This window comes from Camellia sinensis, chromosome 7, assembly GCF_055761805.1.
Source record: "Camellia sinensis isolate YWXY chromosome 7, ASM5576180v1, whole genome shotgun sequence".
In the NCBI taxonomy this organism is placed as follows: domain Eukaryota; kingdom Viridiplantae; phylum Streptophyta; class Magnoliopsida; order Ericales; family Theaceae; genus Camellia; species Camellia sinensis.
Window position 1 is genome coordinate 154629308 of NC_138967.1, and position 144179 is coordinate 154773486.

At 34.9% G+C, this 144179-nt stretch overlaps 6 protein-coding genes and 2 long non-coding RNA genes across 14 annotated transcripts; 4 read left to right on the forward strand and 4 right to left on the reverse strand.

Annotated features, from left to right (window-relative positions):
- Positions 1-2894: 2894 nt before the first annotated feature.
- On the reverse strand, positions 2895-4209 carry LOC145795388 (uncharacterized). The gene is made up of 2 exons (XR_014336253.1): positions 3302-4209; positions 2895-3209 (listed from the first exon to the last, which is right to left on the reverse strand). It is a non-coding gene; the product is annotated as an uncharacterized LOC145795388 (long non-coding RNA).
- A 13866-nt stretch (positions 4210-18075) lies between these two features.
- LOC114322939 (pfkB-like carbohydrate kinase family protein) lies at positions 18076-47677 on the reverse strand. Of its 4 annotated transcripts, none has more exons than XR_003650955.2 (6): positions 46897-47677; positions 41386-41571; positions 40518-40713; positions 39961-40088; positions 18483-18529; positions 18076-18390 (listed from the first exon to the last, which is right to left on the reverse strand). XR_003650955.2 is itself a non-coding variant. In XM_028270407.2 (5 exons), exons 1-4 carry the CDS (start codon positions 47539-47541, stop codon positions 39997-39999), a joined length of 1119 nt encoding a protein of 372 aa, XP_028126208.2. In that variant the 5' UTR covers positions 47542-47677; the 3' UTR covers positions 18076-18390; positions 39961-39996. The 4 variants fall into 4 exon arrangements, 2 of the variants coding, with proteins under 2 accessions (XP_028126208.2, XP_028126207.2); XR_014336254.1 differs by lacking the exons at positions 18076-18390; positions 18483-18529 and adding exons at positions 19012-19343; positions 28399-28793; XM_028270407.2 differs by lacking the exon at positions 18483-18529.
- On the forward strand, positions 24850-26160 carry LOC145796224 (uncharacterized). Its single transcript, XM_082881272.1, has one exon. It carries the CDS (start codon positions 24850-24852, stop codon positions 26158-26160), a length of 1311 nt encoding a protein of 436 aa, XP_082737398.1.
- LOC145796225 (uncharacterized) lies at positions 28973-30934 on the reverse strand. Its single transcript, XM_082881273.1, has 5 exons — positions 30626-30934; positions 30359-30523; positions 30126-30314; positions 29913-30038; positions 28973-29626 (listed from the first exon to the last, which is right to left on the reverse strand). The coding sequence occupies exons 1-5, from the start codon at positions 30932-30934 to the stop codon at positions 28973-28975; spliced, it is 1443 nt and encodes a 480-aa protein (XP_082737399.1).
- LOC145796226 (uncharacterized) lies at positions 32725-36464 on the forward strand. Its single transcript, XM_082881274.1, has 6 exons — positions 32725-33039; positions 34199-34250; positions 34713-35378; positions 35470-35709; positions 35785-36002; positions 36099-36464. Exons 1-6 carry the CDS (start codon positions 32725-32727, stop codon positions 36462-36464), a joined length of 1857 nt encoding a protein of 618 aa, XP_082737400.1.
- Positions 47678-48996: 1319 nt separating the features above from the next.
- Positions 48997-54669, forward strand: LOC145796227 (uncharacterized). Its single transcript, XM_082881275.1, has 3 exons — positions 48997-50045; positions 50088-51701; positions 51798-54669. The coding sequence occupies exons 1-3, from the start codon at positions 48997-48999 to the stop codon at positions 54667-54669; spliced, it is 5535 nt and encodes a 1844-aa protein (XP_082737401.1).
- Positions 54670-65635: 10966 nt separating this feature from the next.
- LOC114322938 (uncharacterized) lies at positions 65636-73229 on the reverse strand. Of its 4 annotated transcripts, XR_014336249.1 has the most exons (7): positions 72874-73220; positions 72479-72607; positions 72155-72194; positions 71846-71944; positions 68877-68939; positions 66602-66723; positions 65636-65929 (listed from the first exon to the last, which is right to left on the reverse strand). It is a non-coding gene; the product is annotated as an uncharacterized LOC114322938 (long non-coding RNA). The 4 variants fall into 4 exon arrangements; XR_014336248.1 differs by lacking the exon at positions 71846-71944; XR_014336247.1 differs by lacking the exons at positions 71846-71944; positions 72155-72194 and having other exon boundaries at positions 72874-73229.
- An 11212-nt stretch (positions 73230-84441) lies between these two features.
- Positions 84442-86551, forward strand: LOC114322965 (uncharacterized). The gene is made up of 5 exons (XM_082881276.1): positions 84442-84607; positions 84710-85387; positions 85729-85779; positions 85967-86026; positions 86109-86551. Exons 1-5 carry the CDS (start codon positions 84442-84444, stop codon positions 86549-86551), a joined length of 1398 nt encoding a protein of 465 aa, XP_082737402.1.
- Positions 86552-144179: the final 57628 nt, after the last annotated feature.

A 144179-nucleotide genomic window follows, 5' to 3' on the forward strand; every position in this document is an offset into this window, starting at 1 on the left:
AAAAATAATATAAATAGATATTTTTATCCTTATAGAGAACTCTCCAAGGCAATTTTTTGAATTAATATCACCATAAAAATGAAAAAATAGATCTAAGTAATTATAATCTAAACGGATTATGAATAATGGTGGAATAATAAAAAAAAAATAATGAAATGAAATATAAAATAATATTAGAAATAGTCCAAAATCAGATAAAATAAATAATTTCATATTAGACGAATATAAATAATAGTAGAATAGAAATAAAAGAAGACCTATATAAGCAATTAGAAATATACTACTTATAAAAATATAAGCGTAGAGAGGATAATTAAGTTAACAATAAATTAAAATCTGGACTTTATCACAATTTTATATAACCTTTAGGCTTATGTACTATTTTTATATTGTTTTCAGGATTAAATTGATTCGAATTTAATACTTTAGGGACTTAATTGATAAAATTAAAACTTTAAGGACTTAAATGAAAACTGTGTTAAATTTTAGGAAATATTATTGTAATTTATTTATTTATTTTTAACATTGGACCAACAAAGCCCCAAATTCAAACAAATTAAATAGACCCAAACGTAAGGAGTCACGTAGGCCCAACTCGAGCCCTAAGGTACGTTTGTTGATGGGCATCTCAAGCCCAACAGGTTGGACTCCATTTGGACTGTACTCACACTCACCTTGATATTTAAAAAAAGAAAAATACAATTAACCCTAATTTTAAAAATAATTGCACTGATCTTTCTTGATATTTTAATTCGCATAGTATTTAGGTAATTTTTAATTAATAATTTGTTAGTTGTATAAATAAAAAAAATAATATCGTCATACATTTTCTATCAAAATATACATTTATTTGTTTATTTTAGTATTTATATACCATTTGCATTAGTTTTTGTTGCTTTAATTTTAGGATAAATTACAAATACACCCCTTAAGGTTTGCTTAAAGTATAGATTGCTCCCTGTAGTTTAAAAAATTACAAATACCCCTTGTTAAAATTTTTTATTTAACAAAATTAACTAAAAAAAAGAAATTCATAATTGTTCTCCTATACAATAATAAAATTACCTAAATTATTAATTGAAACATATTTATAAAATTATTAAAAACTGTTAATTAACTTAATGATTTATTAATAAAATAGGCGATTTGTTATGAAATTAAAAATCTCAAGGGGTGGAATGTAATTTTCAGAATTACAGGGGGCGATTTGTATTTTAATCAAACCTTAGGGGTTGTATTTGTAATTTACCCTGAATTTTATTAAAGAGAGGTCAGTATAATTATATCAAAAGTGCGGAACTAATTATATATATATATATATATATAATTTTGAAGAAGGTGAGTGTAATTTACCTTTCAATATATATATATATATACACATGTTTGAATTAACTAAGCCCTGAGTATTGTTAATTATGACTAAATTACGCCTCAACTTGAGTATGATCCGTAACTCTTATTTATTTTTAAAAAATCAGCTAAAAATAAATATGCAATTGCGCATTTTTAGAGATGTGCATAATAAAATTTTGAATAAATAACACTAATTTCTTTTGAAATTAAAAAAAAAATACAGTAAACTTCACAAATTTACAATAATTACATTGGGTTTCCTTCCTATTATCTCTTTTAGATTAAAATGTATATTTAACTTTATTTGTTTTGTTCCATGCAATTTATGATTGATGAAAAAAATAAAACTCACAATTTTATATTAGGTGATAAAAAACAGAAGACAACATAATATATTGTAAGTAGTGTGTGACATATAACACTTGGTGCCCAAAGCCAATCAATTTTTCTTTTAGGGTGCTTTCTGACTTTTGCAAAGCAAAAAGCCAATATAGCAGCCAAATAATGTTCTCATGATAATTAACCGTATAAAAAAAAAAAGAATGCTTTTACAATAATAACTAGTAATTGAGGGATTGCGAAAATCATTATTATTATTTTTTTTATAACAATGTTTTTAGTCTTTTACTTTGTTTTAATGTGGACTAGTTTCATCATGAATGTATTTTGTCAAAATAATGGATTTTTTGCCATTAAAGTATGGGGCTCTAATCTAGTAATAATTTATCAACAATTCTAGGCATTCCAAAAATGTATGAAGAGAAGTTTTTTTTTTTTTTTTTTTTTTTTTTTTTTTTTTGTGTTAAGCACTATAAAGAGTGTTCAAAAATAAAATATTTGAATGAAATTTATTTTGAAAGTGATCTATACGACATTGAAGTTGCTAAATATGGAAAGTTGCTAAATAAGCAGCTTATTTGCTACAAATTATCACACTATCTCTCTACTTTTCTGCATATCTTTTCATAAAAAATAAAAAAAATTACTAAATAAGCAAATTCCAAAACAACTACTAAATCTAAATTATATACTTGTTTTTAGAATATTTTTTTATATTGTTATTTTTTCATATAATTTTTCCAAAAAGTGACAATGACATCCAACATTGCCCTATTACCAACACTTGTCTTTGGAGAAAAAAGTAGTCCTCAAAGACATTTTACACCATTTGCTTTTTGGAAAGATCATGAAAAAAGTACTTTCAATCAATGGTTGAATAGGTAAGGAAACACTAAAAGCATATGTCACAGTCAAAACTCTTAGAATTGGTGTTTTTTTTCTTCTTTTTTTTCTTCTCCTTCTGTAACTTTCACTTTGGTCACAAGATTGTATTCACTTACATAAAATAAATAAATAAAAACAGAAATAATTTTTTTTTGATTTAATAAATTTATTCAAAACAAAATTAACACCACCCTATGGAAGGCTGAATATCATTGCTCTAATTGATTCAGTTAAATTTTTTTAATTCCCCAAAAAATTTGATAGGAATCGAAGGCATCATTTGCCTTTTCAATAGAAATAAACAATGGCAAGTGATAGGATATAAACACAAATATTATAGAATCACTCAAATTTCTAACTTCTAATACATTTTGAACTATTTGAGTTATGTCTCGAAATTCTCATATAATCTAAAGTAATTTGAAATGGAGAAACAGATTTGATGAGTATCTTTGGTAACTATTTTTTTATTTGTGGAACATAAAAATGTTAGAGAGAGAGAGAGAGAGTCATGGAATTCTTTGTAACTTGGTTTTACAATTTTGTTTTGGGAAGGAATTGCCGATGGGATTGGGCCCTGAATGCACCTCATGCAACACTTTCCTTTGGACATGATCACCTTCAACAAGTAACTGAAAAGTATATGCACACACAATTATATATATACAAACACAAATTAAAAGAGAGAAAATTCAAATAACAAAAAATATAATAGCATGCTTACCTTGTGTATATACATTGTTGATGCTCTCATATTCGCCCTCCAGAACCTCCTAAGCCTCCAGGACAATCTAGCAGTGGATCTATCCACATGCTACGCGCTGAATCCAGCCCTGATCAGGATACTTTATCACCAGAACAAATCCAGGAAATTCAATTGAACTTTCAGGAACCCTCATCTGTAAACAAGCTAAACTATTATAGTTCCGCTAAACCAGGATTCTTACCCCATACCAGAAATTACTATTTCAGACCTACTCCTCCAGATCTTCTTTATGAAGAAGCTTATCTAAATGAACAGAATAGTTACCATGGTAAAACCATTTATTAATGGAATATTGATGGTGAATCAGAATTTGGCATTTATAAGAAATTACATAAAATGATGATGTATGCTACTGTTTGCCGCCAATACAGTAATAATGATTAGGCCATTGCTAAGTTTATTATTAATGGCTTTACCGGGATTCTCAAAGGTTGGTGGGATAATATTATGACTCCCATCCAACAAACTGAGATATTAACCGCGATCAAATTCGAACTTGACCCGACTACCAATCAACAAGTCCAACAGCCAGATGCTGTCTATACTCTTATCCAGACAATTATTTACCATTTTGTTGGTACCAGTACATCTACTCAGGACCGTGGTCGTGAGCTTCTCCAGAATTTGCGTTGTCCATCCTTAATCCATTTCCGACGGTACAAGGATGTTTTCCTTCTTAAGGTTACTCTACGCCCTGATGCTAACAGTACTCACTGGAAAGCCAAATTTATTGATGGCCTCCCTACCCTTTTTGCCGAATGCGTTCGGAAAAAACTTCGGGACCGCCATGACCGGATGTCTATTCCTTATGAGCAGTACACATATGGACAACTCTGTTCCATTATAACTGATGAAGGTCTTTCTCTCTGTAATGACCTTAAACTTCATTATCAAATGAAATAACAGAATTTAACAGGAAGAAAAGAATTAGGAGAATTTTGTGAACAGTTTGCTTATGAACCTGGCATAAAATATCCTAATAAATCCAGAAAGCTGTCTCATAAAAAATTTTCCAAACCATACAGAAAAAAGTCCTCTAAGACTAGCCACCCGAAACCTACTAAGAAGTTTTATCCAAAAAGATCAACCAGTAAACAAAAGGGAAAATCTAAATCAGAAATTAAATGCTATAAATGTGGCCAAACAGGACATTATGCTAATAGATGAAAGTCTAAAGCAAAATCTAAGGTTAATGAATTAAACCTTGCTCCAGACATTAAAGAACAGTTAATCCAAGCTTTAGAAGCAGAAGAAAATTCAACTGAAGACGAAATCCCTTCTGATGATGAGCTTAACCAGTTATACTCTACTTCTTCAGAGGAAGATAAACCAGAAGAATCCTGTCCCTGTAGTACCAATCAGGAACAAATATCAGAAATTAATTACTGGAAATCCATAGTGGAAATGAATGGTTTACACTTAGGAGAACCAAGTAGTATTAATGTTTTAACAGATACCCAAAAGGATATGCTAGCGGTAGCAGACCAGATCCAGAATCCAGAAATAAAAATTAAATATTTAAAAATGTGTTATGACCATCAGCAAACTATAACAGAAACCCCTCCTATTCCAGATTATTCTTATAATCTTCAAACAGTAATTAACAGGATTCAGACTAAATCCGTAGTGGAACAACCAACTACTCTCCAGGATTTAAAAATGGAAATTAATATCCTCAAAACAGAAGTTAAACACTTGCAAACTGCCAATGAAGCTGCCATCAAAGATATTAAATATCTTCATACCTAGATTCCCAAACAGAAAGAAAAAGAAAAAGAAACTGAACAAAAACTTGATCTTAACAAGGAAGAACCAGAAGTCTCTACTCCTTATCTTTTACTTGTTAATCAGGTCACTTTTCAGAAATGGTATATCAAAATTTCTTTTATGATTAAACCGGATTTTATCATTAAGGATGCCATTGCCTTAGTTGATAGTGGAGCAGATATGAACTGTATCCAAGAAGGTATAGTTCCAACCAGATACTTTGAAAAGACTACCCAGAGTCTTACCAGTGCAAGTGGAAATTCTCTACAGATCAGGTATAAGGTTCCAGAAGCATATATTTGTAATCAAGATTTATGTCTTCCAACATCTTTTGTTCTAGTCAGAAATCTTGCTACAAATATTATTCTAGGCACACCTTTTCTTTGTCTTTTGATGCCTATCCAGAAAATTGATTCAACAAGAATTTACTCTCAACTTCAGGGTAAAACAATAATTTTTGAATTTATTACTCAACCGTATACTAAAGAATTAGATCAAATTCGTGATTTAATTTCTGTCAAACAAAATCAGATAAATTTAATTCAAAAAGAAGTCTCTTTTTTAACAACAGAACAAAGGCTAAATCAACCTGCTTTTCAACAGAAAATTAAATTAATTGAAAAAGAATTTCAAACAGAAGTTTGTGGTAATGTTCCTAATGCTTTTTGGAATCGTAAAAAGTATACTATAACTTTACCATATGAACCAGATTTTGATGAAAAATATATTCCAACTAGAGCTCGCCCTAGTCAAATGAAGAAGGAATATATGGAATTATGTAAAACCGAAATCCAAAGTCTTCTTGAAAAGAAACTTATCCGTCCTAGTCACTCCCCGTGGAGTTGTACCGCTTTTTATGTCAATAAAAATGCAAAGTTAGAACGAGGAGTACCTCGCCTTGTAATTAACTACAAACCGCTAAATAATAAACTGAAATGGATTCGATATCCTATTCCGAATAAAAAGGATCTTTTAGATCGTCTCCAGGATGCCATAATTTTTTCCAAATTTGATTTAAAATCAGGATATTGGCAAATTGAAATTGCTGAACAGGATCGCTATAAAACAGCCTTTACCGTACCCTTTGGACATTATGAATGGAATGTCATGCCATTTGGCTTGAAAAATGCCCCATCAGAATTTCAGCATATCATGAATGATATTTTTAATCCTTTTACAGACTTTACTTTATCTTATATTGATGATGTTTTGATTTTCTCTTCATCAATTGATCTGCATGTTAAACATCTTAATATTTTTAAGAATGTTATTATCAGAAATGGTTTAGTTCTTTCTGCTCCAAAGATGCAATTGTTCCAAACCACCATCAGATATTTAGGTCATAATATTTCTAATGGAAGTATTATTCCTATTAACAGAAGCATGGAGTTTGCCTCTAAATTCCCAGATGAAATTAAAGACAAAACTCAATTACAGAGATTTTTAGGCAGTCTTAACTATGTTAGAGACTATTATCATAATTTATCTGCTGATGCTAACATCTTATATACTAGGTTAAGGAAGAATCCTCCACCTTGGTCACCAGAACATACTTTAGCAGTTCAGAAAATTAAAGCTAAAGTCCAACAGTTACCTTGTTTACATTTACCCAATCCTGAATGGAAGAAAATTGTTGAAACCGATGCTTCTAATGAAGGATTTGGTGGAATTTTAAAACAGTTTAATCCCAAAACTCAGAAAGAGGAATTATTACGATTCCATTCTGGGCATTGGAATCAAGTTGCTTTAAATTATCCGACTATTAAACAGGAATGTTTAGCCATTGTTAAATGTGTTATTAAATTCCAGGATGATTTATTAAACCAGCATTTTATCATCAGAGTTGATTGCTCTGCTGCTAAACAGATATTTCAACAAGACGTTAAAAATCTTGTTTCTAAACATATATTCGTAAGCTGGCAGGGTTATTTATCCAATTTTGATTTTGATATTGAATATATTAAAGGAGAAACTAACTCTTTGCCTGACTTTTTGACCCGTGAATATTTGTAGAAATCTGCAAATGACCAGTAGAGGCCAAAGAGGTCGAGGTCGTGGCCGGGGCTCTAACCCCCGCTATGATCCATCTGAATATCCACCCCTCTCTCGAGGAGGTCAAACCAGTAATCCAACGGTTAAGGATGTCCTCCTTAGACTGGAAGATCCGTATACTCCAAACAGTCTGACGGAGGAAACAGTCCTTTGGATTGAACCCTCCGATGAACAGTGGATGACAGACTCGTGGGAGATCAAACGCCGTTATCTCACCACTCAACAGTCACTTCCCCACTTTGACCAGTACCGATATATTTATGAACAGATAATGATTGAAACTGGAGCTGCTGAAATCAAGCATACTCTGCATGATGTCAACAAGGCTGCCAGTCTTATTTAATACAGTAAAATCGTTATCCGTCAAATCATGCCCATTTCTACTTGGGGCATTCATCCGCATACTACCCGGGATCTCGATCTCCGGAATAAACAGTGTAAATATTCATACTGGGATTGTATTGATGCCTTTACCCAGGTCTTTTACTACCAGAATCCAATCAAGAATCATTCTTGGTTTATCCGTGTTCTGTCCGATGTTCTCAAAAACGATGTTCCTAACTGGTTCCTCGTTTGGTGGGATAAGTTCGGACTTTCCCTTGATATTTTACCTGACTCCGTTAGAACATAATATAATGAATAGCATGTGGCTTACTCCCGTGCATATTCATTCTTAAATAAAAATAGGGAATTATCTATCAGTAAATCAATTGTCCATTTCTCAATTCGCTTTGGAATTCCGTGGACTTGGAAATGGGACTTTGCCTGTGACTACCAGAATAAGGTTCCCCGTTTGAAAAGAGTTTTCTTTGTTAAATGGTGGGATAAGATGGATCTTAAGGATCTCATTACGAAAATTCAACAGCATACCAAAGCCTGCTGGGAATCCGTCAAACAACCAGCACTTCCAGCGCCATCCTCTCCAGTATGTAATCCTTTTGTCCAGATCCAAAAGGAGTTAAAACAGAAATACCCCCATCTTTCAGACAATGAATTAATTGTCAAAAGCATGGATTATCTGAAGGAACAATTTCTCCAATCTGTTAATCCAGAAGATGACGTATCTATGAGATCAGGTACCAGTCAGCCAGAATCAGATCCAGCCGAACACGTGTTGGCCGGTGAATCACAATCCGAAGATGATGAAGAACCCAATCTTGGCAATTTTTGGGATTCTCTAACAACTGTCCTAGTGGAAAAGATGGCTAAAGACAAGTCCAATAAAGGCAAGGGGCCCGAGCTTTAGGAGTCGGCACAATAGGACAAACCACTTTTGTAAAAACAGATATTTTCAACAGTAAAAGGAAGTTGCTGTTCCCCATTCCGAAAAGTTGAAGATAAGTTGATAAGGAGGAATTCTGTCTTCTGTCGGTTCAATCGAAGAAGGCCACCTGTCTTTATGTAATAATGTAATCTTATCTTCTTAGTTGTATTTAAAGGGATGCCCTCACCCTTGTTGAGGCACTTAGAAATTTTCAGACTTTCTTTTCAGTTTTTCTTCTCTCTTGTAATCTCTTTCCAAACCCCCTTGTAAAATATTTTACTTCCTCAATAAAAGTTTGTCTTTAGTATTTACCTATGTATGCCCTCAGTTGATTTATTAGAATCATTATTATCAGCCCAAAGATTTTGGTTACAACAGAAACAATTTTATCTTAGTCTTCCACCAGACCGTTATACTCAACAGTACATATCAGAAAGGCTAGCCACCTGTGAACAGTATCTACAGGAGATCCAGGTGCTGATCCAGGAGCATCTGGTGGTGTGGGCGGCCAGAAGGCCTCCACCACCCCAACAGTAAAGGTATTATGAGATCATATATGTCCTAATTTATTTAATTTATGTCATTATTATGTGTGTATTAATTCTTGGGTTTGTGCTTTTGTAAGGTTAATTAAATGTTAGGGTTAGTGGGACGTCACTCAAGTCGCGTAGGGTTTAGGTCATGTTGCAGAGAGTGCGTAGACCGTTTGATGCCCGTAAATCGTTGATAGACGTGCTAATCTTACCTTTAGTGAGCACCTTTCATGGTATCAGAGCCACGTTTTAATTATCACATAATAAAAATATAAATTTTAATAAATTAGACATATATGATCACAATACAACCATGTCCAATCCACAAGAAAATACAGTAGAAATACCAGAAGCAGGATCAGTAACATCAGTAGGAAATACTATTTCCTCTCTAGCCGAAGCCGCTGAATTAGTAGCCTACCAGGATGTCAAGGAAGCCTTAGATAAATGGACTATCCCAACAGTAGATCCAGCAACCATTTACAAGAAAAAAACTTTTAACTTTCTTAGTAAAAAAATAATTAAAACCTTTGAACATGCATCCTGTATTCAGAACAATGATGAAATCATTCATTTAATTCATATAAATGATTTTATTCCATTTGTTAAATAGTATAAGTACATCCATATAGGATTAGTACAAATCGCCTTCAAACCTCTGACTCTTCTTGGTCAAAATACCAGCATCCAATGCACCCTACGTGATGGCAGATGCCTTAACTGGCGTGCCTCACTTATGGGAGCGATTGAGACAAGTTTGTCTCATGGACCAGTATATTTTGACATTTATCCAAATCTTAGCGTTGCCTTGTGTGACACTAACCTTTCAGAAACCTTAGAACTTAGAGTTCTTACTCATGGTTATGAGTATAAACCTGGAACACCTCCCTTTTCAGTTCATTCCAGAATTTGTATTAAGGCTTTAACAACTTTAAATCCTTATGTCAAAAAGAAAACTGAAGCAGGAAAAACAGTATTGATTGAAACAAATCTTTACAGCAGTCAAGTAGCCGTTCCCAAAATCCTCCCTTGGAAGGATATAACTTTTCCTGACAAATGGGAAATTCCTAATGCTGTCCCTCCTAAACCACTCATACAGCACAACATCGATGATGTAATCCAAACAGACAGAGGTAACGTATACCTCCGATTCCAGAAACCCATGCTTACCAGAAGCAATTCTTCTAATGCCAGTTTTTGAACTGCCCCTAGAAGGTTTTCCAACAACAGTTTTCGTTTTGTCCCTCCTTATCAAGTGGATTATCCGGAATCTAGTCGTCAATCTGTTGACAACTTACCCTCCAGAAGACAAATAGAAAATATTCTCCAACAGATACCTTCTAGGCCTCCTAGTAGACCACCTAGTGATCCACAGGATGATCCTATGACTTCAGAGATCCAAGGAGTCCGTCTATCCCAAAACCGAATTCCTCATGGTGTTTATACTACACCAACACCATCACCAGATAGCCCAACGGCCAGCGATATGAATTTTGATCTTTAATGGATTTTACACCAGGAAGTGAAAATAGAAAAATTTTAAACCAGGAATTTAACCAGAATCAATATAAAGAATTTATGGATTGGTATTTTACCAACCATACTTCTGACCAGTTAGCCAATTATAAAACTCAATACTATCAACATCTTGAGTTACATTAGAAATTAATACCCTTTGTTGAATGGTATAATACAGTCACCCAACCAAAAGTAACAGTTATTGAAGACCAGTACAAAGCCTGGACTACTACAGAAGGACAAGTAATCCATTCGATACATCCCCCTCCTCAAGCCTTGGAGTTAGTACCAAATGGAGAAACAACCAGACAACCATTATCAGCCACTGCATATATAGATGCTCAATCAGGAAAACTTTCCAAAGCCGAAGGTTCTTTAGCAAGACAGAATAACTATACCAATCTTATCTGTCAAACCATCAGTAAGCAATTAACCCGAGTTGAAGAAGCTGTTTCTACCTTTAAGGATAGAACCCTAGCTCCACCTGTCACAGGAGTCTCGACTCTCCATCCTGTATCCATTAAACCATCATTAGACATCACTAACTTTAAGCTAAAATCGTCTAATACTGAGTTTATGGACACTTTATTACAGAAAATGCAAACTCTCAATGTTAGCATTTATTTTATTTATTTATTTTTGTATAAATTCCTTTCCAAATTTAAGATTCAAACATCACTTTGCCCTATCTATTATGAACCCATGCAATTTGACCTTTTTGACTATAAAAATGTATCACTTTTACTTTCTCCTGACCACTTCCAAAATGAGTGTATTTGCATGTTTTTCATAGTTAAAAGAGTCAATGTGTATGAATTCATAGATGAGGGGATAAAATGATATTCGCTAATAATTGATTGGGTTTTGGTGTAATGAATCTCAAAATTTAATGACAACAAATGCATGGCCCAAATCTTATTCTATTTCTTAAGTTTTGCTACATCCCCCCATTCATCAAGTGATTATTGGATGCTCCTGGAGCACGGCCACGTGGTGCTCCAAAGTGTTGCGATTGGTGAAAAAGATATGGTCTATGATTTTGTATCGGGTGACTGAGGAATATGAGGGGGAATGGTGTATAATGTTTAGTTTTGGAGTATGAACACGTGGCTTTCCAAGAGTGTTGAATAGTTTTTCCATTTCATTACCCTCAATTATACGTATAATGATATGGCAAGAAAGTAAAGTCCCACATAATTGAATATGTGACAAATCGAAAGTTGACACCTATCATTTTACATCATTAAGAGTGACATTGTATGAGTTTTATTAAGGGTCTCAAATTTTTTTCATATTTCTTAACAATCCCCCAAAATCAGACTTTCAAATATAACTATTTATGGAGCTAATAATCTGCGGATTCCACATACCACACATACCACATCCTTGGACAAATATAGTACAAAGACAAATTATCTTCCTCCCTTATTCAATCAAGCAACTAGACTATGAGTTGTTTGGCTTAAAGGTGTGATATATATGGGATGTCTAGTTGTGATATTTAATGCAAGAAAGCAAAGTGAAAAAAATTAATGGCTGTGATTCATGCCCTTCATCCAATGACATCAACTCTACATAATTCACCAAAAATGAAAAGTATCTTTTAATATTATTGTGAATAGGTTTCTTTATTTCTTTATTTATTTTTTTTACAATTGGGTTGTCCATCTGAGAACTTCCTTTGATACTCAAGTTACCTCATTAGATAAAAAAAATGTCCACAAATAAATTAGTACTTAAAAAAATTAATTTGTTTAATATATTTTCACTTTTTTAACTTTTATTTTAATGATTTTGTTGAATGGCGGAAGTTGATTTGTTTTGTGAGATATGAGTATGACAAATGACTTAATTTTTTTTAAAGAAGCAAAATAGACTTATAAGTAAATGAATTAATCTCAAATACATATAATGTACGTAACTCTGTTTCACATATATTAAGTATTTTTTTTAGTATCATCATAAGGGTAGTCTTAAGAGAAAGTGGAGAATAAAATAAATTCAAAACATTTTCTTAGCAAGAGGGGATAGGGACTATTGGTTAATCTCTCAGAATTACTACGTATCCAGAATAATAAAAAAAAAAAATCATAAAAAAATTCAGAATTTGAAATTAATGATTTAGATTCACTTAAATTTTGACCCACAATACAAACCTTAAATGTATACCATAATAAAAAAATTCATGTTAATTCTTAAAATTACCTATAAAGTTACCTAGAATTTGAAGTTGAATAGAGATGATATTTAGGGGTTGTTTGGGGTGTTTTAAATAAGTATATTTTTTGTCTTTTTAGACTAAAAAATTGAGAAAGAAAATATGGATATTTGGATTAACTTTTTGACTTTATATGGAAAAATATGTAATAAAAAATTGTAAAAATTGATTTGTAGAGAAAAATTAGGATTGAGAGTTGTGCAGCCATAATTGTTGACTTTTGATAAATAGTATTTACTTTTTAACTTTTTAAGTAACTTTTTAATTTTTTAACTTTTTTACAATATGTCAAACTTACATAAAATATAGTTGCACTATAATCACACGTTTTGCACAAATATTTTATTGAATTTTTTTATTTGTATAATATTAGGGTAGTTGGTGTCCAATTGAAATTTTGGGTCCCATTGCCTTTAATGTGCACTAAATTGCTCGTTAATTAAGATGTGATAGAATGTGTTGAGGCAAATCATTGACAAATCGATTGTGTTTAGTTGTTATAGTATTGTCAATCACAATTAATTAGTAAAATTCCAAAAAAAAAATAATAATTAAAACACAAAATATCACTACAAAAAATTAAAATTTTAGAGATCAAAATTTAAGAATAAAATTATTTTTTAGGAATTAAATATTTTTGTTGTGAAAAGTGTCATTATTATATTTTTAACAACAAAAATTGGACATTAGTGATGAATTATTATTTTTTTGGGTTTTGTCTAAAAAAGTAAACAATTTTAAAACCAAATTATTTTGTCCTTAAAAGTTTATTTATTAGAGATATTTTCAAATTTTGTCGCTAAATGCATTATTTTTTACTTTTCGGGACGACCTTTTAGTGGCTATCCTCGCGATGATAAATATCTTTTGTAACAAAATTTTTACTTTTAGAGACCAAAAAATTTAATTTCTAAAACTCTTATATGTTGTAATATATATACACTAAATTTATTTTAAATATAGCTCAAATCATTTAAATTTACGTCATATAATATATTTCGAGTTACATTTAACCTTTTTCAATGCACAATTATAAGATATATTCTTCAGCAACAATATTGGGGACACAAAATTTGGGCACAAAAGCTACATGTATAATGGATTTCGGCCATATAATTCATTTTCTTTGCTTTTAATTTTGTGTATGTAACTTTTTGTTGTTCCTAAGACCATCTCCAACGGTGAACCAAACCCAGCATCAAATTCAAATTTTGATGAAAAATCTACTTTTTCAAGCTCCAACCGTTGCACCAAAGTCATATCAAAATGAGAATTCAGCAAACAAAACATCAAACTGAGACCAAGTCACAGATTTTACCAAATCACTGTTACTGACCGTTGAAAGAGGTACACCGGTCAACCAGCCGATTGCCCGGCCGGTTGACCAACCGGTCAACCAGTAAAAGATTCAAACAGTTCAGGAAAAAAAGTTCAAACGGTTTAAAAAAAAAAAAAATTTTGCCTAACCGGTCGACCACCCGGTCGTCCCGAAAAAAGTTCAAAAAGTTCAAAAAAAAGTTCAGAAAATTCGCGAAAAAAAAAAAAAATTTTTTTTTTTGGCCTAACCGGTCAACCGGCCGGTCGACCACCCGGTTGTCCCGGGATAGATTTGGTGAAAGGTGAACCGTTGGAGCGAGTGGTATCAAAATTGATGAAATGGGTCATTTTTAACTCAAATTTAGTGAAAAATTTGAGTCACCGTTAGAGATGTTCTAAATTCATTGAGAAGGTTCAGGTTAAATAAATGAAAATGTATAGAAATACAAAAAAATGATTGATTAGACACAACCTTATCTGGAAAGATGAGTCTTATTATTTTACTAAGCCGTACATCAATGGTTTTAAAAAAAATTATGTCGGATTATATAATTAATATTTATATAAATAGAAAAACTGTAAATGAATATTTTTACTTGTGGAAAAGTGTCGTTAGTGCTAAATATTGAATTATTAGTAATGTATATGCTTTGGCATATACTTTCTTGGATTTTCCCACCTTGTACAAGAGGGTATATGGATAGGGTAGTCCACTCAATGGGGGTGTGGTAGGTATTTGTGTGCTTGAGCATCTGCTTGTATTGATTCCCTCACTGTGAAGAGAAAAAAAAAATAAAAATGTAAAAAAAAAATTAAAAAAAATAAAAAATAGCATTTATTTTATTTATTTATTTTTGTATAAATTCCTTTCCAAATTTAAGATTCAAATGCATTCTTAAAAAAAATAATAAATAAAAATCCTCTGTTATTTATGAGGTAAATCCCAAATAACATATTACTATAGCACAAGGTTATTTTGTCATTTGTTATCATAGTTGAAGATTGCTAAAAATAATTTAATTAACAGTCCTGCATCACAAATAATTATCGAATAAAACAATATTATAATCAGATTATTAAAAGAACTTAACAAAAATCTTAAGGAAAATCAATTAGAAATTATACATGAATTCGATATTTATTATTAGATAAATGTAAGCAGTTAGTTCTTATAAAAAATAATATAAATAGATATTTTTATCCTTATAGAGAACTCTCCAAGGCAATTTTTTGAATTAATATCACCATAAAAATGAAAAAATAGATCTAAGTAATTATAATCTAAACGGATTATGAATAATGGTGGAATAATAAAAAAAAAATAATGAAATGAAATATAAAATAATATTAGAAATAGTCCAAAATCAGATAAAATAAATAATTTCATATTAGACGAATATAAATAATAGTAGAATAGAAATAAAAGAAGACCTATATAAGCAATTAGAAATATACTACTTATAAAAATATAAGCGTAGAGAGGATAATTAAGTTAACAATAAATTAAAATCTGGACTTTATCACAATTTTATATAACCTTTAGGCTTATGTACTATTTTTATATTGTTTTCAGGATTAAATTGATTCGAATTTAATACTTTAGGGACTTAATTGATAAAATTAAAACTTTAAGGACTTAAATGAAAACTGTGTTAAATTTTAGGAAATATTATTGTAATTTATTTATTTATTTTTAACATTGGACCAACAAAGCCCCAAATTCAAACAAATTAAATAGACCCAAACGTAAGGAGTCACGTAGGCCCAACTCGAGCCCTAAGGTACGTTTGTTGATGGGCATCTCAAGCCCAACAGGTTGGACTCCATTTGGACTGTACTCACACTCACCTTGATATTTAAAAAAAGAAAAATACAATTAACCCTAATTTTAAAAATAATTGCACTGATCTTTCTTGATATTTTAATTCGCATAGTATTTAGGTAATTTTTAATTAATAATTTGTTAGTTGTATAAATAAAAAAAATAATATCGTCATACATTTTCTATCAAAATATACATTTATTTGTTTATTTTAGTATTTATATACCATTTGCATTAGTTTTTGTTGCTTTAATTTTAGGATAAATTACAAATACACCCCTTAAGGTTTGCTTAAAGTATAGATTGCTCCCTGTAGTTTAAAAAATTACAAATACCCCTTGTTAAAATTTTTTATTTAACAAAATTAACTAAAAAAAAGAAATTCATAATTGTTCTCCTATACAATAATAAAATTACCTAAATTATTAATTGAAACATATTTATAAAATTATTAAAAACTGTTAATTAACTTAATGATTTATTAATAAAATAGGCGATTTGTTATGAAATTAAAAATCTCAAGGGGTGGAATGTAATTTTCAGAATTACAGGGGGCGATTTGTATTTTAATCAAACCTTAGGGGTTGTATTTGTAATTTACCCTGAATTTTATTAAAGAGAGGTCAGTATAATTATATCAAAAGTGCGGAACTAATTATATATATATATATATATAATTTTGAAGAAGGTGAGTGTAATTTACCTTTCAATATATATATATATATACACATGTTTGAATTAACTAAGCCCTGAGTATTGTTAATTATGACTAAATTACGCCTCAACTTGAGTATGATCCGTAACTCTTATTTATTTTTAAAAAATCAGCTAAAAATAAATATGCAATTGCGCATTTTTAGAGATGTGCATAATAAAATTTTGAATAAATAACACTAATTTCTTTTGAAATTAAAAAAAAAATACAGTAAACTTCACAAATTTACAATAATTACATTGGGTTTCCTTCCTATTATCTCTTTTAGATTAAAATGTATATTTAACTTTATTTGTTTTGTTCCATGCAATTTATGATTGATGAAAAAAATAAAACTCACAATTTTATATTAGGTGATAAAAAACAGAAGACAACATAATATATTGTAAGTAGTGTGTGACATATAACACTTGGTGCCCAAAGCCAATCAATTTTTCTTTTAGGGTGCTTTCTGACTTTTGCAAAGCAAAAAGCCAATATAGCAGCCAAATAATGTTCTCATGATAATTAACCGTATAAAAAAAAAAAGAATGCTTTTACAATAATAACTAGTAATTGAGGGATTGCGAAAATCATTATTATTATTTTTTTTATAACAATGTTTTTAGTCTTTTACTTTGTTTTAATGTGGACTAGTTTCATCATGAATGTATTTTGTCAAAATAATGGATTTTTTGCCATTAAAGTATGGGGCTCTAATCTAGTAATAATTTATCAACAATTCTAGGCATTCCAAAAATGTATGAAGAGAAGTTTTTTTTTTTTTTTTTTTTTTTTTTTTTTTGTGTTAAGCACTATAAAGAGTGTTCAAAAATAAAATATTTGAATGAAATTTATTTTGAAAGTGATCTATACGACATTGAAGTTGCTAAATATGGAAAGTTGCTAAATAAGCAGCTTATTTGCTACAAATTATCACACTATCTCTCTACTTTTCTGCATATCTTTTCATAAAAAATAAAAAAAATTACTAAATAAGCAAATTCCAAAACAACTACTAAATCTAAATTATATACTTGTTTTTAGAATATTTTTTTATATTGTTATTTTTTCATATAATTTTTCCAAAAAGTGACAATGACATCCAACATTGCCCTATTACCAACACTTGTCTTTGGAGAAAAAAGTAGTCCTCAAAGACATTTTACACCATTTGCTTTTTGGAAAGATCATGAAAAAAGTACTTTCAATCAATGGTTGAATAGGTAAGGAAACACTAAAAGCATATGTCACAGTCAAAACTCTTAGAATTGGTGTTTTTTTTCTTCTTTTTTTTCTTCTCCTTCTGTAACTTTCACTTTGGTCACAAGATTGTATTCACTTACATAAAATAAATAAATAAAAACAGAAATAATTTTTTTTTGATTTAACAAATTTATTCAAAACAAAATTAACACCACCCTATGGAAGGCTGAATATCATTGCTCTAATTGATTCAGTTAAATTTTTTTAATTCCCCAAAAAATTTGATAGGAATCGAAGGCATCATTTGCCTTTTCAATAGAAATAAACAATGGCAAGTGATAGGATATAAACACAAATATTATAGAATCACTCAAATTTCTAACTTCTAATACATTTTGAACTATTTGAGTTATGTCTCGAAATTCTCATATAATCTAAAGTAATTTGAAATGGAGAAACAGATTTGATGAGTATCTTTGGTAACTATTTTTTTATTTGTGGAACATAAAAATGTTAGAGAGAGAGAGAGAGAGTCATGGAATTCTTTGTAACTTGGTTTTACAATTTTGTTTTGGGAAGGAATTGCCGATGGGATTGGGCCCTGAATGCACCTCATGCAACACTTTCCTTTGGACATGATCACCTTCAACAAGTAACTGAAAAGTATATGCACACACAATTATATATATACAAACACAAATTAAAAGAGAGAAAATTCAAATAACAAAAAATATAATAGCATGCTTACCTTGTGTATATACATTGTTGATGCTCTCATATTCTCAAGCCTAGAATCTAAAAAAACCATTTTACTAGTTAAAATGTATATCCAAATCACACACAAATGGAGAGAGAGAGAGAGAGAGAGAGAGAGAGAGAGAGAGAGAGAGAGAGAGTTCTAACCTCCAAACTTTGGCATAGCATGCAGAGAAACAAGAGAGAGTAAAAGGATGAGGAGAAAAGAGGGGAAAGTCATGTTTGGTGAGGAAGAGAAACTCAGAAGTGGGATTGATGGATGGGGAAAAAAGTTGTGGTTGATGGGAGAGAGAGAGAGAGAGAGAGAGAGAGAGAATTTACGTGTAACATGGGTTTTAAAAAGGAAAACTAAAGAGGAGTGTCTTTTTGTAGAAGAAAGTGGACAAGTCCTGTTAATAAGACAGATGAGTTGTGTTTAAGATGCTTTGGACAACAATAATCCCAATCTCTTTTCTCTCTCAACATCATCTTCATCAATTGGGGATTGGGTATATACCCCAATCATATGCTCTAATCGCCAATTTCAATTTACCAATCAATTATTAAGTTTGATTTCAATAGTGGTGACAATAAATAATATGCAATTCATACGGCAAAAACAATAACATGATGATTTAATGGGTAACTCCAAGGAAAACTCTTTTGACGAAAACCACCATTCAGACAACCCAAACAAATCCACTAACGAATCAAAAGTTAACAGGACTCATATTTGAAATCTCTCTCAAAGGTCCACGAGCTTGATATCCGATGCGATGTGGCTTTGGTCCAGCAGGCCTTTTTTGATCCACTAGTCCACTATAAAGCTTCTTGCCTCGTCCTCATTCACATGGCTTCACTTCCCTAGAAGCTCCTTAATCAAATCAATGTACATGCAAATGAACAAATATAGAGATTGTTATTGTGATGCATCAACTCCCAATTTGAAGAATCAGCAGATTTAAACCACATAACTCAACATTAATCATAAGATGAATATGACTCAAGTTGGTTGGAACCTGTGAGAATATTCGACTTTATGTATATATAATAGTATATATATTTCGTATATAGTAGGGATTTTTCTTACCTTTTTCAGTCCTAAGTTAGATTGTTATATAAACTGAGGTACTCTTGTATTATATACATAATTGAATATACATAAATTATTCAAAAAACTTACATGGTATCAGAGCTTGGGTCGAAACTGTAACAACCATTGTGTATCTCTATTTTGAATCTCAGAATCGATTGAGTTCTCTGGTTCGTGTCTAGTTCGAGAAGACTCAGCTAATTCTGCCTCTTCCCTTCGTTTGGTTCGAAGTTAGTTGCGTCATAATTGACCCATTGAGTTTTCTATTGCATTGACTTTGCACAACCCATATGGTCCAAAATCGATTTTAGCTCAGATCGAAGGTTTTTGGTTCGTGTACACTGAACTCATGGTCTCTCTTTGGTTTAGTTCTCTGGCTTAGTTCACCCTCTATTTCGCTTAGCTTGGGCGACTTCCTGGGTTTTCATCGTGATTCTCCCCTCTAGTTCGACTTTGTCTATTGGAGTTGTGATATCAGTTCTTCGACTTCATCTCCGTTAGTTGCAGGAATTGCAACATCAGTCGCACCTGTCAGAGTCGCGACCCATTGCATCGCGACATCTCTCTCTCTTGTTCTGAGTCGCGAGTGTTCCTCTTTGACTAATCGCAGTTCTCTCTTATTCTTGTTTGGACCAATATTATAATTTGATCCATCAATTTTCTATTTATTACACTTTGCCTAATTGGTTCTCTAGTTTTGGTTCATTATAATGTTGGATACCCATCAGCTTCAGCCTTTTGCAAAGCCCAAGAAAGGGTCATTGGCTTCAGATGAGTGTGCCTTCAGCCATCAGAGGGGCCATTAGAAGTACCACTGTTGCAAGAAGAAATGTCTGCCTGCCTCGTCTTTTCAGCAGTCTTAGAACCAATTTTGGGCTCCTCCCGCAGCTTATATTGCATCTGCTCCGGCTCCTGATCTTGACTTGGCTTCCTTGAGTGCTCAAATTAGTCAGCTTCAACATATACTGTCTACTTCCCAACCGTCGCTATCTGCCTTTCTTGTTTTCTCTCTTCATTCAGGTTTATTTGGGTTTTCTTTAGGTATCTCTTCGTATGTTTGGTGTTGTGACTCTAGTGCCTCTTATCATACGACTCCATATCTTTTCTTACTTCAAAATTGTACTCTTCATCCCTTTCCTATTATTGTTAATGCTGCTAATAGGTCTGATACGTCTGTTATATCTATTGGGTCTATTTGACCGTCTACTATGTCTGCTGTTTCTATTCCATCTGTTCTTTATGTTCCTCAATTATCTGTTAGTTTATTATCTATTAGTCAGCTTGATGCCTCCGGTTTTAAATTTGATGTTATCTTTTCTTCTTCTATCTGTTCTGTGCAGGATCGAATATCCAAGAAGCAGATTGAGGCTGGTCGTAGAGTTGGAGACCTCTATGTGGTAGAGAGCCTACATCTGCCTATGACTACCTCTCCGATTGCTTTTTCCTCTTTTTAGTTAGATTCTTTGTCATGTTCTTTCTATTTGTGACATTCTATATTAGGGCATTTGTCTGCTGTCCACTTACGGCCTTTAACTCAGTTAGGTATATTGAGTAAAATTTCTTCTAATCAACTTACCGAGTGTCGGGGGCGTAAACTTGCCAAAATAATAGCCTTAACTTTCCACAAAAGTACCTCTATATCAGATACATTATTTTCTTTAGTTCATACTGATGCCTGGGGTCCCTCTCCTATTCTCACTAAAATGGATTCTGCATACTATGTTTCATTTGTTGATGATTGAACTTGTTACACTTGGGTTTATCTTATGACTCATAAATCTGACTTCTACCAGATATACCGTACTTTTCAGTCTATGATCACTACACAGTTTGGATCTACTATTAAATTGTTGCGGTCTGACTTGGGTGGGGAATACTTTAAAATTGAGCTTTGTGAATATTTGGCCAATTTGGATACCATTCACCAAACTTCCTATATTGATACACCTGTAAAATGGTCAAGCTGAGCGTAAATATCGTTATCTCCTTGAGACAGCTAGGTCTCTCATTCTCTCTGTCTCCGTTTCGGCTCTGTTTTGGGGTGAGACAGTTCTTACTGCTGCTTTTCTTCTCAACCGTATGCCTACCCCCTTTTTTTCTGGACGGTCTCCTTATGAGGCTCTGTTTTCTCAATTTCCAAATTACTCCCTCCTTCATGTGTTTGGGTTTGCTTGTTTTGTCCTTTTATCCTGTAAAGATAAGACCAAACTTAATGCCCGATTTGTCCTATGTGTCTTTTTGAGTTACAGTCTCACTTAGAAAGGTTATTGCTGTTATGACCTTGTTTCCCGTCGCCTTTATGTCTCCCACCATGTTGCCTTTCTCGAACATCTACCTTGCTTTTAGCTTTCATCTTTCACAACCTTAGTTTCCAAAGAAGATTTGGTCTATATTGATCCATTTTCTCTTCTCCTTCTCCTTCTCCTTCTCCAGTGTCAGTATATTCTCGTCGCAAGGCTCTCTTTTCACTAATTGTCTCTGCCCCTCCTACTGAGTCCCTCTCCACTGACCCCCATGAGTCTGTTCCCTCTTTCCCTCATGCTTTTACTTCTGACAACTTTGATCTTGCTAACCGTAAATATCCCCTTCGCATCCGTAAACAGGTAGTCAAACTTGGTTTTGCTAAAACATATTTTTCTCATTCATACTGTACATTTTTGTCTGCTATTTAATCTTTTTCAGAACCTCAGTCTTACAAGGAGGCCTGTCAGGATCCTCATTGGATTCAAACTATAGTAGGGATGGCAAAGGCCGGGATAGGGCTGGGGATCACACTCCCCGTCCCCGATTCCCGACAAGGAACCTATCACCGATCGTTTTCCCGACCTCGAAAATTCCCCTACCAAAAAAAAAATCAACTCCAGATCTAATTAGATCCAAGCAGACGGTTTCTTGATTTGTAGTTGCAAATCTAACAGCACAACCACAAAGTTTTACAAGAATACAAGAATTCATCAACAACAACAGCATCATCACCAAATCATATCTGTTCATCATCATCATCATCATCATCAACAACAACACACACCTATACACCAGATTTAACATATATATTCAATAGATCTAACAGATCTGAGCTCAAATGTAAAAAATAAAAAATCTAACACATTCAACAAATCATCATTTTCTTCATCTTCATCAACAACAGATCTGAGCTCATCTTCATATTCATCAACAACAGATCTGCACCGTCGACCTCCGTGACCAAATCTCTGTGTGTGTGTGTGTGAGAGAGAGAGAGAGAAAGAGAGAGACAGTAGTGGTGGTGCGACTTAACACCGTTGGAGCTTCGTTAGCGTTGACGATGGAAGAAAAACAAAGAGAGAGTTCAACAGCGAGAGTTAGTGGTGGTACTGGTGTTTTCGGTTTAGATAACCTTATTGCCGTTCATTTGGAGCGTTGACGGCGCTATATTGGGGAAAGAGCTCTCAAGGCGAAGGAGGAGGGACTCTAGATTTGGTGATGATGGCGGCAAATTCGTTGTCGATGAAGCGCAACTGTGGCAACAGAGGAGACCGTGAGATGAAGAGAACGAAAGAGGAGAGAGGAGAGAGGATGAGGAGCTGCCGCCAATGCCGTAAGCACCTGCAGCACAGAGAGAGATGGAGAGAGACTGAGAGAAGAGAAGTGAGTGTGAGTGGGAGAGGCTGAAAATGAGACACAGAATAACCCTAAACATATATATATATGGGGAATATGAGGGGACTATTCGAGGCGGGGGGAACCTATCCCCGTCCCCAGCCCGAAAATTACCGGGGATTCAATTTTCAATACTATCCTCGGCCCTATGGGGGATAATTTTCGAGGAAAACCCGTTCTAATCGGGGTCGGGGGGTTAGGTTCAAATTGCCATCCCTAAGCTATAGAGGATGAGTTGTTTGCTTTGTAGAAAACTAGTACTTGGGAGTTAGTTCCTTTGCTTGCTGGTAAGAATCTGATTGGTTGCAAATGAGTGTACAAAGTCAAGACTCATTCTGATGTTTCTTTTGAGCACTACAAGCAATGTTTTCAAAGGCGTATATGATGCGCGACTTGAGGCGAGGTGTACGGAAAACGCACAGATGCGTTATCTTTTGGGCGACACACCAGCTATGCGTACGTATCAAAGACAGAGGCGTAAGCATCTGAAACGCTTTATACGATTTTCACGCTTTGGACAGTAAGGCGCAAGCCTTTTGAGGATTTCGATTTCAAAAATCAAAATTCGAAAAAGACTTCGATTCAAACAGAAATTGCTTAAGAAGAAAATATAAATACCTTGTAAGTCCATATTCTTCAAATCAGAGTCCAACAAGTTCGAATCAGTCTTCTCCAACAAATTAGGGTTTTCCAGGTACGAAGTCTGTCTCTCTCTTTCTCTCGAGTTAAGTTGAGTCTCTCTCTCTCTCGTTCAGCTCTGTCTACATCGTCTCTCTGTGCATCGTCTTTCTCTCGTTCTTCTGTCTGCATCGTCACTCTCTCTTTTTTGTCTGCATCGTCTCTATCTCTCTGCTTTGCGTCTTTTTTATCAATGGCCGATGCTTCTCTTCTCTGTATTTGTGCACACAAATATCTCCACTTATCTAATATATTATTATTATATAACTGAGTCCTTCCTTATTAATTTATTAATATATTATTATTATTATATAACTGAGTCTTCCCTCATTAATTTATTATCAGTGTAATTCTAATATATTATTATTTAATATTATTATTAAGCTTCTTCTCATTTAATTTATATAACTGAGTCCTCCATCATTAATTTATTAATATATTATTATTATTATTATATAACTGAGTCCTCCCTCATTAATTTATTATCAATGTAATTCTAATATATTATTATTTAATATTATTATTAAGTTTCTTCTCGTTTAATTTATTATTATTATTATTATTATTATTATTATTATTATTATTTTATAAATTTTAATTTATTATTATTATTTTATTTTTTATTTTTTTAATTGAGCTTCTCTTCTCATATTTTTTGTTTTTAATTTTTTTATTTGTTTATTTTTGTAGTTGATAAGTTGGTGGGGATAACAAAAAAAAAAGGATGACTGAACCCAAAGGCCAAAGAAAAGATTTTGTCTAGAAGTATGTAAAAGAAGTTGATGGGGAAAAATATTTTAGATGCAAATTTTGTGATCAAACTTGTAGTGGTACTGTAAGTCGATTTAAAAATCATCTAGCCGGTACGCATAAAGGCATTAAACCGTGTTCAAAAGTTCCTGAAGATGTAAAGTTGGAATGCCAACAAGCATTAAAAAATTTCTTTGAGCAAAAAAGTGCCCGTAATGAGATGCTATATGAAATTGGGATGGGTGCTGGAGCAAAGGGCGAGAGTGGTGCTTCTCAATCTATTGAAGGCGATACTGGTAGTATGACACAACCACCAAAACCGAGGGGTCCAATGGATAAATTTGCTAGTTCTCAAGCACGACAATTTACACTGAACTCCAAATGGAAACAAGAAGAAAGAAAAGATGTATGTCGAAAGATTGGGCGTTTTATATATTGTAAAGCTCTTCCATTTAATTTAGTGAATGATCCGTATTGGGTAGCTGCAGTTGATGGAATTGCAAATTATGGACCTGGTTTCAAACCCCCTTCTATGCATGAATTGAGGACTTGGATTCTTAAAGCAGAAGTAGAGGATATAAATGTCATGATGGAGGAACATAAGAAAGTATGGAAACAATATGGATGCTCAATTATGTCTGATGGCTGGACAGATGGGAAAAGTAGAGTTCTTATTAATTTTCTTGTGAATAGCCCTGCTGGAACTTGGTTTTTAAAATCAATTGATGCATCTGATACTATAAAAAATGGGGAGTTGATGTTTAACTATCTTGATAGTGTCGTAAATGAAATTGGGGAAGATAATGTTGTTCAAGTTATTACTGATAATGCTTCAAACTATGTCAATGCCGGGTCAAGACTTATGGAGAAGAAGAAGAAGTTGTATTGGACTCCATGTGTTGCACATTGTATTGATTTAATGTTGGAGGACATTGGAAAATTGAAAATTTGTGACCAAACTCCCTCGTTAGCTAGGCAAGTGGTCAAGTTTATATATGGACATTGTTGGGTTTTTTCAATGATGAGATCATTTACAAAGAACAGTGAACTACTCCGTCCAGCAGTAACACGGTTTGCCACTGCTTATCTTACTCTCCAAAGTCTTTACAAACAAAAGCAACCACTCCAAGCTATGTTTTCTTCAGAAAAGTGGGCTTCTAGTAGTTGGGCAAGAAAGGTTGAAGGGGTAAAGGCTCGTGCAACTGTGTTGTTTGATCCAAAATTTTGGCCTAATGTTGCTTTTTGTATCAAAAGCACAATACCTTTGGTTAGTGTTTTGCGAGAAGTTGATTCAGAGGAGAGGGCTGCTATGGGTTACATTTATGAGTTGATGGATGTGGCTAAAGAAAAGATTGCTTTCAATTGTGGAGGAAATGTTAGGAAGTACGGACCAATTTGGAATAAGATAGATGTAAGGTGGACACCACAACTTCATAGACCTTTACATGCTGCTGGTTATTATCTAAACCCTCAGTTGCACTATCGAGATTCCTTCTCCAATGTTGAGAAGGTGAGGCTAGGATTGTATTAGTGCATGGATAGAATGTTGAGTTATGATGATCGTCTCAAGGCTGATATCCAATTGGACTATTATGATCAAGCAAAAGGGGAATTCGGAAGTCGTGTTGCAATTGATTCCAGAGCGATACGCTCTCCCGGTAAGAAACTAATATGAAAATAATTATCCAATTACATTCTATAAAATTAGAATACGAGATTGAAATTATTTGTGCATTTTTCAAATTATGTAGCTGATTGGTGGATTTGTTTTGGGAGCAAAACACCAGAGTTCACAAAATTTGCTATTCGAATACTTAGGCCAAGTTTGGGAAGACTAAATAAGTGCACTTTTTGACTTTTTATGAAATATGGGTTGGATTTGGGTTGGGTTTGAAGTGATGTGTTAGAGAGGTGATGTGACTTAAATAAGATGATGTGACTTAAATAGGATAGTAATTTTTTGACTTTTTGAATTTTTTGGAAGATGCCAAACTTGGCCTTAGTCTAACTTGTAGTGCTTCGGGACGTGAGAGGAATTGGAGCACCTTTGAGTCGGTAATATATCGTTCTTTCCTAAACTTTCTTATGCATAAAATAAAATATTCATGTTTCTTATTTCGTTTCTTATATTATTATATTAGATTCATACAAAAAAGAGAAATAGGCTTGAGCACAAACGTTTGAATGCTTTGGTCTATGTGAAGTACAACACTAAACTAAGAGAGAGGAGTATCAGAAAAAGACAACATCGATCCAATACTAATTGATGAAATTGATTCGGATGATGAATGGATTGCTGAAAAAGAAGATCCTGTCCTCTCCCTTGATGCTTCTTGGCTTGATGAAGAAGAATTGTTCGATGCTGAAGCAATTAGGACTGTGCCTATCACTACATATGATAGAAGTGTGGAGAATCGATCAACTACGACTACAATTAATGTTGACTCATCTTCGAATGCAAAGAAAAGAAAAGTTGGTGAAGGTTCAAGTAAGTTGTTAAACAATTATGGACTAGTTGCATACATATTGTATGTGCCTATTTAATTAATTTGAAATCATATTTCTTGTATAGGAAATGATAGAGGCAAAGGCAAGGCAGCAAGATGCACCCTTGTGGATGAAGATATGGAGTTTGAAGAAGTTGGTGGAATAGATGATGGAACCTATCCCATTATAGATATAGCAGACGAAGATGATGACAATATTAATGAGGATGACTTAGAGTGACCTATTATTTATTTATTGCTTTGTTTATAGAGTATTAGAGTTTTAAGTAATTTTGTTTATTGAACAATTGAAATTTAAGTTATTTTGACTATCACTTAAGTTATTTTTTTATTATAGTATTAATGAGAATGACTTAGAAAGCACTTATAATACTTGAAATTATTAATTAATTTTGGTTATATGCTTAGAATGGCCTTTAAGAATTTTATTTGGTAATTCTTATTTTTTGTACTCTTTTTATGCTATATTTAATTAATTTTGTATTTTATAAAAATTTAAAAAATCAAAATTTTAAAGGCTTACGCCTCAACGCCTCGCCTTAATAAGGGTAAAACACCTCGCCTTGCGCTTTCGCCTTTAAAAACACTGACTACAAGGCTCGCTTAGTTGCCAAGAGTTTTTCCCAAGAGTATGGTATTGATTTTGAGGAGACCTTTACCTCTGTTGCCAAGATGACTACTATCCGTACTTTGATATCTGCCGCTATTGTTCGCCATTGGCCTCTTTATCAGATGGATGTTAACAATGCTTTTTTTAATGGTTATCTCACTAAGGCAGTGTACATGCATCCTCCCCTAAGTTACCTAGATTGCGAATCGTTGTGGCACGCGGAATGAGAACGGGAACGTAGTACACTATGTCGTGCGGAACGTGGTATGGTGGGGGTAGGCTTCTTAAGATCGATTAGTCGGAACGAAATATGTTTGTTCGGAACGTGGAACGTTTTTTTGGATCGTTTAGTAATATTTATAGAAATGTATGATTGTATACATGTAAGACTTTATATATATATATATATATATTTTAATCAAATGAGATTTTTTTTCATCACAATGGAATTATAAAAATTAAATTACTTGAACTAATTTCTATACTTGCAAAAAGTCTATTCCAAAAATATTAATAACAAAATGATCCAAAGTTTATAAGTATTGCAATAAAAAATAACTAACACAATAATAAAAAGTTCATCATAAAAGGTAATTATTCCTGACTCTTAAATTGAAAAAGAACAAAAACAAAAAAAAAGGAAAAGTTATACCATCTTTTTCCCTTTATCCTTTGTGGATGATAATGCTCCATCTTGTCTAATAAAACTAGAAATTTGAGACTGTTGAGATCTCATTCAAGGTGCAAGATTAGAAGTTTTAGCTAATGGTGCTAAACTTTGTCTAGGAAATCTCGAACCAAACACAGGATGTTGCTCTTGGGTCCATTCATCTAAATGTGAGTGCTTTTGTTGAGTATCATCTTTATCATCCTCTAAAGACTACCACCGTATCTCTTCTAATCACACTTGGGAATCATCAATCATTGTATCTTCTAAATTGACGTCCCATTTTTTGAATGGCTCCTTTGTAGTTTTCTTGAAATCGTGATAATAGCCGAATGTTGGAATGAATAAATACTAGCTTGTCTGCTCGTGATGCATTTGGCCTATTTCATTGCCAAAAATAAATAAATTAATTAAATTAAAAAAAATAATAAAAATAATATGCAAAACAATAAATAAAATAAGATCCAAACTATAAAATAAAAATAAAAATAAAAATAAAAACAAAAACAAAAAACCTATTCTGTTTAACATTGTGAATATACGAATATGTGCTCCAATTTCATTTTGCAGATGATGTAGTGATTGATTGGGACAAGACCTTTCGTGCAACTTCTGCTAGCTTTGGTGTTTTTGATCCATATGTTGCCCACCATTCTATTGCACCCATAGTAGAAGCATCAACAAAGGAAGCAACCGTAGAAAAAAGGCATTTTTGCATATGAAAATCCACAAATTGTTTGCGTAACATTCTTGCTTCCTCAGGGTGTGATGCAATCTTTTCAAATGCTTTTAAGACACCAGCAACCACTTCTTTATCTTCATTAGGTCTCATTCTAATGGTTCCACCAGGGGCAAGAGTACTTACATAGGTAGAATCATAAAATCGAGGTGACAAAGCAAATCCAAGGTAATGCATAGGGACATTCATTTTTTCCCATCTACCAAGCACTTTAGCTTCAATTTGTGTATATGCATCACTGTATTTGTTGTTTTTGAAAACATCTTTGATCTCCCCAAGCATATTATCCACCCCCACATATATTTCACCCATAAGTGGACCATCTTTATCACAAAACCTTATTAATTTATAAATTGGTTTTGTGATTGCCACTATGTTGCATACCTCATCCCAAAAATAATCACTCCCAATATATCCAGTAATAAGAGCACCCACATCTCTTGTATTTTCATCACCACTTTTCATCAATTTCTTCTGAGAATTTAAAACAACTATTGTTGCCAAGGCCTCTCTTACATCAAAAAGTATTTTCAACATTATAAAATGTGAAGCAAATCTTGTTTTAGCTACTTTCAAAAGTTCTAGCTTTGAGTGCGATCTAAAAATTGTCAATGCATGTGAATGATTTATGAAATACTTGACAATTTTTTCCCCCCTTATGATATGTATCTGTGAACCAATCAAAAGTTTGGGCCAAATCTTTGAAAATCAAATTCAATGTGTCAACTACACAAGGAGACCAAAAAATATAAGGATGTACCTTTTCCACTTCTTTTCCAGCTAACTTACAATTTGTGGCATTGTCAGTCACAACTTGGATGACGTTAGAAGGACCCACCTCGTCAATTGTTTCCAGTAGCAATTCAGCAATATTGATTACTGATTTCTAAACTCCAGAATAGTCTTTAGCATATAAGAACATGGCACTATGACTATTTACTGCTAAAATATTTATCAGTGGATTCTTCCTCACATTCGACCACCTATTCGAAACAATTGACACTCCATCAGTGTACCACGTGTTTTTTACAGAAATCAATTCTTTCTCAACACTTGTTTTCACTTCTTCTAGCAAAGTAGTTCTTGCCTTTTCAAAGTATGGAGCTTTGTAGCCCTTTGGTGCGTTATTGATAGCTATCACCATTCGACAAAAGTGAGGATCCTAAGAACATTAAAAGGAATTTCATTCGTACATTATGCTCTCACAATAATGGCATCCACTGCATGTCTATCCATCAAGGTGAATGAATCTTCTAGTGGACCTTTGCTTGTTGGCACGTGGCGATGAGTGGGTATTGAATTTTTAAGTGAAGAAGAAACACCACCTTCTTTCTCGATGTTTTCTACTTTTTTATGGTATCCTTTCCAATTCTGTGTGATTTTTCAACAAAGTAGGGCACCTTTTAACTTTAGCTTTTTTTTTTCAGCAGAAGCACCAAGAAAGTGTGCATGAATACGAGTATGCGTACTCACAAAACTAGCATTACAATTCTTACACTCCCAGCGTTTGGCACCCCTGAGATTTTTTCTGCTTGCAACACCTTTCATAATAACTTCATCCAACAAAGGCTTAGACTTCATATCAACTTGTTTTTCTCTCGACAGTGTGAAATTTCTTGCTTGAGCACCAATATTACAACCATCTTTGTCATTCTGAATTGCATCAATTTCTTCAACATTCTCATCATCACTGGTAATAATATCTTCACACATCATTATGTCCTCCTCGTCTTCAAAATTTTTAGGAGCATCATCTACATGCTTTCTTTTTCCAAAAACCATGGCTCACAAATTATTATTATTATTATTATTATTATTATTATTATTTTTCTTCTGATGGGAATAGCTACAGAACCAAATCTAATTTAAAGACAATTTTGTTGTGTGAAAATATTTATTTTCTATTTTTGTGTTATTTCATTTCTATTTTGAGTAAAAACTAACATTTAAAATTGTGTATTTTCAAAATATTGTTATTCATATTTTTCTTTCCTAATTTTTTTTGGCCATTGTATTTATCTTTTTCTATTATTATGTATAATAGAATATATAATTGTTTAGGAAACCGTATAATATAATTTCAAAATTGTGTATTTTCAAAAAATTGTTATATTCATATTTATCTTTCCTATTTTTTTTGGCCATTGTATTTATCTTTTCTATTATTATATATAATAGAATATATAATTGTTTAGGAAACCGTATAATATAATTTTAAAATTGTGTATTTTCAAAAAATTGTTATATTCATATTTATCTTTCCTATTTTTTTTGGCCATTGTATTTATCTTTTCTATTATTATGTATAATAGAATATATAATTGTTTAGGAAACCGTATAATATAATTTCAAAATTGTGTATTTCCAAAAAATTGTTATTCATATTTATCTTTCTTCCCCTTTTTTTTTTTTTTTGACTATTTTATTTATCTTTCCTATTATTATGTATAATAGAATATATAATTGTTTAGGAAACCGTATAATATAATTTTATATCAACTATATACTATAAATGTTTTGGAATAATAAAACATTTTACCCATTGGTTAGGAATCCTAAAATATAATTTTATATAAAATATTTAAGGTAATTGTAAAGAAGACAGAGAGACCTTTTGAATTAAGACTTCTCATTTTTAAAAGAGACGTGTGTGACAGACCACGCTAGTTATAAATTATAACTTCCCAAATCTGTGCCTATGTACACAATCACTCCTTTAGTTGGACTCTACAACTTTCCAAATCTGTTTCCAATTATTTGACTATAGACGTGGAAGAGGGGAGACCCAAAATCTTTTACAAAATAAATCTGTGCCTATGTATACAATCACTCCTTTAGTTGAACTCTACATCTTCCCAAATCTGTTTCCAATTATTTGACTATAGACGTGGAAGAGAGGAGACCAAAAATCCTTTCCAAAATAAATCTGTTCCCAAATCTGCTTCTTTATCTTTTCTATTTTTTTTTTTCAATCGTTCAAATCATCTCTGCTATAGGTCTGTTCTGGTTCAAAAATGCTGAACCCTTCATCTTTGACAATTGCGAACTCTAGGGTTTCCATTGGAGACAAAGAAGCACCAACCTGTTTCGATTTGATGGTTGACGATGATGCGAACGAGACAAATGACGACTGCGATGCATAGGGAAAGCACTATAAGTTTCTACTTTTTTATGCTCTATGTTGATTTTTCATTGGAATGCCCAAATCTGTGATCCAGTTCGCAAACAACCCGCGATTGGGATCGTACGATCCAAATCGCAAATCGCACCTCATTAGTGATTTTTGGTAACTTTGGTCCTTCCCTCTGCCCTTCACCATTCCTTTGGACAGGTTTGTTGTCTTCGGCGTGCTCTGTATGGTCTGAAGCAATCTCCTCATGCTTAATATGATTGCTTTCAGACTACTGTCACTGAGCTTGGGTTTCTCCTTTGCCTAAGACTCTGCTTTGTTTCTCCTCCACACCTCTGCTGGTTTTGTTGCCTTATTACTGTATGTGGATGATAGAATTATTATTGGCTTTGATTCTTCTGCTATCTCTGAGGTCAAGTAGTATCTCTTTCGCAACTTCGAAATGAAGGATTTGGGTCCATTATGGTACTTTCCTGGTATTGAGGTGGCTTCTTCTTCCAAAGGCTACTTTCTATCTCAAGCCAAGTATGCTAATGAAGTTATTCACCGTGCTAGTCTTATTGCCACTAAGATTGCTGATACCCCCATTGACCTTAATGTAAAACTTAACACTACTGATGGTGTTCCTATGCCAGATCCTACTTTATATCGAGAGGTCGTGGGTTACTTAGTCTATCTGACAGTTACTCGCCCTGATCTTGCCTATGTTGTTCATACGGTTGATCAATTCGTTTCTGCTCCTCGTTCTACACATTGGGTAGCTTTGGTTCAAATTCTTCGTTATTTCCGAAGTACTATATTTTAGGATTTACTATTGTCCTCCATTTCCTCTTTGGACTTGGTAGCCTATGCTGATTCTGATTAGGCTGGTGATGTGACTGATCGCAAGTCGACGTTTAGTTTTTGTATGTTTCTTAGCGATTCCTTGATTTCTTGAAAAAGCAAGAAACAATTTGTTGTTGCTCGCTCTACTGTCGAAGTTAAGTATCATGCATGGCTCATGCTACTACTGAAAATGTTTGGCTTCATTGTTTCTTGTTTGATTTGGGTGTCCCGCAGTCTTCTTCAACCTTTCTTTACTATGACAACCACAGTGCTATTCAGATTGTCTACAACACTGTCTTCCATGAGTGGATGAAGCACATTGAGATTAATTGTCATTTTGTCTGTCAGCATCTACAGTCTGACTCTATCTCGCTTCCTTTTCTCTCTTCGGCTCCACAACTTGCTGACTTTTTTATTAAGACTCACACCACTACTCGGTTTCAATTTCTTCTTGGCATACTCTCGGTGTTTTTGAGCGGGGGTGTGAGAATATTCAGCTTTATGGATATATTGTAGTATATATATTTTGTATATATTAGGGATTCTTCTTTCCTTTTTCAATCCTAGGTTAGATTGTTATATAAACTGAGGTACTCTTGTATTATATACACAATTGAATATACAAAAATTATTCACAAAACTTACAAAACCATGTTCATGTCTTATGTGGAGCTTATGGATGGAGAGACGTAGATGTATCTTTGTGAATCAAAGTTAGGAATCCATAATAAGCTATGACGATGGGTCTTTTTACATGCTTCTCATTTTTTGTGTGAAGGATCTTTTTGTGAATCCTCTTCTTCGTCTTGTAGATGTTTTGACAGAGCTCAATTTTTCTAGTGAGATCTTATATAACTCCTTTCGTATACCTAGACACCCCTTGTGGTATTTTTTATTTTATTTTTTATATTCGTTAATACTGTTAAGTGTTAGGGATAGTTTGGTCTTTATGTATTATTCTTATTAGTATAAGTAGTTGTGTGTAAGGGGGAAACCCTAAGTTTTTTGAATCAATAATCTACAACAGTTTTCTTTCGTTCTATTCCTTCTTCTTATTCTTCTTCTTATCTATACATTCAACATGGTATCAGGGCACTATCTTCCTTCTTGAAGATTGTTCCTTAGAGCCCCATACTGTTCCTGGTACGTCTGTTATAAAAAATAAAAAAAAAATTACAATATGCTCAAAATTTAATGGGTAATCACCCTATAATCTCATTTTGATTGTTTGGTCATTATTGATTGAGTTTTCTAATTTTTTTTATTTTTCGTCAAAATTGGGTGATTTTTTGAAAATCACTGTTTGACCCTCTTTTTTCTGGTTCTGTCCTTTCTTCTCCTATCCTTGGGAGCCGACTGGAACCCTAGAGGGGTTTGTTGTCCCCGGTTCAATGTATTTTGGCCCTATCTTGGTTTTTTATCGCTGTTCAGTTGCTCTGCTTCGGTTTTCTGACTTGTAGTTGATCTGGTTGCTCTGTTCTGGGCTTCTTTTGGACTGTTTTAGCCTTAGAAGGTGTTTTAGTGTGCTGATTGGGTGATTTCTGGACTTGTTTGATATTTGGCTTGTGTTTTTTGCACCCTCTTTTCTCATCTCATGGCTGACAGCTTGGGTCAGGACTCTTAAGGGCAAGGAGGAGAGTGGACTGAGTCGTGGTCTGACTCTTGGTGATAGTCCTTCTCTCCAGATTAGTCCGATCAAACTTAATGGTCTTAATTACTTGATTTGGTCCCGCTCCTATAGTCTTGCCATTGCCGCCCGGCGTTTGACTGGCTATATTACTGGTAGTACCCAGCCACCTACTGAGGATAGTACTTTATCTGCTCAATGGATTTCTAAGAATGCTTTAGTTATGACCTGGCTCATCAATTCTATGGAGCCTACCATTAGTCGGACTTTTCTCTTGATGGATACTGCTCACAGGATTTGGATAGCTGCCTCTCAGATGTATTCTCAACAAGGGAATGATGCACAGGCCTATGAATTGCGTAAGAAGATTAGGGGTTTGGATCAGAAGGATCGCTCTCTGGCAGTCTACTATGCTGAGTTGAGTGGTTTGTGGCAAGAGCTAGATTTCTACCAGAGTTTCCAGCCAGTTTGCTCCAAGGATGCCACTATGTTTCAGCAGGCTGTGGCGAAGGAGCGGGTGTATGACTTTCATGCTAGTCTGAATTTGGAGTATGATCAGATACGGGTTCAGGTGTTGGGTCGCTCTCCGTTTCCTACATTGCGTGAGGCTTATGCCCTGGTTCAGCAGGAGGAGGAGAGTCGTCGTAGTGCTATGGTGCATGCTCCTGTTCCGGATTGGTCAGCAATGGTTGTCGGCCCCAAGTCACATGATACTCCGCCTTTTTCCGCCTCCAGGTGGTGGTAAGGGTCCATTGGTTGATCGGGACCGGTTGAAGTGTGAGTATTGTGGGAAAGATAGACATGATAAAGAACACTGTTGGAAGTTGCATGGCCGCCCTACTCGAGGCCGTGGTCGTGGTCGTGGTCGTGGTCGTGGTCGTGGTGTTCGTCCTCAAGCACATGTTTCTGAGATTACTGCTAGTGCCTCGAATGATGCTGGTTCTATTTCCCCGGATGAGCTTCACACTCTCAGACGTTTGATGGCTTGACTTGATTCTTCATCTGCTTTAGCTCCTTCCCCTTCTGCCTCTTCCAACTTTGCTCACACAGGTATTTCTGCTAGTGCCCTCAATGCCCCTTCGTCGTCTCCTTGGATCATTGATTCCGGTGCTACCGACCACATGACGGGTACTTCTAGTTTTTTCCATTCTTATTCACCTAGTTCTGGGCGAGATAACGTTAGAGTGGCTGATGGCACTTTATCTTTTATCTTCGGCAAGGGTTCTGTTCATTGCACCTCTTTACTTTCGCTTTCATCTGTTCTTCATGTTCTTAATTTTTCAACTAACTTACTTTCTGTTAGTAGCCTTACTACTGCTCTCAATTGCTCTGTAACCTTTTTTCCGACTCATTGTGTCTTTCAGGAACTGGCTACGGGGAAAATGATTGGCAATGGTAGAGCACAAAGTGGTCTGTACTTTCTGGATGCCATTCCTGCCTCACCTTTGTCCTCTCAGGCTCTTCAATGCACTTCTGGCTCCTCCCTTCGTCTCCTTCATCAGTGGCATTGCCGTTTGGGGAATCCTTCCTTTAGCATTTTAGAGAAACTTTTTCCTTTATTAGTTCGTGATTGTCCTAGGAATAACTTTGTTTGTGATGCTTGTGAGCTTGCTAAGCATAAACGTACTTGTTATCCTTCAATTAATAAAAGAAGTACTTTTCCTTTTATGCTTATTCATACCGATGTGTGGGGTCCTTCCCCTGTTGTTTCTACCTCTGGTTATCGATAGTTTGTCGCATTCATTGATTGTTATTCCTGTGCGACTTGGCTTTATTTACTTCATACAAAAAATGAGGTTTTCTCATGCTTCAAAAGTTTTCATAAAATGGTATCCAATCTCTTCACTGCTACTATCAAAATTCTTAGGAGTGATAATAGGACTGAGTATGTTGATGGCGCTTTCCGGGCATACCTCGACGACCATGACGGTCTTTATCAGACTAGTTGTGTTGGCACTCCTGAACAGAATGGAGTTGCTGAACGTAAGAATGGCCATCTCCTTGAGGTTGCTCGCTTTCTCTTGTTTACCATGAACGTTCCTAAGTCCTTTTGGGGGGATGCGGTTCTTACCGCGACTTACCTTATTAACCGTATGCCCTCTAGTGTCCTCCACTTCCAAATTCCTCTTGAGCTTCTTCCTGTGACGTATCCCACTTCTTCCCTTCCGCTTCGGGTTTTTGGTAGTGTCTGTTTTGTTCATCTTCAACCTCGTACTCGTGGGAAGCTTGATCCTAAGGCTGTCTGGTGTGTCTTTCTTGGTTATTCTGCTACTCAGAAAGGCTACAAATGCTATGACCCTCACTCTCATAAGCCGTATGTTAGTATGGATGTCACCTTCCGTGAATCTGAGCCATTTTTTCCTGATCCTCCGCCATCTCCTTAGGGGGAGCGTGGTATCGATGAGATTGCGGATGAGACGACATCATATCAGCATGAGTTGTCTTTTTTTCTTCCTACTCAGCGGGCTGTTATTTGTGATGAGGGGGAGCCTAGGAGTTCTGTTGATGAGGAGTTGGATATCGGTGGTCGTTTGGATAGAGCCGATCTTAAGACTTATTCACGGCGTCAGAAAGAGCCGGCTTCTCTTGTGCCACCAAGTCAATCATCATCTCCTATGCCAGTTCCACACCTAGTTTCCACTAACTCTTCAGGTAATGATCCTCATCTCATTTCTTCACCTGTTGTTGACGGTCCTATTACAGATGATTTGAGTCTTCCTATTGCTCTCAGAAAGGGGGTTAGAGCTTATACTCAACACCCTATTTCTAGATTCGTGTTATATGATTTCTTGTCTTCTCCGTATCGTGCTTTTGTTTCGTCCCCTTCTTCTGTGTGTATTCCGCAGGGTTGGAAAGAAGCCATCAATGATCCTAAGTGAAAGGCAGCTATGGTAGAAGAGATGCAAGCTTTGAGTAAAAATAACACATGGGAGTTGATGTCTCTTCCAAATGGGAAACACCCAGTCGGATGTAAGTGGGTATTCACCATTAAGCACAATGCAGATGGGACGATTGAACAGTACAAAGCAAGACTAGTGGCCAAGGGATTTACCCAAACATATGGAATAGATTATCAAGAAACTTTTGCCCCGGTAGCAAAGATGAATTCCATTCGAGCTATTCTGTCATGTGCGGCTAATTTGGGATGGTCTCTACAGTAACTAGATGTGAAGAATGCTTTTCTTCATGGGGATTTGGAGGAGGAGGTATATATGGATGTACCTCCAGGATTTTCATCTCAGTCTACAGTTGGAAAGGTTTGTAGATTAAAGAAGGCTTTGTACGGTTTGAAATAATCTCCTAGAGCCTGGTTTGGTAGATTCCTCAAGGCAATGCTGGGATTTGGGTATCAACAAAGCAATGCGGATTACACCTTGTTTGTCAAACGCAATGTAAATAAGGTAACAGTGCTTATTGTATATGTGGATGACATAGTTGTGACAGGTAATGATGAGGAGGAGGTGACCCATCTCAAGATGCAGTTAGCCAAAGAGTTTGAGATAAAAGAACTTGGTCCATTGAGATACTTTCTTGGGATTGAAGTTGCTAGATCTGACAAAGGCATCTTTATTTCTCAAAGGAAGTACATTCTAGATCTTCTTGAGGAAACGGGCATGTTGGGTTGCAGACCAGCTGATTCACCAATTGAGACTAATCATCATCTTTGTAGTGGAATTGGTAAGCTTGTGGAGAAGGAAAGGTATCAAAGACTTGTGGGAAGATTGATATATCTCTCTCATACTCGTCCAGATATTGCCTATGCAGTTGGAATAGTGAGTCAGTTTATGCATAATCCTCGTGTAACTCATTTGGATGCAGTCTATCGCATTTTGAGGTACCTTAAATCTACCCCTGGAAAATGAATTTTGTTCTCCAATCATGGTCACTTGAGGTTGGAAGCATTCACAGATGCAGATTGGGCAGGCTCTATAGATGACCGACGCTCTACCTCCGGTTATTGTGCTTTTGTAGGGGGAAATCTAGTCACATGGCGTAGTAAGAAGCAGGCGGTCGTTTTTAGATCTAGTGCTAAAGCTGAATACAGAGCTATGACACATGGAACATGTGAACTAATGTGGCTTCAATCTTTATTGAGTGATATAGGGCTTGATTGGAGTAGTCCCATGACTTTGTATTGCGACAACAAGGCTGCTATTAGTATTGCACACAATCTTGTTCAACATGACCGGACTATGCATATTGAGATTGACAGACATTTCATTAAGGAGAAATTGAATAAGGGTGTGATATGTATGCCTTTGTTAAGTCTGAAGATCAACTGACGGATGTTTTTACTAAGGGTCTTAGTAGTAAAGTCTTTCATCCTATTTGTTGCAAGTTGGGTATAAGAAACATCTTTGCACCAACTTGAGGGGGAGTGTTAAGTGTTAGGGGTAGTTTGGTCTTTATGTATTATTCTTATTAGTATAAATAGTTGTGTAAGGGGGAAACCCTAAGTTTTTTGAATCAATAATCTACAGCAGCTTTCTCTCGTTCTATTCCTTCTTCTTCTTATTCTTCTTCTCATCTACACATTCAACAAATACAATACATGTTACTATCAAGAAAAAATATTAGAAACTTGCCTGGATATTTTTTCTCTCCCCTTTGGTTGTTAGAAAAACTCAAAAATTAAACAATTCAAGCAATTATTGTATATACCCAAGAAAAGATAGAGAGATGTTTATGAGACAAAGGGAGAGAGACATTTTGAGAGAGGGAGGGAGAGACGGACACCTAGGAATAGGAATATAGTTGGATGAGAAAGAGAGAGAGAGAGTGGTAGACAGGCAGGACTCGTGTTTTAATATTCCTTTTACAAACTTTTTCCTTAATCTATAAAATAATATCTTGATTAAATTTTGGGAAATTGTTTTACAATATTTTCTGTAAATTTTGGAATAATTTTTACCTAAGTTTTTGGAATTCCAAACTAACTTATTAGTTTCCAAAAAAAGGAAACAAACTGCATACAATTCAGTTGACAATTGTTGCACATGCTTGCAAACAAGTTGCTCAGTTTCTCTCAGAATATAAAACAGGCTAGAGGCATCTTATCTCACTGCAAATCCATTTTTCACAGCTTGAGAAAGGGGAAGAAAGGATTGAAATCTGAGTTTAAATTTTTTAACAACTCAATGAGAAACTAAAATATATTTTATTCATTCAACAGTGTATGGACTACTGATGAGGAGGGAAGAGGTACGGCAGGAAGTTGACCTTTACCTTTTATTTATATGCAAAATGAGCTGAGAAATATTCTCAAAGAGATTGAAGAAGGTTTAAGACTGATTTCCTGTCGGGCATGCTTGGAATAGCTCCCTTGACTTGCACGCATAGAGAGGCTGCTGCAGCTGCAAAAGCGCCAAGATTCCGTCATACAAACAGCAGACAAGCATGGACACGTGACATGATACAGACACACTGACATGAAATTTTTTAAAAAATGCAAGACACATCACGCAGGAGACACGTGCAATATATATAATTTTTATATAGTTTAATATATATCATATGTAAGAATAAATAATTATAGTGTCATATAGATATATGAATATGGAAGTCAAATATCACAACATTTTAGTCTAGAAAAGAACAGATGTAAATTTACATTGTTTTTGTTTTATCGCTGGATACTAAGTTATTTTTTTCAAGCTTGTAATGTGTTTCATGTATTTCGAAGTGTTGGGAAGTGTCCAATGACACTATACGTTACCATCTTAGAAGTGTCTGTGCTTCTTAGCAGACAAAGGAAATACATAGAAAGAGACTCCAGTGCATACCAGCAAATCTCAAGCATTCCTTCTTTGATTTTCCCTCCACGAGAGCCACAGCAAAAGCAGCAGTAAAAGTATCACCGGCACCGGTTGTATCAAGTACTCTTGGAGCCGATATGATGGGTTGTTTTATTGGTTCTTCTCCTTCTAGGAATAGAGCTGCCCCTTTCGCCCCAAGTTTCACAAGGACCTGCCTAACACCCTGATTGTAAACACGAAAATTTTAGAACTAACCTAGATGAGTATCATCTACTATTAAGTACCTCTAGTACTTTTTCAAGATATGCTAGTCATATGTAATGGATATCCAAATATCCAACCTTCCAAAAAATAACTGCCAAAATATCTTTATCAACTTTAAAACTAGGGTAAATTACAATTGACCTTCCATGACGATTACAAGCAGCCCCACAGTTTTGGCATCATTACACTGACTCCCTTCTAGTAAGGTTACAAAAATCAGGACTAATACAAATGGTGGGAAGTCGTAAAAATAAATAAGGTAAAATATACATTTCAGTGTAAAAAATATGACAACATTTTTTCACCCATATGACTAATAAATTATTGACAAAAAGGGGGCTAAGTGTTATGTAAATTAAAAACTTAAGCGAGTCCAATGAAATTATGCCAAAATTGTCAAATTTACCCTCACAACTAAATGGTGCAAACTTCTTGTACTTCTAACATCATTACAATGGGAACCACCGCAAAGCAGATCTTACAATCAAATTTAGGATTTAATGAAATGCAACGGTTCAAAATGGGACATTTTAAGGGTGCCCAAAATGCTTGTTGCACAAGAATGTACATCTTAGGGAGGAAATACATAAACATTTGGATGATCAAGATTATTTGATGCATCAAAACTCACCATTTTATGGCATCTTGTCACAGCTTGACTAATCTGTTCAAAAGATTCAGTCGGCATTTGTGTTAAACGGGCAAGTTCAGATTCATTTGGGCTCAAAATGTCAACAAAATTCAGTAGTTCTGGTGGGATTGGTGCATCAACTCCCCCAGCATCCAAAATGACTGGAACACCTGCATTCTTGGCAGCCTGAAGATAAAAGATTGTGCAAGAAATAGTCAAAAGCTGATCAACCTAAGAAATTTAAATAACCTTGATGTCAAGCTCTTTCCTCTTTTACAAAAAAAAAATATATATATATATATATATAAAAGAAAAAACAGAAAATGGTTCGTATGTTAAATTGACAAAAGGTGGATCACACAAAGATCCCAGGTGAAAAAGCTAGTGAGCAATGAAAATAAAGGAAAATTTGAAAGAGCAACATTTTAAAGGCCCTCATAACAACCTCCTGCAAAACAAAATGACCAGGGCTGGCCCTGAGTTTTCGGGGGCCTAAAGCGAAATAATTTTTCGGGGCCTTTTAGATATCCATAAAAATCACCCTGTTTGGTTTAGAATTTTCAAAAATAATTATCTGAGTTTGCAATTCGTATTTTTTTATATTTTTTGTATTTGACAACTTTTTTTGTTTTTTTTTTTTTTAAAAGCATAAATATTATAATTTTTAAGTATATCTATATTAGATATATCTACAAAATAAATAAATAAAATTGCATAAAATATTTAAAAAACCACTAAAAAACACATAATTGGGCCATAAAAAGAGAAGGAAAAAAAATAGGCCCCACAGACATATATATATATATATATATATTTATATTTTATTTTTTTAATTGGGCTAACAACTAACATTTATAAATATTTTTTAACTGGGCCTTTTATCAATTGGGCCAAATAGAACTTTTGAGGCATTTTAAAATGGACTAAGTTAATTAAACAAAATTGGGCCATTTTAAATTTTTGATATAGTACGAAATAATGAATTTGGGAGCCTTTTTTTTGGGCCTAATTTTTGGGGCCCTAGGCACAGGCCTCACTGGCCTTAGCCCAGGGCCGGCCCTGAAAATGACAATATTCAGATCATGTTTTGTTGAAATAAAAAGGAAAAATAATAAAAAAGGCATTGAATGTGAAGTATGTCTTGTGTGTGAAAGAGAGACCGAAATACTCATTTAAAAAAAAATTCCCTTTGCAATTAGACATAGATAAAAAGCAAGGGATTTTAAAAGAAGTTTATCCTTCAACAATTACTTGGACAATTTGGTAAAGCTACTTTAATGCTTCGTTTATTGTTTTTTAATTTTAATTTTTTTTTTTTTGAAGGATGACAACTTTGGTCAGACTATTCCTCTGGGTACATGCAATCCCCCTATCCCACATATACCAAGTAACCATCAGGCACAAGCCTTGGGTGTGGCCCCAGTGGGATCAGGATCAAGGGCCTCATGGGATTTGAACTCCTAACCTACACTTCCTAAGGCTCTTATCATGGCTCAACTTGTCACTTGGCTAACCCCTTGGGGTTTAATGCCTAGTATTTTGGGGGAAAACAAATAATTAAAAACCATGAGACAAGTTTCGATTCCTATATTTTAGCAAGCAATACGACAATCCCAAGAATGCATTTGTACTAAAATTATGTCATTGTCTCATGATCTCAAACATCCACTAAACATGTGGGTTTATACATCAGTTTGAAAAAAGTGTATCAAAATTTTATAATGACATAGTAGAATTATCATAGTTCCAGTATCACTGACTATACAGCTGACACCACAAGATCAAACTAAAATCAAACAGAGGAGAAACGGGCTTTTGTTGTTTCCATGAAGAAATGGTTAATGGTAAGAAAAGGATCGCTGATTGTGATGTAGCGTGGGCGTCCCACTTACTTCGTTTCTCCCCCACCCTTGTGTGTGGTTTGGATTTCCTGTCCACTGTTTCATCAGTGCAATAATTTGAATCATCAATCAAGGATAGGAGCAGGTGTCTTTTTTCTCCCCACAAAGGCACATTTTGCCTACACATCTATTTTAATGAGATATGTTGTAGCAATGTCACTGAGTACAGATCATTGGTCTACAAATAGCTACTGGACTGAAAAACACTGACCTTGAAGTCAAGAAAGACAACCTGGTTGCAAACTTTCAGTATGCAACTTGTCTAATTGAAAAAATGGCAGGAGTTGTGTTTGAACATGTATTGCGAATAGAGAACTGTATAGAAGATGCACTTGCCAATCTAGTAAGAACATTGGTGTTGTTAGAAGGCTCAAATAGTTGATGTCCCTATATGTCAACAATGGGTATTGCCACAACTGCTGAAATGCAGCCTTGTAGAAACAAATACAATTTCAGACCTAGCCATCGAAGCTAATGATTGGAGGATGCCAAATTGCCAATCATAAACTATATTGAACACGGGAAGCTTCCTGACTATCCTCATCACAGCATTGAAATACTCCTCGGCTCATTTACTATGAGGAAATTCTATTATATTGATCATTTGAAGGAGTCATTCTTCACCGACTCCGAGAGCAATTGAAGAGGCCCACTTTGGGATCTGTGAGGCTCCTCGGTTTGAAATAAGTTTTTAACTCATGTGGGCCAAGACCATCATATAGTTTAGACTCATGCGATTAGGAGCAATGGCTTCTTATGTGTAATAGCACTTCAAGAACTTCCCATTGATGGGACCAATCCTTAAATCTTCTTTATCAACTATCTTGTAAGGTCCATTGGTGTAGATTTTCGTCACCACATATGGGTCATCTCATTTTGATAGGAACTTGTTGCCAATTCAGTGGGTAATGATGATGGGTCTTTGAACAACAAACACTAATTCCCCAACTTTAAAAGATCAAGGTCTAACCTTTTTATTAAAAGTTGTAGAGAGAGTCAAGCTCCATAACACTAGTCCTTGTTGAGCTTCACGTCTTTTTTCATCCAACGCTTCCAATTCAGCAAAATGTAATTTCACATTCTCGTCATTACTGAGACCTTGTATGACTATCATTAGTGAAAGGATTTGTTGCTCCAGAGGACGGACAACTAAAACAGCATAGATGAGGGAGCGTGGAGTGACTTCTGTTGAGGTACGACAAGTTGTGTGCTATCCCAAAGAGCTCTCTAATCCTTTCATGCTAGTCTCTCTTGGACTTATAGACTACCTTCTTCAATAGGTTGCCCAAGATTTTGTTGAATGTCTCTGCAAAACCATTGGCCAGTGCATTGTAGATTGGGGAATTACATTGCTTGATCCAAACCTTTCACAGAACTTGTGCGTTAAGTTATTGTAGAAGGGTTTCCCATTATCAATAATGATGTAGCAAGGCACACCATATCGATAGATTGTATTCGACTTACTGAAGTCGGCAATAGTTTCCTTCTTCACTTCCTTGAGTGGGACAACTTCAACCCACTTGGAAAAGTCGGGTACTATTCCATAAGGAGTCACAATGGACATTTTTATTGCATAATCATTTAAAAAAAAAAAAAAAAAGAGGAAACAAAAACATCAAAAAAGTCCTATGGCTACCTAAGGCTGGAAGAATGTTCTCAAAATTCAAATACAATGATGTTCACCAGGGCTATCCTCTCAATTGGGGAATCCCAATCTACCGCTGTGCCTTCAAAGGTACCAAAAAAAAAATGCAACCCTTGTTAAAATTTTTCTAGAAATTTAAGCAAATTCAGCGGTTAAATAATTGGATCCAAGTATCCAACAATTGCCTCAACCTGCTAGAATTTTGTACTAATTGCTTTGTAGGCTATAAGATTATGAAATATCCAAAGTTCACAACTACTTGGACTTCAATGAAATGGGTGCTGCTTCTGCATTTCCCTAGAATTTCATCCAGCTCCAAAATTTATTTTCCATAAAGCAATGTACCATCAAGCCTAGAGACTTGCCAAAAAAAAATACATAAATAAAGCCTAGGTTTTCTATTCCCTTGAACCTCATACAAGACCTATGAGCTTCATGACTCTAACCATGTCTCAAAAATGAGGCAAAGTTTACTGCATCTCAAGCAAACTAAAATGTACCTGCTCCAAGTATAACTCCCACATAAAAAGATAAAAATGATTAGCCCAAGTATAACTCCAATTCTTTGTTATTCTCCCCTTCTTTTAACTGTCTTAATCACGTTTCAATCATCAGCTTGTCTCCTTCAATAACACTAGCTCCTCAATTTCACCTTTGATTATAACTCCAGTAATTCACTTTGCATTTGTTTAGACCTACCCGTTCATGTTGACCTTCACAACTTCCCATAAACTTATTTTATTTGTCAACTCACCTTGAGAAGCAAAAAGAACAACAATCATAAAACTTTTTACTAGACAGACATGAATTTTTTCGCTCTCCTCTCCAAATCCACAATGTAGAGCAATTTATGTTCAAGCTTGAAAAGTTTTGAATATGACTCACTCCACGGAATTACAACACAACGGTGGGTAAACTTGAGGCCGTAGGGATTAGGGTTTAACGCAAGGCACTGGGGAACAATCAATATACCTTTGACATGAATATGAACTCCATTATTTATGAAAGTAGTGTAACGATCTTGTTAATAGATTATATAAACGTCTACAAAAAGTTATCAAACCACAAGCTCAAAGAAAACAGTATTGTCAAAAAAAAAAAAAGAGTAATCAATTCACATGCTGGAAAGAGGATACAGCAGTTAGAAAGGACCTCATTCCCCAGCTGATCTCCCAACCCTTTCTCTTGCACAAAACTTAACACTAAATCCTCTTCAAATAATAAGATCATCTCATCTTTCAATGTTCCAAATTTATCTTCAAGAATCATGATGACAGAGTTGAATCACAAAATCTACCCACAAAACTCACCACTCATATAGAAGACTAAAGATAAGTCGTGGTCTTTTACAAGATAATTTAACATAGCCAATATAATGACAGCACAAAGACCCCCTTGGAAAAATCATATATCTGGCCCGTCTCACATATTTGCTACTTCTACGTCTCTTTCCCTAGAAATAATCATTCAAATTAAGATTAACAACCCCTGACTCTGTTCATCTCATTAATAATGGATTTACAAAATATATTTCAAAAGAAATAACAAATTATATTTCAACACAAACCCATAAGACCTAATATTAGTGCATCTCCAACCCTTGATTTAAACATGTATCAAATTTAAATTTGGATAAAAATCACTCAAAAACCTAGCCACTGCTTGTCTCAAACTTATATCAAATTGCGCTCTACCCAAATCAAGGGAGACTCGAATTTTCACTCAAAATTTTCAAGACTATTTTCTGGCTTTCAAATTTACAACTCCGCCATTACTGAAACTTTTACTCAAATCTAAAAGTTTGTCCATTGAAGTGTTTCATATACAATAAAACTTGTACAAAGTGTGTAATTGTAATCCACATAAGGCAACAAAAAAGTCATCAACCCAATATCCCTTTTTTCAAATCAAGCCCACCAATGACTTCATACGCACATAAGAAAAAATAAAAATCAAAAGCCTAACCTTTGCAACTTGAATGTTGACAAAATCAGGGATTTCCCTCTGAAGCAAGACAATCCCAGCATTCCTCACAACCACCAAGTCCTCATCACACATAGCATCAGGCCAACAAGACATATTAGCACCACCAACAATAATAATAGAGTTTTGCCCATCAGATTGAAGCATCACCACAGCATGACCAGTGGGTGCACCAGACACATTCCTCAACCTATCAAGAACAACCCCACAACCCTCAAGAGCATCAGAAATCAGCTTCCCATGAGCATCTTCACCAATCTGACCCACAAAAAAAGTGGGGTACGAAAGTTTTCCACCACATACAGCCTGATTAGCCCCTTTGCCACCAGCAAGTGTTTGGCCAGTCTTGGCTGAGATTGTCTCTCCCACTCTTGGGAGTCTATCGATCTCCACATAGATGTCTGCATTGGCTGATCCAACGACTACGAGTGGTGGGGTTGTGGGATTGTGGGTTTGGGAGGCTTTGATTGTGAAAGAGGGCATTGGGTTGTGTCTTTTTGTTGATGGGTTGTTGTTGATCAATCGAAGGGGGTTGGGTTTAAGGTTTTTGGCGGGATGTGTTGATGGGTTGTTGTGGGTTTTTGGGTGCCAATGATTTGACGGTGAAAGTGCTGCTATGCCTCTCATCTCTCTCTCTCTCTCTATATTCTGAAACTTCCCTCCCTGTTCTCCCTAGGATCGTGGCTTTGTTGAGTTCTTGCTTGGGTACGAGGAGAGAGCTTCGGCAGAGGCTGGGTAGACTAGAGCGTATTATTATTCGTTCAGTAATATATATCCCTAAAAAATTATATTAATTGAATATATCGGAATATATTTTTATTAATAATTTATTTTTAAAATTATATAGTTGATAAAAATATATTTTGATTAAAAGATTATCGATATTTGATTAATGTGATTTTTTTTATAGATATGAAGTATTCGATGAGATTTACATATTAAACGATTGAGATTATCGAAATGAGATTTGTTATAGGTCGTATAGACCCAACAATATGTTTCAATTCACACAGTGAAATAAAGAGAATTCTTTCATTTTTGTTTATTTTTTTATTTTTTTAGAAAATTAGTGAAACACTATGGTGGTGGGTGTGCATATATGTATTTTATAACTAAAACAATGGTATAATTTTAATTTTTTGAGTTATAATTAAGAAGAGGAAAAAATATCACAACTAAATATAACATAAAGTCTGAAGTGGGTGAAAATTAGTCAAGTCTTGATGCTAGGCCCAATGCGATACTCACTCTAAGGTGGAGCTAGGTCGGACCTCAGCCCTAAGGCCAACACTTGCTCCGAAGCAAGGCAATCATAGGAGTTCGGCCCAACGTACGAGCACCACTCAAAAGTGGGCCGGGCAACATGGTGGACCTTCCGGATGGACAGAACCACTCCGAAGTGGGTTGAGCAACATGTTGGACCTCCTGGTTGGACAACCGTTCTAGAGCAGACCAACTTAGAGAAGGCCAATTCACTAAAGATCTTTCTTGGGTCCACTAGAGACAAACAACCCTGCTCCTCCCCCTCTGCATGAACAGAACGTGGAGACATGGAGGCGCAGAGGGACAAGGTGCATATATGACAGACCTGCATCTGAATGGCAGGCGGAGTGGTCGTCCTCCTCCAATGAGAGATGTTCGCTAATGAGACAAACAAAACAGACCTGCACCCGAGTGTCAGGCGGAGTGGTCGTCCTCCTCCAATAGGAGACGACCACAAATAAGACACTTTGGACAGATGGCGGAGAGAGAAGGACTTGAACGACAAACAACCTTCTCCTATAAAAGGTGAACACTATTCACTCTCAAGGGATCGAAAATCCACACACTTAACACATATACACTCTGTATTCTCTCCTCTCTTTTTCCTCTCCCTGAGTCCCTGACTTTACCATCGGAGGGGTTTCCGACCAAACCCCGGTCGGGCAGCCTCACCGTTTGTTATTCCGTGCAGATCTTCAATTCCCAAAGCCTGCTGTTCATCCACGAAGTTCAACCCTTCTTCATAGTGCGGAAATCACCCCCGCACAATTGGCGCCGTCTGTGGGAAAACCACTGTTTGCTTCGTGACGACCTCCGGCGATGGGAATCGAAGATACACCCCACTCTGGGCTAGCAGAGAGGACTCCAATGACGGAGAGAACCAAAGATAAGGGTCTGGCATTCCCTCCAGCGCACGATGACCTTATGGACCACGATGGTCAGACACCCAATGCGGCGGAGCGACGCCGTGTCATTACCGCTGAGACGTCTCAACGCCTTTTTGTTGAAAAAGACCACCGTGACCGCATCATTGACTCAATGGGTTTGGAGATCACTGAGCTTCGTACCCAATTGTTGAAGTTCATGGCGACCCCAGCGGAGCCAAGAAAATCCGTTGGTGGACCATCGCAAAGGAGACATACTCCTCCGTCGCTTCACAAGGAGCACTCCAGCCGTGGCCCTGCTCATAGAGGGCGTAGCCGACCGATTTCGGTGCATAGTGAAGGGGCCAGCAGTAGGACGAATAACCTTAAAAATAACCAACGAGGGAATTCTCATAAAAGGCAAAGGACTGTCAGCCGCCTATCTGGAACCTTTCATTGTCGCCATGACGAGCGGCCGCAAGATTTGAGAAGTTGGCTGAACGATAACAGAGGAGAGGCACGACGGCTATGCAGGGAAGGAGAACGTCGAGGAGATAGGGAGGAGGACCGCCAGCTCAGCAGGGAAAGGGACCAGTTAGACCGGTCCATACACCAACAAGAGCGTCGTGCTCTAGACCGGTTGGTGTCCACCCCCTTCTCTCCAAAGGTAGAAGCTGTAGAACCTCCACGGAAGTATAGCCCGCCGAAATTCATTCTCTATGATGGAAAGACGGACCCTCTGACCCACATCAGCCATTACCGCCAGATGATGTCCCTCTGGAACCGTAACGACGCACTCATGTGCAAAGTCTTCCCCTCTAGCCTTGGAGAACTTGGCCTCCGATGGTTTGACAAACTCCCCAATGGCTCGATTTATGACTGGACGCAGCTCTCGGAGGCGTTCTTAGCCCGATTCGTCTCCAACAGCAGAGTCCCAAAGCAGTTAGATACCTTGTTCAATATCCGAAAGGACAGGAAAGAGACCCTACGCCAGTACGCGCGACGGTATTGTTAGGAGTATGGTGACCTGGAGGAAAATGTTTGCAGTGAACAATTGGCCGTGCTATACTTCAAGCAAGGCCTACCTCCCTCGCACAAGCTCAGACAGTCGTTGACAAAACGACCTGCCTCCACCATGAAGGATTTGAGGGCTCGAATAGAGCAACAAGCTCGCGTGGAAGATGACGCTGCTTCAGTACATGTTGCGGTTGCTGAAGAAGAAGTCAGACCGCCTCGACCGCCTAAGACTGAGCAGCCAAGGAGGGATGAGCAGCGCAAGAACTATGGCCAAAAGAACCGCTCCACAGTAGAAAATGAGGAGGAAAGGGCCAAGTCTTATGAAGGCATCACCACCGTCTTCAAAGAGCCAATATACAGGCTCGTCGAGAAACTTAAAGGGGAAGCCTTCTTTGTCTGGCCAGCTAAGATGCCTGGAGACCCTGCTCGGCGCAATCAGACACTGCGTTGCACCTATCATAGAGAGAAGGGACACAAGACGCAGAATTGCAGAGCTCTCAAACAACACTTGGAGGACTTAGTTACGGCGGGACACCTCCAACAATGGATAGACGTTGATAAGACGCGGGAAAGGAAAGGACTAGACCAAGCCCCCCTTGAAGAGAACCATGCCCCGAGGTTGGTCATCAATGTTATCCATGGAATGACTGACCCCGAAAGAGAAAACACCATTCGAGGAGAAATCCAGCGAGCCACCCACATTCAGCAGGTAATGTCGGTAGGACCTCCTCCCAAAAAGTCCAAGACAGAAGCTAGACCTACTCGGTTTAACGTCGTGTTCACCGAAAGGGACCTAGAGGGAATCCAGCACCCCCACACCGATGCCCTTATCGTTACGGTTGGTGTGGCCAACAAGTTCGATGTGAAACGAGTCTTGGTTGACCAAGGAAGTGCCGCAGACATCATGTATTATGAGCTTTTCAAGAAGCTCGGCCTCAGTGAGCAACACCTGACACCGGCCACCTCCCCTTTGGTTGGCTTTAACTCACAAACAGAATGGCCGCTCGGCCGAATAACTCTGCCTATCATAGCTAAGTCCAAGGTGGTCTCTGTTGACTTCTTGGTGGTAAACACCCCATCTCCCTACAATGCCATCCTCGGCCGACCTTGGATTCACCAGATGGAGGCAGTCCCTTCCACCTATCACCAACTTGTTCGCTTTCCAACCAAGTATGGCGTAGAGGAGATTCGTGGAGACCAAGTGGCAGCCAAACACTGCTTCATTGCTGCCATGAAAACCAAACAAGTCTGCGACCAAGTACAGATGGTAGAAGTACCTGACCAGCCAGTTTTGGAAGACGTCGGCGGAGTGCCGACTGAGAAGATGGTAGAGGACTTAGAGACGGTCTTGGTAGAAGAAGGAAACCCAGATAAGTTCTTCCTGCTCGGCACTTCCCTCACTGTTGGAGAGAAAGAGCAATTACTGGCTCTACTCCGTAAACACATCGAAGTGTTCGCCTGGTCGGCCTATGACACTCCTGGGTTAGACCCCAACTATGCCTGTCATCGACTCAACGTCCAATTAGGAGCGCGGCCGGTTATTCAGAAGAGTAGACGATCATCCGCGCAACACACCGATGCAGTGATCGAAGAGGTGGACAAACTTTTGGCTGCTGGAGTCATTCGAGAAGTGCAGTACCCAAGGTGGCTGTCCAACACCGTCGTGGTGAAAAAGAAGAATGGCAAATGGAGAGTCTGCGTTGATTTCACTAGCCTTAACAAAGCTTGCCCCAAGGATAGCTTCCCCCTTCCACGAATAGATCAACTTGTTGACGCAACGGCTGGACATGAGCGCATGAGCTTTCTAGACGCCTATAGTGGCTACCACCAGATCCCTATGTTCGGTCCTGACCAGGAGAAAACGGCTTTCATCAGCCCTAGAGGCACTTACTGCTACAAAGTGATGCCCTTCGGCTTGAAAAACGCTGGTGCGACCTACCAACGAATGGTCACCAAAATGTTCAAGGACCAGCTTGGTAAAACCATGGAAGCATACATTGATGACATGGTCGTCAAAAGCAAGTTGGCCGTGCACCATCTAAGGGACCTTGAGCAAGTGTTTGGAATTCTGAAGATTCACAAGCTTCGATTGAACGCCTCAAAATGTGCCTTTGGAGTAGGATCGGGGAAGTTCTTGGGGTATATGGTAACTAGGCGGGGCATTGAAGCCAACCCCGACCAAATCAAAGCCCTCCAAGACCTTGAAGCACCTACAAAGGCTAAAGAACTCCAGAAACTCGCTGGTATGGCTGCAGCACTTAACCGTTTCATCAGTCGGTCCTCTGATCGGATGAAGCCCTTCTTCCAACTTCTAAGGAAGAAAACCAGTTTTGAGTGGGGAAGTCAGTGCTCCGAAGCGCTAGAAGATTTGAAGAAGTATTTGTCCTCTCCTCCCCTTCTATCAACACCTGTCGCCAACGAAGAGCTTTTCCTTTACTTGGCTGTTTCTGATCATGCTGTCAGTGCAGTGCTAGTTAGAGAGGATGGGAAGGAGCAAAAACCAGTGTATTATGTTAGCAAGACACTCCTTGATGCCGAAACTAGATACTTGCCATTGGAGAAATTGGCATATGCACTATTAATTGCCTCTAGGAAGCTTGTTCACTATTTTCAAGGACATACCATCAACGTCCTCACTGAATTCCCTCTCAAGTCGGTGTTCAGTCGAGCAGATTTCTCAGGCCGAACAGCAAAGTGGGCGGTGGAGCTTGGAGAGTTTGATATCAAGTTCCAACCTCGAACAGCAATCAAAGCTCAAGTCCTAGCAGACTTTGTTGCAGAATTCACCCCGGGACCGGCTGCCCCCTCCGAAGGGAGCTCTGCTTTGGTCACTATGACTGCCCAGCATAAAGGGCAATCCCCAGCCGAAGCATGGAAGCTTTTTGTTGGAGGCGTATGGAAGCTGTTTGTAGACGGTTCTTCTAACCAAAAAGGCTCTGGAGCAGGAGTTGTCCTTATTTCTCCTGAAGGATTCATGTGGGAGCAAGCCATTCGGTTGGGCTGGAAAGCTTCTAATAATGAAGCAGAGTATGAAGCTCTACTAGCCGGCTTGCGAAGTGCCGAACACTTTAACGCGGAGGAGCTACTCGTCTTTAGCGACTCCCAATTAGTGGTCAACCAACTCTCTGGAGTTTACGAGGCTCGCGATGAACGGATGGCCACTTATGCAGAACAGGCCAAAAATTTGATCAGAAAGTTCCAAGCCATCAGAGTCGAGAAGATCGGCCGAGAGGGAAATGGTCATGCTGATGCTTTAGCTTGCCTAGGTTCCTCGGTCGACTCCAGAGACGCCCGCAAAATATGGGTGGAATATGTACCCCAACCAAGTATTCAACTAGTCGAAATGGTCCTCTGCACAGATTTGGGCCCAAGTTGGATGGACCCACTCCTGGCCTTCTTGAAGAATGGCACCCTTCCTGAGGATAAAAAAGAAGCGCACAAGACAAGGCATAGAGCTGCTCGATTTTGGGTCTCCCCATCTGGTAAGCTTTACAAGAAGTCCTACATGGGCCCTTATCTACTCTGTGTTCATCCAAGTCTGGTGGAAGATGTGCTCTATGAGATCCATGATGGAATCTGTGGGAGCCACACTGGTGGTCGGTCCTTGGCACACCGAGCCCTAACACACGGGTATTGGTGGCCACGCATGCAAAAGGAGGCCCAACAGTATGTCCGCAAGTGCGACAAGTGCCAAAAGTTTGCTCCTCTCATTCACCAGCCAGCCAAAGCTCTAACCCCCCTCACCAGTCCTTGGCCATTCACTCAGTGGGGCTTAGACATTGTCGGACCATTAGCTAGGGGAACTGGGAATAGAAGGTTTTTCATCGCTGCAACTGACTACTTCACCAAGTGGGTGGAGGTGGAGGCCTTATGCAAGATCAAAGAAGCAGACACTAAGAGGTTTGTTTGGCGCAATGTTGTGACTCGATTTGGCATTCCCAGAGTCCTTCTCTCTGACAATGGTACACAATTTGATGGCAAGATCTTCAGAAGGTTTTGCGCTGACTTGAAGATAGAGTTCCGAAACTCCACTCCGGCTTACCCACAGGGCAATGGCCAAGCTGAAGCGTCCAATAAGACGATCATTGATGGGATAAAAAGGCGTCTTGAAAAAGCCAAGGGCAAATGGGTGGAGGAGATACCGAATGTCCTCTGGGCTTACCGAACTACTCCTCGTCGGTCAACCGGTGAAACACCTTACTCTCTTACCTATGGGATAGAAGCAGTCATCCCTTTAGAGGTTGGCCTTCCTACCATCCGTTCTGAGATCTTTGAGCCAGCAGACAATGATGAAGCCATCGCCCAAGCTCTGGACATGGCCGAAGAACGTAGGGAAGCTGCCCTTATTCGGTTGGCGGCCTACCAGCAGCAACTCACTAAGAGTTTCAACAAGAATGTGCGTCCAAGACAATTCCTACCAGGTGACTTGGTACTCAGGAAGGTAATGGATCACAAGAAAGTTCCTGGGGAAGGGAAACTCGGTGCTAACTGGGAGGGGCCCTACAAGGTTACTTCAGCACTTGGTAATGGCGCATACTATCTGGCTGACTTATCAGGGAAGGCAATCCCTAGACCATGGAACGTCGCCAACCTAAAGAAGTACTTCCAGTGATACGATTCTTAGGATGGAGTACTTACAGTAATGTATTTCTCAGAACATGCCTTGATGTAATCAAAAGTTACAAGTATCAATGAATGAAAATTTGTTTTATAGTTTGTCCTTATTTACTTGTGTTGTACATTTATGCTCGGTGGAGCAAATTGGCCACGGGTCTTAACTCAAGCCAATCCCGGATGCTCAACCCTTTGGTTGGAGCAGGGTGCCAAGTGGTATAACTTGGTGGAATTTGTGCCAAGTATCGTTACTTAAAGCACGGTCCAAATTCACAATTCACGCTCGAAGACGGGCAGAATTACACTCTACGAAGGGTTAAATCCCGCCAAAACTTGCCCAAGTCAGGTGGCGGCCGACCAACATGATAAAAAACTTTCACAATTTTTTCTCTACGAAGGCATAAAGCATGGTCTGACCGAACAGACAACCTTCCGAGCCACAGAGCTCATGCCCGGCTGGGGGCATCGACAAACTTACTCAATTTTTTCTAAGGCACGAAGCCTGATCAGACCGAACAGACAGCCTGCTAGGCCATAGAGCCTCTGCTCGGCCGGGGGCAAACATGACATATAAGCAAAAATTGAAGATAAGCGGTTCAACACTTGCGAAAATAAAAGAACGAGTGCATTGAAGTGAAACTTCAATTACTAAAAAGAGTTCGGCCTTACAAAAAAAGAGGTCCACCCGACCGAACTCCAAGATAAATAAGAAAGTACAAGTTGCAAATTCAACACTTGGCAAATTTAGAAGGTACTTCATTACAAAAGGGAGCTCGGTTTGTATCATAGCTTATCCAATCGAGCGCTAAAGCAAAACTTGAAGATACTTCATTAACTTCCAAGTTTCATTACAAAAGAACTACTAAAGCAGAAGTGAAAGAAAAACTCGAGGCAACCTAACAACTTACTCCTCGCGTTGCTCCTCCTCGTAGTGTCCATCCTCGCGGTGCTCCTCTTCTGTAGGATTGACAGTCTGTCTAACCAAGGAAGAGCTTGGCAGGCAAGGAGAAAGGCCAGAAGGATCAACATCCGTAGCTCCACCTTGGCGAGGCCTTCTCATCCTAACCCTTGCAGCGGTCTTCGAAGGGGCTGGGATATCGTCAATATCATAAAGAGGAGAAGCCTCTTCCACTTTAGCAGCGCGCAGAGGCCCAGTCCAACCCTTAGTAAAGATCTTGTCCCTCAGCTTCAAAATCTCCTCCGAATAGGTCTTTTCGGCCTCGTCATAGCCCCTCTGTTCGGCCTCGTCCACCATCCTTTGATAATTAGCCTTTAAAGACTTCAAAGCAGCATCGGCATCTACGGCCCTCCGCTCGGCCATGAACATCAGTGCTTCGGCCTTCTTCTTTGCATCTTCCATCTTCTTTATATCCTCTCCGGCCGCCTTCAAGGACATATCAGCATCAGCCAACATGTTGATCGTCTTAACCTTCTCTTGCTCCTCACGATGCCGCCTTTCATCCATGATGTGCATCCTCTGAATGCACTGCACCAAACCAAAATGTCATATTCTCAACAACCAAATTTAAGTAAATGACAAAGACATAAAAGAAGACTTACTGCGGTTAGCATCTGCACCGAACCCTTGATCAACACGTCGCTTGAAATGTTTTGCTCCGCCATATCCAAAGGTAGCAGCAATGTCTTTGATAAGTCAAAGGCCAAGTCGCTTGAGTAGATTGTGCTGTCCGATGTAGTGATTGCTCGGCCGTTGTGCTCCAAGGGAGGCACCCATTCTTCAACTGAGCCCTGCTCATGAGAACCCCCAGCAACTTCTTTACCTTTGGACCTCTTCCTCTTTGAGGCCCTATCAGCGGGAAGAGCAAGAGTAGCAACGGGAGGAGGAGGAACAACAACATCCTTTTTTCCACCCTTAGACCTCTCCATCGGTGGAGAGGAAACTCGTGTGTCGACCGTCGAAACAGCTAGAAGGTCCTCATCATCAGATCCAAAGACTAAGGCATCAAGATTGAGCTTTTGGCGACGAGCCATTTCGCTTGCTAAGTCTGGCGACGGAGAGTAGCCTCTACTGAGTGATCCACTTGATGAACAAACGACAGCGGAAGAGGAAGCTCCAGCAGTTTGGCCAACTTGTTCTTCGGTTTCAATCTCAAGTGAGTCCCTCGAGAAGTTGTTTACTTTGGGTTTCCATTGGATGACATGTCTGTAAGTTCGCACATAGTTAAGCAAATGCGAGGCCGACCGATCTTCGTATCTTAGTGCAACTTTGATATCCCTTGGATGCTCTTTCTCCGGCCTCCTCTTTAGCTTCTTTGAACCTGCAAGTACGAACAATAACACTTTAACAAAGAAAAAAAAATCACAGGCGATAAGCGAATGGATAAAAGGAAGCTACAATAAAGAATGACCTGGGTGGCTGTTCTCTCGTGGAACCCACTTCGATCGGCCCACCTCCTCGGCCGCAAACTCCCAATTACCTCCGACTTGAAGGAAATCAGAGCAATGCTTGTCATTATCAGGAAGTTCAGTAACGAGTTGGAGGTCCAACGACCGAACTTTGACATAATAGTTTTTACCGCCTTTATTACGACACAAAGAGTAGCAATGAAGGATATCCCAAATACCCAAGTCCAAGTCTAAGAGGTCGTTTAAGACCGAGACACCGTTTATCACTCTAAGTGTGTTCATTGATATTTGCATTGGTGTAAGTTCAAAATAAGAAAAGAATCGACGCAACAAAGGGTTCAACGGAAACCTAACACCCCCTTCTACGATGGAGGCAATTGAGAAGGGCATTGTGGTGCTTGTACACGACCGATCCGCGTCAACCGCCGCCAATGTCAATGTGACATCATTGGGAATGTTATATCTTCGGCGGAACTCATCCATTCCTGCCGGAGTGTCCACTAGGTTCTGAAACTTACCCATTGGAGGTGCGACGTTCCACCAAACGACTACACTAAGGATGACTTGCAAGGTTGGAGGTACAATGGCCGACCGAGCAACCGTGTGCTAAACGACTCTCAACGTTACACTTAACCAGAAAAGTAATGGTGAAGGTGGAAAGGAAATACATGGGTTCTATGACTTACATTGCCAAAATCAAGGGAAACTTGATGGCGAGCCTCTCCGATGAAGCAGTCCCATTGTGGCAACCAAGAGAAAAATTATGAGTTGCAAAAAAAAAAAAAAAAAAAAAAAAATTAAATAATAAAAAAAATTAAATAAAAAAAAAGAGAAAAAGATTAAATAAAATAAAAAATAAATAAATAAATAAATAAATAAAAAAAGAGAGCAAAAAAAAAACAAAACAAAAAAAAAAAGAAAAAAGAAGAAAGATTAAACAAAAAATATATATATATATATATTTATACATGTATTTTTTTTTTAAATAAATAAATAATAATAATAATAAAAAACAAAGAGTCAAATGTGGAACCTCGTGCAGACAGAAATTATTTCGAATCAGTTTCATACGATAGTGAAGGAGATGGGGAGAGCACTTGATATATTACCTCTGAGCTTGCTTGATCTAACTGCAGACACTAAAGAGCAGATTGAGCTCCTTCATAAGCAAGCGAAAAGAGTCCAATTGTTTGTTGATACAAGGGAGATTCAGAGAAAAGAGGAACTTCTCCAAGTTATGGCTGCAAACAACGAGAAGAACAGCAAAAACAAGGGTCATTGATGCAAGCTCTCAATTTTCTAAGGAGGAGTTTGGAATTTATAGAAAAAGAGCTGGGGGTCAAGTTATCAGATTATTAAATTTCAAAATGGCTTTACAGTTCCAAGAAAAAGAAAGATGTAAGAGCAAAACCAAGGTCAGACTCTTTTTCCGAAAATGGGATCTGTTATTCCTGGAGGCAAAAAGTGAGGCAGCAAGGAAATGGGAAGAATGGGTCTGGAAATCCAAATTTCTAGAGTGAGAAAGTATTAAACAAAGTGGGTTTGCTTGTTTTCATTAAAGAACTCTGAAATGGGCTTGCCTTTACGTCATGTTGACAGCTCCCAAACCAGTCAAATGTGGATGCGTTATGGCTCGACAGTCGGAGTAAGGACACTAGTCAGGGCCGAGCTCGAGGTCTGGTGGCAAGGCCAAGATCACGGACGACCGAGCTGCAATGCTACGGGTTAACTGAAGCACTTTAGACCGAGCTAAAGGAAACTTAAAACAGTGACAACCAAATACGAAGTCAGCCCAGCTCCAAACTTTTCAGGCAAGCTGTGCAAGGAAGGGAAAAGTGAGTGTCCGAAGCCTCACTAAGCAACTCTGCCAAATCAGTGAGCAAATAAGTTCAGGAAATTTAGTTTTCTAGTATGAAGAAGTTAAGCAAACCAAGTCATAGATGTGCCGACCAACCGAACGACAACGAAGACGACCGAACAAAAATAAACTAAACAGAAATGGAGGACAACCAGTCACCTGCTCATCCCAAGTCCATCAATTCACTTGCTGACTCCCAACAAAAAGTGTGAAATTGAATCCAAATACAGATCTTCTACTTACCAGAGAAATTAATCCCAAATTGGAAACAACCTTTTTCATGGTTATGGGACTCACCACATGTGAGAGAGTGGTTTTCTATTCAGTGATTGGTTTGTGTTCCTAAACATTTTCATCCAAATATACGGTATAAGAATGATTGAGACCGCTAACTGGGCCCATCAGAAGACTACGACCACCTCCTCTTGAAACCCCTTTTGGCAACTCCAAGTCATGCATGAAAGGGTTGCAATGCCAAATAGGAGAGAGTAGATTTGGTTCATCCGTATGGTGGACGGCAATTATCATCATCGCCTACGCCGCGGTGCGCCTTTAGCAACAGCCTTCGTGCTCTGTGAATCTTTAAAGTAAACGAAGTGCACAAGAGTCGTACCATTGGGGTAGACTGCAAAAACACTAGTCCCTATCTTCTTGTTGCAAAGGGAGCACATACTGTCGCTAAATGCTTCACTGGATTTTCTCGGAAGGGGTCCAAGGAATGGAAGCAAGTTCTGTAACTTAGTATCCCTTGGTAATAGTTTGAGCGCCTGAGCTCCATTGATTCTGTCCCATCGTCGGCTCAACAGATCAAGTACCTCATCCAACATAATCGTAGAACCTGCTTCCTCATTGAGATCATCTGCATCACCATCACTCCTCCCACTGTCAGTACTGCTGGGACTGATTCGGACATCTTCTGCACCCTCTATTTCTGCAATTTTCCGAGATAAACGACTTGCTTTGGTTTTGGCTAAAACCACTGCACCAATCCTTGGAAGACCAGAATTTGGAGTTGAAACCAGATTAGTGATTCGCTTTTCGAAGTTTTTTGTTGTCTTTTGAGGATTCAAATATATTTGCAGAAGAGTGAGGTAGATGTTGCTATAAGATTTTTGCAGAGGGTTGATGAAGTGAAGGCTCGTAAACGCGATCACAATAGGACAGTGCCAGTTCAGGTTTCCAAGAGAAGTTTCCCGGTGCAGAATTCACTCTCGATTCACGCCGCCACGTCATTTCTATTTCTGGTAGCATAGAATTAAACTAAAAAGTTGAAGACATAATCTACAAGATTGCACAGATGAACGGTCCTTCAGTTCAGAGGGTTGACAATGAAGCTGGGAGTCCGATTTGCTTGTGTGATGTGGAGGTAATTTTAGGTTTTGCCCATCACCCGATTGCCCTTCAGTTTATCAAATGGCAGAGCCCTGTGCGTCTGGAAAGCCATTCGTCTGTGGGGCATGTTATGTGGAGACAGGTACACGGTGTCACTTGGAGTATCATCTGTTCCTGTCGCGCGAGAAATACATGGAATACATGGGAGATCCGAATGAGCGGTGCAAGGGAAAAGAACATGTGAAGAACTGCCCTGTCTGTGGGTATACAATTGAAGAAATCGAGTTGGCAAGTGTGTACGTAAATTAGACGGGAGTTGCTCGGCCCTATCAGGTGTCAGAATTGGCTTGACTTAGCAACAGTCCAACCGAGCAAACAGAGCCAACAATTTCTTACAAGTGGGACCGAACAAACAGAGCTAATGTTTCTCGAGTAAGGACAGAATAAGCTTATTAAATAATGTTGAATTGTTCGGCCTCCAATGTCCTGCTCGGTTAACCAACGTGCAAACCAACCGAGCAAAAACATGCATACTGTAATTAAAGCATGAAGGGCAGCACATGGTCCACCAAACTTTTCCATGGCAAGCTTACAAGTTTGATTTAGTGGAGCACCAAGTTTGTAGGCCCCACGCTAATTTCACCAAGAATAACACAATGTCAACTCCCCAGCAAATCACATTGGCATCCTATACCCATGCATGGCATCAAGGTAGGGCCCACAAAACATTGCCTAGCTACATTAGCAAAGCAAGTTAGAAGTTGGCTTGTGAAGCAGATTTTAGTGTGCAGTTCATTGTCCAACTTTAGGAATATATGTATATATATATCCCAAAAAAAAAAAAAAAATATATATATATATATATTTATACATGTATTTTAAAAAAAAAAAAAAAAAATTTCGTGTATATATATATATTTAATAAAAATTAAAAATAAAAATAAAAAGTTTTGTGGATATATATATATATATTTTAAGTCAAGCAGCGACGCTCAGCCGACTGAAGGAGCACCAAGCTAGACAATTACAAGGCTAGTGAGGGCACATTTGGTTTGGGGGCACAACCGAGCTACAAAACATTGGGCAGACGCATACGTTAGACCGAACAATAATTTTTAATCCAGCTCATGGAGCTCAAATTAAGTTGTGATCACCCAAACTTCGAAGCTGGTGACAGAATTGGCTTCCGCTTCGCCAAGCGTAAGCGCAAGCCAGGGGGCAAATGAAGTGGGTGAAAATTAGTCAAGTCTTGGTGCTAGGCCCAATGCGATACTCACTCCAAGGTGGAGCTAGGTCGGACCTCAGCCCTAAGGCCAACACTTGCTCCGAAGCAAGGCAATCATAGGAGTTCGGCCCAACGTACGAGCACCACTCAAAAGTGGGCCGGGCAACATGGTGGACCTTCCGGATGGACAGAACCACTCCGAAGTGGGTTGAGCAACATGTTGGACCTCCTGGTTGGACAACCGTTCTAGAGCAGACCAACTTAGAGAAGGCCAATTCACTGAAGATCTTTCTTGGGTCCACTAGAGACAAACAACCCTGCTCCTCCCCCTCTGCATGAACAGAACGTGGAGACATGGAGGCGCAGAGGGACAAGGTGCATATATGACAGACCTGCATCTGAATGGCAGGCGGAGTGGTCGTCCTCCTCCAATGAGAGATGTCCGCTAATGAGACAAACAAAACAGACCTGCACCCGAGTGTCAGGCGGAGTGGTCGTCCTCCTCCAATAGGAGACGACCACGAATAAGACACTTTGGACAGATGGCGGAGAGAGAAGGACTTGAACGACAAACAACCTTCTCCTATAAAAGGTGAACACTATTCACTCTCAAGGGATCGAAAATCCACACACTTAACACATATACACTCTGTATTCTCTCCTCTCTTTTTCCTCTCCCTGAGTCCCTGACTTTACCATCGGAGGGGTTTCCGACCAAACCCCGGTCGGGCAGCCTCACCGTTTGTTATTCCGTGCAGATCTTCAATTCCCAAAGCCTGCTGTTCATCCACGAAGTTCAACCCTTCTTCATAGTGCGGAAATCACCCCCGCACAAAGTCTAATTAAATAACTCATGAGTTATAACTAAAAATAAAAATAAAAATACTCATAACTAAAGAAAAAAATAACATAATTAAGAATATATATGATACATCATTTTTAAAGGAGTGTCTATTAGAATTTTCCGAAAAGTTATAATCAAGTTATATTTAAAAAAAAGAAGAAGAGTAAATAACATACACAATAGAAAAAAATAATAATACTATAAATCTACCCTTATCAACTCAAAATTTATCTAGAAAAAAATAAATTAATGGCTCAGATTCATTTCATATGTAAACCTCACACTTCATCAATTCAATCTCCACCATACAAACATATTTAGGATGAATTCAGAGTCCATAAGAATAAGTTCTTAGCATTTTTTATAGGAGAAATAATCTCGTTTGGTTCCCTTTTGGAATTGTAATTATAATAAAAAAAATTCAAAATTCTTTTCAAAATTCATAATCAAACACTCAATTCAAAACTATTTCAAAACTCATAACCAGACACACAACTCAAAAATCAATTCAAATTTTTTTTAAAAGTCATAACCAAACACACAACTTAAAACTCTTTTCAAAACTCTATTTAAAAAAAATCAAAAAAATATTTTTCTTTTGTTTTTCAAAATTATTTTTAGAATTAAGATTTTAGTGTAGAGTTGTGTTTTGAATTATGAGTTTTGAGAAGATAAATTTTGTTTGGTTATGGGTTTTGAAAAAAAAATTGAGTTGAAATTTTTTAATGTATATTGTATTTTATACAATTGTGGGTTGTATTTTTTAAAAATATTTGAGTTGCATTTTTTAAATATTTAAAGAGATTAATTTTTATTTTAAATATTTTATTTTATAAATATTTTATTTTTTTTTAAAAAGTTGGATCGCCATATATATCTAAATCATAACAAATTATTTAGCCAATACTTAAACAAATAACAAAAATTATTTTTCAAAAAAATAAAAAATATTTTGAAAAAAATATGAAATAAAAAATAATTTTAAAGAACAAAATAAATAATGTTTTTTTGAATTTTTTTAAATAAAATTTTGAAAAGAATTTAGTTATGAGTTTTGAAAAGAGTTTTTGAATTATTTATTTGGTTATGATATGAGTTTTAAAAATAATTTTTTAATTGAGTTTTAAGTTATGCGTTTGATTATGATCTGAGTATGGAGTCGTGTTTTGAGTTTAAAATATTAAAAAAAATAAATATTTAAAAAATAAAATAAAATATTTAAAATTAATTTTTTTAAAAAAATTTTCTTAAATGTTTTTAAATATTAAAAAAGATAAATCCAAAAAATTTCAAAATACAATTCAAAATTCAAAAACTCAAAATTCTTTTCAAACTTCATAACCAAATAAATTTTTTCTTTTCAAAACTTATCTCACAACTCCACATTCAAATCATAATTCTAAAATTAAACCAAACAGAGCAAAAATTACAAAGGACTAAACAAAAAAACTTATTAAATAGGGCAAATTATACAAATAGTCCCTATAGTTTGAGACTTGTGTCACTTTGGTCTATGACTTTTCAATTGTGACACATTTGACCCTGAATTTTGAATCTTGTTCCAAATAAGGACAAATGAATATATAATTAGATTTTTCAAGGGTAAAATTGTCAATTTGATAAAATATAAACTAATTTGACAAAAAAAAATGTCAAACAAATATTTTTGAATTTTAAAAAATTATTTCTACTTACTAAAAATAAAATTATGTAAAATTGATAAATTTTTTAGACATTTATTTTTTTTTACCAAATTAATTTTTATTATGTATTTGGATGATGATCATGTAAATTTAATTTAAAAAAATTAATCATGTAATTTTTATTAATTTTACATAATTTTATTATTGGTGGATAAAAATAATTTCAAAAAAATTAAAAATATTTTTTTGACATTTATTTTTGTCAAATTAGTTTATATTTTATCAAATTGACGATTTTACCCTTGAAAAATCTAATGATATTTTCAATTGTCCTTTTTTGGAACAAAATTCAAAATTCATGGTCAAATGCGTTACAATTGAAAAGTCAAGGGCCAAAGTGACACAAGTCCCAAACTATAAGGACTATTAGTGTAATTAACCCTATTAAGTACTACAAAGTACAAACATCAAATAACAGAATCCTCAAAAAATCGGTTACATTTATGCAAAAATCATAAATCTTCTTATAGATATTCACTACAGGAATTCGCACTTTTGCCGACTAAAAATTTAGTCGGTAAAAGTCCATTTTTAGTCAGCAAAAGTTATCCGTGACTAATTTTTTTGGTCGCCACTTTGGTCGCCAATTGAGGGTCGCGGAAAGTAATTAGCGACTAAAAAGTTTTTTAGTCGCGAAAAAGTTATATTTGCCGACTAAATTTTTGGTCGCTAAATATATAATTACTGAGACTAATCCATTTAGTAGCTAAAACACTTTAGTCGCGAAAATTCATATTTTCCCGACCAAACATGTTAGTCGCCAATTCGCACATTCAACGACCAAATAATTTGGTCGGCAATTGTGGCCCATTTCCACGACCAACAAATTTGGTCGCCAATTGTCACATTCCACGACCAAAAAGTTTGGTCAGCAATACATTCCGCAACCAAAATGTTTGGTCGGCAATACATTCCACGACCAAAAAGTTATATTTGCCGACTAAAAATTTGGTCGGCAAAAGTTATCTGCGACCAATTTTTTTTGTCGCCACTTTGGTCACCAATTAAGGGTCGGCAAAAGTAATTAGTGACCAAAACTTTTATTAGTCGGGAAAAAATTGGATTTGCCGACTAAATTTTTGGTCGCTAAATATATAATTACTGCGACTAATCCATTTAGTCGCTAAAACACTTTAGTCGCGAAAAGTGACATATTCCCGACCAAACATGTTAGTCGCCAATTGTCACATTCCATGGCCAAACATGTTAGTCGTTAATTATTACATTCCATGACCAAACATGTTAGTTGCCAAAAGTCACAATCCACGACCAATAGATTAGTCGCCAAAAGTCACATTCCATGACCAAACATGTTAGTCGCCAAAAGTAATGCTTGCTCGACTAAAAGTTTAGTTGGCAATAGACCTATTCGCGACCAAACTCTTTGGTTGCCAAAATTAACAATTTTACTGACTAATTATTTAGTCGCCAAATGTACCCTTTTGCCTACCAACATTTTGGCCGGCAAAACCACAATTTGGTCGCCAACATCTAATAAAATAAACCTGTAATTGAAGACAAATATTCCATCAAATCCATTCAATATAATCTATAATTAAAAAGAATCATTCATACCAACAAAGTATTTGAATCATGAACATTCAATGAAATACAAAAATTATCCAATCCTTAACCTGTTTAATAAAAGTCGGCAATTATTATAAATTTTCATCCACAAATAATTTCAAAGTACATATTTCTCCAATTAAAATTCTAAATCACATCCATCTAGCATAAAAATTTAAAACATAACAAGTATTTGTTATTATGTTTTAAATTTTTATCCATGCGCATCTATCCGAAAATATAATTACTAGTCTACCCAAATATTTTTTATACACATCTATCTAAAAATATATAATCCTTGAACAAATGTAACAAGTGCCAACTAGTCCTGTACAATTCAACTTGTTATACGAGTTCATCCATCTGTACAGAAGAAAAAGATAAAAAATGTCAGGTAATGTTTCTATGAAAATATTTGCACATCAAATGATTGTAAAATTGGACAAAAAAATAAAAAGTTCCATGGAAAGTAAAGGTAACATGAACAAGAAAGTAAAGGTAGAAATTTCATTTTTAGTTTGGTGTTACACCAGAACAAGGCAAAAAATGTCCAAGCAGACTTTAGTTAATAATAAATTAATAATCATGGTCACCCTGTCCTGTTTTAGGAAGTGACCATAATCAGGGTTTGTAATCTATTACTCTAGTATCACCTACAAGAATTTAGTTGTTGCGGGGGAGGGGTGACACTAACATGGCATATGAGAGGGATTTGTGCAGTTGGGGGTTTGAATCTTATGTCTATCAAAAAAATTAACAAATATTTTTTCAAACATATGAACAAAGCAGACATATATTAAAAAAAATGTTCTTTTAAAGTAAATAAAGGATCATAGCAACTTTGAATTTAGACCGGCAGAACATGTAATAGATCATTAAGAAGGTATCTGACAGTGGACCATCAATTATCCCGAAGTATAAGTACAAACCAAAAAAATAGCTTCAAGCCTTATCCTATGCGAACACTGATTTTAGAACCCATGTATTGAGGTTGTTACTAGCATTCCTATTAGTAATTTAGGTTTAAGGACATACCTCCACTACAGAAGTTCGTTTTGCCTCCAAAGTTAAGCAATGAACAACAGCATTCCATTTTCTGGAAAAGTTATCAGGGACACAAAGTCGCCTATAATACTACTGCATCTGATGGAGAGGAGCTGAGAAAACATGAATGCCATTAGTTTGACAATCCAAAAAACAAAAAAACAAGCATAGAATTACTTGAAACATAAATAATAAGTTAAAAAAACATTAATGCTGCTGCTGCTGCTCACATTAAGGACACAATAAATTAATATATGTGAAGAGACTTTTAATGTAGCATTCCATGGGATGAGTGCAACATCCTTCACAAATATATATATATATATATGTGTGTGTGTGTGTGTGTGTGTGCTGCAATGCTGCTCAATGTGTATTGTTATAGAGAGAGAGACACAAATCATTTTGAACCATCAAAGAGGTGATCCGAGTTAAAATGAATAGAAAAATAGAGAGGGAAGAAGATTGAAGAGCAAAGACCTACCCATAAAAATCAGTGATTCACTGAAGATTTCAAGAAGATTGGGACTGATATCCTATAACCCAATTCTATGCTGACATTGACCCCAAGGTTGATAAGGAGCCAACCTCAACAAGCAAAACCAGAGAAATAATACAAATATGGGCATAAATCACCAAGAAATGTAGAAAAAATATATATATAAAAGGAAACAGGCAACGAAAAAATCATTAATACTCATGAGAAATTCATTAAGGCCAGTTAGACAACAATGTCAGCTCCACTAATGCACTATCAGCAAATACCTGAATTAACCCAAACACATTTGAACAGTTCCTCACTTGGGTGGAGTTTAGCGTTTTTGCTTTTTGGCTTATTTAGTAAAAAAAAAAAAAAAGCTTTTTAAGAAATCTTTAATTATTTGGGGTGTTCTCAAGCTCTGCAATAGAGTGATTTATGATTTTTTATATTCATTATGGCCATTATATAATTATTAAAATAATTAGTACAACCACATGAAGAAGCAACCAATAATTGCATTGAACATGTAAATTAACTAGTACAAATTAACTACTGCAGATAGCATGGATAACAGAGGCTATCTCAACAGTATCCTAAACAACGTATGCAAGCGGAACACAAATAGATGGAGGTTAGTTTACACTATGAGAAAGCAATCTGATTTCAAGGTGATGTATAAAGTGGTGGATATCCTTGGAAAGGCAAAGAGATAATACCAATATCCACAAAAATCAACCAAAACAATCACCAGATTTATTAGCATTTATCAATAAACCTATTTAACATATTTCAGTTTTAACTCCATCTATGTACAGTGCATGTGGTGGATATTTTGAAGGGCAATCTTGACTCCAAAAGGTAAGCATGGAATTAAGAAACTTAATGTAATAATAGAACATGCCAGAGAAACTTATGGACCTGTGGTAAAGTAACTCAAACATGGACCTGTGGTAATAGGCATTGAGAAATTTAACATGATAATAGGCATTGAGCAATTTAACCAAACAATTGGTGGCCATGTCCTCAAACATGGACCCGTGGTAGAGTAACTCAAAGATGCAACATAAATAAAAATCGTAGGATAGTTTGACATGATAATAGGTATTGAGAAATTTAACCAAACAAATGGTGGCCATGTCCTCAAACATGGACCTGTGATAAAGTAACTCAAAGATGCAACATAAATTAAAATCTTTCACCTCAAAATATGCACTATTCATGCATAATATATGATTTGAAATAAGCTCATAAACTAAAATCATGTAATGCATCAGCTAAATCATAGAATTAATTATAATACTTGTGTACAACTGTTACTACATAAAGAAGAAAATTACCAATTGTATCACATTCATGCACTAAGCAATTGAAATTTAAAGATCAAAACAATAACAATCATTGTTTTTATCTACAGTTCTCCATAACTGTACAAACCTGTTAGCCATGTCAGATCAAAACAATATCAGATCTTTTTCTTCTTTTTTTTTTTTTTTTTTTTTTGAGAAAGTTATAAAGCAGTTGCAAAAGACATTTCAGATCTAAATATCACTCCATTTTTTTTTATGACCCTTGATTTTCATTTATGGGGGAAAAAGGGGTAGTAATTTTGAATTGGAATCAAATGCAACAATACTGCAAATATAGGAACCAGTACTTTCAGCAGAGCATTGCAAATCATTACAAATTTTAAAGCAAGTTTAAGTTGGAGTATTGAACATTAGTTTCATGGATTCATTCACAATCAACACACAATTAGTCAGCACACAACAAATGACATTCAAAGCCCACCTCCTCCGGGTGAAGATAATGACTGGTCAGCTTGAAAGATGTTTAGGACTCATCTATCTGGTCCTGCACAAAGACCACATAAAATTAAAGTTAAATCTTCAATCAGCCTAGTTCTGCAAAAGACATGTCAGATCTTGAACATGATGACATTGTGCCCTGTCACTGGAATCAAATGGTGGGTGATTCCTGTTTCCTAATTAATGATAAGTTACTTCATTTTCTATTGCTTCTTGTTCTCTTTCAATTGAATTCTTCTTTTCGCGGATGTATACTCCTTGACAACTGACGATGCTGCTTCTTTTGTTGGATCATCTGGAAATAAGCATCAGTATTGCTATGAGTGTACTCAGTTAGAGGCTTTAATGCCTTCATTGAAAATTGGTACGTATGTTATGGAGATTTTCATATTTCGACACTTCTGTTTGTTGTCCTTATATTTTTCAGTTACTGTTTTCCTTTGGTGACTCAGATTTTTTTTATACTGCAAGAATATTATTAGTTGATGTACTGTACTAATGAGTATGATGACAATTTGCTACTTTTGAATTTTTAAATGCTTTACCTCTAATGTTTTTTTGGTGCTTCCTGTGTACTGTTATTTTCATATAAAGTGAAAGGCATGAGTTTGTTATACTATTTAACTCATAATTAGATAAAAGTTCAATTGTTAATTATACTTTTCTTTTGTACATCATTGTGCTTTAACCACTGCTCATCTTCACTCATTTGCAGTGTTCATTTAGTACTGGGTCTACGTATAAGGCTATAACTATAAGCTCACTATTGATGTGTCTAATACCATATGATATGATATTGAATACCGCTTCATTAAATAAAATAAAAATATAGTCCTCCCAACCACTAGCACCAGCATAAGGGAGAGAGAGAGCTTACTTGTACTCAGTTAAGTGAAGAAAAATTAGCTTATAGAAATGTATGTGTGCTACATCACATCTAGAATTTACATTTAATAATGTCTAACAGTACCCAAAAAGAAAAAAGGAAAAAAAGTTGCAATTTCTATCTAAATGTCTCCAATGTTTCATGTGCTGAAGGTTTGAGTATTCACTTTAAGGTCCATTTGGTAGGAGGGAAGAGTGAGGGAAATGAAAGATTTCATTATTTGGATGGAAGGAAAGGAGAAAGGGAGGAGGGTTTATAAGGAAACCTGAGGGGAAAGGAAAAGAGGGGCAAGGATCTTTTTGTTTGAGTTTACCATATGCCTTACCCTCAAAAGTGGGTGGAAAGAGGAGGGAACCTATGATGCACGGACACGGACACGGACACGGAACACGACACGGACACGTAAATACGCAAATTTTCAAAAAATAGGGGACACGACACGTTGGGGACACGTTTAATATATATAATTTTATTTATTTATTTTATATCTAAAATTTTAAAAAATATTAATTCTTATAAAATTACAATAATAATAAAATTAATAAATATATTATCTAAATTTTTTTTAATAAAAATTATTATTTTTAAATAAAAATAATTTATTTTATAAATTTGAATAAAAATATGGATATAAATAATAAAACAAACGGAAAAAAAAGAGAGAATAAAAAGAAAAGGGTGGAGTGGAGAGAGACATGAAATCAAATGAAGGGAAGAGAAGAAAGAGAGAGACAGAAGGAGAGACGAAAGAAGATAGAAGATAGAAGATAGAAGACGGAAGACGAAGACAGAGGAAGAAGAAGACGATGTGAAGACGAAGACGAAGCGAAGACGAAGGCAGAAGAACAGAGAAGCAGAAGAGAGAAGAAGAACAGGTTAGGACTTGTTCTCTCTGTCCTCGATCTGTCTCTCTCTTCCCTCGATCTATCTCCCTCTCTCTCCCCTCGATTTGTCTCTGGATCTGGCTCTCTCTCTTTTTCCTCTCCAACAGTTCTAGGGCTTCTTCGATCCACCTGCGTGTCTGAATCGTGTCCTTGCGTGCCCAACCTTGTGTCCGACTCTAAAAAATTCTGAAAAAAAAGGGACACGTAGGGGAGAGTGTCGGACACGTGTCCACAGCGTGTCGTACGCGTGTCCGTGTCTGACACTCATACGCAAGCCTTAGGGACGTGTCCGTGCTTCATAGGAGGGAACCATGCTCCCTTCTGGAAACATTTATTCACCAACTAGCCAATTTATATAATGCTGGATTCAGGTCTATGTTCCATCTTCTATTAGTACTACTAACAAACAATCATATCATATTTCGATCATCCTCGGAGCCATTAAGACGTCAGAACATAACAGGTTCCCATGAAATCAGTGCCAATCAATTAATACAAGCACCAAGCCTCCCAAATGAAAACAGTTCCACAATCTATAAGCAATATTCTCCAATATTTCCAAACAAATCATAATGTAACATTAATACACAATAGTATCAGAAACTTGTAGAATGCAAAGTTTTCTTCACTATATGGTGGTGACTTATATATTAGACATTTAAATAACGTCAAAGCCTATAATAAGAATAGTTTACAAAGCCTATCATGGATACCATTGCTAATAGAAATAACTAAAACACGTTTTCTTCCTTCTCCTCTTCACATAAGCACAATCCAAAGAAATAGACTAGCATTAAATTTTCTTTTTCAAAAACAAACTTCATTTCATGAATTCCAGCAAGTAAATATAAAGTAAGAAATTGGTTAGAAATGTAATGCAATAAATCAAAATTCCTGAGTTTCTTACTGCAGAATGCAATCAATCAAAAACAAAGTTCACCTCAAACTTGCATTATCTAAGACACATATAAAAAATCCACATTATCAAGCCGAACTTAAGATACAATAAACATTTTAGCAGGTTACAGGGGAGGAGATAATGGTGTTCAAGTAGATACATTAAAGTCAAGGACGATAATTATGGAACTATAACTGGCAGAGAAATGATTGGGTTAGTGTCAGAGAGATATATGGAAATGACAAAAGGCTTAACATCAAGAGGATTTGGGGTTTAGTAGAAACCATGATTCCCGATGGACTGCAAAGGAGAGTTGGGATTCGACTAAGACATAATTCATCACATTCTGATCCCTTATCCACAGTGAAGCAATAAAACATCCTCTTTAACAAAAAAATGAGGACTATAATTAGTTGCATTGGTCTCATTGTCTCAATGCCAGAAATGAATACAATTGATGAAAATTCAATAGTAGCATTAACCAAAGCCAACACAAGGAAAAATGAACTGAGAACGCCAAATGATATCAAAGAAAAACTGTGAGAGAGAGAGAGAGAGAGAGAGAGAATAATGGTCATCCACTTAATACTGACAATGGATATCAGAAGTAATGCTACTCTTTCTTGCGCATCACTGCATCAGTAGAAAAGTAAGTTTAAATACACATAATTAAATAACTAAAAAGGATAAAGAATGTACATATCAACACAATAAGGCTCACTGGAACAAATTAAACAATTTAACAACAAATTAAAAATTGAATTGAAAAATCATAGGACTCTCGGCGAGGAATATCAAATTCAACATCAATTCACTCCACTAAACCACCAAAAAATCATAGGAATCTTGAAATGCAAGCTAAAATCAACAAGTAAGAATTAGAAAATAAGAGCTAGAGAGAGAGAGAGAGAAGGTACCGTGATAACGTTCTTCGAAGAAGACTTCGGCTGAAGCGATCGCGATGAGAGAACCTGAATACATAATTGCTGAGGTTAGATTGAGCAATATAGCCTGTGTGAGCTGCTCAATTGCTTCCTCCAGTTTCCCTAATCAACCCAAAACCATCAAAATCAAATTATGAAAACATGTGTAAAGGAGTGAAGGAAACCATTTGCCCACTATATGAATGGCGGTGGCTGGGTTGATTTAGGGGTAGGTTTGCGTGAAGAAGGTATACGGATGAAAGAAGAAAAAAACCCAAGAGGCCGAAATTAGGGAAACAAAGATAGAGATATAGAGATACATATATATATATATATAGAGAGAGAGAGAGAGAGAGAGAGAGAGAGAGAGAGAAACCGAGAGGACATACCTTGGCTAGTGCCCCAATGATGGATCGTGACTACGAGATAAGATGATATAGGCTGTTGGTTTGCGATGGTCCTTATGTGCGACAGGCGTCCATGCCGATGGTGCTCCTAACGGCGATGGAGACAAAAACGAGAGAGAGAGAGAATCGGAGCTGGGCAGATGCGAGAGAGAGAATCGGAGGAGGGCAGATGCGAGAGACAGAGATAGTCGTAGACTGAGAGAGTCACAGAGTGAGAGAGAGATGAACATGTTTTTAAGCCCTAAGTCACAGAGTGAGGTGAGATGGGGTGAGGTTTGGTGGTGAAGGAGAATCTGTATGAGAGAGAACAATCTGATTGGTTTAAACAAAGAACAGGCGGGGGGCAATTAAATGGTTTCCTCTAAAATTTCCACGCCTTTGACGACAAAATTAATTTTTGGTCGGCAAATGTTATTATTTGTGACTAATATATTTTAGTCGCTAAACATTTTTTTATTTCCACTTTTTTTTTTTTTTGTCTTCCCTCTTCGACTTTTGCCGACTAAATTTCAATTTGATCGTAGAAAATTATATTTTGGCAACTAAAAAAATATTAGTCAGCAAAACTCAAAACCTTTATCGGGCGCTACCAGTATAAATTAAGTTTAAGATGAAGATCACAGAAGCAAAGTTTAGCAAGGCAGCTTCAAGAATCGTTATCGGGCGCTACCAGTATAAATTAAGTATAAGATGAAACTATAAGATAAAATTTAAGTGTTATGAATTTCAGGCTTTCACAACCCAAAAAAAAGAAACAAGAAATTACATGTTCCTTGAATCATTTTATAGAAAGAGAGGGATATTTATACCTCAAATTTTTTTTAGGGAGAGTTGAAGATACTCTAGAAAATGAGGATGGTGAAGGCCCTGGTGGGTGAGACATTGTAGAACAAAATTACTTTAGTCAAAGAGAAAACAAAGATGGAGAGAGTCATAGAGTGAGAGACACAGATATTAGGAGAAGAGAGGCAGAGAGAGGGACAGAGAGAAGGCAAAATAGAGAGGACATACTGGGGTAATGCTCTAATAGTGGATCGACGTTGGTACTCGATGGTAGTGATGCTCCTTACTCGATGGTGATGGAAACAAAGCAACAGAGATTCAATATCAGGAGGAGAGCAGTAATGGAATGAGAGAGACAGAGGCGTGAGAGAATCAGAAGAGGGCAGATGCGAAAGAGAGAGAGAGAGTCACAGAGAGAGAGAGAGAGAGAAAGAGACATGTTTAAGCCCTAACTCATTTTAGTTTGTTTGAAATCCCTCCAGAGTTCCTTACCAAATTAATTTAAAAATCCCTCCAAAATAATAATAAATAAAAAATAAAATTATAATAATAAATAATAATGATAATAATAATAAAATTAAACATCAACTCAAATTGGGCGGTATGTGTTCCCACCAAAAAAATTGAGTTTTACTACCGACTAAATGTGTTTTAGTCACCAAAAATGTATATTTGCCGACCAAATGAGGTAGTCACCAAAGATGAAAAATAAAACTATACTAGATATTTGGTGACTAAATTTCTTTTAGTCGGCAAAAGTTGGTATATAATGACTAAAATTTATTTAGTCGCTGAAATTAAATTTTTGGTGACCAAACTTTTGGTCGTCAAAGATTTTATTTTTCATTCAGCGACTAAATTATTTTAGTTGCCAAAACTATCTATACAGCGACTAAAATATTTTTTAGTCGCTAAAATTAAATTTTTGGCGACCAAACTTTTGGTCGCCAAAGATAAAAAGCAAATTTTTATTTTTGATTCGGCGACTAAATAATTTTAGTTGCCAAAACTATCTATTTAGTTGCTGAAATTAAATTTTTGGCGACCAAACTTGTAGGAACCCACATTTTATGTCCTCATCATGTTCATGAGCATCGGTATGATTATGACTTGTTAAGCTTGCATGTGTATGTTTGTGATTTGTTTCGCTTAAGCAAGTGTGATCCATGCCTTGTTTTGAAGCCTTGTGATTTGTCTAAGTGTAGTGTGCTTGTCTTGTTCCTTCCTTGATGTGAAACTTAGGTCACGCCTTGCCTGAGTTATGCTAGCCGATGTTATTCCAAGCCGAGGTCATCATCAGTCTAGAAGTATCTTGGAACCCCTTGTTGACCTCCGTTCTCGCCTTGACACATTAGCCGAGATGTTACCTTGCACCCAAGTGATCTCGTCCTGGAGTGGTATGACCTAGACCGAGGTGTGGCACATCTAGGCCAAGGTGTGGCACAGCTTAGTCAAGTGTTGTCCTTCCTAGCCGGGGTCATTGTCACCTTAGTTGCCGAAGTCCTTTTGTTAGCCGATGTCACCCCTTGCCGGAGTGCCATTCCGTGTGGCTTGTTAAATACGCCTTGTTATTAGCCGATATCATTGCCTCGTCAGAGAGCCCATACCGCTTTACTTGTTGAACACCCTTCCACCATGCTTTGTCTGGTCTGTCAGCCACCTTTTCAGAAAAACCCAACCAGTCGCCGCCACGTGTCTCAGTAGAGGGTTAACCCCAGAACCGGGTAAAGAAAACTATCATTTGGTATCATAACCTTGCCTTGTAGAGAGAGAAACTCTAGGAGGAAGAAGGAGTTTTAGAGTGAGGAAGTAGATCTTCAAGCTTGATTCCTACAGATCTGTCACGCCCCACTTTTTATTACTCGAAGTATTACCAATTTCATTTACTTAATTCCATTTCAGAGATAACATGCGGAAATAAACTCGTATATTCAACTTTTAGAAGTGAATAACATTGCTCTCATTCGTATGCAAGTAAATACAACATGAGAACACTAAATAAATTGCCCTTGGGCTTACATCATTAAAAGTCAAGAAGAAGGGTATAACCCTTTTACATAAATGGCATTCCGCCAACACAAAAGAGGCCCTGTGGCCAACAAATAAGAAGATCCAAAACCTTGTAGAACATCCTGGCTATCACCTGAAAAAGATTCAACAACGTGGGATGAACATATAGTCCAGTAGGGATCTCAACATGATCTCCAACAATAACAACTTACAGATAGCTATGATCATGAATGTTCATTCTCATACTAGAATAGTAATGTGGCAGTTTATACAAAATATACATAAGTATGAACTTTTCTCGAAAACAGCCATTTCATTCGACGCTATAAGCGGTTCACCTTTTTTCCTTTCCTTTTTATTACCCATTTTTCCAAACTTTCATGACTATAACAATTTTAGAAAAACAATTTCACCAAGCCCATTACTCTTCCCCCATTTTCCGTACTTACAACAAAATGACCTTTTTTTGAAAACATGTTCACAAATACCCCATTTTCCTTCACACTTTCCAAAATCTCAAAATGGCATTTTGGTTTGTTCCCAATACATTCATATCAATACATGCATGCCTTAAATAAAAGGGAAATAACAAATCATCAACATGTATATAATCCACAAATGAGGCAGTTCGGCCTTTCAAAACTGTAACCACCGCAACCCATAACATACTTAGATACACTGACGATAACAATTAAAACTCTGCTTTACCGGCTATATGCACAGTAAGCTAAGGATATGCCAAAGCGATAAGCGAGATAATAACTCATTTTAAACATTTCATACCTCATAATAGATACAGACAAAAACACTTCCATACTTCACAAATAATACACATTTGGTGTTGTATCAATATCAAACAAAAACACTTCTATACTTCACAAATGATACACATTGTAGTGCTGTATCAATGTCAAACAGTTTTCGGTTTAGAGGTCCATCCCCTATCTTCCCCTAAACCGTGGAGTACATCCCCTATCTCCTCCCACACAAAACAATGTATATAAACAATTATCATATACAAATTCCTCAATACAACAAAGCATCAATAACAAGTGTAATACATACACATAAACTATTCAATAATGTTTAACCAACACAAGTGTAACGCATACATCACAATTCAACACACCAATGTCATCCTCCACCGATGACCAAGGACAAAACCTCTAGATGCATGTATTCAGTACACCTAATAAAAGAGACTCAACTCTCAAGCAAACCTTAAACCCAACAACGACACTAGTGCGATAGGTAAGGATAAAACCCCCAAATATGTGTATTCGACACTCATGATACAATAGTTTAATTCTCAAATTTACTCTCCGAGACTCACATAGAGTTAACATTTCATTTACCATTTTCAAGATCAACTACATAATTTTCTTAAGTCAACATGTTCCATCACTTATTCCAAAAACACTTTTCCCTTTTCACAAAACCAATTACATTTTCTTCATTTTACAAAATCAATTCCATGGATAATAAGCCATAACCCAACTTGATTCAATACGTTCATTTCAAAATAACCCCAATACCTTAATTAATCCCTTAACTGTTAACACCTTCTACACAACTCATATTAACAATAGAAATTTACCAACATTGTTCAACCGTAAATCCTTTTTATTTTACCAAATCAAAATATAATTTAGTGCTTTCTCTTCTTTCAACAATAACATGCTAATTTTACTCTCTGATTAGTCCAAACCATAGTCAGTGATAACAAAACTATTCTCAAACAACCAACCCTAGGTTCCCCTCATGATTTTCAAACAAATCCAACACGGATATGATTTTCATGCAATACAAAATTACCACATGTCTATCTATAGATGGAGTATTGAAAAAGAACAAAGAAATCCCTACCTCAAATGGAGAAGATGAAGGCCAAAAACCAAAGTGCTCCAAATCGCCAAACTTTCAGATTAAAATGAAGCCCTCAACCCACTCTACCTTTCTTACAAAGGACTTAGTCTAGATTTACACTAGAGGGAGATGAAAACCTAGAGAGAAGGTGTGTAGAGAGAGAGAAGATGGTTCTAGGGTTTTGAAATCAAAAGGGAGATGAACAAGTGATATTGAAAGATTGTTATTAAAGCCCATTAATTGGAAAATGAAAGGACAAGTTAGAATTAAATGAACACTAACTAGCATTAAATGAACACTAACTAGAATTAAATGAACACAAGTTACAAATATGAATGGACAAGTTTGAATATGAATGGACCATTAATAAGGGTAGTAACTGAACTACTAATAAGGATATTGAATGAACAAGTTTGTAACCACTAATAAGGATATTAAATGAACCATTATGAAAATTTAATGGACACTAACCCTTGGTTTCCAAACACAACCAACGTGTTTTAAACCTACCCAACATGACCCAAGACTCATATACAAAGAGTAAAGGATGGAAACTAGAAAAAGACAACAACACATCCACGGAACCGAGTCTGAAATACCATTAAACAATGAAGGGAAAACTGGGATCACTATAAGATCGAACCGTTAGATCCGTGTTCTAAGGTTAGATTCTTGATCCACTCATGATGTTCTCTATATTCATGTTATTGCATTGCATGATCGGACATGATTTGTAAGCCATGCATCGTTTTGAAGTTCGATTTTAGAAAGAGAAAATGACATTCATGTGTTCTTCAAGAAAGTCTTGTTTTGATCCGAAAGCTTGCATAAAGAATCATGTTTTTGTGTTTATTTCTGCAAGGATTCCAAGTACGGGTACCCAGGTCCATGTTTTCAAACTCATAGCATGGAAATCCCAGATTTGTGATGACAGATTATGATTGAACATTAATATTTTTCATGTTTTCACACTCATGTTCTTCATGTTCATCAGCAGAGGGAAACCCAGAGTTTCCCGACCTCTTTTCCTTGCATGTGGCCCTCGGGAACACACCTCGGCGAGGAGGTGTGGAACCTCGGCCTAGACCTGGTTGGTGCCCAGCATGTTTTCCGAAATCAATTGTGTACATACGAAACTGTTGAAGGTGCATTTAATAGGCTTTGCCATGTGTTTGTAGGACTTGGGCTTGTCTCGACCCCGACGTTTGAAGAAACTAAGTGAGTGGTATTTTAATAAAGCTATGTTACACTTGCTTTCATAAATCTCGTCTTGCCTTGTTTTGAAAAGTACTTGATCTAGCATGAATGACTATCCCTACTTGTATATTAAACACTATCTTGTTTTGATGACATTTCTTGAAAGTCCTTAGTTGCAGGGGACTATAATGCAACTGCACTCTTGTCTTGAAAGTCCTTAGTTGCAAGGGACTATAATGCAACTGCACTCTTGTCTTGAAAGTCCTTAGTTGCAGGGGACTATAATGCAACTGCACTCTTGTCTTGAAAGTCCTTAGTTGCAGGGGACTATAATGCAACTGCACTCTTGTCTTGAAAGTCCTTAGCTGCAGGGGACTATAATGCAACTGCACTCTTGTCTTGGAATTGTCATCACCCCCTTGTATTAAGTAGATGTAATAACATCCAAAGAACTTGAAAGGCCGGCAATGAACTTGATTTCCCCCTTGATTGTAAAGTATGCTATGTATTGTTTTGAAAGAAATCTTGGATATCAATCATGCAAAACCTTTATTTCTAATATCATTCACTGAGTATCCAAGCTCACCCTCTCTATATATATGTAGGTGATGAGCAAGAAGGCAATGAGGCCTAGACGTGTAGCCGATGTGTTTTTGGATGCATTGCCGACGTGTTTTGGATTAGCATTTTGTACCATCTTGAAGATTATGCTTCTTAGTCTATATTCCATGTGTACTTGTATATGTCGGCTTGAGAAGCCTTTTGGTCAAGATGTATTTTGTATCTCATTCCCTTATTGTATCTAAGTTGTAAGACTTTGTAAAAATGCATGTCATTTCATTGGACTTAAGCACGGCTCTCATGGACTATTTAGATTTTGTATATATATACGTTGCTTCCGCACTTGTAAGCCCCATATTTTATACTCTGATTGTGTGTGATTCTTGTAAGTCGGCCTTCGGTAATCTCGGATTACTGGCCATCACGGCACCAAACTACTAGGGGCGGTTTGGAGGCGTGACAAAACTTTTGGTCGCCAAAGATAAAAAGTAAATTTTTATTTTTCATTCAGCGACTAAATAATTTTAGTTGCCAAAACTATCTATACAGCGACTAAAATATTTTTTAATCGCTGAAATTAAATTGTTGCCCACCAAACTTTTGGTCACCAAAGATAAAAAGTAAATTTTCATTTTTGATTCGGCGACTAAATAATTTTAGTTGCCAAAACTATCTATACAGAGACTAAAATATTTTTTAATCGCTGAAATTAAGTTTTTGCCGACCAAACTTTTGGTCGCCAAAGATAAAAAGTAAATTTTTATTTTTCATTCAGCGACTAAATTGTTTTAGTTGCCAAAACTATCTATACAGCGACTAAAATATTTTACAATCGCTGAAATTAAATTTTTGGCGACCAAACTTTTTGTCGCCAAAGATAAAAAGCAAATTTTTATTTTTCATTCGGGGACTAAATAATTTTAGTTGCCAAAACTATCTATACAGCGACTAAAATATTTTTTAGTTGCTGAAATTAAATTTTTGCCGACCAAACTTTTGGTCGCCAAAGATAAAAAGTAAATTTTTATTTTTCATTCAACGACTAAATTGTTTTAGTTGCCAAAACTATCTATACAGCGACTAAAATATTTTTTAATCGCTGAAATTAAATTTTTGGCAACCAAACTTTTAGTCGCCAAAGATAAAAAGCAAATTTTTATTTCTCATTCGGCGACTAAAAAATTTTAGTTGCCAAAACTATCTATACAGCGACTAAAATATTTTTTAGTCGCTGAAATTAAATTTTTGCCGACCAAACTTTTGGTCACCAAAGATAAAAAGGAAATTTTTATTTTTCATTCGGCGACCAAATAATTTTAGTTGCCAAAACTATCTATATAGCGACTAAAATATTTTTTAATCGCTGAAATTAAATTTTTGCCGACCAAACTTTTAGTCGCCAAAGACAAAAAGCAAATTTTTATTTTTCATTCGGCGACTAAATAATTTTAGTTGCCAAAACTATCTATACAACGACTAAAATATTTTTTAGTCGCTAAAATTAAATTTTTGCTGACCAAACTTTTGGTCGCCAAAGATAAAGAGTAAATTTTTATTTTTCATTCGGCGACTAAATAATTTTAGTTGCCAAAACTATCTATGTAGCGACTAAATTTTTTAGTCATTGAAATTAAATTTTGCTGACCAAACTTTTGCTCGCCAAAGATAAAAAGTAAATTTTTGTTTTTGATTCGGTGACTAAATAATTTTAGTTGCCAAAACTATCTATACAACGACTAAAATAGTTTTTAGTCGTTTAAATTAAATTTTTGCCGACCAAACTTTTGGTCGCCAAAGATAAAAAGTAAATTTTTGTTTTTGATTCGGCGACTAAATAATTTTAGTTGCCAAAACTATCTACACAGCGACTAAAATATTTTTTAGTCCCTGAAATTAAATTTTTGCCGACCAAACTTTTGGTCGCCAAAGATAAAAAGTAAATTTTCATTTTTGATTCAGCGACTAAATAATTTTAGTTGCCAAAACTATCTATACAGCGATTAAAATATTTTTTAGTCGCTGAAATTAAATTTTTTCTGACCAAACTTTTGGTTGCCAAAGATAAAAAGTAAATTTTTATTTTTCATTCAGCGACTAAATAATTTTAGTTGCCAAAACTATCTATACAGTGACTAAAATATTTTTTAGTCGCTGAAATTAAATTTTTGCTGACCAAACTTTTGGTCGCCAAAGATAAAAAGTAAATTTCTATTTTTGATTCAGCGACTAAATAATTTTAGTTGCCAAAACTATCAATACAGCGACTAAAATATTTGTTTAGTCGCCAATTGTGGCAAATTTAGCGACTAATTTTTTTTAGTCGCCCATTGTGACATTTTTAGCGACTAAATTTTTTTTTAGTCGCCAATAATCAATATACCCCGACTAAAAAAATTTAGTAGCTAAATATTGTACTTTTATTGACTAACATAATTTTTGGTCGCCAATTCCACAACTTTTGGCAACCAAAATATTTTTAGTCAGCAAAAGTGGTCACCAAAAGTGTATTTTCTTTTAGTGATTGCTTGGAAAAACAAGACATATGCATCAAAATAATGTCCACACTCGCCGTCTCTACCACCGTCTCTGTTCACTGTTGTCTCTATTGTCACTGCCCAACTCTGCTGTTGACCTTCAGTCACCACCGAAAATAGAGTTGAAGAAAAAGAATACCTACAATAGTAAAAGACGAGGATTAAGAGAACATGCGACCATTCTTTCTAGCCACTCTTTCTAGGAATAAAAAAATCTAAATCTACACTTGAAATTGTTTTTGAAGCTTGCTGAAAATATGTCAAAAAAGTCACCGAAGGGATGCTGAAAATCGCCTAGGGAGAGAGACTTTGTTCTTTTCTATTGGGTCAAAGTTATGCTCTTTGAATGTAAAAGAAATAACATAAACAAAGATTTGATTTTGTAACTGTAATTTGAACTATATGTTGTCGTTTGACAGTTTATTGTTTTTAGTTTACAAAAAATATTACATATATTTATATTTATTTTTGGTAAAAACAAAAATAAATAACATGTTTTAAAATTTTGTTTTGAAAACAAGTGAAATGAGTGAATCGCAAGAGGTGATTGTTGATGGTTGAAAATGATGACCAAAGGTAGTTGTCGAACGTTAAAGATAGATGCCACCAATGACAGGTAATTCGTGGTGACCAAAAGTGGTTTCTGGTAAAGGTCATGGCTGAAGGTAATTATGCTAAGTGGAAGATGGTTCGTTGATGCGAGAGGTGGTCACTGGCAATGGTATATGATAATGGTGATGAGAATAGATAGTGGTTGGAATAAGTTGAAGGAAAAAAAAATAATAATAATAATAATAATCAAACAAGTGAAACTTACTTTTTTGTGGTTAAAAATTTTTAGCAAAATTTGTAAATTATTTATAAATTTTTTAAAAACAAAAACAGACACCAAATAAGTTTTGTTCATAGTTTTTAAAATTATGTAATTATAAATATAAACATTACCAAACAAACAAATCATATGTATTTGAAATTTATGATTCAATTTTTTTGATTAATAGACCGTGAATATGAGCTATTATCATATATACACATGGAATTTTTCATTATTTTTTTCACATTTCTTTTTTAAAAATGAATTAAGTATAATTTGACATAATCACATGATTTCATTATATTTATCTTACGAAAATAGGTATGTTCTTTGAAAATAAATATGATAAAACTATATGACTATAATTATTAAAACATCTATTTTTTTTATTTTTTTTTATAAAAATGATCTACATATAAAGATTTAAAAAATATAACAAATGAAATTATCTTAAATAAGATCGATCGTGAGTAGGACAGTAAATGAGCTAAGTGTTAAATATTCAAACTTAATTTAAAAACTTAACGAGTTTTAAAATATGTTTAAGTTTGACTTGTTTATATTATGAATTAAATGAACTTTTAACGTATCACGAGTATTTTAGCTTTTTCTAGTATATATAAATCAAGCCGAGTAGTAAGTTACTCAATATTGGTTAAAAACTTAATGAGTTTTAAAATGTACTCAAGCTCAGTTTGCTTATATATCAAGTTGATCTCAAAAGAATTTTTAACGAGTCGAGCTTGAATAACTTAATCCATTTTATAGTGATGAGAAGACTGTTTGGACTAGACGATTATCCCAAGGGACAGTCGTATGGGTTTTTTACTGGCCGGTCCTGAGTTTTTCACTTATTCCCCTCTTAGTCCTGACTTTTGATCTTGTGCACCAACAGGTCTTGAGACTTTTTTTTTTGTACCGTTTTACCCCTCCTCTGTTCTGGGGCGTTTCTGTTTGGATTTCTGTGGAACTTCACGATTTGCTGCTGTATCTTCGCGATTTGTGGAGCTTCGTGATTTTTGATTTCGCGATTTGTGGAGCTTCATGATTTCTGATTGCGCGATTTGTGGAGCTTCGTGATTTCTGATTTCGCGCTTGGTGTATCTTCGTGATTTGTGATTTGCGATTGCGTGTTTGGTGATTCTTCCTATTTGCGATTTCGCGTTTGGTGTATAGCTACATTTTCTGATTTGTGGTGTTGTGGAGTTAGGTCGACTGGTATGTTTGATTTTGATTTCAATTTCAATGTTTTGATTCTTTTTAGTTTGAGTTGGTGATTTTGATTTTGTGGTGATATTGTTGTTACTCTGTTGTTTCTGTTGCGATTGAATTTGTGTTTTGATCATGATATTGAAAGTTTTGAGATATGTATTTGTTGATTGAATTTTAGATTTTTATTTTTTTTGGTTACGAAATTGTGTTGATTGAACACAGGTGTTGGTTTGTTATTTTATACAGTGATAATTTTATTACTGTGTATTTTGGGGGTGATGTTGGATTAACTTTTTCAACAGTGATAAATTTATGAGTGAGTATGGTAATAGGAGATAATTTTATCACTGTATTTGATTTTGTTTTAGGGTGTTTGAGTTGTTTTCTGAAATGTAATTGTTGTTTGTTGCAAGATTTATAGTGATGGAGAATTGTTTGTTTCTTATGTGCAAGTTTAGAGGTGTGACATTGGTTATCAAGTATAATGATGGATTTAATTTCAAGGATTTAGTATATAAATTGTGTGCAAAGTGGAGTGAGTTAGTTGGTAGTTCTTTGAATATATCATATTCAATGGCTGGACATTCTTCTTGTGGTCTAGAAAGTGAAGAGGATTTGGAGGTTATGGTTGGACTGGCACTTTCTTGTGATATTCATCGTATTGATGTTTTTGTAAAGTGTTGTTCTTTGGGTGAAGGTTATATGATTTGTGATGGTGAAGCTAGTAGTAGTAGTAGTAGTAATAGTAGTAGTGTTGTTTGTGAAACTGATTTTTTGCCTTCATTTTATTCAAATCAACGGAAACCTTTGCTCTCCGATGGGTGGGTTAATTGTATGAAAGGAGTGGGACAAAGGTTTGCTCAAGGAGTTGTTGAATTTCGAGATGCGTTGTCAAAGTATTCTATTCATTCCGGTTTTAATTTTGATTTTGTTAAGAATGATAAGGATCGTGTCACTGTTCATTGTAAGAGAAGGGCTGGTTTGGGATGTTTATGGAGCGTGCATGCTAGAGTGGAAAATTATAGTAAAGCTTTTGTTATTAAACAATCTGATGATGTTCATACTTGTGGATCTTCTTTTCGTACAATTAAACATGCTAGGATGACTTCAAGTATGATTGGTGGGCTAATTTCTAGTGATATTCGTAACAAGGCTTTGACATCGGTTAGTGAGGTGGTTTGTGATTTCAAGGACTATTATGGAACAGAAGTTTCTTATCAGCGAGCTTGGATGGGTGTTGAAAAAGCAAGGGGTCTTGTTTTTGGTGACTATTCATCATCATTTGACGATCTTCGTTGGTATGTTGATGCCGCTAATGCTTGCAATCCGGGGAGTGTTTTTGATATGGAATTTGATATTGATAGTAAAGGAAGACATTTCAAATGCTTGTTTTTCGCTTTTGAGGCATGTATTCATGGTTTCAAGTATTGTAGGCCTGTGTTGATGCTTGATGGAACTTTTTTGAAAGGAAGACACAAAGATTGTTTATTGGCTGCTACGGCGAAAGATGGTAACCAAGGTATATTTTGTGTTTATGTGTTATTATTATTGAAATAGTGATAATTCTATCATTTTTGTTACTGGAGAGTGCTGATAATTGAGTATGGTCAATCTATTAGTGATAAATTTATGCTGTATACTTTTTGTTAAATTTTTATATTTATACAGTGATAAATTTATCTATGGCTGGTGCTATGTGTTATATACTTTGTGTTTTGATTTTCTTTTTGTAATCTTTTTAATTTGTTACTGATAACTTGTATATATATATTTTGTTTGTAGGTTTGTATCCGTTATGTTTTGCGATTGTTGATGGTGAAAGTTATGACAGTTGACATTGGTTCTTATCAAAGTTATTAGGTATTTTGACTCCGGAGAGGGATATTGCATTTGTTACTGATCGACATGGAGGTTTGCTGAAAACTTTAGCTGAGGTCTTTCCGTTTTCTTGTCATTCTTTTTGTCTAATGCATTTGAAGACAAACTTGAAGACTTATTTGTCAGTGAAGAGTCGTGAATCAAAAATAGTATTTGCTTACTCTTTTTAGTAGATGTGCATATGCTTCTACTGTTGAGTTGTTTAATGAGTTATTTGAAGAATTTAAGGGTCGTTGTGGTCGTAGTGTTGAGAGGTTTCTTGAGGATTTGCCTAATGAGTGTTGGTGTAACGCTTATTTTCAAGGCAAGAGGTATGGTGAAATGTGCACAAATGCTGCGGAATCTTTTAATTCATGGATTAGGGATGAAATGCCATTTGTTTTCAACTAGTCTTGTTGATGCTATACGGGTGAAACTAATGGAGCAATTTTCAAGAAGAAGCGAAGTTGGGAATAAGTGGAATTGTATTGTTTGTCCTTTTGCAGAGAAAAAGTTGGAAGAAGCTTTTAATGATACAAAAGCATGGATAGTTAAGAAATGTAGCGATGACATTTATGAAATCCAATTGGATCATTCAGTTATGGTTGATATTGGGAAACGTTGTTGTTCTTGTCGATTGTGGGAAATTGATTCTTTTCCTTGCAAACATGGTTTTTGTGCTATAAAGAGGAGTGGGAAGGATCTGAATTGCTTTCTTGATGATTACTACCGTGTTAGTAGTTATTATGATTCTTATTCACATTCTGTCTATCCAGTTCCTAGTATGTGGAAGCCAAATGTAGTTGTTGATGATGACGTTGTTTGACCTCCTCTTTGTAAGAGACCAACTGGACGTCCAAGAACGGAGAGAATACCTTCTAAGGGCGAAATCAAGAGAATTAGATGCAGTAGGTGTGGAAAGATGGGAACTCATAATCGGAAGACATGTAAACAAGCTTTGCTTTAGTTGTATTGATTTTAATTGAATTACTTTGTTTGAGAGTTGAGAGGTGTTACTTGCATTGAATGATTGAGTATTTTTTGAAAGATGTATCATTTTGGTACTCGCATTGAATGATTGAGGAATTTGTTGATCAGAAATTATATTTTTTGCTGATATTTTTACAGGATTAAGTTTCACATATTTATGTTATTTGATTTGGGTTAAATGTAGTTGCTGTTTTTTGGTATTTTATAAAGTGATAAATTTATCAATGGTTGGTTTGGACAAGTTGATGGATTATTTTTTTGTAAGAATGATAAATGTACCATTAATGTGATTCTTGAATTTTGTTATTTTGAAGAATGATAAATTTGTCACTTATTGTGTGGGAAGAGTTGATGGTTTATTACATTTATGTCAGTGGTTGATAAATTTATCACTGTCATATCCAAGCAAATGTTCTTTTCTACAGTGATAAATTTATCATTGTATGGAGTTATCTAGTTTTCCCAGGAAAAATTTCCACAATACAAAGGTGTAGATCAAATCTCTAGAATACATAATTGTATATCTATTGTGTCAATTGCTTTAAAAAGTAAATTTTTTTAAATCAACTACCATGTTTATTTGGTTTAGCAACAAGTTCTTAGTCTGCATACTGTTTTGTGGTCACTTAGAAGCTAGCTTTGGATGTTAGAGTTGTTTAACTGAAGTATCAAATGGTTTTAATTATTCAGAAATCACCAAGGATGGCATGTTCTTACATTCATTCTCAAAGTTGGGAATATCTACAAATTGTAACAGTATTTTAATTTCTAATTTGGACAATGTAATAGTGCTTGTGTTTTAATTTTCAATTAGGTAAAATTTTTATTATTTTTTATAGTGTTTTGTTTACTTGAATTGGGGAAAAAGAATGAGAGAGGGAGAGAGAGTCGCTGGTTTTTTCGTTTGAACATTGGTAAATTTATCAGGGTAAACAAAACACTATAAAAAATAAACTTATTAGTGTAGTGACTCCAAACCTGTTATTAACCTTTAAATTCAACACAAATACTCAGATTAGAATCAATTTTTTGAATGAAATTTGGATAACAAGACTGATATGAAAAACCAGGTCTGGTAACGATATGGCTAAAAAAGACTGAACGTTTCATTGAAGCAAATTTGAGATTGTAACAAGCAAGCATTGTCCATAACTTTGACATTGTAACAACCAAGCACTGTCCATAACTTTGACATTGTAACAACGAAGCATTGTAATATTCATTGGATTAAAGTAAGAACCAAAATCATCAAAATACAGGTAAGACTGTAACATATCAAAATACAGGTAACACTGTCCGTTTGTTTTCTTCTATTCCAGATGTGTTGATTATTGCAGAGGCAAGTCATCAATGTTTTGATCAGGTATTTGTCGTTGAGCAGCTTGTTGGTCAGTCAAGAAGACAGTTAACATATCAGCTCTCAGTTGATTGCATTCTTCCTTGGTAAAAGTAGGCATTATGTTTTTATTGGAAACATATTGCCTTCTGATGTAGCAAACAAGGATTCCGCAATCAAGCCTGCAAAAACATTTTGAAAAAAAAATATTATAATTTGGTTTTGTTGCTTTTTTTATTTTAATAATAGTGTTTTGTTATTGATAAACTTACGATGTGTCATCTTGTTGTGGGCTGTTGATGACGTTGTCTGTCTGTTGTTCAAATTTAGCAAGGTGAATGAGAGTTGGGTTCTCATGCTTTATGCATTTTTCAATAATCTGTCTCTGCAACATATACATTTGTATAATTGTTGTATTAGAAAGTCAGTTGAAAATATTGATGAGAAACCATGGATTTGAAGAATGATAAATATATTAATGTATAAATTTTTGATGTATAATTAAGCATGGATCAAATATTATGTATTGGATTAATGGTAAGTTTGATAGTGAAAAGATTTTTACCACTTCATTTGCAGCATTGAAGTGTGGATCTTTAGGCAGTGCTCCCCTTGGTCTCATCGAATTGTAGAATTTCCATGAAGCTTCTTCAATGTCAAGGACAAGTATTGTCCAGTGAAAATTTTGGTGAATGGGGAACAGAAGGTATCTTGCTTTCATTGCTTCAGGCATTATTTCGTTGAGCATTCGTGTTCTTGCTTCCTCATCTTTTGTAGTAAACAAGTGCTAACAAATATAAATAAAAAAAATAATGTTAATTTAACTTTAAACTTTTTCAAATTAAATAGGTGGTGAGTATGAAACTTTGTCACTGTGATCAAAATTTTATCAATCCATATCAAAATTTATTAGTGCATTGCAAAATTCATTTATACTACATATAAAGGGAACACATCTATTGATGTCTTGAGGTCTTTTTTTCTCCTCCATGTGAAATGGATCTTTATATCCCCTAATACATCTATACTATGCTTCTCTTTCATTCTATAAATATCCATAGATGATCTGTAACAGGCAATATATCCAGACTACTTATTTCAAGTACACTCATGTGAGTGTGCACATCCACTAATATATATATATATATATCATGATTCTCTTCATTCCATAGTTGTAATGAAAGTTGTCCGTTACTTAATAAATTACATGAAACAAGAGCTCTATGAGGCTTCACCACTAACAAAATGAAAGTGAACTATGTCATGCAACATCATAGCATATAATCAAGCTATTTCAATTTCAACACATCTCAATATTTGTTGAAGTTCTCAATATCATATACAGTAGTTTCAAAAACCCAAAAAAGTGCCCACAATTTGTAATCAAAGTCTGGGATTTACTCATACTGTGGCGCCACAATAACAAGGTCAAAATATATAATAGTGATTATGAAATCTGAGTTAGAAATTCTAGTTTGGTTTGCTTGACTTTTTGTTTCACATGTCAAGCTTTGAATTAGGAAACATGGCCAATTGAAGAGGGAAGGTAGTGTCATATGTTTGAAACTAGTTACTCAGTTAAGCAAACAGAGGTTATACACTGACAAAAAAACAAAACAAGTGTCGTTCCTCATTTAAGCAAAGTAGTTACTTACATGGCAACTTGAAATGAATACGAATGATGTTGTTCCTTGTTTTTGTGCAAGCAAGTGTTCTGCATATGCATCTATTACCTGTGTTGAAAACAAAAAACAAAACAAGGAATTAATATAAATGAAACACTAAAATGTTATTTTAATGAGTTACAAATTCAACTTACAATGCCTGCCAAATCTTGGCCCTTCAATATTTTGTCAATGTCATTTAAGTAGACATAGGTTCCATGGTGAGATCCTTGCCACACTGGCTGATCCTTGAAAAAAAGGTTATTAGTGCTGGAATAATAAATTTATTAATATTTTTGGAATATTTGATATTTATAAATTCAAAATGAGTTAATGATAAACAGTGGGCAAAAGTGAACTATAGAAGTCAAGAGAGAAGATTGTTACTTGTTTTTTTGTATTCGCCATATGTGCAATGAGATTTTGCCTTGATTTTTCTGGTAGGAAGTTGAAAATTTCATTTGAAGTTTTCAATTTCTTCATTGCAGGCTGCTGTTGTGTGTGTTGTTCTTCCGAGTACTTGTTTGCCTCAGCAATTGTTGCAATTCTCTCATGGAGTATTTTGATTTCTTCATCTTTCCTTTGCATTTGTTTTTTGTGCTGTTCTTGCATTTCCTTTTTCAGCTTGTTGAGTTGCTGCTGCAGGTTATCATTTGTAGTTTGAAAGATGTCCCTTTCCATTTTTAACTTTTCCATTTTGAGCATGTTGTCTTCTATCCTCTCAAAAACAAGTACTTCTACCAGATTTGGATCCACTTCAGGCTCTTTGTCAACTTTGTTTCCTTCACTCTTTTGTGATTCAAAGGGTACTGTTTTCTTTTTCTTTTCGGGGCATATTTCGTGTGGAATTGGTTCCCATATTTTATGTTTGGATTTGTCTTCAGTCAATGTTTGTTCTTCTATTTCAGAAATTTCAGCCTGATTCTGTTGCTGAAAATCAGCATCTTCATGTTCATGTTCATGTTCATCTTCATATTTATCCTGAATTTCTCCTAGCAGCATTCGGTATGTTTTTTTCTCTTCATCTGTGTGCTTCAAATTGTTCTCCTATATATATGAAAATTAAAAAAATGAATGATATGATACAAATTTCAGAGATAAATTTCTCATAGGAAATTTTATCACTCAATTAGAAAAATTAAACAAATCTATGATTGTTATAGCAAATTTTATCACTGAACTGGGCATAGTAAGCAAACCTGTCATTGTATATCAAATTTTATCAGTGAATTAGCAAAAGTAAGCTAATAAAGTAAATATTAAACAAAACTCATGCACAGTAGACAAATAGAAAAACATTCATTGGATAAAAGAATTTTTCACTCAATTAGGTAAAGTAAGGGAAATTTGTTGCTCACTTAGGCAAATTAAATAAATATATCAGTGTGAACAAAAATTTATCACTGCATAAGAAAATCTATCATTTGTTTACACAAAACAAAGGTTAGCATTGCATACCACAATATCTTTTAGCTCTTGCAAGGATGAACTTGCCAATTTCTGTCCCAAACATGTGATGTTCCATTTAGCAAATCTTGGGATTGCATTTTTGGCATTGGGTTTGATGGTGCTTGTGTGTTCGCATATCCAATACTGTTGAAGAAAGAAAAAAATTGTTATAAACAAGTATTTAGTAAATGTAAATATTATAGTTCATAAGTTATAAGTGAGATATTTACTTACCAATATGACCATCACACATCCGGACACTTTATCAATTTGGTTGATGTTTCTTTCTATTGATTTTGTGAGATGTTGCTTTGCTGCGTCGCACCAATCATAAGACTTCATTTTGTCAATATCTTCAAGATATTTCATGAACCCCCAACCAATTGTAGTGCCAGTGCCAGGATATAACAAGAGCAAGCAAATCAAGAGGCACACAAGCCTCATAACATCTTCTCTGTCTTCCTTCTTCTTGCTTCTCAAAAGTTTGGTTATCAATTTTTGGATTGAAGCACTTGTCATTCTATTCTCTCTTATTTTCCTTCTTTTGACCAAATCTATGTCATCTTTTCTTCCATATACAAGATGCATCTTCTTTTGTCCACATGCAATCCCAAAAATTAACTTGAAATCATTTCTTTTCAACTTCAGCTTCTTCCCTCCAATTTCAAATGTGGTTCCATCTATTTGGTATGTTTACAAGATTTTTGCAACCACATCATCATATTTTATTGAATCTGCTTTTTGCACCTTTTTCTTTGACAAAATGTCAACCACAAGGAAGAAGGGAGTCTTTTTCAATATTTGGAAATGCTCCTTTTCAAGTTTCGTGGCATTGAAGAATCTGATGAGGGATAGCATGTTTGAGCGGTACACATATTTTGCTTCACGGTCATGAATTTGATCACTTCTTGTTTTTCTTCCCTCTGTTTTCTTCTTGCCTTTTGGTTTGTGCTGGTTTGGTTCTTGTTTGTTGTGTTGGGGCTTGGTTCTTGTTTCTGTTCTTTTCTGTTGTTGATGTTTGGTTATTGTTTCTTTTTGTTGTCCTTGTTTTGGAGCTTCATTTGCAGGTTCATCCTTCTGCTGTCTCTGTCTTTTCTTCCTTTCTTCCTGTTTGCTGGTTGTTTCTCTTGTTGCTGTCTTTTCTTCTTGTCTTTTCCTTTTTGTTGCTATTTCCTTTTTTTTGTCTTGTTGCTGTTTGCTTTTCATTTGGAGGTTCATCCTTCTGCTGTTTCCTTCTGCTGTCCTTGTTTTTGTCTCTTTCTTGTCTTTCTCTTCTTGCTTTTGGGTTTTTGCTATTAAAGATCTTCTCTCTGGCATAGATAATGTCATGAGAGAGCTCACAACATCTATATAAAAGAAGGATATCAATGAAGTAGGCAAACCATGCAAAATTTATGGATATACAACCAAATTTATCATTTAATTAAGCAAAGAAACACTGATAAAACTTGAATATATTCATAATTTTTCTGTATTGATTTTGTTAGCTAGCAAACAAAATAATTCAATCAAAGAAAGAAGAATAAGAAGAATTATGACAAAATTTATTATGTAATTAAGCAAACAAAGTTTATACAGTGAAGAGTTCTAATAATGATCAGGAAAACAGACCACTCAATTGAGTTGGGTCAGATGCATGTGGTAATAGTTGGGAAGGAATTCATTGCACCAATTCACGTGTGACATGTATTTAAGTTGCTATTGTTTTTTACCTTCAATAGATTGTTGATGTTTCTTTATTCTTTCCTTTGCTTTTGCTTGTTTTTGAGCTTCATCTGCAGGTTCTTGTTTCTGATGTCTCTGTTTTTTCTCCCTTTCTTGTTGTTTGGTTCTTGTTGCTGTTCTTGCAGTTTCCTTTTTGTTGCCTTGTTGCTTTTTTTTGTTTTGTTTTGTTCCTCTTCTTGCTTTTGGGTTTTTGCTGGTAAAGATCTTTTTGGCATAGATAATGTCATGAGAGAGCTCACAACATCTATATAAAAGAAGGATATTAATGAAGTAGGCAAACCATGCAAAATCTATGGATATACAATCAAATTTATCATTTAATTAACCAAAGAAACACTGATAAAACGTGTGACATCTATATAAGTTGCTATTGTTTTTTACCTTTAATGGATTGTTGCTGTTCGCTTATTTTTTCTTTTCCTTCTGATTGTTTTTGAGCTTCATCTGCAGGTTCTTGTTTGTGATGTCTCTGTCTTTTCACCCTTGCTGCTTGTTTGATTGTTGTTGCTATTCCTGTGGTTTCCTCTTTGTTATCTTCTTGTTTTTTTGTCTCATTGTTGTCTTGCTTTTCTCGCTTTTGTCTTTATCAGTATAAGCTCTTGTTTCTGGTCTAGTTAATCTCTTACGAGAACTTGCAACATCTATATGAAAGAGGTATATGAATGAATTAGGCAAACCATGCAAAATTTATGGATGTACGACAAAATTATCATTTAATTAAGCAAAGAAAATATTCATAATTCCTCTGGATTCATTTTGTTAGTTAGCAAACAAAATAATTGAAACAATCAAATAAGAATAAGAAGAATTATGAAAGTTATCCTAATTTATCCCTGAGGCAAATTCAGCAATAAAAAAGAAAAAGAAGAAAAATAGACTGAGGCAAATTCTTCCCCAAAAGAGATCAAATTTGTTTAAGTTGGTGAGTCTATTGACTATTGTGTCAATCATCTTCTGCCTACATCAAATTTTTGCAAATGTATCCCTATATAGAAATGGAGATGGATGTGTAAGTGATAAACTTATCAGTTGGTTTGGTATGTGAACCAAACTTATGAGTTGGTTTGATAATTTAAAACCAACAAATTATCAAATTAAAAACTAATCAAATCTTACTTGATGTCAGTTACTCTCTTATGGGAACAAACAGTTACAGAATCACACCCTATAGTATGGTTTAATTATCAAATCTATAAATTGGTTTGAGTCCTACAACAGAAAAAAGGTTTATCAGGGTAGACACCTTGATTTGATGCACTTCTATTATAAGGTAAAAGTATTGCAAGGTTCTGTTTGTAGGTTACATGAACAGCATGATTTGTATATTTAAGTTTGGTAAAGATTATTGAGTTACCAAAAGAGAGGTGTAGTTTATAATCGATCAAATATTAAACAAAAATCAGACAAAAAATTAATCCATGAGGTGTAAAAAAGTTGCAATTTTTGAGAAATTGGACATAATGAAATAACCAAATAAAAATAAAATAAAATATATCAAAAGAAGGATGCTAGTTATTATCAATCAAATATTAAACAAAAGTCACACAAAATTTAATTTATAAAAAATTACACACATGTAGTGTGTGCACCGTTCTAATTACTATTATATATGTGAACAACTCATTTTAATATCTTGAACCCACTCCCTACTTTATGTTGGGTATACCTCCTTATTGGAGTGTGGGACCCAATTGGTTTGTTAAAGAATTTTAATTTGACTTGGTTTAGGTATAATATATTTTTATATATTATATTTAAAGAGACCCAATCTAATTTGGAAACAATTAGGGTTTGATTACAAAACCCTAGATTCACAATACATAATTTGGTATTGGTTTTCACCAAAAAGAAAAAAAGGGTGCGGCTGCCATTCTAGTATATATTACATCGGTAACAGTGCTTTGGTTTGTGAATAGTGCTGAAGATTTACAATTTTGTGAAGATTTGTCAAGGGCCTTGTTTTGTTGATGGTTATGTTGCCGCTGTTCTGAAGTTGATTTGGTTCGTTATTTTGGATCTTCTTCAACTTTGGTTTTGAAGATTTTGGTTCTTCTATTTGGTGAGGTCTTTCCTCTTTGTTTATTTGTGATTATTTGGAATTCACCTAAGGGTGGTTTTGTGAGACCATTAGTGTCTCGTTTGTAATCGTTTGAAAACTTATTTGGTTGATAGTGGAATTGGATTTCGATCCCGTGGACGTACCTCACATTGAGGGAACCACGTAAAAATTCTTGTGTTGCTTTTGATTTAATTTTTCCACATTAGTTTTTATTCCCATTGATTGATTTACTTGTTGGGAATCACATATTTTCCCTAACAACTGGTATCAGAGCTTACGGTTTATTTGGGTTTAATTATTTGTGTAAATCAATGGAGGGGAATGTGGGTCGTATGTCTAGCTTCAATGGAAGCAATTGGGTAACTTGGAAAACTAAAATGGAGGACCTATTATTTTGTAAAGATTTGTATGGGCCTATTGAGGGTGATAGTGGCAAACCCGAGGGTATGAAAGATGATGAATGGAATAGGCTTAATCGAAAAGCCGTTGGTGTTATCCGTCAATGGATTGATGACAGTGTGTTTCATCATGTTGCTACTGAAACTTCAGCACATGATTTATGGAAAAAATTAGAGGGTCTTTATGATAGGAAATCAGCCACAAATAAAGCTTTTCTATTTCGTAAGTTGGTTAATTTAAAATATAAAGAAGGCAGCCCTATTCCGGAACATCTGAATGAAATAAAGAGTATTGTTAACCAACTTGCTTCTATGAAAATTGTTTTTGATGATGGGTTGCAGGCTTTGATGCTACTTAGTTCTTTGCTCGAAAGTTGGGAGACTTTGGTTGTGACCGTCAGTAATTCGGCGCCCGATGGAGTTGTCACAATGGGCCAAGTCACTAGTAGCCTGTTGAATGAAGAAACTAGAAGAAAATCAGCGGGTTCCTCTCATTCGGAAGCATTCGTTGTGAGAGGCCGAAGCAAAACAAGGGGGAGGAGTAAGACTCCTCATGGTCGTGATCAAAGCCGTGACAAATCAAAAGATAGTTCTTTTTCAAAGAAAGACATTGAGTGCTATTATTGCCATGAGAAAGGGCACATGAAGCGGGAATGCCGAAAGCTCAAGAATAAGGAGAAAAGGCGTGACAAAAGTGTGGACAAGAACCAAGAAGACACAACAGCAGTTACTACCAATAGTGATCTCATGGTCGTTTGTGAAGATGATTGTATCAATTTTGTGGGCCAAGAGAGCAATTGGGTGATTGATTCCGGTGCTTCTTTTCATGTGACTTCTCGAGTTGATTTCTTCACTACCTACACCGAAGGAGATTATGGTTTTGTTCGAATGGGTAATGAAGGTTTGTCTAAGATTATTGGCATGGGTGATGTTTGCTTGGAAACAAATTTGGGTTGCAAATTGTTGCTTAAAGATGTGAGGCATGTTCCCGACATTCGCCTCAATTTGATCTCTACTGGGAAGCTAGATGATGAAGGCTTCAACAACAAATTTGGTGATGGAATATGGAAGCTCACAAAGGGTTCCTTGGTGGTGGCTAAGTGTAAGAAGACTCATACACTTTATTCGATGCAAGGAAAAATTTGTAAAGGTGTTGTCAATGCACTTCAAGATGATACTTCTACCGAATTGTGGCACCAGCGGCTTGGCCACATGAGTGAAAAGGGGCTGCAAGTTTTGTTCAAGAAAGAGCTTCTACCTGGTTTGAAAGGTACACATCTTAAAACTTGTGTTCATTGTTTGGCGGGTAAACAACATAGAGTTTCTTTTCATAAAAATGTTGCTTCTAGAAAAGAAAATGTTTTGGAGTTGATTCATTCTGATGTTTGTGGTCCTTTAAAAGTTAGAACACATGGTGGTGCACTTTATTTTGATACTTTCATTGATGATTATTCAAGGAAAGTTTGGGCTTTTCTACTAAAAACTAAAGATCAAGTTTTAGAAGTATTTAAGCATTTTCAGGCCATGGTTGAAAGAGAAACATGGCAGAAATTGAAGTGCATCCGATTAGATAATGGTGGTGAATACATTGGACCATTTGATAAGTATTGTCGTAGCCAAGGTATTCGGCACCAAAAGACAGTTAAGAAGACTCCTCAACAAAATGGCGTTGCAGAGAGGATGAACCGCACAATTGTGGAAAGAACAAGGTGTTTGCTTTCACAAGCTAAATTGCCAAGATCCTTTTGGGGTGAGGCATTGAAGACAGCGGTTGACGTGATCAATTTGTCTCATTCCTATCCTTTGAATGGTGATGTTCCAGAAAGAGTTTGGACCGGTAAAGATGTATCTTATGAGCACTTGAGAGTGTTTGGTTGCCGAGCTTTTGTTCACATTCCAAAAGATGAGAGGTCCAAGCTTGATAGCAAGTCAAGACAATGTATTTTTCTTGGCTATGGGCGTAATGAATTCGGGTATAGATTGTGGGATCCGGTCGACAAGAAAATCATTCGAAGCCGTGATGTTGTGTTTCTTGAAGACCAAACAATTGAAGACTTTGGCAAAGGTGATCAACCGGAGCCAAAAACTAGTGATCTCATTGACATAGATCCATCTCCTTCATCTTCAGTTGATGATGAAAATGGAGGAGATATGCAGCCACCTATTGAAGATGTAAAAGATGATGCTAATCCTAATGAAATTGAGCCAGAAATTGAAGAAGAGCATCCAACTCAAGAACTGCCACTACAACTTGAGTTAAGAAAATCTACAAGGGATCGACAACCTTCAAGAAAGTATCCTCCCAATGAATTTGTGTTGATTTCTGATCAAGGGGAACCGGAGAGCTACCAAGAAGCAATTGAGCATGCAAAGAAAGGTGATTGGAAAAAGGCCATGGAAGAGGAGATGAACTCCTTACTTGAAAATCACACCTATGACTTAGTGAAGTTGCCTAAGGGGAGGAAAAATTTGAAAAATAAGTGGGTTTTCAAATTGAAGAATGATGGCAAGAATCTGAGGTACAAGGTACGTCTTGTTGTGAAAGGTTTTGGGCAAAAGAAAGGTATTGACTTTGATGAGATTTTCTCGCCAGTTGTGAAGATGTCTTCTATTCGGGTTGTACTTGGCATGGCTGCAAGTATGAACCTTGAAGTTGAACAACTTGATGTGAAGACCGCATTTCTTCATGGTGACCTTGAAGAAGAAATTTACATGGAGCAACCAGAAGGTTTTGTAGAGAAAGGAAAAGAGAAATTTGTTTGCAAATTGAAGAAAAGTTTGTATGGTCTTAAGCAAGCCCCACGGCAATGGTACAAAAAATTTGACTCTTTCATGATGAATAATGGTTTTTCTAAAACCACTTCGGACCATTGTGTGTTTGTGAAAAATTTCCCGGATGACAAATTTATTATTCTTTTACTTTATGTTGATGACATGTTAATTGTGGATCAAGATTCTACCATGATAAACAGGTTGAAATTAGAGTTGAGCAAGTCTTTTGCTATGAAAGATTTGGGGCTGGCAAAGCAAATTCTTGGTATGAAAATTGTTCGTGATCGCAAAGAGGGGCTGATTTGGTTGTCTCAAAAAAGCTACATTGAGAAAGTTCTTGAGAGGTTCAACATGAATAAAGCAAAGCCGGTTGGTTGTCCACTTGCAGGTCACTTCAAACTTAGTTCGAATCAATGTCCTACAAGTGAGAAAGACAAAGAAGAGATGTTGAAAGTTCCTTATGCTTCAGCAGTTGGTTCTTTGATGTACGCCATGGTTTGTACAAGGCCGGATATTGCTCACGTCGTTGGTGTGGTGAGTCGTTTTCTCTCTAATCCGGGTAAAGAACATTGGGCAGCGGTAAAATGGATTCTAAGGTATCTTCGAGGGACTTCGAAGGTGTGTTTGTGTTTTGGGGATGGTAAGCCGATGCTTGATGGGTTCACAGATTCTGACATGGCTGGTGATGTTGATTCTAGGAAATCTACTTCGGGGTATTTGATGACTTTTGCAGGGGGAGCTGTGGCATGGCAATCTAAATTACAAAAATGTGTTGCTCTCTCAACTACCGAAGCTGAATTTATTGCCATTACGGAAGCTTGCAAAGAAGAGTTATGGTTGAAGAAATTTTTGCAAGAGTTGGGTTTAAAGCAAGAAAAATATGTGCTTTATTGTGATAGTCAAAGTGCTATTCACTTGAGCAAAAATTCTACTTTTCATTCGAGATCGAAACACATTGATGTCAGATACTATTGGATTCGTGATGTGTTAGATTCGAAGTTATTACAACTCGAAAAGGTTCACACAGATGATAATATTTCAGATATGTTGACAAAGACTTTATCGAGGGACAAACATTTAAAGTGTCGAACTTTGGCGGGTATGGTTGATGTCTCCACCTAAGTCGGTAGGGGGAGAATTGTTGGGTATACCTCCTTATTGGAGTGTGGGACCCAATTGGTTTGTTAAAGAATTTTAATTTGACTTGGTTTAGGTATAATATATTTTTATATATTATATTTAAAGAGACCCAATCTAATTTGGAAACAATTAAGGTTTGATTACAAAACCCTAGATTCACAATACATATTTTGGTATTGGTTTTCACCAAAAAGAAAAAAGGGTGCGGCTGCCATTCTAGTATATATTACATCGGTAACAGTGCTTTGGTTTGTGAATAGTGCTGAAGATTTACAATTTTGTGAAGATTTGTCAAGGGCCTTGTTTTGTTGATGGTTATGTTGCCGTTGTTCTGAAGTTGATTTGGTTCGTTATTTTGGATCTTCTTCAACTTTGGTTCTGAAGATTTTGGTTCTTCTATTTGGTGAGGTCTTTCCTCTTTGTTTATTTGTGATTATTTGGAATTCACCTAAGGGTGGTTTTGTGAGACCATTAGTGTCTCGTTTGTAATCGTTTGAAAACTTATTTGGTTGATAGTGGAATCGGATTTCGATCCCGTGGACGTACCTCACATTGAGGGAACCACGTAAAAATTTTTGTGTTTCTTTTGATTTAATTTTTCTGCATTAGTTTTTATTCCCATTGATTGATTTACTTGTGGGGAATCACATATTTTCCCTAACACTTTAGTCTCTTGAACCGACTCCCTCCTTGTTTGTTAGCTGATTTTTTTTGTATCAAAAATTAAAAAAAAAAATATTTTTAAATGAACCTAATTTTGAACTTGAAAACCAACACCCTTATCACTTGATCAACGAACATTTTACATATTCATAAGTTTTATTTTCCGAAAATGCCCTAATATTGTTCAAATTTGCAAGTTGTAATTGAACCATTTCTAGGGTTTTTGAAAATGTGTTTGACTAGGAAGAGAAATTAGGGTTTAGTTCCTTACGCTTTACAGGCATGTTTCCTCGAATTTTTTGTTCGAATCGGTTGATTTGGTGCTCGAATCGCCTGAGTTGTGTTCGTTGTTTTGCTTGAGAGTGGAAAGGATTCGCCGACGGTGGAGAATGAGAAAAACAGAGCTTCAATCGCGTGACTCACGCTTTTGTTTCCCCTGTCTGTCAAATATATTGTGTTCAAAAAGTACTCTTTTTTTTTTTAATTTTTTTTTATCGGTGATAAATTTATCAATGGCATATATCTTGGTACAATAGGAAGATATTTTGAGTTTTGCAATTGATTTTCAATTTAAATTGTTCAACATTTCAGTTTAGAAAATGCTTGAGCTTTCTCATTTTCATATTCAGATGAAATATAAACATATTATATTTGGTATTGAAATAAAATACTTGTAATACTTATTAAAAAAAAATTAAAAAAATTAAATTAGCTATCAACTTAAAATCAATAAAACCTGATTCTTAAATATTAGTATTTTGGATTGTAAAATTATAGTATGATCTTTCAACATTCTTGAGCTCATGTGTAATTAAGTACAAATAATTTTTTTAATTTTTTTTTTGTTATGAATATATTCAAGTTTTATCAGTGTGTTCTTTATAAACATTGAATATATTCTAAACATTGAATAATTTTTTTAATTTTTTTTTAAATGAATGTATTCTAAACATTGAATGTAATTAAGTACAAAACATTGAATCTTTCATTGTAGCAAATTAAGAACCAAAATGATCAAAATAATGTAATACTGTTTATGTTTTAATTTTTAATTTAGGTAAATTTTTTTTTTTTATAGTGTTTTGCTTAGTTGAATTGGGAAAAAAGAATGACAGAGAGAGAGGGAGACAGAGAGAGAGAGAGAGAGAGAGAGAGAGAGAGAGAGAGAGAGACATTTTACAGTAGTACTTTTTTTTTTTATCAGTAGCAAATATCTTGCTACAATAGAAAGATATTTTGAGTTTTGCAATTCATTTTCAGTTTAAATTGTTCAAAATTTCAGTCCAGGAAATGCTTCAGGGTTCTCATGTTCAGATGAAATATAATACATGAGAACATTCTTGAGCATTTTAATAACACCTAATTCTTAAATATTAGTATTTTGCATTGTAAAATTATAATATGACTTTTCAACATTCTTGAGCTCATGTGTAAGTAACTACAAATAAGGGTTTTCTTTTTTACAAATTTATTCTAACTGTACTTATATCTTATTTTTAAAAATTTTACAATGATCAAAATAACGTAATAGTGTATGTGTTTTAATTATCAATTTAGGTAAAATTTTAATTTTTTTATAGTGCCTTGTTTAATTGAGTTTGGAAAAAAGAATGAGAGAGAGAGAGAGAGAGAGAGAGAGGTAGTGGTTTTTTTGTTTGAACAGTAATAAATTTGTCAGTGTTGACAGCGATAAATTTGTTAAAACAGTAATAAATTTATCAGTGTAAACAAAACACTATAAGAAAATAATTTTATCAGTATAGTGATTCCAAACCTGTTATTAACCTTTAAATTTGACACAAATAATCAGATTATAATCAATTTTTTGAATGAAATTTGCATAAAACCAGACCTATATCAATAGTCATATCTGGTAACAATCTAGTTAAAAAAGACTGAATGTTTCATTGAATCAAATTTGACATTGTAACAACCAAGCTTTGTAATATTCATTGAAGCAAAGTAAGAACCAAAATGATTATAATGTTTGTCCAAAATTATTTAAGCATGGTTGTCATTGTGTATTGTGTCCCAAAACTTCTTGTCTTCAAGCACCGCTTCTATTGCCTCATCAACAATTTGCTGGGTGTCTGTCTGTTGGTTAGTCAACAAAGCATCTATGATATTTGCTCTGATTTGGTGGCACTCCTCCTTTGTTAAGTTGGGAAAGATGTCTTTGTTACAGACATATTCTCTCATGAGGTAACAAACTATGACGCCACAATCAAGTCTACGATGACATTGGAAAAACAAAGTTAGTAGTCATCAATGATAATTTTATCAATGTAATGTGTTTTGGTTTTTAGAAACTTACGAATGATCAACTTGTTGGGGACAATTCATTGCAATTTCTGTTTCTTCATGAAACTTGTTACCTTCAATGAGTTTGGGATTGTGATGTTGAAGGTATTTTTCAATAACCTTTCTCTGCAAAATATATTAATAATTAATTGGTGTTTGACAAATAAATGCATAATAAAATTTGATATAGATAGGAGGAATGGATGATATCATAATTAATTGGTGTTTTACCACTTTGTTTGCCTCATTTAAGTGGTTATCTGTTGTGCTTGGTCTTATTGAATTGTAAAACTTCCATGAGCCATTTTCAGTATCAAGTACCAACAACGTCCAATGCTTTTCATTGAAAATTGGGAAAAGAAGATATCTTTCCTTGACAGCTTCTAACATCATGTTGTTCAACGATTGATTTGTTTCTGCCTTATCCTTTGTGGTGAACAAATACTGTGTTTTGCAAATATATTAGTTTTGGTTACAATGTAATTCATTAATGGTAATTTTATCACTATAAGACTGGATGAATGAGAACTTATGCACTTGATTTAGACAAGGGGAATGGTTGATATCGTAATGAAGTATATATACATATTTATATGTAATTTACTTACATGACATGATGCAGTAAATATATATGTTGTTCCTGCTTGCGAGCTGAGGCTGAACTTTGGTTTCAGTTGTTCTTCTGTCATTAAGATTTCCTTGTATGCATTTATTGCCTGTTGTAAAAACAAAAGCAAACAAGGTTAATGAGAGAATTATTATTTGGTATTATAATTGATATATGCACAAATAGGGATTTGATTTTACATTTCGAGAAAGTTATTCGCATTTGACTATTTTGTCAATATCATCCAAGTACAAATAGCTGCCTTCTTCCTTTCCTTGTAAGATTGGATAACTGCAAATGTGAAAACAAAATTTATCAATGTATACCAAAATTTGTTGCTCAATTAACGAAACAAAGGTTAGGGGAACAAATTGAGCATCAAATTTTAGTTGATGTATCAAATCCGAACAATGAAATGAAATAGAGAACATAAACTCAAATGCCTAAATAATTTGATACCATAGATGAGACACGATGAAGATTAGCAAAATATATCACTCCACCAAACAAATTAAGTAAAATTTATCACTTTGTAGCAAATTTTATCACTGTATATCAAAATTTATCAATGAATGAAGTAAACAAAGGTTATACATTGATAAATGCATGACCATATACTAAAATTTAGATTACAAATTTGGAAATTTTAGGAGCAAATCATGTTCTTACCTGCTGGTTTTTGTTGCCCAAAGACTAGTGAGTTTCATCCTTGATTTCTTTGGCAATTTGTGAAACACTGGATAGGAAGTGTCAATTTGTTTTGTTGGACGTTGATGTTGTGTCTGCTCTTTTTTTCTGGTCTTTGCACTTTCTTCAATCATTAGTTCTAGTTCATCAACTGTCTTGTTCTGCTTTGGTTGTCTTTTCGTTACGTACCAAAAATCTGGATCTTTGTGCTCTTTTCTTGTTTCTCTATTTGTTACCCTTTTTATCATTGAGCTCACAAGAGGCGATGTTTTGGGAGTAGTGGCTTCAACTTCAACTACGATTTGTTCTTCTTCACTGTCCAGGTAGAGATTCGATTCAACCAACATTGCAATTCTCTCATTAAGTAGCACCATTTCCACATCTTTGACTTCCATTTGTATCTTTGCTTTCTTGCTCTGTTCTTCCATTTGTTTACTGAGCTTCATGAGTTGGTCCTTAAGCTCATCATTTTTTGCTTGGATTCTTGCCTTCTCCATTTCTAGCCTTTGGATTATCAGGACATTCTCTTCTAGTTTCTGAAAGGTATGTTCATTAATTTTCACATGGTAGATATTTGTTTCATAGGCAAGTTTCCTTTTTGCTTTCCTCTTTTCAGCCGGTGTTTGATGCTGAATCGCAAGGAAGTTGTTGGACCAACTTTCTGTTTGATCATTGTTTCTTTTTCATCATTTTCTAGGTTGTCAAAAGAAAGCTCATTTCTTTGCACATGAACTGGACCTTCTTCAGTTTCATGCTGAAAGTTGGCTTTCCTTCTTGCATTCTTTTTTGATTGCAATGTTGTTGATTTCCTCTTTTTTCGAGCACCTGTTTGATGCTTTGGATTCGGTGAATTTCTTCCTGGACTGAGACTGAATATCTTTGTGATAATTGGTTCTTCTTCCTTTTCAAATAATTCAGTCTCCTCTTGTTCTTCAAAGTTACATTCTTTATCTTCATGCTCATCATCTGTTTGTGGTTGCAATTGTTTGTATATGTTCCGTTCTTCAATTGTGTCTTTCAAATTGCTCTCCTACATGAATGAAAATTATTAAAAAGAATGATATGACGCAAAGTTAAGTAATAATTTATCGTTCGGTGATTCAAATGTATAATAATAATTTATCATTTGATTTTGCTTCATGATAACAAGTTTTATCAGTGAATTAGCAACATTAAGCAAAATTTATCACTCAATGAAGCTTACTAAGAAAATTTATAACTGTGAGCAAAAAGTTATCAGTCCATATGAAAATTTATCGCTGTATAGCAAAATTCATCACTCAATTAAAGAAATAAAGGTTATACACTAATAAAACTTGTTTATTGAATAATTTCCTAGCACAGATGAAATGCCTAAATAATTTTTCTACCACAAATGTGACACCATGAAGATTAAGAAGAATTTATCAGTCTTGCCAAAATTTATCACTGCATAACAAAATCTAATATTTGTTTAAAGAAAACAAAGGATATGAACGGATACCTCAATATGTTTCAGATCATATAAGGATGACTTTGCCAATTGTTCTCCCAGATGTGTAATGTTCCATCTTGCAAATCTTGGGATTGGGTTCTTGTCATTTGGTTTGATGATCTTTGCATGCTCACATATCCAATACTGTCGAGGACAAAAAAAATGTTATAAATTAGTATTTAGTAAATGTAAATATTATAGTTTACAAGTTGTAAGTGAGGTATTTACTTACCAATAAGATGATCACACATCCGCAGACTCTATCAATTTGGTTGATGTTGCGTGCTATTGATCTTGTAAGATGTTGTTTTGCTGCGCCACACCAATCATAAGACTTCATTTCATCAATATTCTCAAGGTATTTCATGAACCCCCAACCAATTGTTGTCCCAGTACCCAGATACAACAAAAGCAAACAAACCAGAAGGCACACAAGCCTAACAACATCTTCTACATCTTTATTGTTGTTGCTTCTCAGAAGTTTCGTTATCAACTTTTGGATTGAAGCACTTGTTATTCTGCTCTCGGTTATTTTCCTTCTTTGCACCATAGCTACCTCATTTTTTCTTCCGTATGCAAGGTTCATCTTCTTCTGTCCACATGCAATCCCAAAAATTAATTTGAAGTCATTTCTTTTCAACTTTAGCTTCTTCCCAGCAATTTCAAATGTGGTTCCATCCATTTGGTAAGTTTGTAAAATTTTTGCAACCACATCATCATATTTAATTGAATCTCTTCTTTTAACCTTGTTTTCACTCAATGTATCAAGTAGAAGTGAAAAAGGTGTCTTTCTCAATACTGTTAAATGCTCATCTCTGAGTTTTGTTGTCTTGAAAAATTTGATAAGAGATTGAATGTTGGAACGGTAGACATACTTTGCTTCATTATCATGTATCTGTTCAGTCCTAGTTTTTTTTCCATCAATTTTTTTCTTCCCTCTTGGTTTGTGGAGCTCTGTAGGTTGTTTCAGTTGTTCCTATTTGGGCTCCTCATTGTCAATGTTAGATTCAGGTTTAACTTTTAGTTGATTTTCACTTTCATGTGTTGTTGGCTCTATAACAAACTCAATTTTTTCAATCTTTTTCTTCTTTGAGAAACTTGTTTCTCGACGACGTAATCTTTTATGATGGCTGGCAACATCTGTACAAAAACATTGAGCATGAACATTGAAAATTAAGAAGAATTTTATCACTGAACTAGGCAAACTAAGTAGAATTTATCAATCTATTATGTAAATTAAGCAAATATATAACTGTGTAGCAAAGTTTAGATTCCAAATTGCAAAAGAACATGAAGTATCATGATGAAGATGAGAACAACTGTATAGCAAATTTCATCACTGAATTAGCAAAAGTAAGAAAATGCATCATTGTATAGCAAATGAACATAAAGGTATGATTGTTATGATGTTGAATATCACTCATAAATTAATACTGTATGGTACAGATTTAAAATAGCTTTAGGTCGAATTTTATCACTCAATTATAGTTATGAAAGAAGAAGGAAAGCAAATCCATCCTTATAACAAATTTTATCACTCAATTAGGAAAATTAAGCAAATCTGTCAATCTTATAGCAAATTTTCTCACTGATTTGGGCAAAGTAAGCAAATCTGGCATTGTATAGCAAATTTTATCACTGAATTAGCAAAAGTAAGCAAATCCATCATTGTATAGGAAATGAACATGAAAATGTGATTATTATGAAGTTAAATATCACTCATAAATTAATACTGTATGGTACAGATTGGAAATAGCTTCAAGTCGAATTGTGTCACTCAATTATAGTTATGAGAGAAGAAGGGAGGCAAATCTATCATTATAACAAATTTTTTCACTGAATTAGGAAAATTAAGCAAATCTATTATTGTTGTAGCAAATTTTATCATTGAATTGGGCAAAGTAAGCAAATCTGTTATTGTATATCAAATTTTATCACTGAATTAGCAAAAGTAAGCAAATCCATCATTGTATAGCAAATGAACATGAAGATGTGGTGATTATTGAAAATAGTTTCAAGTCGAATTTTATTACTCAATTATAGTTATGAAAGAAGAAGGGAAGCAAATCCATAGTTATGAAATAAGAAGAGAAGCAAATCCATCATTATAACAAATTTTATCACTCAACTAGGAAAATTAAGCAAACCTATCATTCTTATAGCAATTTTTCTCATAGAATTGGGCAAAGTAATGAAATCTATTATTGTATATCAAATTTTATCACTGAATTAGCAAAAGTAAGCAAATCCATCATTGTATAGCGAATTTTATAACTCAATTACAGTTATGAACGAAGAAGGGAAGCAAATCCATCATTATAACAAATTTTATGACTCAATTAAGAAAATTAAGCAAATCTATTATTCTTATAGCAAATTTTCTCACTGAATTGGGCAAAATAAGCAAATCTGTTATTGTATAGCAAATGAACATGAAGATGTGATTATTATGAAGTTCAATATCACTTAATTATAGTTATAAAAGAAGAGCGGAAGATGAATACGACTCACGTTTCATTCGCATGTTTGTTGAAGATGAACGAAACAGGGAATGTAGATCGAAACGGTGAAGGATTTGCTGGAAATCTGTTCGGAATCAGATTATTGATCGAAACAGAGGTGATTTCTTTGGAAACGATGGGAGATACAGGGAAAATCTCTTCGTTTGTTTTGATTTCCAAATCGCAAATCGCCTCAGAATGGTTTCCAAATCGCCTCAGAATAGTTTCCAAATCAGAACATTTGAGAAGGAGCGTGTGTTTCACGAGCACAGGGTAGACCTCGTGATATGCTCTTTGATTCACGCGTGTGGTGTGACATTCAGGGTAAAATTGGAAACTGAAATAGGGCAGGACTTGGTGGGTATTAATTTGTTTGCATGGGACCGGCTGGTAAGTGCCCCCAGTCTTATTTGATAGGGTTAGGCTTTCCTCTAGTCCATTGTTTGGACTGATAGGTCTAGTTTGGCCCATGTAGGGCCATTTTGTGTCCCATTTGTTAATTTGAACCGTTCAATTTTTAATGCATTTTGAGTATATTATTTATGAAAAAAATTAAGTTAATTGAATATTGGTAGCCACATGTTTAAATCACATCAACTTAAAAAAAATGAATGGTCTATTTTTTAAATTATATTTATAGTCTTTTTTTAGTAATAAATGTGATCCACACATGTGGTCACCGATATTTGATTAATCTAATTCTATCAAAAAAAAAAAAATTTCATTGATGATCTTCTCAAAATGTACTAAAAATTGAACCATTTAATTTAACAAATGTGATGTCCCAGGTCTTGGACCCGACTTGAATGTGCCATTTCGGACTTACAACTTTCTTTTTGGTATCTTGAGGGGTTGTGTTGCATCGATATTTGGAAATTAGAACTTGTTTAATCCTATTAACGTTAAACCGAGTTAGAATTTTCGAGTTTTGGGGCATAAGGACAAAACTAATGAGAGTAGGATCACCTCTAGAAGTGTGGGTCGAATCAAGTAAAACCGTATGTGCGGGAGGATGGGCGCCACATGTGAGAAAGGGTTTGATTAGGAGTTGGGGTTTTGCTTTAAAGGCACATGCAGTGGAGGATTTTTGTACGTATGGGAAGGGCGCCGCACGTGCGGCTGGAGTTCCCACATGTACGACCAAGCGCGTGAACAACCTCGAATTTTGTGCTTTTCAGCCTATTTGTTGTCTCTCTCTCTCTCTCTCTCTATCTGCCTCTCTTTCTCTCTCTCTCATACACTTTTTCCCTCATTTCAACATTTCCCCCCCTTTCTCTCTCTCTCTCTCTTCAATCTTTTCTCTGTTTTTCTCTCATCCCTTTCTACCCAAACCCTTAAACATCTTACATTTTCTTTTGATACTAGTTCCTTATACCAAATTGAGTCAATGGGTTTGTTTTGACCGGTGGAGATCGAATTCCGGCGAAGTTGATTTTTGGGCTTTTCTCATTCTCTCTCTTTAAGGTAGGAATTTATTTTCTCCTCTTCAATACCTGGTTATAGATAGACATATGGTAGATTTTGTTGCGTTAAAAACTTGATTTGTTGGGTATTTTTGAAAAGCATGTGATGAGAGTTAGGGTTTATGATCTAGAGTTAAATTTTGTGCTTTGTCGCGAATATATGGGATTGTATGTTTGAGGAACATGTTTAAAAGGATTAGAGTAAAAAAAATCCTAATTATTTGTTATGAGTTATGAGAAAGAGGGAAAAAATGATGATTTGATATTATTTGAACCATGTGTGGTATTGCATCGTAGAAGTGTGAAGAATTGGTATGAGAGAAAAATAAATAAAGTGATCATGAATTTAATTCGTCTTAATCATTGTTGATGGTTTTATAATTGTTAAGTTGTAACAATTGTCGTGGGATTAGGATTTCGGGAAATCAAAGAGGGTGTTGGATTATGATTATAAATTGACTAATTGGGTTTTAAATTGACTAATTAGGTTTTAATAACAAAAGATAGAATTTGAAAAAACTAAATAACCCCCGAGATATTGATTGGTAATTATGTTTCAATTTAAAATAGTAAATAACAATCCTAATTAAACCATCAAGACAAATCGGCACAACGATTTAATGTGAAAAAAATCAAAAAATTACGGGCCAGAGCCAAAAAACAATCCAATAAGAAGACATAAAGGAATTACACATGAATATTCTCAATTACCTAGCGAATCCATGCCAGAATTGAACCAAACCCAATGTGTCTCTTCCACCATCGTCTTCACCTCAGAGTTGCTTTGCCCAACATTGAATTCACAACGCCGATGTCGAATTCACGATGATGAGCTACTCCAAAATCTACCAAAGTTTCAGGCCCAAGTTTCCCGAAATCCACCAAAGAACACATCTCTCTTTATGTAAATAAAAGAACTAAATCAATCCTTGATATTTGACACTCAGTATTTCGTTGATCAATTGATCATTTTCTATACATCAAGGAAACTTATACAAAAACACTCTCCAATGTAGAACACTTTGTATTTTACTCCTTCATGAGAATCTTGACCGGTTAAATTCTAAAAATAGCAAACGACTCACTTTATAGAAAATAGGGCAGCGAAGACTGCTCGAGGGCATACTTCACCGCTCGAATGGTGTGAGTAAAGCGGTGCAAAACATATAGGCTAACCGTTCGAGTGCACATTTCACTGCTTAAGCAGTGAAACATATTTTCTAGAAGTTTAGTTTGCAAGTAGAGATACTAGATGATTAACTTCATCGCTTGAATGCACAAATGATTGCTTGAGCGGTCAAACCACTTTAACTTCTTTTTGGTCAACACAAATGACCAGACAACTCGATCCTCGTATATTGTCAATGAAGTGGCAAACAAGCAAAGCTCAAGATACAGAATGGCAACACAAACTCTTCTGCACAAGCACAATTCGGGTTAAATTCACATCTAAACACTTACAACCTCACTGAAACAAAAGTGCGAATAAAATCACAACTGAAAGGAGTTTTGTCAAAGAGGATTGCGAATTACAAAAACCTAACAGAATTGATGTTTTGTTGTAGGTAATGAGAATTTGAAATAAGGGGAAATGAAATTGAAACCAAGAAGTTTATAAACTTTTGTGAAATGAGAAACTAGAATAGGAAGAAAGAAGAGTTTATGATTTATTTAAAAATGAATAATTGCACTCGCAATGAACTTACTACTTGTTGAGCCAATTTAACATTTGGAATTAAATTATGAAAATGGAAGGGAACCAGAGGGAAGGGGATTTATTTATGAACTTTGAAAACGGCATGAAGTGGAAAAATTGAATTAATGGGAACTAAATGATAGAATTTATGTAACTTGTGAATGTAGATAAAAAATCTAAACTGGGAGGACGAAATTGAATTTATGGAATTGACTCATGTTGTAATTTTTGACGAATGGAAATTGTGAAGTTAAATATTGAGATTTTGCATTCTAGAGGTTATGTCCTACTCCATCAGTGGAGGATGGTATGGATGTTAAAGGATGCGTTTCGTGCATTGTTAAATAAATTGTGAAATTTGGAATAATGTATCAATTGTTGCGATGAATGAAAGAGCGCATGGATATGGGTTCCTCTTCCCTCCAGATTTGTGCGCGATGAAGTGTGAACTGTCCCCACTAGCTTGAGGTCTAGTAAAGTTTGGCGCTTTGAAATGGGTTCTTCTCCCCACCGATTCGTGTCCAGTAAAATAGGTTGTAGTGGTTATGGTTTGACGAAACCGGGTTACATTATGTGATAGTTATGTGTAGTTTATCTTTATACTTGGAATATGAAGAAAAGCGGGTGTTATTGGCTTTCCGTACTTGTGGCTGGTAAAATATATTAATGCGTGTTGACGTGCCTATTGTTGCATGTATATATTGTTGTAGGTGCTCCATCTACTCGTGTGTTTAAGGCCATAAAACATGGTAATTGTTATTGTAGCTTTAATGTGTTGGAAATACATGACGTGTGTCTTTGTCTAAGTAATTTATGAGACTGTGGTAATATATGGGATAGTTGGGATTTCCTTGAATGTAAATGGAAGGATTTAAAAGATAATATATGGCTTCGATTTTCCTATTATGTTAAAGAGGAATTTTTGAGAAAAACGTATTTATGTAAGTATATTTTGAATACTAAATGTCATATTACCTATATATGTATACACATGAAATATTCATAATTATAGCTATACATATATTGTTATTGTTTAGGATCATTGGGATCTCTACTGGACATTTGTGTTCATCCCACGTTGTTAATCATATTCAAGTATAGAGTGAAGACTTGCTCAAGACTTGAAATCTTTTATTTGTTGGCCACAGAGCCTTGCACTTGTAGGCGGAATGCTAATATGATGTAGAAGGGTTAATCCTTGTTATTTTATTTAATTGTATTTGGTGATGTAAGCCTACAGACCTGTATTGTAATTGATTACATGTATACGAAAGAGAATATTGTAATGTATTTATTCCTAAATGCTTTCGCATGTTTATTATTATTGAATGGACTGATTTTTTTTTTTTATAAAAAAAGTAATAATATCCAAATAATAGAAATTGGAACGTCACAAGCCTGGCCCTAGGGTAGGCCACCAAGGCCCTAGATAGATAGGGTCCGAAAATTTTGTAAGCTGTTAGTGTCAAAAAAATAAATAGGGCCCAATCTAATTAAGGCCCACTTGTTTTTTTATTTTTTATTTTTTATTTTATTTTATAAATTAACAGGCCCAAACTACTTCAGTTTCTCTCGGTCATTTGTTTCATTACAATTAAATCCATTTTGTTTTTGTTAATCAACTTATCGTTTCACACGAGAAATAATTGATTATTTTTAGAAGACAGAAAGGTGAAGTGCTTTAGTGTTAAATTATAGGCAGTAAAATGAAATTTTGTCTAACTTTTTATTATTATTATTATTATTATTATTATTATTAAAGAAGCTTATAAATATTTTACTTTTAAATGCATAAAAATTACAATTTTCACTAAAAAATTGGTATGATCGGGATATAAAATTTAATTACCAAGATTGTAATAACTTTAAAATTCTATAACAATCTACATTATTTGACCTAATTAGGATCGTTCGCATCATAATTTTGATAACCATGTTTACGGCCAACTCAACATTTAAACCCTTTTCAGACAATTCATTTCTAACTATTGCCAATTTGCCATATCATCCGATTCCTTGCTACTTGCAGGGACCTCCATACCAGCCACGAGTTCATCTTCTTTTTTGTGGTTTATATCTATATTTGGAGTTTCTTAATTCAGTTTTTTGAATTTTGAATTTATATATTTTTATTATTAATAAAATTTTTAAATTTTAATTGTTTTAAAATTTTTTGATCAACTTAATTTAGATTAAAAAAAAATCGAATATTTATGAAAAGCATAAAAAAAAATCAATAAAAACAAAAAAATATGAAAATGTACTCAGTTTATATATATAAAATAAATTATTAAATATTTTTTTCTAGAATTTTAGACTTTTAAGTGTATCTAAATTAAGTAGATCTAAAAAATAAAAATACAAAATTGATTGAGACATTTAAAAAAAAACAACAAAAAAATACAGATTGAAAATTTTAAAATTATTTTTGAAAACTTCAAACCAAACATTAGAGAACTGTGTTTTGTCTTGATAATAACTCGCCCGCCTACCATTATCATACCACAATTCAAGGTGAGTTTGGCATAGAACTAAAAAAGCGACATTTTAAAAAAATATATACTAATTTTATTTTTTATTTTTCAGGTTCTTATGCAAATGAATATAAAAAAATTTAAAAATTCAAAAAAAAAAAATTATTAAAGACAAAAAAAAATCAAAAAAGCAACTATTTTGACTTTATCTTTTTTTGGATCCTTACTTAAAAAAAAATCAATCTCAAACATCCACTTATGTGATTAAAATAGGGGAAATATCAAAAAAATAGAAAGTAGGGAAAATAATTGCCAATACTCACTTGCACAAATCTAATACATAAATTATCTGCACTTTCATGTGTTTGGAATTATTATTTTGCTTTCACTTTTTTGATATTCCTCCATTAACATATTTGATGTACTATATTCTTGTTCTCATTTCACGTATCGAAATAATCCACGTCATAGGTAAAATGGCCTTACTTCTTACGGAGGTAACATCTATCAGACTTTCTTTAAACCTTGACATTCATTTTTTTCTTTTGAAATAATGTTATTTCCTGTTCTTTGTATCAATAAATGTTTTATTTTTTATTTTATAAATATCATACTTGAAGTTGATATAAATGTAACATGATTAACTAATTATTGATATTCGATCAAAATAATTTTTTTACAAAAATAATATACTCAGTAAATCCTATACATTAAATGATTTGAATTATCGAAATAGGTTTAGAGCAGAGACCCACCATGAGCCAACAACATTCTAGTTCGATCTCCCACCATAATGGACTCTCTATTTTAAAATAAGGACGGCCTTCTCTTCTGTTTCAAATTGAATTGGAGAGGTGTATTGGGTCTCATTTTAATAATCTGAACCATTCACATTTTAGGGTTTGTCTAGTACATCATCTTTGCAAAAAATCAAGTCGATCGGATAACGAAAACCATGTGTTTGGATTAATTTTGTATGAAAAAATTGGATTGTGAGAAAATAAACGACTTACACGAAATTGATCTGAACACGTGGTTTTCGTTACTCAATTGATTTGATTTTTTGTAGGGATAATGTACTTGATGAACCCTAAAATGTGGACGGTTCGAATCATTGAAGAGAGACCCAAAAATTAACCCACTAGGCTAGACTAAACTGTCCAGTTCGCTAAAGGAAGGGAGACCGTCCAATCCTTTTAAAATAATAAAATCAAAACTTGTTATATCATTTTTTAGGAAGTGGATCTCCAACAAAGATGTAAGAAAAATTAAAAAAATTGATCAAACCGATTGAACCAGACCAAATTGGCTATATTTGGTCGTATTTTAACAAGAATCGGTCTGTGTAATTTTTAAATTTGATTTTTTTCGATTTTCGGTTCGGTATTGGTTCAAACACCTTGTGTACCGAATTAAACCAAAACCAACCGCTTCAACATATATTGTATTTATAATATATATACATATATATATATATATATATATAATCTAATAATATAATGATATTAATAAGTATAATAAATTATTAACCTTAATTAGTCAATCTTATTATTTATAACCTAAATTTATAAACTCTTATATATAATCTTAATTCTAACTCATTATTCTTAAAACCTAGTATTTTTTAACTTTTTATTTTATTTTATTTTTGTTAATATAGGAATTTAAAAATATTTATTAAATGGATGGATTGAATATATTTGAAATGGTGGATAAATAACTAATTTAATGCTTTTTTTTTTTATATATAGATTAGTGATTATATTTAAAAGTGGTTCAAGTTTGAAAAGTCTTAGACCGATTAAATCGGTTTGGTTTGGTGCGGTTTGATGGTAGAAACGGTTTGTATTGGTGTTCAAAATGATAGAATCGACATTATCGATTCAGTGAAATTTTGTACTAAAATAACGACCATACTGAACCGATTACATCCCTACTTCCGGTCCTTAATCCGGATTGGAGGGCACTGTTCGAGTTCGTGGGTCTTACTACTCATTTCGATAATCTGAACCGTTCATTTTATTGGGTACTTTGTGTATTTCATTCACACAAAAAATTAAGTCGATCCATTAATTGTAACCTATTCAATTCATCGTGTTTGTTAGGAAAAAAATGAATGGTATATTTTTAAAAACACAATTGTCATCTATTTTTTTGGTGACAAACGCGATGAATTAAATATGTTACGATTATCGAATTGACTTAATTTTTTGTGTGAATAAAATAAACAGAATGTCCGATGGGCCCGAACAACACCCTCCAATCCAGATGAAGGACTAGAGGGGCTCCAGGTTAGTTTCACTTTTATTCTTCAAATTATTGTTAAATTTTTATTTCATCTTTAAATTATTAATTTCATCTATTTAATTTATAAAATTTTTGATTTCTAGGCAAAAATGAGTATTTTGTCATATACCATTTAAATTGTTAATATTAAGAAATAACTCGCTTTTCATTAAATTAGGTTTCAATAATTATTGATTTGTATAATTGTTTTTAATTGAATCACATTAACAAAACTTACAAACTTTAGGGACTAAATAAAAATTGATAATTTAAAGATGAAATAGAAAAAATAAGAATAATTTAAGAGATAAAAGTGAAATTAATATATATATATATATATATATATATATATAAAACACTATATGGTTTATTCAAATTTATGATTATGCATATCTTTGTATTACAATAGCAGAGTTGCACACACACAGACAAACATACATAGTGAGAATTACAAAATCAGAACCATGTTAAGTTACATAGATGGACTCAAAAACTGTGAAATTTAACATTGCCCAAAGCAACAAAGAGAGAGCCGATATCATGGAAGCAATCGAAATGCATTGACAACACTTGGCGAGGATTAATGACTTGTTATGGATTAACAATGCATTCAATGAGCTAGAGAAGGCAAACACAAGAAATGCAACGAATGCGTGGAACGTAGAAGGACGTCCCCTGAATATGAGCGTCGGTATTGGGCTCCCATCTATGTATTCACAGGGGAGGATGGTGAAAACTGTGACAATTGCGAAGGAAGTTATGAGAATTGATTCCAACACTCTGGTTTGGAGTGGCTGCACTTTGCTCAGCTCTAAACCATTTTGTAGAGTTGTAGCAACAACTTTTGACATGTTGTCTTTAAAATTTCATAGTTTTTTGTATACTTGTGATTTCTATATGCCCAAGGCCCTGTTTATATCGTAGACAATTTGGGACCACTTTTTTGTTTTTTTGTTTTGCTTTAAATTTAAAAAAAAAAAAAAATGAAAAGTAAAAGTATAGGCTCCACCGTTTAAATTATTTAATTTTTATTATATTTTATTTTCATCTCAATCTCATTTGATTCTGTATTTTCAAAAAAATTGAATTTTTCTCAAATTTAAATTTGAATTTGATCGTTATGTTTAGACTCATGGAACTCGTCACGGTTCTGTTTTGATGATATAAACTATTTATTTTATAGGGTTTATCCGTAAAAAAATTAAGTTGATATGATAATTATAATATTTTCACGTTATAGCGTTTGCCTTTAAAAAATAGACGACAAATGTATTTTTGAATATAGACTATCTATTTTTTTGAGACAAATACGGTAAAATGAAAATGTTAGAAGTATCAGATTAATCGAATGTATTTATTATTTTCTTATAAATGATAACACATATGATTTTACAAAATAAACAATTTAAATTATCAAAATAAATTTTTTTTATGGGTTTCATGAACCTAAACATATCATTTAAATTCAGTTTTAAATTTGAAATAAATTCAACCTCAAGAAAATTTCAAAATCCGTGAACTTGTTTACTTCTATGTGCCGAACGAATACCAGCTGCAAAGCTCTCTGTTGTTGCTACTATCAGGTGGGTGATGGATGGAATTTTGAATTATTTTAAATTCGGTTCATGTGGAGTGCGTGTGCTAGGAGGAATTTTGAATTCTGTGAGCTTGGTCCACGTGGTTGGTTGCTGGTTTTGGTAGCCCTCGGTTTTTCCAACGAGAAGTGGATTGATCTTTGCTTCTCAGTGAGTGTATATAGTAAATAATAAATTATATATATATATATATACATACATACATATATAAACGGATCAATTCAATTCCAAATCATAATCATAACTATAAAATTATGGATCAAATCATGAAGTATGATTCGCCAATTTTAAAAATTAAGACTAAATCATGTATTAAAAAAATAAATCAAACCATGCAATTTAGTTTAAGATTGTGTAATATAATTTTAAATTAATTTTGAGTTATACAATACTAAGTTATTTTATTGATAAGTGACAAGTAGATTAGTAACAAATAGTAAAATACAAAAATTGTAAACATAATGAAATATTAAGTGTTAAGTAAAGTCATAATGCGTGGTAAGTAAGATTAAAACAAATGATAAGTAATGTGCTTATAAATGGTAAGTACTTGATAATATTTTATTTATTACTCAATTAGACCTTAGATCCTCAATTAGACTCTACTTATTACTCGTTCATACTCTATTTACTATTCCATCAAACTTGACTTACGATTCAATCAAATATGATTACTACTCAATAAGATCTAGTTACTATTGATTGGTAAGTAAAATAAAAACAAATTGTAGGTAGAGTCACAATAACTGACAAATAATAAATTAGAAATATGAATTTTAAATTATTAAACAAAATGTAAAAGTTTATTAGACTTCATTTAGTACTGAAAAAAAATACCACTTCATTTGACTCGACTTAGCCTCCGTTTGGGAAGTGGGTTGGCTTTTTGGCTTTTTGACTTTTTTGGCAATTTTAGCCTGGGCTAAAAAGCCTGGTTTGGGAAGGGCTTTTTGGCTTTTTGTGGCTTTTTGGCTTTTTGGTGAGGTGTCATCTTGTTAAATGACGAAATTGCCCTTTTCCATTTTTTTTTATTTTTTAATTTGGGTTTGGATTTGGCATATTCTCCGTTTTTTTTTTTTTTTACAATTTTGGCATTTTGTTGGAAAAAAAAAAATTTTGTTTTTTTTTTGGTATTTTTTTTTCAATTTTGGATTTTTGTTTAAATTTATTTATTTATTTATTTTTGGATTTGGCATATTTTGGTTTTTTTTTTAATTTTTTTATGTTATCTTTCGATTTCGCGTATTTTGCTATTTTTTTTTTTATTTTTGGGGGTTTGGATTTGGCTTTTTTTTTTGTGTTTATTTATTTATTTATTTTTATATTGGGTGTCGATCTGCCGACTTTTGCTTAATTTGTTTATTTTTTTGTCTTTTTTTTTTATTTTGGGTTTGAATTTGCCACATTTTGGTTCTTCTTTTTTATTTTAATTTTTTTATGTTGGGGTTTCGATTTTGCCTTTTTTTTTGTTTTTTTTTTTGGGGGGGGGTTCGCTTTGGCATTTTTTGCTTTATGTTTTTTTGTTGACAATTTTTGTATGTTGTGTTTCGATCTCCCGAATTTTGCAAATCCAATTTTTTTTTATTTGTTTTTTTTTTTTTTGAGTTTGGCGGATTTTGCGTTAACTTTTTTTTTTTGTTTGAAATTTTTTTATTTTGCGTTTGGATTTTTCATATTTTGCTTAATTTTTTTTCCTGTTACTTTTTTTCATTTTGGGTTTGGATTTGGGGTATTGTGCTTAAATTTTTTGATTTTTATTTGGGAATTTATGTTTTTGTCTTTTTAATTTTTTTTTTACTATAACTATGTTTTTTTTTAACTATGTTTTTTTTTTTTGTCTTGGATTTTTATTTTTAACTATGTCTTGTTTTTTTTAATTGGTATACAATAACTTTTTTTTAATATATTTATGTGTTTCATTTATTTGTAATTTACGTCACACATGATAATTTGTGTATTAGTTTTCTTTTTCATTTGTTTTTATTTGTTTCACCTTTTTTTGTTTTTCCAAAAACAAAATTCGTATGGATTGTTGTTTTTTGAAGTTAGGCACATCAGCAACTGGAAGGGGTTACATTCCCGTGGCAACTCATACATATTGTACATGATAATATATTTGAATACAGTCTGTTCCACGTGTGTCATTACGTGACAACCATACGAAAATTATTTCGACTACTATATATTTCCTAACATTCCGTTATTACGCATGTAACATAATTTGTCACGTATGTGAAGGCGGACCAATGCCATATGGGGGTCCTCATCTCCAACTATTAAACCATCCTCGTCATGTTCAACTTCTGGTATGGCATTTACTATTGTCATAGCCTCTTCCTCGTCACAGATTGGTTGAACAGTTGCTGGGTTACCTGTGTTTCGCCGTATATAATTATGTAATGCCATTGACGCACCTACTAACTGAACTTGCACATTTGCAAAGTCATACCGAGGCATGTCTCAAATAAACCCCCATCGATTTTTCCAGGCACCGAAAGTGCGTTCCACCACACTGCGTAAGGACGAGTGCACTTTGTTAAATAATTCCCTTGGCGTGTTTGCCATCGCGTTCCGTGCAATACGCCAGAATTCTTGTTGGTGGTAACGGTGGCCTTTGAATGGTGCTAAGTAACCAATCCGGTTTGCATAGCCAGAATCGACAAGATAATATTTGCCTGCAGACATGACGACAATGTATGACACCAAAACAAACATTCTGCGTCATTTTCATATAACGCTTTGTCAGGAAAAAAGTATTTGTTAACAAATCTAATAACATGACCATGTGTTACCTTCGTCAGGATGTGGGAAGGGGACATTGTCATTTGTTAGTATCTCGTTGAATATGCGACTATCATGCATACTTCCTTCCCATCCGCAAGAAATGAATATGAAACACATGTCAAAATCGACAGCGGCCATTATATTTTGCGTGTGACAGTATTTCCTACCGAAATATGTTGCCGCATCTGGCCTCGAAACCCATGCACTGACATGTGTTCCGTCTATTGCGCCAATGCAGTCCTGCAAACATGGATAGATTGTTCTGTTGCGTAAATTGGTAACAAGTGTTTCGTTTTTGCCAAGCGTCACGTGCAGTTAATAACAAAACACAAAATATATTTTCTTGATTTATATGTCAATCAGGTATTTCCGTCTAGAAGTACCTTGAACGGTAGGTATTTTCGTCTAGACCGCACGTATGGATGTATACGATGCTGACTATATGTGGGCCGGCAATGAACAACAGTGAACTCTTTCATGGAAGTTAATACCTTATGCACGTGCCTCGACACAGTCTCCCCGGAATGTTGGAACCGTTCTTGGATTTCCCGATTTTGCTTCCCTTTCAACACATGCATAAACATCGCAACGCTTTCTTCAACAACTAAGCCATGTGGACGTTGCGGGACTTGTAACCCAAAATCATTTACTAATGTCTCACACAATGCGGCAAAAACTTCCTTCGGCATGCAAACATTTTCCTCAAATCGACCCATATGCCCCGCATATAGTTCGCATATCCATGCATTCCCGGTTAGTATAGAAGTGCGACACGGCATTTTATTCATGTGTTTCTCGTACCATTCTGTCGCCCACTGGCATGCTTGTACAAATGTGCAATTCTGTTCTTGTTGCACCTGGACCGCCATTTGATTAAGCATTTCTGTTATGTCATCATGGTTGCTTCCATCCCAGGGATTCATCGCGTCTTCGTTCATGCGAAACCTACAAAAGTGGCAGCCTTTCATTTAGTTGGCATGTGAATCATTGACTTAAATTATATTGAAGTTTGCAATTAAAAAATTCCGAGAATGTTTTTAATCAAAGCAATGCCATCACAAATGTCATATGGAACGCATGCTCATATGAATTGCACAAAAAATCAAGATGTTCAACTTATGCTTTACAGGGGGGCCATGGTGGTAACAACCACAAAACTAGCTAGCAAACTACACTAACAAATGAACTGGAGACATATAGGCATTCAAAAGCGTGCAAGTAAAACGTAATTCCCTGTCTTAATCGTAGGCACACAAAATATTAAAACACAAACATCCCATTCATTTCCCAAAAACGAAGCACAACCATGCTTCCGGTCCGTCAACCCATACACTTACCTAAAACTTGTTGCTGCCCGTAGCTAGCAAGAAAAAAACAAAAAACGACAGAATGAAAACATTCACATAGCACCATCCTGTTTTAGTACATTGCCAACAATACCATAAGTCAACATTTTAGAAAGGAAGACAAGGACATGCATCTTAAACACTCGTAACACTGCTACATCACATCCGGCGACCCCCAAATAGGTTTGCAAAAGGCGCCGACACAGTACACTGGAGCTGCTTCTGTGTAAGCCATCCAATGATGTGGTCGTCATCAGGCTGGCACATCATGATCTCCCGGTAATCGGCGTTATCCATAAGTGTGGAGGCGAAGTGGAATAACGGCGTACCAATCATGGATGGAATACTGCTCAGTTTATGCATGCACTCGGAAATAGTGTAGAGCGATTCGTTTCCTGTGAGGTGCCTAACCGTGACCTACTGATTCTTCGAACGAACCACATCTGTCATTCTGTTCATGCTTTCCGCAATAACGGACGCACCACTTGTTGCCTTCTTCGACTTTGAAACAGTTGTTGATGGCGTCTTTCTCCTTTTTGGCTTTTCAATCGGAACATGCTCGAGTGAAGAATCAGAATCCACGTCCTGTACTCCTGCGGGTATCGGATCACCAAATGGCTGCGCTCCCAAACTACGCACTGAATCAGATGAGTCCTCATCAGCTTCAGGGAGGATCTCTCCCGGGGTCCAATGGTGCTTCCCAGTAGCTGATGCCCCCATGAAAACCGTCTCCATCAAGTCACGGTGTTCCAAAGTTTTTTTCCTGAACTTCGCACACACCTTGTTGATCTGCAGAAATATAGATGTATAAAAGAGGCAGACGTTATATTTCATATAAATAAATTGTATTGCAGTTAAATGAAGAACTAAAAAATGTACTGGTAAATGACAGATATGAAACTTGTTTGTACATGTACTTACTGATTCCATCTTGTCCCACCACTCGTCAGGTGTCTGAAACAAACCGGTGTCATAGTCAAAGCCTATCCCGGACACTCCCTTACTTGAATCCATCAACTTTGTCCACGCTTGCCACTCTTTTTTCAAGCTCATGTACTTATTCTTCAACTGTTTCAGTCCATGTTTTTTTCGTGTTTTTTTCTCAAATTTCCTTGACAACGACTTGTACCCTGCCTGGCTGAGGACTAAGAATGGGCGATTTCCTTTACTAATCTCATTTGTGATCAACTGGAGGAAAACTCGGACTGAGTTACTGTCCCATGAGGCCTTGTGGCTTAACTGATTTTGTGTCTCTTCAAGACTACTTGACTTGTCACTGACAATGCCTTTGCTTTTCGAGTGGTTACGCGGCGAAGTACGTGTGGAAGCCATTACTAATGTACGGTTACAAAAGATTACCATCACAAATTTGGTTGTTACATACACACGCATAAGCCATGACACATTATTAACAACAAACAGAGATATATGATGCTAAAGTTAAATTTGCATATACCTATTGAAAATTACTAACGTACGTAAACAGGTTCCATGGAAGTTAGTAGTGGAAAAAAATATGATAGTTAGTATTATGGCTCCCATATGCGACAACATACTACCAACATACTACGAACGTACTAACTACATACTAACAACATACTGACAACATACTAACGTCTTTGTACTTAGTAACAACATACTGACAACATACTAACGTCTTTGTACATAGTAAGAACATGGTAACGGTGCTTACATACGGCACAACAAAATGACAACCACAATGCAGAGCACATACACAATGGTCTTAAGGACACGCAAGGATTGTTGAATGTCTATGACATCAGCCCGCAATTGCATGGCAATTTCATCTCCGGGAGACGCATAGCCTTGGTTCTCTCGCCTTGGTTCTTCACACCAACCAATCCAACTGACACAGGGCTGATGAGTGGAAATTACGGAACTATTAGTTTTATGGGTTGGTAATGTTCATACAGTTATGATCGGTAAAAATTGGGTCACTCACCACAGGGTGGGGACAGACAAAGTAGGGACGCCCTGGATTTTTGGTGGACCTGGAAATCTTAACAATACAAGGGCCATGTCCACAGGCACACATTCGTCGTGGCCATGTACTGGAAGTTGCAGTAGAGGTGAACGACGCCATGGTACGCTTTAAATTGCAATTAAATTTACATGAATCAACATGAACACATACAAAGACTAACGCAAGTTTATATTTTATTCCATGAACTAAGTACGTTGTTTGTAAAAGTATTGTGCATCATGAATTTAGGTATATTGGTAATATATTTTGAAATTTATTTTTTATTAGATTTGTGAATATATTGTTAATATATTTTCTAATAATTTATTAGATTAATATATGTTTACTAAAAATTTTACTGACATATGTTGAACATATTTTTGAAGAAATTTTGTTTAAGATAATTGTACAATGTTTTTTATGCAATTAATATATTGTTCAGAAATGAGAATTGAGCAATTCGTATTGAGTAAAAAATATATTGAAATTAATAAATCTATTGTGTAATATATTTAAAATACATTTCATATGATACTTTAAAAATATTTTTGAATATATTTGCACTATATTGTTTAATAATTAAATGTTGTCATATATGTTTAATGCAATTTGCACGCTCTTTACTTTTGAAATAAAAAATTGTCATATATATGTTAATATATTTTTAATATCTTTGTAATATATTTCTTAGTAAACCATATTTTGTAATATATTTGTAATATAATTTTAATATATTTTGGATAAAATTTGTTGTTAATATATATGGATAATATATCTACCTTCCTTCCCAAATTTAGTTTGAAATATTTTTTTATGGAATTAATATATTGTGCAGAAATGAGAATTGAGCAATTCGTATTGAGTAAAAAAAAAATTGAAATTAATAAATCTATTTTGTAATATATTTTAAATATATTTTATATGATTGTTACAAAATATTTTTGAATATAGTACTATTTTGTAATATATTTTATATATATTTTATATGATATTTTAAAAATATTTGTGAATATATTTGTACACTGTTTTTTAATAATTAAATTTTGTCCTATATGTTTAATAATATAGTTTTTCATAATTAAATTGTGTCATATATGTGTACCTAAATTTTGACACTCTTTCCTTTTGCAATCTAAATTTGTAATATATATTTCAGATATATTTAAGATATATTTTAAATATATTGCTTAATAAACCCAGTTTTTGTAATATATTTGTACTGTAAGTTTTATATATTTTGTAATTTGTTGTTAATATATATGGATAATATATCTACCTTCCTTCCCAAATTTAGTTTGAAATATTTTTTTATGTAATTAATATATTGTGCAGAAATGAGAATTGAGCAATTCGTATTGAGTCAAAAAAAAATTGAAATTAATAAATCTATTTTGTAATATATTTTAAATATATTTTATATGATTGTTACAAAATATTTTTGAATATAGTACTATTTTGTAATATATTTTATATGATATTTTAAAAATATTTGTGAATATATTTGTACACTGTTTTTTAATAATTAAATTTTGTCATATATGTTTAATAATATAGTTTTTCATAATTAAATTGTGTCATATATGTGTACCTAAATTTTGACACTCTTTCCTTTTGCAATCTAAATTTGTAATATATATTTCAGATATATTTTAAATATATTGCTTAATAAACCCAATTTTTGTAATATATTTGTACTATAAGTTTTATATATTTTGTAATTTGTTGTTAATATATATGTAATTCATATGTAACCATACAAATGGGAATTGAGCATTTCTATTAGCAACAATTCAGAGTATAAACAAAAAATAAAATAAAACAAATCTGGCCCAACTTTGTGATAACCGAACAGAACAGAGTTATACAAGACCTGGTAATTGAGCATTTTGTAAACAAGATCTGATAAAAACAGATTTGCAAATCACAACAGATATTAAGATGTGGTTTTCCTTCAGTGTTAACAACGGTTTGTGATCAACAGATCTGCTGTTCATAACTAAGAACAGATATTTGAATAAGAACATATATATTTTATATACATATATACGTATATATATATGTGTATGTATACAAATCAGCCCCAAATTTGTGATAACCGAACAGAGTTTGAACATAAGAACAGATCCGCAACCCAGATTTGTCACAGAGACAGATCGGTGCCTCAAATGTGTGTAATGTAAGCGTAATCAACCCAATCACGACCGGAAATGAACAGGTCGGTCATGAACCGATGCCGTTATCAACCCATACTACGCAGATCGGAAGAAGAAAAAGATCAATCAATAAGCCATAAAGCATTACCTGAATCAGATCGGTTTGAGTTTGAGAGGCTTGGTTCGTGTTCGCCGCCGCGGATGGGTACTCCGGTGGCGATTATCTCTGGGGGGGGCCCTGGTCAGCTGTCCTCCGATACCTCAGTGGTTCTTCTCTTCGTCTTTCTCCAAAGGGTGTGTGCTACGCAATGAGGTGTTGATGAATACAGATTGATGAATGAAGAGGGTCTTCGGGGCATTTGAGTCAATTTACAGGAGTAACGGTTTTTGGATACCCGTGAATGGCATTTTGTCGGGACGTGGCTGAAAAAGCCAATTTTGTCGCGATGTGGCTATTTTAGCCCGGCTTCTCCTTCCCAAACACCACCTTATTACACAAAAAAAAAAAATATCCCACGTTATTCAGGGGAGTCGGGGGACCTATTTTTGTGGATGTGGTGGTTCCAATAGTTTATTAGATTTAACTTGGTACTTATTAGATTTCACTTACTACTTAATGAAGCTAACTTACTATTTCATTAGACTTTACTTACTATTTAATAAAACCCCGCTTACTAGTCAATTAAACTTGAGTAGTAAGTTTAAAATGAGTAGTAAGTTGTTTCATAATAAGTAGTAAGGTCAGAACGAGTGGTGCAACGTCCCGAAAATAATAACCATAACTCATACCATGGCAGTTAATAAATAACAACACAAATGAAATAATAAGCCTTCATAAATCAGAGTTTGATATACAAAAATGTGACATATGCGATATACATTCATAAATCTACATCTTGAATCTATAGCATATGTCCCATATAATAGAGATGAAATGAAAGACTATACAGATAATTGATGCCTTAATGGCTGTAACTTTCTAAGACGGTACTTGGTTATAACAAGGTCAGTCAAAGCTCAATACAGTTAAAGCCCTAGGCTTAAAAAAAAAAAAAAAAAAACAATAGCAACATTTAACAAAAAAAAGCCTTCAGCTTCAAGTTTCTTCTAAGTCATGTCCTTGGTGGAGGCATATCAACAACACTTGAAATGGTTTTTCACATAGGGTGAGCCAAAACTCAGTAGAGATATTACAACACAGTGTATGAATCTTAGCAAAGCCATAAGGTGAATGCATATGCAATACTCGTGCCAGTGCTAAAACATTTTATATCTCTTCCCAAAACCATGCAATGCCAAGTTTATATTTCAATTCATGAAAACGCTTTATTTACAATAGAAAACAAGGTAGTGAATCATAACTCTGGGAGTCTCATGACAATTACAATATTTCATGAAAATTTCATCCGCATGAAACTGTGAACCAGCACCTATATAAACGTAGGCTACATAATCACTACTCTTGCCATTTCACAAAAATTTCATCTGCGGGATCGGCATCCATGTTCACGCGCGGTTTTTAGGACTTTCACCATAGACACATAGGCCAACTTATTCTGAAGTAACAACACCTCCTTCCCAGATTCACCTATTTTTCTCAAAACAATATACATTTTCAAATGTGTTACATTTGTAACAATGCTCTATGCAATGGATGAGAAAATAATTTCAATTCTCCTAATTCTCATACAATTTCTACAACAATTATAGCTATCCTTCACTGAAATCCCAATATAGATATCTCTAAACAGATAAATAAATTTCTATAAAGATAAACTTTTTAAATTTCAAGATGTGAGTGTTAATACATATCCAACTCCACCATCCTCATCAATATCAACCCAATTCCACATTTCCAACTTCAATTCCATTTATCATTTCAAAATCAACATTTGAGATTTTTAGGGCAAAACCCCTCTTTTTCTTTATAAACCATTTCCAAAGGTAAAAACCCATCATTCCATCATATCTCAACAATAAATACCATTCCACAATCATTTCCAATACACCATTTGAAAACCCCTCCTTTTGATTTCAAACCAAAACCCTAGAATGTACAAAATTCCCCTTTTTTCACAATGTTATTTTATAAAAACAAATAACTAAGTTAAAAATCATAAGAAAGTGCGAAGAATCCCTACCTCAAGCTTAGAAGATAAGAGAAAGAGTGAAGAGATTCCAACAACGCCAAAACCCAACTTTTTTCCGATCAAAAAAGAGTTCCAGAGGTGCTTTACCTTTTTATCAAAGGGACTAGGGTGAAGAAATCAATGGATCTAGATGTATTTGTAGAGAGAATGTGAGTTTTAGAGAGAGAGAGAGAGTCTCAACTTAGGGTTTTGAAATGTTTAGAGAGAGAGAGAGAGAGATGAAAAATTGACTCAAAAGTGACTTTTTACGAACTGATATACGCGCAGATCGCTTGAGTGCAAGAAGTGTCGCTCGAGTGACCAAACACAATCAATTGGATTGCTCGAGCATAAGAAGCTTCGCTCAAGCGAAGAATACCATCTTCCAGAAATTTTGCAGACAAAAGACCGCCGCTCGAGCTCAAGAAAAATTGCTTGAGAGTAAGCAGTCTCGCTCAAGCGAAGAACACTACCTTCCAGTACCTCTACAAGCTTGCAAAAGTATTGAGAGTTCACAAAGACCGCTCGAGTGCAAAAAATTTCACTCTAGCGAAGAGTCAAAATTCTAGGCAACAATTGTTTTGAAAATCAAGCTATCAAGCAACCAAGACACTCCAACAGCCAAACTTAATGAGGAATAAGGATAAACAAGACATGAACAACCACATAAGATAATGGAACCCGAATCCAAAACATCAACGGATCTAAACTAGAATCGCTATAAGTGGCAAGTAGAATAAAAAGTATGGTAAATAGAATCAAAACTTATGGTAAGTATTGTGTTTATAAATGGTAAGTACTCGGTCATTTAATGGATGAGGTCCATTATTTTTTATCTCTTCCAATTTCAATCTTTTCCTATTTCATTAAATTGCACTTACTATTATATTAGATTTCATCTACTACTTCATTACTTTTGACTTATCATTTCATTCAACCATACTTACTAGTCGATGAGACTATACTTACCACTTTTTTACACTTTACTTACCATTTAAATAAACTCCACTTACTACCACTTCATTAGACTTGACTATCACTAAAATAATCCTCACTTACCACATCTTTAGACTTGATTTACCACTCAAATAAACCTTACTTACTGTTGGAAATGGTTATAAATTCTGGGTAAAACCAGAATTTTATCCTAAGTTCGGTCTATTTTTTAGGTGGGCCCCGTGCGTCGATTTTCACGGGTCAAAGTGGTAACGCGTTCTATGCCGCGTTGTAATTCACGTGGTATATTTGGTTGCTCAAAACCATTACCAAGTGAATGGGAAATTGAAGCTAAAGTGTGCTCTATAGAAATGGAGTTTTGGTGAAAATTCCTTAAGGTTGTAAAATGGCTTGTCCCACATTGATTTGGTGGGAAGTTTTGAATGGGTTTATAAGGCATGGGTTTGGTACTTGGGGTGTGCCCCAAGGGGTACCCAAGTGTTTTAGAGGGAGAGGTTATGGGCAAAATGGGCTAGACCCATTGGACCTAAAAATCACCACACGTGCGCGCGCCGTCTCCGCCGTCCGTTCGGACGGGCTGGGCTTGGGTGCGGGTGTGTGGTTGGGTTGGGTTGGGCTTGTTCGGCCCAATATTAATCTTTTTGGGCAAAAAACATTTGAATTTAATTTTATTTTTGGTAAAATAAAATCCAGAATTCAAAATTAAACTGGTTTGGTTTTACTATACATCCAAACAGGGCCCTTCCCGGTTTTAAACCGGAATTAAACTGGTCCGGATTTACTGTACACCCAAACAGGGCCTTTCCCATTTTTGCTATCTGTTTGAATTGTAATCCAACAGATTCAAATCTGTTTGAATTCAAAACCAACAGGTTTCATACCTATTCAATTCAAAACCTACAGCCACCATTACATCTATAAATAGGACAGCCCTTATTTGGATTAAAAAACTCTAATTTTCGTCCTTCATAATTCTGCAAACATCCTCTTTATTTTGCTGCATTATTTTCTTGTCAGAGAGAGTATAAACACTTAGTGTGTTCGTTAGGCAAACAATTTGTAGTGTTGTTATTGTTTGTAGTAGATCATTTTATCCTGGGCGATAGACGTCCAAATTCTGAAAGCACCATGGAGAGGACGAATATGTCTTAAGGACACAGTGTCAAACACTGGACTTGATCAAATTATAATTCGAAGAAATTAAATCAAGTAAATTATTTAATTTATTTTCAGTGTTATTATTATTTATTTAAATCAGATTTTAATTTTATTTTTGTAACAAAATAAAATCTATTTTTATTTATTTATTTTTATTTTGAGTTTGATTTTTGTAATCAAACAAATTCTCTCATTTCCTTTATTTCTTTTATATTTTGTTTGTTGTTAAGTACACAAACTGAATTAATTAATTACAGTGAAGATTGTCCAACAATCTTAAGACAGATTCTTATTTTGTTTTTGGTATCTTCATTGTATTTAATTTTTTGTATTTTCAAAGTAATATTCTGATTGGAAAAACAAATAGTGATTTATGCTATTTGACAGATAGTAGTAATATACTGTCTCTTTTCTTTGACAACTAATAGTGATATACTGGTGTCATTAACAATTGCAGAATATTATTTGGTGTTACAGAAAATTATTTTGGTATTTTATTTTTCTAGTTTTAGTAACAAGAAAAATAAAATTATATTATTTTCCAGTTTTAGTAACAAAGAAAATAAAATTATTTTGTGTTTTAATTTATTTTCTGATTTTGGTAACTAGAAAATTATTTTTTGTTTTTTCTGATTTTTGTAATCAGATAGTTTTGTGGTATTTTATTTTCTAGTTTTAGTAACAAGGAAAATAAAATTACAGTATTTTCTAGTTTTAGTAACAAGGAAAATAAAATTATTTTATGTTATAATTTATTTTCTGCTTTTAGTAACTAGAAAATTAATTTTGTTAATTTATCATAGTTCTTTTGACTTTATCGTAGTACATGGGAGAATTTGTTTCTGGAGTAAAATATTAATTTACAAACAAATTTCATTTTTATTACAAAGAAACCTTTGTGGCAAGTTTAGTTTCTTTATTGGTTTTTTGAATCATTTTTAAATTTCTGTGTGTGGATCTGTAGTCGTGAATAGTTTCTGCATATGAGTCGAAATAATATATATATATATATATATATTCACAAAGACTTTTGCTTGCATATTTAATTAGTTTATTTATGTACAAATCAAACTTATTTAATGAAGTTATGTTTTGTCATTTTGGAATTTAAAATTCAAAACGCATTGAATTTTATTTATGAGTTGAGAATCTTTTTATTTCATGATGTAAATTTTGGGATCATGCATGATTAATTTATTTTGTTAATTCATTATTTTTAGTTGATGCGTTTGATATGCATGTATGATGTTAACTCAAGTTATTTCTTAACAAAAATTTCATGTGATTTGGAATGTTGAATTGATATGTTGATTAATTTGAGTTTTTCCAATCAATTTTGAATGGGTGTTTAAACACCAAAGAAATTTAAATATGAAGATGTATGTAGTTATATCGTTCCATTTAATTGGAAGTAAATTTAAGAAATGTTTTATTATTAGTTTATTTTAAATTTGTGACATGAGATGTCATTAATAATTATTTTACTTGCGTAGTAGAATTTGTTAAACCATGAACCATTTTATTAATATGGGAGTGTATCTCTTGCATTAGTTGAGATAATTTAATTTTCTTCTGTCACAAATATTTTTATGACAGTGATATTTATTTTATTGAGTTGCAAGAATGTATACAATGAAATGGGTTTTTGAATTGTTTGATTCTTTAGCAAATTTTTTATGAGGATATGATTTTGTCAAAACTTTAATTCTGACTTTAGTAGTCATAATTATTTTGGTTTTTTCTTGAATTTGTTTTGAAATTCATTGATTTATATTAGAAGTAATAGGGGTGGTGAATATGATGCACCATTAGATGAATTTTGTGCACAACATGGCATTATTCACCAAACTACAACCCCTTATTCTCCACAGCAAAATGGAATTGCTGAAAGGAATAATAGAACCCTAAAAGAAATGATGAATGCCATGTTACTAAGTTCAGGCTTACCACAGAACTTGTGGGGGGAAGCAATATTGTTTGTTAATTATGTTCTTAATAGAATATCCCACAAGAAAATCAAAAGTATTCCTCATGAATTGTGGAAAGATCGACCACCTTCCTACAAATACTTAAAAGTGTGGGGGTGTTTAGCTAAAGTTGAAGTTCCTATTCCTAAAAAGACTAAGATTGGACCAAAAACAGTAGACTGTGTGTTTATTGGTTATGCTCAGAATAGTAGTGTATATCGGTTTCTGACTTATAAATCAGAAATACCTGATATAAATGTGAACACTATTATAGAGTCAAGGAATGCTGTGTTTTTTTAACATGTCTTTTCTTACAAGAAAGGACATAAATTAAGTTCACAGAAAAGAATTGATGATTGTACACAAAGTCAAGAGACTAATGATAATCAAACACAAGAGACTAGTAATAGTCTCGACCAACAGGATTTAACTGATGATGAACCAAGATGAAGTAAGAGAGTGAGAACATCAAAATCCTTTGGTCCAAATTTTCTGACATACCTGTTAGAAAATAAACCTCAAAGCTTTAAGGCAGCAATGAAAGGTCCTGAAGCACCTTTGTGGAAAGAGGCTGTTAATAATGAAATTGAATCCATTATGCAAAATCATACTTGGGAATTGGTGGATCTTCCACCAGGTTCTAAACCTCTTGGATATAAATGGATATTCAAGAGAAAAATAAAAGCAGATGGTTCAATTGACAAGTATAAAACGAGACTTGTAGCTAAAGGTTACAAACAAAAGGAAGGTCTGGATTATTTTGACACACATTCCCCTGTGACAAGAATAACATCCATTCGCATGCTTATTTCTATAGCAGCGTTGTTTAATTTAGAAATACATCAAATAGATGTTAAGACAGCTTTCTTAAACGGTGATCTAAATGAAGAGATCTATATGGAGCAACCCGAAGGGTTTGTAGTATCAGGGCAAGAAAAGAAAGTTTGTCGACTTGTAAAATCCCTTTATGGATTAAAACAAGCACCTAAGCAATGGCATGAAAAATTTGATCATACAATGCTTACTAATGGGTTTAAGATAAACGAATGTGACAAATGCGTCTATGTTAAAAACACTGACCAAGGATATGTCATAGTTTGTCTTTATGTGGATGACATGCTTATCATTGGAAGCGGTCCAAATATGATCAAATCAACTAAGCAGATGCATAACAAAAGATTTGATATGAAAGATATGGGGGTCGCAGATGTTATATTAGGTATGAAAATTACTAAAACATCTGACGGATATGCATTATCTCAATCTCATTATATTGAGAAAATTCTTGGTAAATTTATCAAGGATGATTTGAATTTAGCTAGAACACCTATAGACGTCAACCTTTATTTATCGAAAAATAAAGATGATGCAGTGTCTCAATTAAAATACTCCCAAATCATTGGAAGCTTAATGTACCTAATGAATTGTACTCGTCCTGATATAGCTTATGCTATCAGTAAATTGAGTAGGTACACTAGTAACCCTGGAGAAGACCATTGGAAAGCGATCATTCGGGTTCTTAGATATCTAAGATTTACTCGTGATCATAGTTTGAACTTTACTCGATATCCAGCAGTACTTGAAGGTTATTGTGATGCCAATTGGATATCGGATACTAAAGATTCAAAATCCACAAGTGGATATGTCTTTACTCTAGGAGGCGCTGCTGTTTCTTGGAAATCCACGAAACAAACATGCATCGCACGATCCACAATGGAATCCGAGTTCATCGCTTTGGACAAAGCAGGAGAAGAAGCAGAATGGCTTCGTCATTTCTTAGAAGACATTCCAATGTGGCCAAAACCTGTGCCAGCTATTTGCATTCATTGTGATAGTCAATCTGCAATAGGTAGGGCACAGAATCATATGTATAACGGTAAGTCACGACATATTCGTCGTCGACATAATACCGTAAGGCAATTGTTGTCAAACGGAATAATCTCACTAGATTATATAAAATCTAAAGAGAATATTGCAGATCTGTTAACAAAAGGTTTGACAAAAGAGCTAGTGTATAGTTCATCAAAGGGGATGAGATTAAAGCCTATTACATAAGAGTCGTCATAATGGTAACCCTACTTATATGACTGGAGATCCCAAGAACTAAGTCCAAAGGGACAACTAAGTTATGTATGGCTCGCCAGAAATCACCAAAGGGATTAAAATTCCCTACTCATTTCTATGGTGAGAGTGATATCTGCAACATATGTTGTCTGTAGGGGTATAAGGATAAGCTTTGCTTTTAATAATTACTTATATCTTGATTAAGGCATAAAATCAAGATGAGTATAAGGAGATACTCACAATAAGAATCACCTATATGAGTGTTGAACTGGGGCCGGTTCTATGAGAATGAAAAGGCTAAATTCTCTAGAAACATTCATGAAAACCAGGAGCATTCAAGGCCAAAATGAACACAACAGTCAGAACCACGATGTGTTAGAAGACATTTTGTGTGAAATCTATTGTCTTGGCTTACACAAACGGCTGAACAATTCAAGGCATCGCGTCCATTGGTTAGCTAGTAAGTCCGATAGGTTATCACTAGGGAAGGTTTAAGGCCGAAAACTACCTATCCTGATGCAAGATATTTTCGACTTATACTCTTTCGATAAATCTGCATATTGTTGCATTTCCGTTGTCATCAAATTCCATTCATGTGGGGGATTGTTGGAAATGGTTATAAATTCTGGGTAAAACCAGAATTTTATCCTAAGTTTGGTCTATTTTTTAGGTGGGCCCCGTGTGTCGATTTTCACGGGTCAAAGTGGTAACGCGTTCTATGCCGCGTTATGATTCACGTGGTATATTTGGTTGCTCAAAACCATTACCGAGTGAATGGGAAATTGAAGCTAAAGTGTGCTCCATGGAAATGGAGTTTTGGTGAAAATTCCTTAAGGTTATAAAATGACTTGTCCCACATTGATTTGGTGGGAAGTTTTGAATGGGTTTATAAGGCATGGGTTTGGTACTTGGGGTGTGCCCCAAGGGGTACCCAAGTGTTTTAGAGGGAGAGGTTATGGGCAAAATGGGCTAGACCCATTGGACCCAAAAATCAACACATACGCGCGCGCCGCCGCCGCCATCCATTCGGGCAGGCTGGGCTTGGGTGCGGGTGTGTGGTTGGGTTGGGCTTGTTCGGCCCAATATTAATCTTTTTGGGCCAAAAACATTTGCATTTAATTTTATTTTTGGTAAAATAAAATCCAGAATTCAAAATTAAACTGGTTTGGTTTTACTATACATCCAAACAGGGCCCTTCCCGGTTTTAAACCGGAATTAAACTGGTCCGGATTTACTGTACACTCCAACAGGGCCTTTTCCATTTTTGTTATCTGTTTGAATTGTAATCCAACATATTCAAATCTGTTTGAATTCAAAACCAACAGGTTTCATACCTATTCAATTCAAAACCTACAGCCACCATTACATCTATAAATAGGACAACCCTCATTTGGATTAAAAAACTCTAATTTTCGTCCTTCATAATTCTGCAAACATCCTCTTCATTTTGCTGCATTATTTTCTTGTCAGAGAGAGTATAAACACTTAGTGTGTTCGTTAGGCAAACAATTTGTAGTGCTGTTATTGTTTGTAGTAGATCATTTTATCCTTGGAGATAGACGTCCAAATTCTGAAAGCACCATGGAGAGGACGAATCTGTCTTAAGGACACAGTGTCAAACACTGGACTTGATCAAATTATAATTCGAAGAAATTAAATCAAGTAAGTTATTTAATTTATTTTCAGTGTTATTATTATTTATTTAAATTAGATTTTAATTTTGTTTTTGTAACAAAATAAAATTTGTTTTTATTTATTTATTTTTATTTTGAGTTTGATTTTTGTAATCAAACAAATTCTCTCATTTCCTTTATTTCTTTTATATTTTGTTTGTTGTTAAGTACACAAACTGAATTAATTAATTACAGTGAAGATTGTCTAACACTTACTACTATTCAAATAGACTCCACTTACTACTTTATTATTCTTGGCTTACCATTTTATTCAGCCATACTTACTATTTGATGAGACTCCACTTATCATTTTCTTTTACACTCAAATAAATCTCACTTACTACGACTTTATTAGACTTGACTATCACTGAAATAAACCTCACTTACTACATCTTTAAACTTGATTTACCACTCCACTTACTACTCAATCAACTTCTACTTACTATTTTATTACACTTCACTTACTACTCAATTTTGGTTCCACTTACTATTTTACTAGACTCCACTTACTACTTAATACGTTTCCATTTACTATTTCATTACACCTCAATTACTGCTCAATGAGTTTCCATTACTACTTCACTAGACTCCACTTACTACTGAATGAGTTTCCACTTATTACTCAATCAACTTTCACTTATTATTTCATTACACTTCACTTACTACTCAATTTTGGTTTCATTTATTACTCAATGAGCTTCCACTTATTACTTCACTAGAGGCCCTATCATGCAATGGTTGCAATTCATAAACAGTGTTGTTATGCCCATTTGTGGTAAGTATAATAAAATTAATTAGATCAAACCAAGTGGTAAGTGATATTACAATAAGTTAATGAGACTCCACTTATTATTTCACTAGATTTCACTTACTATGCAATTAAATCGTAATTACTATTTAATGAGTTTCCATTTACAATTTCATTAGACTTACTTATTACTCCATAATCTTCCACTTACTATTTCATTACACTTCACTTACTACTAAATTAAACCTTATTTTCTATTTAATGATACTCTACTTACTACTCATTGATACTTTACTTACTAAGTGGTAAGTTGAGTCACAAAATGTTATAAGTGGTAAGCTAACTTTATTATATTTATTTTGATATTTATAAAATTTGATTATAAATTTATTCCTAACTTTCTTAAATAAAATAACACTACATATTATTTCTTACGCTTTATAGTGTGTCTTAAAAAATCAAAAATAAAAAAAAACCAATATTTTAAAAAAATAAAAATAAAATGTGGAGTGAAAGTAGTCATGTCAAAAAATAATTAAAAATATATACAAAATGTAAAGTGGAAGTAGCCAATATAGTGTGTTATTAGTTTAGCACAAATTTCAAAATGTTACTTGTTATCTTTTGAACCAATAATCTCTTGAAGGTGTCATTTTCAAATGAGTTTATATAATAGTAAGTTTTGTCATAGTAAATAGTAAGGGTGTGTTTGGTAATGTTTAAGTTTTCAGTTTATATTTACAAAAATTTTATAAACTGGTTTTTGTTTATTTTTAGAAAAACATAAACTACAAATGCGTTTGATAATTGAAAAAATGTTTAAAAAAATATAAAAATATAAAAAAGAGTGAGAAATGGCAAGTGACGGCGGAAGACGGTGGTAGAAAGTGGTGACGGTGGTGGGTAGCTGGTGGTGGTGGGTGGTGGCGGGTGGATGGTGGTAGTGGGTGGGTGGATGGTGGTGGTGGGTGGGTGGGTGACGGTGGCGGGTGAGTGGTGGGTGGTAGCAAGTGGGTGGTGGTGGTGGTCGTGGTGGTGGCGAGTAGTGGTGGCAGGTGGGTGACAGATGGCGGGTGATGGTGGATGGTGGCTGGTGGTAGTGGCGGGTAGGTGGCGGGTGGTGGTGGTGGGTGGGTAACAATGGCGGGTGGTGGGTAGTAGCGAGTGGGTGGCAGTGGCAGGTGGGTGGCGGATGGCGGGTGGTGGCAGGTGGGTGGTGGGTGGTGACGGTGGGTGGGTGGGTGGGTGACGGTGGCGGGCGATGGGTGGTAATGAGTGGGTGGTGGTGGCAAGCGGGTAGCGGATAGCGAGTGGTGGTGGTGGTGGTGGGTAGGTGGGTGACAGTGGCAGGTGGTAGCGAGTGGGTAATGGTGGTGGTGGGTAGTGGGTGGTGGTGATGGGTGAGTGGGTGGCAGGTGGCAAGTGGTGGTGGGTGGCAGGTGGTGGATGGTGGTGGCAGGTGGGTGGTGAGTGGTAGTGGCAAGTAAGTGGCAGGTAGTGGTGGCGGGCGGTGGATGGTAGTGGCGGGTGGATGGCAGATGGGTGGTGGGTGGTGGTGGTGGTGGCGAGTGAGTGAGTGGTGGTGGCAGGTGGTGGTGGTGGGGGGTGGGTGGTGGGCGATGGTGGCGGAAGACGGTGGTGGAAAATTGTGGTAGATGGTGACTAGTGTTGGGTGGTTAAAAAAAAAAAAAAAACTCAAAACTCAAAACAGAAACACATTTTTTGTGTTTTCATTTTTTGGCCAAATTTATAAACTGAGACCACTGATTTATAAATTAAAAATTTTACCAAACAAGTTTTTATTTGAGTTTTTAAAATTTTTGTAAATATAAACAGAAAACTGAAAATGTTAGTGTTACCAAACGGCACCTAAGTGTGTCATGTTGCAATAGTAAACTAATCTTATAAATATTTTATTAAAAATATCCAAAACTACCTTATTTGTGGGAATCTACCTTGGTTTTCTAACTAAATATTAATTATTTACTCATCAATGGTCAAGATAATACCTTATCCAAATCCAATGGTGGATATTTATTCATGTACCATACCTTAAAACTAATTTTTTGTATGATAGAGTTTTCCCAGTGGAGGTAATCACTTGGAGCTCGGAGGGAAGTTTTTAATTTTTTGGTAAATGGTTATGTGGGTTTGACCCACGGGTTTTGGCTAATGCTAGTGCCCATGGCCCACAGTGTCGATATATGAATCAGATTTTGTTAAGCTTTTGGGCTCTCCAATTGGGCTGAATATTTATATTATTTGGGAGATAAGTTGAGATTTTGTTATGGCCCCACATTTTGATTGGGCCATTGCACAATGGTACACTATTTGTAGCCGGGTTATTCATGATGATTAATTACGTGATCCTTACATGACTCTATATGAGGTTGTTCTTGAGCCATCTACGCCAAGAGTGATTTAGGGGTCACGACTATAGGGATTGTGGTTTGATGATCTACCGAGTTAGAGACTAGGAGATGGGAATTTACTAGTTTTCTAGTTGCCCCTTGTCTTCACGTGACCCATCTTGATTTGGTCTTTAAGCCACTCCCAACATGGAGTGAGGGAGACATTACTGTGGGGATTGAGGTTTTGTGATCAATCATGGAAGGGACTAAGGGATGTGGTATTGATTTCATGGTGGGTTTGACTTTGGCTGTGACTGTTGCTACGGTGGTTTTTGCTTTTGCTATACTCTCTGAGACTGTTAATTATGGTATTTGACCGTGCGAGCTTCATGTGACACTATCAAGATTGTGTTGTGAAGTAACTCCATGTGAAAGAGGTGATCCTATAGCGATCCCTGTTTTCCTTTCCTTATTTATTGTATTCTGGACTTGGTTTCGTTGATTGTTGTTGTTGGTTGTATTTCATTTCCATTCTTTAACTCTTGGGAGTTTGAGTTTAGAATTGTCTTGGGTGTGTTTCGAACAGGTTGGTTGAGCTTTTGTCCCAACTCTTGTTGCCCAGATTTTTGGTGATCCGCTCTAGCGGGTCTTCTTGCGCTCGAGCGGAGTTTGCATACCTTCAGTAGTTTGTCCGTCTGCAAAAGTACTGCAAGTGTGTTTTTCACGCTCGAGCGTATTTCTTTACGATTGAGCGGGTATCCTGGCGCTCGAGCGGGTGTTCGATGTCTGTAAAAGTACTAGAAGAGTGTAATCTACGCTCGAGTGGGTGTTCCTTTGCGCTCGAGCGGGTGGAGTTTTGCAGTTGTGTCTTGGCGCTCGAGCGGGTATCCTTGCGCTCGAGCGGGTCCAGTTTTTGTGTTTGACGCTCGAGCATTCTATTCTCCGCTCGAGCGGGTCATACGTATATCAGTTGGCAGTTGGGTCATTTTAGATCACTTTTTCAACTCTCACTCTCTCTCTTACTTTTCAAAATCTATTTTGAGAGCTTCTCTCACTACATTTCACATTCTCTCTAAGGTTTGATCTAGTTCTAGTGTGTTTCTAGCCTTGTCTCTTTGTAAAAAGTGTAGAGCTTGGCTTGGGCTATCTATCAATCCGAAAATCTTGGGATTTGGAGCACTTTTGATTTTCTTCACTTTCTCTTTTGGGCTCCGAATTTGAGGTAGGGATAACTACTCATATTTATGATTTTTGACATAAATCTGTTGTCATTTTGATGTAATGTTGAAGTTGGGTAATTGTGGGTGTTAGGGTTTCAAATATGAAAAGAGGGGTTTTGGTTCTTTTGGCCAATACATGTGTATTTGGGCCCTAAAATGAGATTGTGGTTGTTTAATGATAATATTTGGACCATTGGGTCCATATTGAAAAAAATGGGGAAAATGCCATATTTGGGTTTTATTGGGTCATTAGTGTAATTAATGACTTTCATTGTAAAATAGTGAAATTGGGAAGTTATGAGAAAGAATGGTGGAGTTGGATTGATTAATCACTCACTTTTGAAAATATTGATAATTTATCTGTTGATGCATTTATTATCTGTCTAGAAATAATTGCTTTGGGCTATCGGTGGAGGATAGTCATGATTGTTGTAGACACACATGTTGATTAGGGAAAACTGAAACTAATCACGTTGAATATGTCATTGAATATGACGGTTGGACTAATACATCGAACCTATGTATTGATTAATCGTGTATATGATAATTGTTTATATACATTGTTTTGTGTGGGAGGAGATAGGGGATGTACTCCACGGTTTAGGGGAAGATAGAGGATGGACTCCTAAACCGGATGTTATTTGGGAGGAGATAGGGGATGGACTCCATTGATACAGCAAATCTGTGTATTATTTATGAAGTATGGAAGTGTTTTTAATGTGACATTGATACAACAAATATGTGTATCTATTGTGAAGTATGAAAGTGTTTTGATATGAGTGGTTATCTCATTTGAAATGGAAGTATTGTTGGTATGAGTTGTAATCTCATTTAAATTGTTTGGCCAGGTTCTGAGCCATATTTATAAATTGAAAATTTGTTAAGTAATGGAAAGTAAAATGAACATGGACATATTTGTCATGGGATTGAATGGTGTTGTAAGTTGGTTGACTAGTGTTAACATTTATCGAATGCTCATGTTTTAGTCATTGCTCATATTATGTTTAGCATATCTCTACTGGGCGTTGGGTCACCCTATATGGGACATCATTTTCAGGTGCATGTGATATGCCGCCTCCAAGGACTTAGCTTGGGAGGTTTTACAGCTGAAGGCTTACTTTTGTAATTATTTTGTGTATTACATATAATTCAAGCCAAGGGCTTATTTTGTGTTTTGAGTTAGTACTCTCATTTTTGTAACCAAGTGTTGGCTTGGAAAGTTGTAAGCCCGTAGGGCATTTACTTTTGTTGTTAACATATAATACCTTTGGATTAAGCACTCTGATGAATGGAAATATGTTTATTTCTCTTATGTTTACGGATGTCACGAATGTATGATATAGGTTTATTTTGAGGGCGTTACAGATCATCTTTCTTCCTTCTTTCTCCATGTGAAAGCAGCAGAGGAGAGTCAAGGAAGAATGGCGCACAAGGACTTCTACCACATGGAGAAATTGTTGAAGGCTCCAAGTCAAGGAGTAGAAGGGAGCAGGTGATTAGCTCCATCGAAAGTAAAGAAAGAAAGAGTTGGTCATGTGTAAGGCCAAGCTCTTCCTCCTGCCATTTCTGACTTCCACCAAAAGGATATAGAAATTTTGGTGAGTTTGTCTCTCTCACACTCGCTCTCTTTCTCTCTCATCTTTGTGTATAAATAGAGAAGGGAGGAAGATAGATTAGTGTGAGAAAAACAAAGCAAAAAAAAGAGAGTGAGAGATGTAACAGAGATACTGTCTTTCTCGGTGTGAGAGAGGGAGACGGGGGAGTATGTTGAGTTGAGTGAGAGTATATCCTTATCCATTATCTTTCTGTAATCTTTCCACTGTAATCTTTCCATTGTGATAGTGATTATTGTTTTCTCTCCCGTAGATGTAGGCATTGAAGCTGAACGACTTTAAATATGGTGTCTCCTTGGATGTGTGTTTGTTTTTCTACTTGGAATAATTTCTGGGAGGTCTTGGGCGGGATCCCGGATCCCTAACAGATTGTTCATGGGATATATTTTTTCCTTCGTCATGGCTTTGTGAGTGGCTATAGATATCATGATTGTGAGGCACGAGATGCTTATTTGACTCCAGGTTTTATTTGGACGGGGTCTGGGAGCAAGTGGGGGAAGTTAATAGAGTTTATTGGTCTCAGTGGTTGTTTTAGCTTGTTTATTACGGTGTCTTGTCGTGTATCACTTTACTAATGTTTATGTGGTTCCTTTTGTATACATACCCATATATCTTCTCTAAATTTTCAGCTATTATCTTTGATGGTAGGGGTTATTTGGGGGAAAAAATGATATATGTTCAAATTTGGGTAATTATGGCTTATGTTGTTGGTCCCCTGTAAATGCGGGGTTGTTAAAGTTACTAATGTGTATTAGTCTTCCCCCACCCCCCTTTTTTTTTGGAGGGGTGGGGGCAGCGATAGTTTTGATGTATTACTTGGGGAATGTCCCTTGTAAATGTGTAAATTTTTTATATTTATTTTATGATTGACTCACCAAAAAAAAAAAGAGAAGAGTATAGGGCTCTATCGCCTAAATTATTGAATTTTTATTATATTTTATTTACTATCTTATGTGTATTATATAACAAAGATAAATAATAGAATCAATTAAATCAATATAGTGTCGTTGTGTTAAACATGCAGCAAACAAAGATTGTCATACTATAATTATGATAAATTTATTAAGGTGGCACTTTTTTACCACAACCTTCAACTTATAAGTCGGTAATAAAAATAGGTTTAAAGGCAAAATAAAATTTCTATTCATTTTTAATAAATATTATTAATTAAATTAAATTGACACAATATAAAAAATAAAATAAAATAATTAATATAATTAAAATTATAGGAATCAAATTCACACAAAAAAAAATATATGTTTGATCAAAAGTGTTTTCTCAACGCAAATTGTACTTACATGTGATGCCACGTGTTATGCCAACATAATTGAAATAAGTCAATTTTACTATGATACTTCTTCCAATTCTTTTCCTTTGTAAATGTATGTTGCTCTGTTTTTCTTCTAGATTTATCAACAAAAATAGGTCTTTTTTTGGCCGATCATAATATATATATATATATATATATAGATGTGGTCATGATGAACTTCAGTAGAAAATAAAAAATAAATACAAAAGGTGGTGAATGCTTTTAAAAGGATGAAATTATAGTCTACTACAGTCTACACGGTCTACAAAGCTTTTCACTGCTAAATTAAAGTGACTTTGGCCAAGTTTTGTAAAAAAGTTAAAAAGTTAAAAAGTTAATAATATTCATCAAAAGTTAACAATTACGGTTGCACAATTTTCAATTCGAATTTTTCTTTACAAATCAATTTTTACAATTTTTATTACACATTTTTCCATAAAAAGTCAAAAAGTTAACCCAAAAACATCCATATTTTCAATCTCAATTTTTTAATCCAAAAAGATAAAAAGTACACTTATTTAGGACACCCCAAACAACCCCTTTGTGTCTGCCATAAGTGAAAGATGTGGCATGAGACGCAATTTTTATGCGAGTTTAATTATTTTGATTTGTTTCTATTTAAATATATTTTTTTGGATACAAAATTCATGCTTTTTGCCAAAAAATAGAGAAACTATTGGTGAGCAGATAGTAGATTTTTTTTTTTTTTTTTTTTTAATTTTTTTATTTATCAGAAGAAAAAGGTGTTCATTAGTGATATCATTGCAACTCCTAAATATTGGTGTGTAGGTCAGATTTATCATAACTCAAAGAAAGAGACCTACCACTGAGGTAAGAAAAGAATACATTAACTTCCAGCATAAGACATAAAGTCACGGTCAAAATACAATGCAGTCAACTTTATGATCGAAGTGAGTAGACAAAAGATTAGTTACGCAACTTTGTACAATTAATTTGGACAAAAATATTTTAGACACCCTCGGAAGCTAGCTAATGTCTAGATTATCGAGGCAGGCCCAATGTAAAATCTCAAGCTGTTTACCAAATGATCACGAAAGTAAAAAAATAAGCAAACAATAGATTAGCTTCGGTATGTAAAAAAAAATCGGTGGAATCGGTCAATTGATCTAATTCAGTCTAAACTGTTGGACTAGTCTAATTTTTATTAGCTTTGGTTATGGTTTTGGTTTTGAAAATAACGGAATTATTCAAGTCGGTTCAGTTTCCAATTTCAAGACTTTGGTTACGATTTTGACCTGAACTAGATCATGATATATTTGTTTATTATTTTTTAATATTTTTATTGTAAAAATTAAAATATAAAAAGTTTCTTATAAGATTTGAAGCCTTCCTTGTGAAATTGATAAATTCTAACTAACTTAACCAAATTAATTATCGTTAATTTGTTTACTAACATAAAATATATATCATATTTATTGTTATATTAAATTTCTAGAACCGTAAAACCGAATTGAATCAAATCAATTTTTATAGTTCTATATTGGTCCAGTTCCACAGTTTAACAGTTCGGTTATAATTTTAATTTTTCTGGAGCAGATTCTTACTATTCGGTTCCTAATTTATTTTAAAATTGAATCAATCCAATCTGCATGCACCCCTAAATTAGTTGCGCGACATTTTACAATTAATTTTGAAAAAAATAGTTTGGACACAACAGCTTTGTACTATTAATTTTGAAAACAGAAGTGGACCAAAAG

Coding starts and splice junctions, on each gene's coding strand:
- LOC145796224 (XM_082881272.1), top strand. CDS start 24,850: ATGCTATATGAAATTGGGATGGGTGCTGGAGCAAAGGGCGAGAGTGGT.
- LOC145796225 (XM_082881273.1), bottom strand. CDS start 30,934: ATGGTTTTTGGAAAAAGAAAGCATGTAGATGATGCTCCTAAAAATTTT. Junction 30,524..30,625: donor AGAATTGTAATGCTAGTTTT/GTGAGTACGCAT, acceptor AAAATCACACAG/AATTGGAAAGGATACCATAA. Junction 29,627..29,912: donor CTGGAAAAGAAGTGGAAAAG/GTACATCCTTAT, acceptor TTAAATTCTCAG/AAGAAATTGATGAAAAGTGG.
- LOC145796226 (XM_082881274.1), top strand. CDS start 32,725: ATGAAGGATTTGGGTCCATTATGGTACTTTCCTGGTATTGAGGTGGCT. Junction 33,040..34,198: donor CTCCTCGTTCTACACATTGG/GTAGCTTTGGTT, acceptor ACATGGTATCAG/GGCACTATCTTCCTTCTTGA. Junction 34,251..34,712: donor AGAGCCCCATACTGTTCCTG/GTACGTCTGTTA, acceptor CATGGCTGACAG/CTTGGGTCAGGACTCTTAAG.
- LOC114322939 (XM_028270407.2), bottom strand. CDS start 47,541: ATGAGAGGCATAGCAGCACTTTCACCGTCAAATCATTGGCACCCAAAA. Junction 40,714..41,385: donor TGACAAGATGCCATAAAATG/GTGAGTTTTGAT, acceptor GTTTACAATCAG/GGTGTTAGGCAGGTCCTTGT. Junction 40,089..40,517: donor GGAATGCTTGAGATTTGCTG/GTATGCACTGGA, acceptor GCGCTTTTGCAG/CTGCAGCAGCCTCTCTATGC.
- LOC145796227 (XM_082881275.1), top strand. CDS start 48,997: ATGGGAATCGAAGATACACCCCACTCTGGGCTAGCAGAGAGGACTCCA. Junction 50,046..50,087: donor CTACGCCAGTACGCGCGACG/GTATTGTTAGGA, acceptor AAATGTTTGCAG/TGAACAATTGGCCGTGCTAT. Junction 51,702..51,797: donor CGAGAAGTGCAGTACCCAAG/GTGGCTGTCCAA, acceptor CCCCAAGGATAG/CTTCCCCCTTCCACGAATAG.
- LOC114322965 (XM_082881276.1), top strand. CDS start 84,442: ATGGCTGGACATTCTTCTTGTGGTCTAGAAAGTGAAGAGGATTTGGAG. Junction 85,388..85,728: donor GGCGAAAGATGGTAACCAAG/GTATATTTTGTG, acceptor CAAAGTTATTAG/GTATTTTGACTCCGGAGAGG. Junction 85,780..85,966: donor TGTTACTGATCGACATGGAG/GTTTGCTGAAAA, acceptor AGTTATTTGAAG/AATTTAAGGGTCGTTGTGGT.